Genomic DNA, 112,013 nt, shown 5'->3' on the forward strand with positions numbered 1-112,013 from the left:
TGATGGAGAAAACAGAGAAAGCATTGAGTATGTGAAGCAAGTGCAAAGGGACTATCAAGAAATCAAGAAGTATACCCAAGACTGGCATAACAGCTTGAAAGAAACTAAGGACAGACTATCTGAATTGGAGGGCAGACTTGAAACATGGGAGAATGAAATGAAAAACTTCTCAAAAATAACAAAGAAACACACAGCAATAATACAAAGACAAGAAGATGATAAGAGGAGCCATAACTTAAGGATTAAGAACATAAAAGAAGAAGTAGGGACACAAACAAGTGAACTACAAAAGCTACTCACAGAAATAATCCAGGAGAATTTTCCTAATTTAGCAAAAGGTAAAGATACTCAAATGTATGAGGCATACAGGACCCCAGCTACCTACAACCCTAACAGAGAAACACCCAGGCATATAATAATAAAAATTCCAGAAATTCAATACAAGAACAGAATATTAAAAGCTGTAAGAGACAAGAAACAGATCACTTACAAGGGAAGACCCATCAAAATTACAGCAGATTTCTCTTCACAAACCATCAAATCACGAAGAGCATGGGGAGAAATAATTCAAGCTTTGAAAGATAATAATCTACAGCCAAGATTGAGATATCCTGCACAACTGTCCCTGGAAATTGATGGAAAAACGAGGTGCTTCCAAGATAAAGAGGAACTGGGGGAATTTGCAACCACCAATCCAACCCTACAGAAAGTATTGCAGGATATTCTAAAAAAAGAAAAATACAAAGATCCCAGAAATAGGGGCGGGGAGGCCACAACGAATAGAGCAGAGACCAAAACGAAGAAGACAAACTGACAGCTACTGACAGAAAAAGAGCTCAACAGAAATGAGACAGAGAAGATTGGATGATAGGAACAGCTTTTTTTGGAGACAATGACATCTTAATAGGTAATGCTGATTTAGTACCATCTTGTTTTGAAGTCTCATCTAGCTTTTGTTCTTCTGTCTCCAATGGTCTAAACAGGTTGTATCTTATTGGATTTTACTATGTACGATAGTATAAGAAAAAACCTTTTAAAGACAAGGAGATTATACAGAGACCATTGTTCATTTTCTGTTAGTCGATTCTAAATACTCTATAATGCTGTTATTCTCTTAAATGGATTTACATTGTTTTGATATACTTAATGCTACAGTATATGAAGTTGTACTCAAGGACTTCAGGGAGGGAGTCAATATGGTAACTATCTTTGGGTCAGGATTAGCTGGTGGTGAAACACTATTCTGCTTAAATGGTTGTTTTGATCTGCCCTGTTTCGCTGTTATGCCCTCTTTTTTTCTCAATCTCCACTCCATTATTTACTTTTTTATTTTTACCCATTTAATTACAGGGAAAAATATAGCAGGATATAATATAGTAACCCACTTTGACTTTCTATTATCTTGATTTGAAGCCCTGTATTACTCTCATCATCTTGTTTTTGACTGAGGTTCCTATATTCTGTTTTGCTGGATAGTATCAGGTTCGAAAGTTTAGGCATCAGCTGAGAAGATAATGAGATTCATTATAACGCCCATTCTCGTTGACTTTTATCTACTTTTGAAGACCTACAATGTCTCCAATGTTTTGGTTTTGTCGGTTTTATTCTTTACGGTTTTGTTCAATTGTATTACAACTAATGATATAGACAATTCTATTAGAAATAGCGGGAGGCATTAGGGTAACCATTGTTGATCACCTTGTATTATGTTTTTATATTATCTATTATGTCCACTCTTTTGACTTGACCGATTCTGTTCTGTTATGTCACATTTGGTTTTACTCTCTTCCAAAAAAGCAACAAGAACCGTGGGAGCAATGAAACCCAAAATGTGTAATAGTCACTGTACAAAAGAGAGGAAAAGAAAGTGCTCTAAACTATATAACTGCATGTATATTTAAAAGTATAAGATAGAAAATGATATCACAGAGTTTTATTGGATCATTGAACAGAACTGTTTGCAGTATCATTGGTGGAATGTCCACTCTACAAGCTTTAATTTTGTGACTTGAACAATTATTTCTAAGATGGCAATATGTAATCCATTAACTAGTGATTTCCTACTGCGCATTTTTTTATTCTGTAAATCTGTATAACTTGTACCCCTTCACTGTTTTTTTTTCTTTCTTTTCTTTTCTCCTTAAATAAAAATTAAAAAAAAAAAAAAAAAAAAAAAAAAAAAAAAAACTGAAAACACCAGAAGAAGATAGGTTCTTGAGATAGCTACAAAGAACCAACTACATCTAGAGGACATCCCTGAGGAATGGGCATCTCCTATCCTCCTTGAGAGAAGCTTCAATGCTAGTGATAGTTATATGTAATGGGAGGTTGATGGGCATCAATGTAGAAGAAAAAATAAAAGAAAAAAGAGAGGGTGGAGAATGGCAAGATGCAGGGACAGTGTGTGGCCCCAGACCCCCAGCCCACCCAGGACAGGCCCAGAACTCAACAAGATTGGTGAAGTTGGAAATCAAACACTGAAACTTTCTGAAGTGAACAACAGAAGTGGAAAAGGCTATGAGAAAATTATCTACCAGGTACAAAAAGAAATAATACTTTAAATCAAAGGTATTAAAGAAGACCCAAATAAAAAAAAAATAGGTGAGCTTAGAAAAGATAGAAACAAAAAATGCCCAACATAGGAGAAAAGTGTAATCCATGAAACAATCCAAACAGAGATCCAGGAGATTCACACTTCTACTGAAAGTCTATGCAACAGATTGAATGAAGGAAAGGATAAATTTCAGATCTTGAAGACAAAATGACAGCTAGTGATCATTAAAAGAAAGATACCTTAAAAATAGCAAAAGACCACGAGAAATCAATCCAACAGCTACAAGATGAAGCAAAGAAGAATAACGCAACATTTACTCGGGACAATGAGAAAGATGGAGACAGCACAAATGCCATAACAATCATAAATATAAATGCATCTAATACAGGTGCACCCAACTGTATGACAGTTATTAGTAGACATGGAAAATCAAATGAGCAATAGCACAGCTGTAACAGGAGCCCTCAATCTCCCATTGTCACAGAGACACAGATCAACTAGAAAGAAAATCAAACAAGAACTATCAGAGCTAACCAAAACCTGTGAACAAATGGACTTAATAGGAAGAAGCCATTCCCTGAGGGCCACACCACTGGCCTGGAGAGATCCAGTGAGCTCATCACTGGCCCAGAGAAGAAGCCATTTGCCTGAGGGCCCCACTGCTATCAGGGAGCTTCGGTGAACCAACACTCTGCTCCTCTCTACCACTCCAAAAACCCTGGAAGAGAGGAACACAGGTGCCCAGTCCAATCCACTGTACAGAGGGATTAGCAGCCAGTGCAGGAATCACCTGGGCTGCAGCAATGGGCTGATTTGGAGGAACACAGGAAAATGTCAAGACAAAGGGGCAAAATACAGTCTCAGACCTCAGCCCACACAGAACAAGTTCAGGAGACACAGACACACTAGAAATTAGAAGTCTCACACCTGAAGCTTCTGAAAAGGTAACAACTGAAGAAGCAACTTAGCTAATTGCTTGGCTAATTTTACATGCCTATGTCTGATAGTCTGAGCAACTATTTTAAAGATAACAAGAGGCATTGCAGTAGTCATTGTTAATTTCCTATTATTTTGTTTTGAAGTCCTATATCATTTTCATTGCTTTGTTTCATTTGGTTTTATTCTGTTCTGTTTTGTTTGATTTTATTATGCCTGATAGTAGGAAAGCTATTTTGAAGATATAAGATAATTATGGTAGCCACTGTTGATTTCCTGTTATCTTGTTTTGTTTTGAAGTCCTGTATCGCTTTCATTGTTTTGTTTTGACTGGCTTTATTCTATTTTATTTTGTTTGGTTTTATTCTTTATAAATAAAATAAAATAAAAGTTTAAAAGGAACCCAGCCCCTCAGCTGCAACTGTGGCCCAGCAGCAGGAAGACTAGCAAGTGTCCGAGAGGAACCTGGGGAATGACCAAAGGCTGGGTAGGACTAACAGATAGAGAGGACTGAGATTATTAGGATGAAAGTAAATTGGAAAGACTATTTCTAGCATACAAATAGGCCATTGGTGGAAAATGGCTTTAGTGGACCTCTACTGGAGGCTTCCATTTTGATTCCTATATTATTTAATAGATTTGTCTATAACAGACTTTACCCTTTCAAAACAGATATTTTGGAGGAGCAAAAAATAGTTCATTACATGCCTCATGTTTTAAAAAGAAAATCTTCAGAAAATATGGAAAAGTATAAAATCACTTGTAACCCTTTCATCTACTCAGAAATGGTATAAGCTGATACAGTTATGAGTCACTTGCTGATAGGAACACATTCTAAGATATTCATTGTTAGGAAATTTAGTTGTTGTATGAACCTAATAGGACATAATTTATATGGACCAAGAAGGTAGAGCTCACTAAAACCTATGACATATGGTACTACAGTCTATTGCTTCTAGGATATATAACTTTCTGGCTTATTACTATACTGAATACTTTGAGTATTTATAACACAATGATGAGTATTTATGCATCTAACTATACAAAAGATACAGTAAAAAACACTAGACAATAAGTATTTTGGGGGTCTATAATAATAATATTATGGAACCACTCTCATAAATTCAGTTCATGATTGATCTAAACATCATAATGAGGGCCAAGATTTTATTTGCATATATATGCATATTACCTATTTTTAAAGCATTTAATATATATTATTAAAGTATCATTTATATATTATAAAAGTAGATATATCTGCTTGTGTGGTTTGCATTCTCATCTTCCCTTTTATAATATATTCTGGATAGAACATTATTAAGTGTGCATTACAGCATGACTTTACTTCATTGTCATGCAAATGACTGTGTTACATTCTCTGCAGTGTATACCAAATTGGATGTTCTAGTCCATTCCTTGTTGATGGGCATCTAGGCTTCTCTCAATTAATGTCTGTGAGTACAACCACTTTTGTACCAAAACTATGAGAAACAGATCTTTGTGCATTTGTTTGCTTCCTTTCTTAATGTCAATGCCGAAAGAGGGACTGCAATGTAAAAAGGTGTATCTGTTTTCAAGTCGTAGGACATGTCATGTCAAAGTCCATCAGAAACGTATTCAACAGCCCCATATGAGAGTTTAGGGTCTCGCTATCTTCAGATTTACCTTTATTCCTTTCCCTCTGAATAATTAGTCAAATACATAGTCTTGTGGTATAATTTGCATTTATTCCTATGTCATTTTTATGTGATTATGAGTCATCCATCTGTTTTATTTAAAAATTACAAACTTTTTTTATATTTTTGAGTGTTATTCATCTTTTCATGGCTGATCTATAACAACTTCTAATATCTAAGATAGAACATTATTAAATATGCATTAAAGTATGACTTTACTTCATTGTCTGATTGTCTTGTTAGCCACATATATTGAAAATATATGTCAATATATACTTTGTGTATAACATGTTAATGTGAGAAACATTTTTATTTATATCTGCACTCTTTTATACTTTCTTATGATTAATGATATAGTTAATATTCTTTTTTTTTTTTGGTCTTCTTCCTTTTTATCAGTACCAGGGATCAAACTTATGACTGCCTGCTTGCAAGGCAGGCGCTTATGCCGCTGAGCTAAATCCCCAGCCCCAGTTAATATTCTTAAAAGCTAAAAATATTCACCTATATTTTACTACATCTATGATTTACATTTTTATATTTAAATCTCTTATTGATCTGAAATTTATATTTTACTTAAGAAGGAAGTACAGCAGTAACTTTCCCTTTCCTGTGTATCCAGAAATCATTATCACTTGTGAAGAATGAAAATGTTGTCTTTAACAACATGTTAATTCCTGCTCATTGCTATATCTTGTTTGGATGATCCATTCTTATTCCAGTAATTTGTCAGTCTAACGGTCTGTGAGTAGTGTTCTGTTCTACCCATAGTTACATTATCAAGCATTTTAATCCAATAGGGCAATTTACTCCACATAATCTCCTTTTTCTACATTTTATGGGCTATTCTTAAGCACTTATTCTTCCAGAAGTTCTCTGGAATAATCTATGTTCGTTCCAATCCTATTGATATTTTCTGTGTAATATCATTAAATCAGTAAATTGAATTGTAGGCCGTTGACATCATTACAACACTTTTATAAGCATAATATGTCTTTTCCTTTATTCAAATCCTCTTTTATTTGCTTCAGTAAGGTCTTACCATATTTTTATAGATATCCCTTGTTAAAAATTATTCATGGGTAATTACATAGTTGGTTCCTATCATATATATTTTATAAAAAGTTCCTACAGTTCTATAATTTTTACATATATTATATAATATATATTATATGAGACATATGATGAACCTTGGAAGTAGAATCTGGGAAGTGATGAATCTTGAGAAATAGCTCTCAAAGGAGGAGGAGAGAGAGAAACAGCGAGAGGGAATCTTCACCTCTGCTTCCTGCCTTCCATGCCCTCAGCTACAAGCTGTATAACCAGGGAGTCCAGAGGATTGAAGTAGCCCCCAGACAGAACAGTACAAAGGAGGCCGTGGCATAAAACTGGGATGGTCAGGGTAAGCACTATGTGTTAGTAACCCCCCAGCCACTGGGACAAAATACCTGATTCCCATGGCTTAAATGAGGAGAGGTTTGTCTTGGCTCAAAGTTTTAGTCTAGCCTGTTTCAACACATAAATTGGATGGCAGAGGTCTGTGGAGAGGAAACAGTGCTCCATCTGTGGCAGTCAGGAAGCAGAGTAAAAGGAGAAGCCTGAAAGAGAGATACAGCCTTCAGGGTCACACTGCAGTGACCCACCTCCTCCAACCAAGCCTCACCTCCCACCAGCACACTCACCTAATAAGCACAGCTCACCTGTGAGCCAATCTCCTCCCAAAGGCCCATGAGACTTTGGGGGACATCCTAGGCCTAAACCATTACAAACTCGTCTGTGGCATCTTGATAAGAGCTGTTGATTGCCTCTAAAAATCACATCTGCTCTCAAAGAATGCATGATTGATTCCACCATGACAGTCACAAGAATGTAACTAGTTTGAAACCAGTATCAAAAAGGAAGAAGAAATAGTTTCAGCTGGATTATTGAAAGACGAGTCTCATCTCCTTGATTATTGTGACGTAGAAACCTGCCTGTGGATGCTTTGGTAATATTTTAAGCATGTGCATTAATTTAGAACTCTTCTTTGAGTACAATGTGTGTCACTTCAAAAACCACCTAAGAACTGGAAAGCAAAGAGAGTTCTGAAAAAATTCCAGCAAAATCTTATTTTCCTCACTTTCACCTTAGAACAACATGGTCACCTTCCTCAGACAATAAAGCAGGATGGAGAAATGGGGGAACTTCTGAGGAGGTGCACCCCTTCACTCACCCAGCACCAGTGAGATAAGCCAAATAGAATTCCAATAGGATCAACATCTTATATAAAAGATTCCCTGATTACCAACATGAACTTATGAGCCTGTTATAAAATAGTTCCGATTCTTTAATCAGACACATGACTTTGAGAAAAATTTCAAATCCCTTCCTAAAAGTTTCTTCAGAACTTGTTATTCATCTCTTCAGCACCTAGGAGATGCCCAAAGAATATATGTGGTGCAAATAACCCAAATCTAAAATGAGCTAATTAACAGGCATTTTTCTACAGAAGACATAGTACAAATGGCCAAAGGATATATGAAGAGACATTCAGTATCAATCATCGTTGGGGAAATGCAAATCAAAGCATGTGATATCACCTCATACTCATTAGGGAGGTCGCTATCATAAGACCCAGAAAATAGTAAATATTGGTGAGAATGTGGGAAAATTGAACCATTATGCATCATACAGCTGTGGGGGAAACAGTGTGGAAAATGCCTTAAAAATACAAGTAATCCATATGGACCTGCGATAGCACTTCTACGTATCTAAGAGTCAAAAGCAGGATCTCAAATCCGTATCTGTACTCTTATGCTCACTGCAGTGCTATTCACCATAACAAGTTATAAATGCAAACTTACCAATGGATGAATGGCTAAAGAAAATGTGATATGAACATACAGTGGAATATTATTCACTTTTTAGAAGGAAGGAAATCCTGTCATATGAGACCACAAAAATGAACTTGGAAGACTTTACGGTAAATAAAATTGGTCAATCACAAAATGATAAATATTGTATAATTCCACTTATATGAGGTACCTAAAGTAGTTAAATTTATGGAAACCAAAAGTTGAATAGTAAAAATAGAGAACGGTTTCATGGGCACAGATTTTGTCATGTAAAATCAGAGTTCTGTGGCTACGTGCCTATAATTAACAATATTATAACATACAACTAAAAGTAACTAAATTGGTAGACTTCTATTGTTTCTTAACCACAATATTTTTAAACAGGAACAAATGTTACATGAAGTAAATTGAACCTGTTCTAACAAATCACTGACATATTAACTCTTGGGGCCCTCCCACACATGAGGGTCCCCCTGGGGTGATCATTCTGTTTCCATTTCTTAGGTTTCCCTCCCATTTAGCTAACAGCACCGTTGATGATAGAGTCTGCATTTTTCTCATTGTGTCCCCACATAATCAGTCTATCATGGTGCCTGGCACAAAGCCATCACTCAGCCAGTGCTCCTGAAATGATTGAAGGAGCTGGTGGAATGGGGCTTTAGTTTCTCCGTCTCTGAGAAGGGAGCCTTGAACACCTGGCTTAAACCGTCTGAGTCCTGGACAAAGCCTCCTGGCCCCTTGGTTTGTGGGTGGTGAGAATGTGGGGGATTTCCTTCCTCCCTTGCCACCAGCATGTGTCTGTCCCCCTCCTGATGAGTCATCTGGGAGCCAGACGCCATCGCTTTTGGACAGAACAAGTCAGGTAGCTGTTTGTGAGCAGCAGGTCCATAAATCTGTGCTGCGTCCCCCACGGTTGCCTAGGGAACACTGGGACACAGCCAGGAAGGGGGACTCGGCAGCCAGGGAGGGCTCTGGTCAGTGTCTCAGCTGTCTCCCACAATAACCAGGCAGGAGCTTCCCACTCTCTAGTGCCATCAGTGTCCTGCCCCTGCAGAGGGCAAAGGATGACTCAGCCAAGATGCCCTGAAAGCTCCAAGGTCCTCATATCTCGTTTGAAGAGGCAGAAGCCAATCAGTTAGCAGAATGATGGAACCAGGAATCAAGCAACTGGGATCTAGGCTTGCTTTTCAGTCTCTTATCTCTCAGGCAATAAGCAGATACCCTTCCTTCCACTGTCGGTGGATGTGAAGATTAAACAAAACATTTACCAAACTGCTGGCATATAACAAGCAATTAATAGTCAGATCTGTAAATGTAATTATTACTTTGGTTGTGGTAACAGTAGTAACACTAGTAAGTATGTATTACACTCACTATAGTCTCTTAAGCATTATTCCATTTTACTGGTAATGAGACCGGGCTCAGTCAGGCTAAGTGACTTCCTCAGCCTCATTCAACTAAGAATTGAGCCCACTGGGCATAGCTAGCTAACTAGTTGAAAGCATGGAGATTAGTCTGCTAACGCCTATGGGAGTGCAGGAGGGGGGCAACCTACACCTCCCTGCTCCAGTCGGTTCCGCACACCCGGATGGGCTCCCTCACTGCAATCAATGATGGGCAGCACATCTCCTGAACTTGCTCGGAATTTTACATCACCTCGTCTTCCCACATCACTCAACGGCTCTGACTGGTCATGTGTCCACACTTTGAGCAGGAGAACAGGGTTCCCTGGATTGAGAGGTGGGGGGCTCAGGGGACAAGAGACACAAACAAAGAGACACTAAACAAGAGACACAAACAAAATGTGTGTGTGTGTGTGTCTGTGTATGTGTGTGTGTGTGCACCTGAACAACCTAGAAAACATTTGACAAAATGTTAATATTTATGCTCTCTGTTTCTTACACCTTTCCACGGTTTTGCTAAATGAGATTGATGCTGATAACTTTTTAGTTACTTTCATTTTTTTCTAGTATTTGAATAATAAAATAATATACAGTTATGTTAATTACATTTATTTTCAAGGCTATTGGCCTGCTCATGAATGCCCTCTAGTTATGATTCTGGCCTGGAGTTGTGGGTCTGCTCAAGGCATTTGTCTGGCCTCAGTTTCTCTGCCTGTGAAATGCCTGTAGTTCCTTCCAGCTGTGATTCTGTGATGCCTTTTTCCTATGTACACATAGAAAATTTAAAAAGTGTAACTATGCTGAATCTTAAGGGATGAGCTTTAATGCAAAGAAAATAATTGTTTCTAAGTAGAAATCAATCCTGAATGCAAATGGTTGTGTTTGTGGAGCCAAAAAGTTTCTTCCTTAGTCAAATGTGCTTCCTGAAACCAAAGAGAGATTTCTCTCCAGTGGAGACCAACTAACTTACTCCAATATAAAAAGATCTCTCCCTTCCTTATAGAAAGAAAGATTAACTTTCCAAGCGCTGGGCTCAGTACAAGGTATGCTACACACATGGTTAAATCTAAATTCATAGTACTCGTTACCAACATTTTTTTGGCAAGTAACTATATCATAAAGGTTCCTTTCTGTTAAACTGCCAAACCATTATTGAATGTAAGTCCATAGTTTACCATGAAGATTCATGAGAGGAAAAAAATAATATCATTCATTCTTGTGTGTCCCTTGAACTCTAACACAGTACATAATAAATATCTGCTGATTATGTACTTTTTCTTCTGTCACCATTATTTCTTGGGTTCTGTCTTCATTACTTTTCTCTCATTGTTGAAACAAATTACCTGACACCCAAAGTCAAAGAAGAAAATGTTTATTTAGCTCAGAGTTTGTAGAGATTTCACCCCATCATCAGCTGGCTCCAAAGCAGAGTGCATGGATGAGGGGAAACTGTTTACAGTAGCAGAAGGCAGCAAAAGGGGTAAGAGCAAACCCCTTTCCCTACTGTAAGCAGGCTATCTGCCCTAGGGTGTGTCCTTACACCTTAGGATGTAGAACCGCTGAATCACTTATTTAAGTTTCTAAACTTCTCAAATTGACACAATGAATCAACCATTAAAACATCCTAGGACATAAACAGCTGCCTTAGGGCATGTCTTTTACACACGAGGATGTAGAACTGCTAAGTCACTTAGTTAAGCTTCTAAACTCAAATCAACACAATGCATCAACCATTACAATCCATCCCTTGTCAATATGGCAACCCAACGCATTTTTTGAAATCATTTTCCAGATTCAAAGACATTCTAATTCTTATCATTTCACAACTTGAATATTATAACATAGTTTAACAATCCTTAAGAATCAGTAGTAAGTCTATCAACACTATGTCACATTAAAAACATAACAGGTTAGAAAAGGCCACAATTTGGGTGTTGTTGGAGGCAATGCAAGGGTACAAGGATCTTGTGAGAGTATTACAGTTGAAAGGAAGGACAAGGTGTATACAGGAGAACAGATTCTCAACACAAAATTCACTATAGAAATGGGAAGATTCAAAAGATACAGAAAAAGCAGTCACGGGCTGTGGGGAGGAGAAACAAGAAGCCAACCCCTTCCTGTGAGCTGCACCCCTCCCCTGTAAGCAACTGGCTGATGTGGAGAAACACAGGCTGAGATGATAGCTACTGAGGTAGAAAAAAGCAATTTAAAGCTTTTAGTGTTTAGTATTTGATTAACTTTGCAGGCCTAAGGGCAGTAGTCCGTGTATTTATTTGGAGAATAATAATATGCAGTACAGCACTGTTGAGGACCTCTTTCTGAGAGTGGTAGCCATTATTAATTCCTTATTACCTTGTTTTAAAGTCCTATATTATTTTCCTTGTTCCATTTGATTTGGTTTTATTCTGTTTTGTTTTGTTTGATTTTATTATATCTGATGGCATGGGCAGCTATTTCAAAGATAACAAGATGTATTATGGTAGACATTGTTGATCTCCTGTTACCTTGTTTTGAAGTCCTGTATTGCTTCCATTATTTTGTTTTGATTGGTTTTATTCTGTTCTGTTTTGTTTGATTTTATTATGTCTCATGTATGGGCAGCTATTTTAAAGATAAAAAGAGGCATTAAAATAGCCACGGTTGATTTCCTTTTAGAATGTTTTGAAGTCCTGTATCACTTTCACTGTTTTGTTCTGATTGGCTTTATTCTGTTTTGTTTTATTTTATTTGGCTTTACTTTTTAATTAAAAAAAGATACAGAAAGAAACACATGGTCCAGCAAAGCAAGCTGCCTCGTAAACAATTTTGCCAACAAGATACTCTGGTTTCAAAGATGGGATGGGCAATTGGAATAGAAAAAACTGAGCCAAAAAACATAACAAAACCTAAAAAATTCAAAGAAATGCAATTGAAAGAAAAAAGGTTCACTATACGTGAACAAGGAAGGAAGACCAATTTCAAACATTTTGCTTTATTCTGACACTGTGTTAAGGCTGAGATCAACTTGCTCTTTTCTTGCTTTCATTCACTCCCTCATGTGTTTACTTATCTAATAAATATGTACTGAGCATTTACAACCATCACACACCGTGCTGAGTCCTTGAGTGAGCAGAAAGAAGGGCCATCCCTGCTGCACTGGAGCTGCAGTTTGGGAGGGCAGCAGATAGTGATCAAATAACCAGATGCAGGTGTGTGTAACCACAAACTAGCAAAACGCTCTGGTGGGAAGTGATGCATTTTCTGAGAGCTGAGAACAAAGGCACCTTACCTAGCCTGAGGAAGAGACCTGCTTCAAGCTGAGATGTGATGAATGGTTAGGCCCTGGGCAAGGAGTAAGGCACGGCAAGGGAGGACGAGGCTGCCTTTCACAGGTCCTGTGCAGAACGCCTGGCAGGACTGGTGCACAGACAACCCTACAGAGACCCTCCCTACAAGGTGTTCCCCTCGAACCCTCTGGACCCCCATGCAATCAACTATAAGATGAGAATCTTTCTTAAAAAATGGTGCTCTGCAATAGAATCACTTAATTTGGGAAAAATGTAAATTCCTGGGCTTGACATTGAACTGACTGAATCAGATGATCTGGGGCTAGGGCCCAGGAGTCTACATTTAAAGATGCACTCTAGGTGAGGCTTTTTCATGCCAGTATGCTGAACTAATTTTTAATTTTTGTTTTTAAATTTTTGCTTATAGTAGTATAAATTTGTAATACATAACAATTATAGACACCATATGGAGTTGCTACATGTACATAATACATCTTAATTCTTTTTACTTCTCCCCATCCTCCTCTGTCTCTCCTTCCCATTTGCAAAAGATTTAGCTCTGTTTCCCATTATCTCTCTATCATTTTGTCCTTCAAATTATATATACTTTGAGTTTCTCACATAACAGAAACTATGCAATATTTAAGTTGGTGTGATTAATTTCACTTAACATTATGATCTCAAGGTGCAAACACTTTCCTACAAATGACTGAAGTTTAACCTTCCTTATGGCAGAGTAGTACCCTGCTGTCTAAGTGACTCATACACCATAAAGTTTACACGTTGGTGTCTATGTAAACAAAGCTTTGCCTGCTCCATAGCTCTGTATTCTTCCTTTCTAAATTCCCAAGCTCTCAAAGGAGAAGCACTAGGAAGGAGTGAAGTGGACAGTCCCAAGGATTGAGTGCCAGGACACTGGAAAGTTTTCAGGTAGCAACAAAGTTTCAGACTTTCACACCTAGAGATGATCTGATTGCTTTAGGGTAAAGTTTCCAAGATTAATTTAAGAGATCCAGACTCAGAACTTTTGGCCCACTCAGCCCCTAAAATTTAACTGGAAGTACGAACTCACTGGTATTTGCTCCCTGCCTTTTTGGCCCCTTTCTTTTCTTCCCCTTCTCTTGGGTCTGGTCTTCTCTGCAGTACCCAGGAAAGGATGGAAATTCAGACAGGTCACCTTCCTTCCCTGCCCTTCTAGGAAATGAATGGTTTGCCCTAAATGCGAGGTCTGTGGCCTGTGATGCTGATGGGCAAAGATCTGTGGTCGATACACAAGAAAATTCCTGTTGACACTAGTGGGGGTGCGGTGCTAGCCAGTATAGCCTGAGGGCCTGGTGCCCTGCCTGAGGAACCGAGCTGTTTCTCTTTCTTTATACACAGCAGGCTTACTGAGCAACCACCCACCTCACTCCATGGGATGACCCACACCCACACTAGCCCAGCATCCATCCAGCCTAGGAATTCTCTCTGCATGTAGAAATGTTTCCAGCAAGTCCTGGGCTCTCTAGATATACAGTTAATTCCAGGAGTTGGGTGTCAAAACTAGATATATTATCTATACATTATCTGTCTGCCTGATAGGATTCTTGTGTTAAAAATGACATAATATATGTAATGCATGTGACACATACCTAGAATACAGTAAGTTCTCAACAAATGTTAGCTGGTACTATTTGAATTACTGTTTTTCTAGCTACTGTTTGGAATGATTTGTAATAGGGGAAAAATCATCAGTTACATCAATTGGCAAGTAAAGGGTTGGAAGGGTAGCTGAGAAATAAACTAGGGAAAATTTAACTAAATATGCCAGGCACTGAGAAATCTAATGTGTGCTTTTTAAGATTATGCAAAAATATCAATAATAATTAACATTTCTTGAGAGCTTCCTGGGTTCCAGACATAGCTCCACTTAAATATTTAAATCCCCTCAACAACTTGATATGGTAAGTACTATGAAAGGCTCCACTTCACAGACAAACTGACAGAAGCTTAAATAAATTCAGTAACTTGCCAAGGTTTAACTAGATCCTTCCTAACTGGCATTTTCTCTCTCTCTTCTCTCTCTCTCTCTCTCTCTCTCTTTCTCTCTCTCTCTCTCTCTCTCTCTCTCTCTCTCTCTCTCTCCCTCCCTCCTTTCTCCGACCATCTGACCATCTGAATGACAGTACTTGGTTTGGTTGTCATCCTGGGAACAATAACCTTTGCAATCCTTAAAGAAAATTATTCGATCATACCTGCAGTCCTCCCTCTTGGAAGAGATAAGGCAACAGCCTCATATAAATTCCTTTTCGATTCCCAAGAAGGAGTTAGGAGGTGAGTTTTTTTTTTTTAATAGATACCTACTATTAGTATATATCTGAAGGATACAGTGTGATAATTTAATGCACACATACAAGGTGTGCTGATCAAGTCACCATAATTAGCATTCCCATTTCCTCAAATATTTATCACTTCTGTGTGCTGGAAACCTTCAGACTTCTCTCACCTATTAGTTTTGTAACGTGATATAAACCCTTGCAGAGCACAGTTACGGTAGATCTAACTCCTCCCGACTGTTTGGGTACCCTTGCAGAGCACAGTTACACTAGATCTAACTCCTCCCGACTGTTTGGGTACCCAGCACCAAACCTCCCTCTGTGCCCCTTCCTCCAGCCTTCCCGGTTTTTCGTGACCACTTCTTCACTCTCTTCTCCCACAAGCTCAACATTTTTAGCTTCCACAAGTGAGTGAGATCGTGTGATTTCTGTACCTGATTTAATTCACTTTACTTGCTGTCTCCTTTCTCCATCTATGTTGTCCCAAAAGATAAGATTTCTTTTTGTTTGTTGTTGAGTTGGGGTTTTTTTGTTTTGTTTTGTTTGTTTTTCCTGTTCATGTTTTAGCTTTGTTTTGTTTTGTTTTGTTTTTGCTTTGATTGTTTTCTTTTAAAACAGGGTCATATTATGCAGTTCAGGCTGGTCTTGAACTCACTATGTAATCCAAACTTGCAGTGATCTTCTTCCCTTGGCCTCCAAAGAGCTGGGATTGCAGGCATGTACCACCACGCCCAGCTCAGGATTTTATTTTTTATAGATGAAAATATCCTATGTACAAATACCACATATTCATTATAGGAGAGGTTCAATCCACAGGTCTTGCCTCATAGAAAGGCCTTGAACACTGTTTCTATGGATATGTCTCCAGTCCACTGACAATCTTCTAGTCTATAGTCTATACTTTTTCTTTTCTCTTTTTTTATTTTTCAGGAAGGCTAGCATGGCACCAAATTTGGGGTACTGAGGAGATCAAACTATCAGCTTTCTAGTCAACCTACCTCTGCTCTAATCCTATGTCTGAATTATCTTGAGCAAGTTACTGTATCTCTCAGTTTCCTCCTTTGTAAAATGGACCCAACAACGTCTTCAACGAAAGTGCTGCTAGAGGATTGAATGGGTTGGTAATGGTGGAGTGCCTGATGGTACAGTGCCTGATGTGTCACTGTAGCCAGCACATCATAGTTAATTCAAAGGAGGCCAAAGGCAAAAGGAGACATTGGTTTCCAAGTAGAAGGTGCTAGGGGCAAAGGAAATATCTGGGGGTGGGGTTCCTCCCAGGAAGGTCCAGTTCACTTCATGGAGCTAAATGCAGTATCTCAGGTCACTCTTGTCTACGAGTTTCTACAGAATCTTCCTCATCTCCTCCTCCCCCACTACTCACCAGGGCAGTGTCACAAAAGAAAAACTAGGCTACCTCTTTTTCCCCCACACATTTCAGATCTCTCAAGGCAACCTCCCAAATCTTTAAATCTGGTGTCCAGTAAGCAGCTAAGAAACGCTGGGCACTTCCTGTCTCAGCGTTCCTCCACAGGCCCTTGAAATGGGCAAAGGAAACTGCCTCTGGCCCCCTCCCTGCCACCATGTCCCCAGTGCCCAAAGTCGCGCCACCTGCTACTCCCCAGGCATCTTTGTATCCAGTCCAGGTTCCCACACAGTCACCTCTTCCAGGAAGGGGACATGAGAAAGCAGCAACGGCATCGTGACATCACTTCCCCGCCTCACTCCCTGGAGGCTAGGTCTGTCTCCTCCCAAGCTGGGCTCCAAGACTTTTGTCTAGATTCAATTTTTAGATGCCCCCAAGGAAAAGGTTCCCACCACTTCCTTTTTTAGACTTTTTTCAACTTGGTGGCCACCGCATGTGGAAATCCCCCCAAGGGGTTACATGAAATGGTTAGGAGAGCACAAGAGAGGAAGGATGAAGAAATCTGAAAGCCGTGCCGTGTAATTCTCTCTTTCCTTATTTAACTCACATCGCCGTTCAGTGTCAGACACAATTCCCTGGCATCCTCGGTTGCACATTCCTGTTATATTCATCTTCAACTGTGAACCCTGCGAGGACGGGGAAGGCTGGCATCAATTCGCCTGATTCAGTTCAAGTTCTGTTCCATGATAAATGATAAGACACGGGATTACTTCTGTTGCCCCAGAGTGAAAGAGATAGAGAGAGCTAGCAAGAGAGAGGCTCAGCAAACAAAAATAAGAAGTAACAGGCTGGAGATCAATTGATCAAGGGGCCTTGCCAAGAGCTTGGCACTGAGGAAACTCCGATAAGAAATTCAGGAAAAATGGAGGGTAAAGCAATATAGACACTGCTTTCAGCAGATTCTCAGTAAGCTACTCAGGAACTTGAGAGAAGCACTGATAAAGGATAGCCCTTTCCCTTGATAAATTTGGAGTGGAGAGATACATAGGCTCACAGATACACATAAAATTACAGAGAAAATTAATAGAATTACAGTAGCAATCTTCCCCCCCCCCTTGCTGGAGATTAAACCTAGGGCCTTCAAACTGAGCTAGAATCCCTTTAATTTTTTATTCTAAGACAACATCTAAGTTGCTAAGTTGCTCAAGTTAGGCTCAAGATGACCATCCTCCTGCTTCCGCCTCACTGAGTGTGGGATTACAGGCATGTGCCACCGTACCCAGTCTTTTGTTGGGGTTTTGGGGTTTTTTTATGAAACAGATTACAGTCTAAGCAGTTTGGATTGTAGCAGGTTTCATTCTCATCATGATCCAGTAAGTCCATTCACTGAAGAAATTGAGAACACAATTTCCAAGGCACCGACGAGAACTGGAGGTTTGAAGAGTTTATATAGCTTGCCCAAAGTCACGCATCTGGGCAATTAAAGCTGGGATTCAAACTCAGAGCCAGTGCCATGATGCAGGAACACATGATGCATGGCAAAAGAAGAGTTGTTCATGGAGTCAATCTCCTTGCTATCAACTCTGCTTTTTCCTCAGGCAAACTCCTTCCCCTTCCTGACCTTCAAGTCCTCACAAGTAAAATAAGTGTTGGATTAGATGAAGAGTTAACTAAGTTTTTCTGCAAAGGGCCAGAGAGTAAACACTTTAGACTTTGCAAGACAGATGGCCTCTGTTCCAATTACTCAGCTCTGCCATTCCAGCATGAGAGCCGCCACAGACAATATGCACACAAATGAGTGTGGCCCTGTTCCAATAAAACTTTATTTACAAAAACAGGTGCAAGGCTGGATTTAATCCATAGGCTGTAGTTTTCAGACAGTGGACCAGATGCTCTCTAGACTTTTTGGTTCCAGCATTTCAGAAGTTCATGATCCTAACTGGTGTCCGTGGAGCCCGAAGGAGCCAGGACATTGAAAAGCCAACTGTAAGAAGGTTGTTGCCATAACCTTTGACGATTCCAGCACATGTGGTCAGAAAATTAAACTTGGCACTGCTCTCTGACTTACTTGCTATTGGGGGCATAAAAATGAACACATTCCAGTTCCGGAGACAGCAGGCCTTTCAGATTTCAAGCTCGAGCATGCTATGCCCTTCTGCCCTGGTCCCCAGTTCAGCATCCTGGGCTCTCCCCAGAACGTGATGTGAATTCAGCCCCTGGATGACTTGGCAATTAATCTCTACCAGCCTGCTGCAGAGAGCTGCCACCATGCTCTCTCCTCCTTATCAGGGAATGCTGTGTGACCTGAAGTGCCAGGGTGGGGGAATCCGTGCTCACCAAAGAGCGGCAAGTTGTAATTACCACAGACAAAAGCAGTTTTGTGCAAAGAGAGCTGAAACACCTTACTCTTGGGAGCCCATGGTACTGGCTGCTCTCTTTGGACGTAGAAGAAATGCCTCTCCCTGCAGCCAATTTGCCTGGGCCAGAAGAAAGGACATTGTCCTCTCTCTTACCCAGGGGTACAGAGGGACAAAAATCTTCCTTTGTATCCTCACAGATTTCAGGGTACCTTGATGGCACGAAGCCTCGCATCTTCAGTTCTTTTTTCTAGTGTGGGTTTGGGTTGTTGTTGTTTTTTTTTTTTTTTTTTTTGGCCTCATTTCTTGGGTTTTTTGTATTCCAGCTGTGCTGTTAGCTCTGTGATCTCGTGCAAGTGATTTAACCACTCTGAACTTTAGTTTTCTCATCTGTAAAATGTCCAGAATAATAACAGGCACCTTGAAATATACTTACAAGGATTAAATGAGATAGTGTACACAAGGCACCCTGGCCTAGTGTCTAGCACCCAGTAAGCACCTAATAATTACTGGCAGATGACATTACTACTGTATCACTCTGCACTGAGTACTTTGCCCACATTATCATGTTTAATCCTCAGCTGTAGCCCTGTGAGGCAGGGACTGTTACTATCTTTATCTCACAGACAAGGAAACCAAGGACCCAAAGTGGTTATGTGACTTGTCCAAGGGCAAATAGAAAATAAATTAGTGGAACTAGGACATAAACCCAGGTCTATTGGACGCCAGAGTTCTGGCTCTTAATCACTTTACTCTCCTATCCAAGGTCACAACTCAAGGATGCAAACAGGATTAGAATCCAAGTCAGCTCCCAATTCCTTGGCAGAGCAAGCCCTGCCTGGGAGGCAGGGAAGACCTGGCTTAGCAGCACCTTTGCGGGACTCCTCTCCGACTTCCCTCCCCTCCCTGACCTCTGCCTTACTCAGGACCCTGATCACATTCTGTTTTCGGCTGTAATTTCCTTTAGGCGAACACAGCCTTCTGCTGCATTTTTTTTTTTTTTTAAATCTCAGTCTAGTGCAGAGAAAAGGATGCAAGCTCTGGAGCCAGATAATAATGCTTTGCATACCAATGCTGCTTACTCACTGAATGGCCTTGGCCATGTCACAGAATCTCTCTGAACCTCAGTTTCCTCCCTTGTGAAATGGGGATAATGCCTCCCTTGCCTTGTCGTGAAGATTTGAAGATCTGCACACAGAGTACCCAGCACAACCATGGTACCCAGTAGGTAGATTCTCTCTGAAAGATGCAGGGCTATTGCTGTTTCCCACAGCGCCTTGCCCAGTGCTAGGCTATCCTTTGCTTAGTTAATTCATCTTGGATTCACCCATGGCACAGTGTGGCGCCTTGCCAGAAGTAGATGCTGCTGTGTATGTCTGGTTAAATAGGAAGCTGGAGACAGATAGAGAAGGAGAACCATGCAAAACCCCTTGATCGCAGCTGATAGATCTCCTACCAAGATACCCAAGCAGATCCCACAACCCTCCAGCCTCAGTTTCCCCACCAGACAAATTCAGTGACAGCTTACAGCAATGGGAGTTTGCAACATCAGAGGTTTCTAATGTAATAAAGATGGATAATGAAAAGATTCTTCTTCCCCAAGCCTTGAGTGAGTCAGAGCTCTGTGCTTGGCTTTGCCCCAGGGAGTATCGAGAAAATGAAATATCGTCTGTATCCTCATGACACCTAAACAAAATGGTCAGTTCCACGGGTCAAAAATCAGCCTGAAGGATTAAGAGGCATCTCCATGAGGGGAGGGCAAGAGGGCAAAATAATGACCATGGCAAAGATTGCCCGGTGGGGTCCTGTTATGCAGCTGCTATTAAGAATAACACCTACACACTTTATGGTGGGAAGTTTGTTTTGCTTTTGCAAAAGATGCTGGCAAATGACAATGTGTCCAAAACCTGCAAGGATTCTGAACTTGTCTATCTGGCTGAATTAGCTCTTCTACCTCTGACGCCTGAAACAAGGCACAAGTTCACACTTAGACAACAAACTACTCTTTTTCATAATAAAAAGAAACCAAGTTTGAATCTCAGTTTGACTCATTTTTTTTTTCTCCCTCCTGGGCTTTTGCCACCATAGAATAATGTGTAATAGGCTAAGTGTTCACATTGCAGCTGGTTACTGTGATTATGTAGACGTGGCCTCTGTAAATTCAATGGCGTGATCCACACAATCGAAATGTGGATTTAGAACTGGCCCTCCACTGTGTACCACCCTGTTCCTCCCCACGCTCCTGCCTTGTGCCAGCTCTCGGGCCTTCTCTTCTTCATCCCTCTGTGCCTTGGGCATAAAACAGTCCACGAGAAGCTTCCTCATGCTGGCCTTGAAAAGGTCTGGGAGTGGTGGGAGTTAAGTGGATGACACCCACTCCCCCACCTAATGTGGAAGATACATGACAGAAGGCATCAGGGTTGGCTGCAGGGGCCACTTTAATCAGCACAGGAAGCTGACCGCCTGGAGCTACAGCAGCTCAGATCACCTAGGCCAGCCCCTGTCTTCAGATTAGTACCTATGCCACTCAAGATCAAGAATAACTTCGCTTTTTCATTAAAATCATTGGCAGAGAGCCATCCCTCTCCCACTCCTCGGTGAACGCCATGAGTGGCCATCTTGGGAGGCTTTCTCTGCAGCAGGGGAGAAGCCCCCTCCTATATACCAGGGGTGCAGGGATCGATAACCAGCAATGCCCCAACCAGCCATGGCAGCTTGCCAGCTCCCTTTGCTGCTGCACCAGTTCCACAGTGGGCAAATGGGGAATCTTGGCAAGCCAGGCATAGTGGCTAAACCTGTAATCACAGCACTCAAGAGACAGAGGCAGGAAGACTACCAGGAGTTCAAGGCCAGCCTGGGCTTTACAGTCAGTTTGAGCCCAGCCTGGACTACCTAGTGAGACTCTGTTTTTTAAAAAAAAGGAAAATTTGCCTGGGGATTTAGCTCAGCACATACGCACCTGCCTGGCAAGTGCAAGGTCGTGAGTTTGATCCCTGGTACCAAAAAAAAAAAAAAAAAAAAAAGAGGAAAATTTGGGTTTGAGATCCCTTGAAGATCTGCTATAAACTATGTATGTCTTATTTTAAAATTTTCAAATAAAATCTAGACTAGAAAAAAAATTTTTGTTTGTTTTCAGAGCAGTACCCACCATAGAATATTTTTAATATTTAGGGAAACCCCTTGAAATTACCTATTTTGTGCATTTGGACAGTCTCTATCTAGTGGGAGAAAGTTACAATGTCAGGTATGCAATGACTATCTGCCCTTTTTTTCTGAAAATAAGAGTATTGTTTCTGAAAAATAAGAGTAAAAAGATATTAAGAAGCAGGGAAGTAAATCAATGTGAGTGGCCTCTGCCTTCTCGCCCCTTAGTTCTAAACTGTGATGATTATCAAGGACAGGACTGAGACAGCTGGTAGCCTGCAGTAAAAGAAGGTGTCAGGCTGGACTCTTTTGTCTCCAGCTGCCACCGTCCAGGGCTCCGCCAAGTGTCACCGGTCCTATGACCGCAGGCATCTACGCTCCCTAAGCCACCATTTCTCATCTGCTCATGGAAAACAACAACGCTCCTCTCAAAGAATTGTTCAGAAGAAAAGAAGTAAATGCTTGGCAATCTGCAGGAACTCAGTAAATTTGAGTTCCCTCCCAGTACCAGGAACTTGGACCCCAAAATTCATCAAGCAGCACGCAGCTGCAGCTGTAACAGTCACTCCATCCCCCGACCTTGCCCAGAGCAAAAATGTGAGGTGGCCACCAAATGCTCACCTTTGGAATGGATTCCACAGTGGGGTCAAGTCTTAGCTCCTCTCCTTGACAGCTAAGTGAACTTCAGGGAAAAGAGTTCAAGTTCATGGAAATTGGTGGCCCCTTCACACAAAGAAATGAGGATGAAACCAGTTCTTCTAGGGTCACGAGAAAAAGCGACAAGAACATAGTATCCTCTCCACGACAGCATGGGCTGTGTACGGTTAAACTAACATAAGGCTTGCTCTTGGCCTCTGGTGGGGGAGTTTATACTTTCTCTAAGCACGGTTCATTCTCCTATGGGGAGTCCCAGTATCCGCATGCTGAACAGGAATATGAGGCAGAAAAGAGAAAAGATCAACAGATGACCAAGATCCCCTCAATCCCTCTCCCAGATGTCGGTGCCTCCCTTCCTACTAGAGCCAAATACTTCTTCCTTCCTGACCCAACCAGCGCTTCAGTGACACCCTAGGAAATTGCAGCCCCCTCCCCACGCCTGCAAAGTACTCCCCTCTCCTCACTTCGCCCCCGCCCCGCACCTGTCATCAGGTGGCGTGTCTCATAATGTGCTTATCTGAGCTTTTTGTCTGTCTCCTCTCACTAAACGCAAGCTCCCAGAGCGGGGAGGTCTTTGCCTCTTTGTCCGAGCGCCAAACCTACAAAGCCTAGAACAGAAAGAACTTCGGCCGGGGAGTGGGGATCAGTGACAACTCACCAAATGCAGGAGTGCAGGAATGAATGAATGGAGGAAGAAAGAATAAAGGCTCCAGGTTTTATCAGAGGGAAGAGATGCACCAGAAAGGTAACGGAGGAGGGCTGGCTCCCATGGGAATCAAGACCCTACACCTGCCTAACCCTGCAACTCTTCCTCTTTTAGGGGTCACACAAGGGGCGTGCACACCCCGCACCAGCTCGAGGCCTGACTCCAGGGGCCCTCAGCAGAGGTAAGGGCCCCAGCCCACTCTTGAACCCGAAAAGGAACCGGGGGGGGGGGGGCACAGCCAGGAGGGAAACCGGGATTCCCCGCTCCGGCCCCCCTCCCGCCCGCGCCCCACCCCGCACAGGGCTGCCCGGGAGCCCGGGGGCGCGGCCGGCGGCTCGGTCCGGGAGGCGGAGGCCAGGCGGCGTCGGAGCTGCGGGCTCGGTGGCTGGGCCCGCATTGCCCCCTAGTGCCGCGCGGAGTCAGGGCGCCGGGCTCCCCGCCTGATGTCACCGCCGAGCAGTCAGCCCAGAGGCGGCTCATTGAAAGCAGCCCCTCCGCGGCGCTGGCCGGCTGCAGGAGGCGCCGCGCTCGCTGGCTCGCTGGCTCGCTGGCAGACCCCGCCGGTCCGCGCGCCCCCTGCCCGCCCCGCGCCTCCCTGCGCTGCCCTGCGCTGCGCTGCCAGCCCGGCCCGGCGCGCCTGACGCGGACCATTAAACTTGGAGCTGCCGCCTCGTCCCCTCTCTCCTCCTCCCTGTGACAGGCAAGCGAGCGGCTCGGCTCGGTGCAGGCAAGCGACGTGCTGCTGGCTGGCTCGCTGGGCTGCCCAGGGGAGATGATTCCTCGCCGGGAGGGCGCCTCTGGGAAGAAGACCACGGGGGAAGCAAAGTTTCGGGGCAGCTGAAGCGCCCTGCTCGCAGCCCTTCCGAGCCCAATCACCTCCCGGGCTATGGAGGGCGGACTCTAAGATGAATCCCCATCTGGACGCCGGCCACAACACATCTGCACCTGCCCACTGGGGAGAGTTGAAAAATGCCAACTTCAGTGGCCCCAACCAGACCTCGAACAACTCCACGCTGCCCCAGTTGGACATCACCAGGGCCATCTCTGTGGGCCTGGTGCTGGGCGCCTTCATCCTCTTTGCCATCGTGGGCAACATCTTGGTCATCTTGTCTGTGGCCTGCAACCGGCACCTGCGGACGCCCACCAACTACTTCATCGTCAACCTGGCCATTGCCGACCTCCTGTTGAGTTTCACTGTCCTGCCCTTCTCGGCGACCCTGGAGGTGCTAGGCTACTGGGTGCTGGGGCGGATCTTCTGTGACATCTGGGCAGCTGTGGACGTCCTGTGCTGCACGGCCTCCATTCTGAGCCTGTGCGCCATCTCCATCGATCGCTACATCGGGGTGCGCTACTCTTTGCGGTACCCCACCCTGGTCACCAGGAGGAAGGCCATCTTGGCGCTCCTCAGTGTCTGGGTGTTGTCCACGGTCATCTCCATTGGGCCTCTCCTTGGCTGGAAGGAGCCAGCGCCCAATGATGACAAGGAATGTGGGGTCACCGAAGAACCTTTCTACGCCCTCTTCTCCTCCCTGGGCTCCTTCTACATCCCTCTGGCGGTCATTCTGGTCATGTACTGCCGCGTCTACATAGTGGCCAAGAGGACCACGAAGAACCTGGAGGCAGGCGTCATGAAGGAGATGTCCAACTCCAAGGAGTTGACCCTGAGGATCCACTCCAAGAACTTTCATGAGGACACACTCAGCAGTACCAAGGCCAAGGGTCACAACCCCAGGAGTTCCATAGCTGTCAAACTTTTTAAATTCTCCAGGGAAAAGAAAGCAGCCAAGACCTTGGGCATTGTGGTCGGTATGTTCATCTTGTGCTGGCTCCCCTTCTTCATCGCTCTCCCACTTGGTAAGTTGGGGACGGGCAGAGGGGACCTGGACGTGTCTGGATCTTGGGTTTCCTGATAAGCTTACACTTAAAAGTTTTCATGGGAGTTTTGTTTTTGCAATGCAGCCTCTGTGTGTTTGGAGATTGGATAATATTGTTTGTTCTGCAAAGGCTTTGCAGATTAGGGAGCTGGCTAAGAACCAACTCAGGTGTTAGTGGAATGCGCTAAGGTACTAGACACTCGAAATAGAACCACAGAAGGAAGATCTGGGATGTGGGATGACTCACTTGCCAGCCAGCCTTGGTTTAATAATTAAAAAGGATACTGGGCTTGAGCATCACACCAGCGTTATTTCAGTAGTAATGATGTGTTGGCCAAGGCAGCGTCACTAACGCAGCATACCAAATAGTTTGTAGTCACTGCAGACGCGGCATTTGGGAAGCAGGGAGGCAGCTCGTTCACAGAAAGGCAGTGTTCATTGAGCGTTTCCGCGGCTCACATTTCTGGGGAGCTTTGCAGAAGCTGCAGTCTCCCCGTCCTCCGTCCTCCGTCACCACTGGCTAGCACCTCAGTGCACTGCCTTTATTATCAGTTAATAAGGGCATCTGACAGCTACTCAACCGGCTGGGCCTTTCAAACCTAAAGCTTGAGGCTTGAAAGAAAAGATGACTAGGAGGTCACACATTCTCAGGGTCCAACCCAAAATGCTCCTAAGTCTGGTGATTTATGGAATGTCCAGAATTAGATTAAAGTTGACCCTCACCTTCAGTTGCAAGATGCCCAGTCTGGCAAGATAGAATTCAGTGTATCCTTCACCTTTCACAGAAATGTGCCCATCTTATTTTGCTTGGTGGTCCCACTAACTAAATGCTTCCCGGGGCTGATTTCATCTAAGAAAGAAGCCAATGTCTGATCAGGAGGTAAACCTAGAGGAGGGTACTGTGACAGGTGGCTGTGGGAAACCCTCGTCCCTTCTCTGAAGCACTGATCTGCTCTGCTTTCTGTTCCTATCCCTGGAGAACAGCACAGAATTGAATGGAGGAAAGTGATCATGTCACAGTCATGTGCCACCGTATCAGGAGAGCTGGCAGCTGCACCATGCCCCAGACCACACACACCTGCAATCTCAGTAGGGTCTCGGCTGTCACTGAACGTAACCAAACCCTCCAGCAACTAAAGTTCTAAAGATACAGTGCTTTTAAGAGAAACGATGAATGGAAAAACAGCAGACTAGTATCAAGGGTTTCCTTTTTTAAAAGACAGAAAGAGGGAAAAAAAATCTGTTTAGCTTTCTCTCCATGCCATCTTTTCTAGGGCAGGCTTGTAGGCTTACTAACTTTAAGAAATATTTTCAGTGCCAAGTGCTAAGTGGAAAGAGCTTGAAGTTCTCCCCTAGGTGCAGGCACATCCCACTGTGGAGGAGCTTGCTTCTCTTTTCCAAGGTCCCAAAGTCCTTTTGCAGGTTGGACAGGTTGTCAGGGGATGATGGTTCACATTGCTTTGTACTGGGTGATAGAAAGATCATGGTCATATGTAGAGATGATTTGACTTATTAGCTACATGACCTTGTGCAGACGACTGTGAGCTTCAGTTTCTTCATCTATGAAATGGGACTAAATAGTATTTGCTCCATGAATTTTTGCACTAACATATGGACTCTAGTACTGCATCTGGCACACAAACAAAGTGTTCAGTGAAAGTTAATGATTAGTATTACACACGGTCACCCTCTCAGTCACAATAGTGTATTTTCTCCTTCTCTCCTCATTTATCAATCCCACATCTGTTACTAAAGCCTCGGGACAGAGCTAGGTGTTTTGTTTTTTTTTTTTCCTACCTCTGTCCTCCAGCCCTCAGAGGCTGTGACCAGAGCATGTTCCCCCAAAAAACAACAACAACAACAAAAAAGAAACAAAAGTAAAGACAGACCCCAGGAGGATACAGAAATGATCTGAGGTGCAAGTTTGGCTTTAGATGCAAGAGAAACAAACTGCAAACTGGTGGGAAGCTTCCAGCGTGATAAAACGAAAAACTCTGCTCTGGTTTTGCTCTGGTCTCGAGTTTTGCCATCAGCTAGCTCTGCATCCCTCAGAATTGTTGATTTAGCTTTCTGTTCTCCAGATCTCACGTCTGGACAATAAGAGGGCTGAAGTATATTGCAGGACCTCAAAGTTTAGTAAGCACCAGAATCACCTGGGAAATGATGAATATGTAGCAAACTGGACTCAACACACAGAGAACCTGGCTCAGTAAAATCCAGTGGCTGCACGTTCCCCAGCCACGCAGTGGTCTCGGGTGCCGTGGCTTCTCTCTGGGCCCTGCACCGCAAGCCATCAAGCTTCTTCTTGCTCACACTGTTGTCACTGTCCCTCTCCTTTCTCTCTGTGCCTCTCTGAGACCTCAGCCCCTAGCGTCTCAGCCTTGGCTTCTATGCCGTAAGAAATGAGAGGCTGCTGCGCCTCGAGCGACCTCAGAGTAGCGTGCTTGTCCTTTCCTTGCTGTGGAAACTTTCTGAGTGTCCACATCCTGATGTCTCGAAGACCTTCTAACACACAGTCCCAGAGCTGGCTCCATTCACATCCTTCTTCCGTGGAAACCCAACAGGTGAGGCGAGGAATGCAGACTCCTAGCCCGGGGTTTGGGATGGGCTCCAAAAAGGTGCTCTAGAGTTCAAGCAGAGAAGCCACATAATTAGTGTTTTCTTAATCACCAAGGAAGAACATCCCAGCAAAATGGAGGTGTGGGTTTTTACTTCCTCTGAGTTAAAATAACACCCAAATAAAAGTAGCTTGATGAAGAACAATAACTCCTTTGGAATCTAAAGCAGGTTCCAAACTCTAAATTTTCCATGAGGGCTTTCCCCTCAGAAAGGGTGAAAGCGGATCTGGGGGAGGACGATGCTGGGCAAACAGAGAGCTGCCGGTAGACAGCTTGCACTGGTGCTAGACTTCCAGGTGCCTGGTGGCATGACATTTCCATAGCTGTGTTTGTTTTCTCCATAGGAGAGAAAGGTTGGGATTCCTTCTGGGGAGGAGGGAAGACAGCCATGCCTCCCCACTGGATCGTGTTTAGGAGCCCCCAAGTGTTTTTCCTCCTCCATTATTTTTATTTGGGGCGCGGATAAGGCTGCCTGTAGAGCAGGACCTCGTGTCTCCCGCTGCGCTCCCCTACCTGGGACACCCTCCCCACCTCCTCCACACCCTTGGCCTGTGGGTGGCCACAGATCAAGCTGGACCAGGGACCAGTGCTCACTTACCAAGGAGCAGAGATGGATGCCACCAAACAAGGACCTCTTTCTCTGGCCCCTGGAATTGGGCCAGGAAGGGACAGGAAATAATTGGAATAGAATATAGCCATGTGCAATATGTGCAAGTGGTCCAAGGGAATTGTTAGGTGCCTGGCGTGACAGTGAAGACCCACCCCCACTCGCCTGGGGATGGCCTGGTCAGGGGCTCTGGAAGTGGCAGGGCCACGGAGGGATGTGTGCCACGGCGTGGCAGGCAGTGAGGCTGGGTGGCAGGAAGTGCTGAGCAGCCAAGTCGTGGCTGGGCTTAGTGAGTTGTTTAGAAAACACTGGAACCTTGCCTTGCTCCAAATCTTTCTTCCGTCTTTTAAAACGCTGAAAGGCACCAGGAAGCCATTATTGAACTAACTGCTTTCCCCTCCAAATAAATGAAGGTCAATTTCAAAGAAACGGTTGTGCTCTCTCTAGTACTGGGACCAAATAGCAATCCCTCTCTCCATTGATTGGGTTCTGTAGCCCTCTCGTTCAGATGGGGGCTCATGAATCTCCGCCCTCCACAGGCAGAAGGGAGAATGAGGGTCATGATGACAACTGGGGACAGAGCCACCCCTACAAACACACATGTTAATTCTCCAACTCAGAGGTTCCAAAGCACAAGGATCTGAGTTGCCTACAAAGAAAGCAATTGGTTTGAGTATCTGGTGAGGGGTAAATTTTTGCACACAGAAATCTTTGGAGGTAGGAAATTTTACTGAAGTAAAAATATTTTACTGTACTTGAATCCCTAATATAGATTTTCTAAAGCACCTACTATGTGCTACACTCTGTACTAGTCACTGGGTGTTAAACCAGAAACAACCAGTCCAGGATGGCATAATTGATACATAATTATTGAGCACATACTATGTGCCAGGCATGCTGCTTAAACATTCCTGCATTAATCCTCACAGAGCTACCTTGACATGGGAGAGAAAGTGCTGCTCTCTATAGACAACTATACCCAAGCCCAGCCAGGCCAGGAGTTGAGTCAAAGTCGCCTAGAAAGGACCATACTTGTTCCACTGCACCTGGGAGATATCTGGCCTTTTCTGCTCTCTGGTCACAACCTGTTGTCCCAGAAAATGTTCTCCAGAAGCCTAGAGTCACCCTATCAAAAGTTACGCCTGTTTTTCTGTTGCAAAATCTCAACCATCCTAGGGGGAGGGAAACCCCATGGAATGTCATAGCAGCCCACCCATGTTCACAGGGCAAAATCTTCTCCACACCCCCTCCATGGTGTGCACCAAGAGTCTCTCAGACTGAGTACTTGGTCAGTCACCCAACCAGAATGAAAAAAATCGGAGGGACCTGGCCCTTTTTCTATGAATGTGGATCTGCATCTTTAATCATGCAATCATTCACTGAGTAAATATAGATTTACTGAGCAGCTACTGTGTCCAGTCTTTGTTTGTTTATTTGAGAAACAATGGTGAGGAAATTACTTAAATTCTGTAAAATTTAGTTGCAGTGGGAAATTCAGGCATTAAAAAAAAAGTGAATGCAAATTGTGATAAGTGACTTGAAGAATGGAAGAGAGATGTTATTAGAATTATGTAACAGGGATTGGTCTATCATGAGGACCCCAGGAGAGTGACATTTAGGTAGAATGCTAAAACTCTGAGAGAGCTAATTCGGTAAAAGGAGCAGGTAGAAAAGGGGTCCCTGCAGGAGGAAGGTCATGCCTAACTCCTGAGGAGGAGACACTGGATAGCAGAGCCTGGCGGACTGACCCTGCAGAGATTTCTAGGCCGCCTAAGACCTTTAGATTTCATCTTAAGTGCATTAGCCACTATGGAAAGATTTAATGCAGACAAAAGATATGATCTGAATTGTGTCTTCAGAGTGGTGGTGCATGCTGAAATCCAAGTCTTCTGGGAGGAGCAAGCAGAAAAATGACAAATTCAAGTCCTCCCTGGGTACCTTGGTGACTTAGTGAGACCTTATCTTGAAAAGGGGCTCACTGTGGAGGCCCTGGGTTAAACCCCAGGACCACACAAAAAGATAACTGAAGCTTCCATGTAGAGAGAGGCTGGAGGGGAGGCAAGGAGGGGTTCACTAAGGGCAGTGAGGGGGATGGTGGTGGTTTCAGCCAGGCAGGGGGCAGCAGGGTGCTGAGAAGTAGAGGGGGTCTAGGGATGGGCTGGTGATGGCACAGGAGTGGGAAGAAGAAATAACCCTAGAGGTTTCTGATAGAGCCGCCTGGGTACCATTTTGGGGGGTAGCAAGATGGGGCAGGACACAGCCAAAATGATTCCTCCCAGCAGCTTCCTCAGCCTAAAATACCACACTGGGAATGACCCACAGGCAATCTGGAGCAAACAACAAATCTGAGCCAAAAGCAGGGGCCAGGAGGGACAGCAAGCCTGGCTGCTCCCGAGAAACACTGGGCAGGGCGGCTTTGTTTAAAGCAGAGTCTTGGGCCCTGCCAGAGACCTTCTGTATCAGCTTCTTCTGCCATGAGGTCAGCATCTCGAAGGTAAACAAGTTTTCCCAGGGGATTCTTATGTAGCAAGCATAACACTGGTCCTCCCAGTGCCTGGGAGTCCCTGGAAGGGCCAAATTTAATTATGCCCCTAACATGCAGCTAGGAATATCCCCAGTACTGCACACGGAGGAAGACAGGAAGGCTGGCAGGAGGGAAGCTTCTGCAAATGACTGCCTCCCTAGAGAAAGGAAAAGATAAACCCCACGGAGCACCCTCACCGAGGACCCTTACCCTGAGCACCCTGGGTATGCGCTCTGAACTGTGCCACTGACAGGCGAGTGATACCATCCCTGCCTTTACAGATGGGAGGACTAGTGATCAGAGAGGTCCAGCAGTTTGCCCAATGTCACACAGCTAGAAAATAATAGCATCTGTCAGACTCCCAAACAGTCACTATATTAGTCCTGTTGTTACAAAACTGCTTTCCCCAAATTTGTCAGATGTCTGCTACCCAAAGCTTTTACCAGGTCATGGAAAAATGAGGAAAAGAAACAGGCAAATGTGCTTTTAAAACTAAATGCATTCAATGTAAATGACTATCCTTTTATTCTGAGAACTACATCCTTTCTATTTTAAGAAACTGAAGTGGCATTTTTTTTTTGATGGAATGATGCTGATCAGCAGTGATGGTTATGTGTACACGTGTGTGTGTGCACGTGTGTGTGTGTGCACGTGTGTGTGTATGTGTGTATTCTGATGTCTTACTTAGCAAAATAAAAAATTGGGCTACTCTGTGTCCCTTCCAAATGTTTTTCTGAAATCTTATCAGGGATCTCTTAAAGTCTTGCGATCAGAAAAGGCACCATGGCATCAAGATATAGCATTTATGAGGGAAAGAAGGAAGGAAGAAAAAGGGAAAAGAGGAGGGAGAGAAGGAAAGGAGAAAAGAGACAAATGAGAGAGCAGACTGAGTCACCGTGGCCTTGTGGGGGACTCAGGGGAGCCTGGGACACAGCGTGTGGGAGGAATCGGGTACAACAGGAGAGGAGGGCGTCATGGGCGCAACTGGTGCTGCTCGGCCAGGCCAGGCCACAGAGTGCTGGCAGGTGTGCGTGTCACCCAGCGCCATCCCGGATGGGCCTGTGACTACCATCGTGCGGGAGGTGCCTAGCCCAAATGTGCTCTTGTCATAAGACTGGGTGGCTCCGGCAACCATGCAGGACATTTTCATATCACCTGCTGGCTGACCACATCTGATCGTAATGATCAGCACCCAGTGAGCAGGGCTTGCCTAAGGCCAGCTTACCATGCTGGGGAGGGGCCCTCCACCCTTTGAGTGTTCTCTCCGAAGTGGACGCTGTTATTGTTCCCATTTTACAGATGAGGAAATGGAGGCCCAGGGTAATAGAGTGCTTTGGCTCAGGCCAGCCGGCCACTCAGTGGTAGGAGATGGATGTAACCCCAGGCGATCGGGTGGGCTCAGCACTGGCAGTCTCCTAGAAGGGGGGCTCTGAGCCCCAATTTGAGGACATAGGAGACAGAACTGGAGAACTCAGAATCTGTCCTGAGAAAGAGGAAAGGAAGGACAGGTGGCTGCCCATCATTCAGCAACAGGGACGCAGTTCATGCTTTCGAGAACATAAAGAAAATAAAAATAATATAAATTAACAGTATACAAATAATTGGGTCTTCTCCTAGCAAGATAAAGTCAAAATTTCTCGTTTACTGTAAATACTTTGGTAGAATTATTTTTCACTTCACAACTTACTCTTGGTATCATTACACATAATTTTAGATTTTTTTTTTATCAAATTTGGGAATACACATGACTTACTATGGGATTGTCATACACATATTTAAAGGTTTTTGGATAAAATTTGTAGAAATGCCAAAAAGACAGAAGGGTCTTTCACAGTTTAGTTTCTGGCTGCATGCATTTCAGACTGGCTTCCCCTCCCACCAGCCAGCTGCGCGTAGGCCAGCACCTGGGCCTCTCTGCTGTTACAGAGGAGCCTCCGGTCCTGTCCCTGGAGGCTGCATGGCTGGGGGAGCCTGGGTCTTAGGGGAAGGCGGGTCAAGAAACCGTCTTTCTACTCTGTAGTAATTCTGCTTAGCAATGACCCAGCTGTCAAAAGAAAAAACTTAAACCGCATGTGTATATTCAACAGGACCTGGATGAAATATAGCTAAATCAACTCAGCTACTTCCTCAAAATGCCCTGCACCACCACTGCCTGAGAAGGAAAGACGCAGTGCAGGGAATTCACAGTGAAATAGTAAACAGATAATGGTCCTCACTGATTGCAATTAATTCACTTTGCTATTAAAAAGTTGGTGACAGCCTTGGGCTCCTGAAACCCTAAATGCCCTCCCTAGACTTGGAGAGTCTGTGAAGCCCTGGGGCCGAGTAGGCATCCTGCCAGGTGTGGCGGCAAATGACAGTAACCCAGCACTGAGGGGGCTGAGGCAGGAGGATTGCTGTGAGTTCGAGGGCAGCCTGTGCTACATAGTGAGTTCAAGACCAGCCTAAACTATACAGTGAGACCCTGTCTCAAAAAATTAAACAGGACGTGGGTATAGCTCAGTGGCACAGTTCCTGCCTGACAACACAAGGCCCTGAGTTTGAGTCCTGGTACCAAAAAAAAAAAAAAAAAGAACAAATAGGCATCCTTCATCCACACTCAGACACTTCAGGGATGGCTCTCTCTACAGCCTCTGCTAAGATCTCCTGACCTTTCCCCTCCACCGGCCGCCACTTTCTTGTAGGCAGCGATGAAATCTTTGATCACTGCCTCACATGTGTGGTCACACAAGCTATCAGACTGAGTAAGTGAACGACCCAGCCGCAGCAAGAGAATTAGGGTGCACTCTGAAGCGAATTATTTGCTACTCCCAAATAACCCTTTCATTCCCTCCCCTGTGCTTTTGCTCACATTGCTTCCTGCCCACCACCAACCGTGGTCTCCTCATACCTGCTGACGACTCAGCGCCTGCCCCGTGAACACCCAGTTCTGTCCACACCTGTCTCCTGTAGTCTCTGGTCTCCCTTCCTGTCCCAGCGGCACACCTTCCCTGTACATCTCTCCCCAGGTTTACAGTGCTTGGCACGTGTGTCCGTAGGGATGCGAATTGAAAGGCATAAATGCAGCAGTGCTAGTGGCTGCAAAGCCCTGGAGCAGGGCAGGGCCCAGGTTCGAGTCCTCCCTTGTCTATAACTAGTAAACTCTCTGTATGAACAGCATTGATAGCAACAACTCTCATGGTGTGGGCCAGACTTCATCTACCTGCTTTGTTTTGTTTTGTATTGTTTTGAGACAGGGTCTTGCTATACGGTTCAGGCTGGCCTTGGACTCACTAGCCCATGCTGGCCTCAAACTCACAGCAATCCTCCTGCCTCGGCCTCCTGAGTGCTGGGATTACAGGAATACACCACCACACCCAGCTTTTTACCTACCATTTGAACCTCCCTACAGCCCACCAGAAAAATAATTAGTGCTTTGCCCACTTTATACAGGAGGAGACGGGCTTAGAGGATTCAGTGGTTTGTCTCATTCCTTGAACGTACCACAAACACATGAAAATGAGGCCACTCTATGTGGCGCCAGCCCCGTAGGCTCTGTCCTACTACAGATCAGCCTCATGGACTTGCTCCTAAAAGAAATTTTAAAAAAAGCATAAATGCCAATCCCGACCTGGGCATGGGGCCAGTGCAGAAAGATTAGTTAGGTGAAGACCTTGGGTACAAGGTAAGCTTGAAAATTGGGTGATGTCTTCATCCCCCACCCCGCCCTGTACTTGGTAGCTACACGGCAGCCAAGTGCTCCATCACTGAGCTCCATCCCCAGCCCGAGGTCTGCATCCTTTACCTAAAGGCTGCCATCCCACACACCTTCGTCAGGTGGCCCGGTTTCCCCTCACTCTGCCAGCCTCCAGCGGGTCGCTGACATCTCTGAGGGGAATAGTTCAGAGCAGCAGAATTGGGAGAGAAGGAAAGATTCTGCTAACTTTACAGCAGGAGTAGAGTAAGACCGTTACAGGGCCAGGGTATGGAAAAGGAATAATGTTATTCTAAGAGGAAACACACACACTCACACACACTCAGAACCCTAACATAAATGAAAAAGACCAGCAACATCCTGATTTTTTCCAAGTTGGATTGCTTTAGTTTTTTTCTTCCTTTTCTCCTTCCTTCCTTCCTTTCTTTTCATTTGTTTCTGGCACTAGGGATTGATCTCAGGGTCTCCCTCATGCAAATGTGAGTTTTGCCCCTAGACGGTGATTTCTTTAATATCAGACTATTCCCTCACCCAAAAGTGCCCAACCCCGCTAGGGCTCCAAGACACAGAGGACCTGCTAGTTCACGACACACTGCTGTCTGTGAGGTAACTATACATACGCCCCAGTCTACCCCAGACATGTCCCACTGATGCCTGTCATAAAGCATTATTATTGTTACAAACTCCTCCTACTCTCCAAAGCGTCTCAGTTTGAACAACAGAAGCGTCTCCCACTTTGTTTTATTTTATTTTATTTTATTTTATTTTATTTTATTTTATTTTATTTTATTTTATTTATTTTTTGGTACCAGGGATTGAACTCACAACACTGCACTTGCCAGGGAGGTGCTTATGCCACTGAGTTAAATCCCCAGCCCAGTGTCTCCCATTTTAACACCAGGGAAGGTGTATTTACTCTGGGGACATCGGTAGTCCCCCAGTGTCATGCCAGACCCTGACACAGCAGGAGACAAAAATCAGCACCAACAGGTTCAACCATTCAGTGACAGACTGACCACGACAGAGTACAGAGTGAAGGATGCGCTCCTAGTGCGTGTTTCGGGGGAAGCAGGAGTGACTGACAGTGTTGGCTTTGGGGTTTTTAAGTATTTAGTTCCTTTGCTTTACTCAGACAGGTGGCTGGGCTGGAATCTGACTCTCCAGCCGGCTGGCCCTAACCACTGACTGAACGAGGGACAAATGCAAGGCGTGGCTCAGTGGTAGCACAAGATCAGAGGTATCCATCTAAAGGACGGGAGTCTGCAGACAGGCAGGGGCACGCTGCGATGCGGGCTGGTGGAGAAGCAAAGGGAGATGTGTCCTGGGTCCTGCAAGGTCAGAGTAAGTTGGGGGAAAGGGACATCTTCACCCCAAACATCACCACCCCTGCAGGTGCGACAGAGCATGCATCAGCCCAGGCCTCAGCAGACTCTGTCCTCACTGGAAGGCGTCTGAGGAGTCTGTCAACACTCTTGGACACACCCATCAGCAGCACATCTGAGGCCCCTTTGAACACTCAAGTGTCCCTCTCTGGTGTGAGCACACGCACTGTGCTATAAAAGTTGACCAATGAGCAGTGTGGGCTGAAACGTTCAGAAACAGAATGTTCCAGCACCCACCAGTGCACCATTCCTCACGGAGCCCCATTGAAAGTTTTCTGGGGCATCTGCCCATGGTATCCTGCTCCTGTTAAATGTTCCTTCTTTCCTGCTGCGTTGAATTTGGGAGTTGGCTCTGCACGCTTTTTGAAATTCTTTAAGATAACAGTTTGCTGCCAGGCTAACGTGCGCTGCTTTGAGGCTAAGCTTAGCACTTTGGAAGGGCCCCAGGAGGAGGTTAAACGGGGACCAAGGGCAGGTCATTCACAGGCATCAGCCCCAGAGCTCACACCACCAGCCCTGGGCAGCGATCCAGACAGGCAGCTGGTCAGGGAGGAGGAAGACCCATCAACTAGAACAACAACAACAAAAATCTCCAAGTCATACATTCAGCCTAGGAATTAACCCCAGGCATGCAGAGAAAGTCTCTCTGTTTGTAGGGACGCCTCCCACCATGCACATTTGTGAGTCATTGTCCACACCTTCTGCAATCAGCCTTAACAGAAGTGTTCTTGGGGCTGTGTTCCACTGACCACTTCGGTCATCTGTCAAAGCCCCTTCTCACAGTAGGCACATAAAATAAAAGACGTAGGATTTCAAAACAAACCAATTATCCTGAAACACAGTTATTACTATCTTGAAAAACAAATGCATTGCAGAGTTTTTAAAAAGTCCCTCTTAATGTATTAAATAAAAAGGAGCTAGCAGCAAGTCGCACAAATAACTATGATAATTTTGAAGCAGTGACAAGTGGAACTATTTCTAGATATCTGCAACAAATGTAAAGGGATATTGTAAATCTGATTTCTACTGCTGACAAATCCCGCCGATTTTATGGTGGGTGGCTTGTTGCCTACATTCTTGTAAAAGGAAATGCAAATTTTCAGCCAAAAGTTAGTGGTGTTTGTTTCTTTTTTGTTTGTTTAAGTATTTTTCCCATCCAAGTTCAAGTTCATGGACCTCCTAGCCCCAGAATAAGAAGTCCGCCTTAGGATAGCACCAAGTTGTCCTTTAGGCTGTTCTTAGGATATATTTTAGATGTACTTTAGATTCTGTTCTTGTGGGATACTGATGATACAGATATATTTCTTAGAACCAGGAGGAACTTGGACTATCCCAGCATGCTTTGTAACTATTTTGCATGTATACCTGTAGCAACTGTTTTAATCAGCTAGCTGATGTACTTACAAATGATACATAGACTTTATTAAATCAGAAAGAAAAAAAAGAAATACCAACAAAATCTTTCTGCAGTCTCCAGACCTCAGATTCACATCCATTCAATGCTTTTTCCCCATCTACTGAGTCACAAGATTATTCGTGTCTGTCTCCAGAAATATTCTACCTGCTGCTTTTGCACCCATCTATGTGCACGTAAATATACTGAGTATATATGCACCTATGTATGTCTGGTCTTTCTTGTTTATAAACTCTTCAGTGAGGATTACTTTATTTATTCAACAGCATAGTTTAGGTATAGTTCTGTATCAGCAGGCTGTGTTAGAACCTGTGTTAAAGTTACTGTTCTCTTTTGTTGTGACTGTATACTAACCCATGTTATGGATTGTCCTAGTTTATTTACTAATTTCCCAATTGAGTGCTGTTTAAATTACTTTTTATCTTTTACTACTATAAATAATTTTGTAATTAATTTCTAGAGATGGACTTGCGGATGCAAGGGATATTTGGCATTTTAGCTTTTAACTTAAACATGATCAATTAAATAGAGAATTTAGAATATAATAAAATGTAAAGTGGTATTAAAAACAAATAGGTTAACTGGGTGTGGTCACCCATGCTTGTAACTCCAGCACTCGGGAGGCTGAGGCAGGGGTTCAAGGCCAGCCTGGGTTACATAGTGAGTTCAAGACCAGCCTGCATTACACAGCAAGATCCTGTCCCACAAAATAAAAATTAAGAACCAGATGTGGTGGCTCACACCTGTAATTCCAACACTTGGGAGACTGAGGCAGGAGGATCGTTGTGAATTTGAGACCAGCCTGGGCTACATAGTGAGCTCAAGCTGAGCCTGAACTGCATAGCAATACCCTGTCAAAAAGACAAAAAATTAAAAAAACCCTCACATACAAAATTAAAATTCAAAACAATAGGTTAGTATGTCTACTAACCTACCATTTAGGAGGGATGTTCCTGATATCTAAAACATGATGTCCATGGAAAGGCAAGGAATTCAGTAATGCATAACCCCATTTTTAAAGCTTGTTAACGTCCTTGTTTTGATGGGTAGGGTAGAGTGAGTGGGAGTGAATTATTAGCTTTTTTATGTCTTCTTTATTATTTTACATGTTATGATCAGAAAATATGATTAAGAACATTGCATTTAAAAATTAATCAGACGTAGACTGGGATTCCATAGTTACAGTGAGGAGTATTATACTGTCAAGATTTTAGAAGAGAAACTGTCAATGGGCAAAAAGAAAACACTGTTGTCTGCATTTTTGCCTAATTGTACTGGTGTTTTAATTATGTCTAGAACACTCCAAATCCACTCTGGCCCCTTCATCTGCTGGTTGCGGCCCTGTTCACTCCTCCAGTTCAGAAATGTGTTGCCAGGTTGCTTGCAGGTGGTTTTTTTTTTTTTTTTCTCAAAACAAGAATTTTTTTTCAGTAGTAAAAAGTAAGCAAGGGATAAAGAATGAAAGTCACCCACACCACCTGTGTCAGCCCATGTGGGCTGCTATAGCAAAGTATCTCAAACTGGGTGATTTATAAAAACAACACAGTTTCCGCTTACAGTGTTTCAGCTCGGCATTTTCTTTCAGCAGTAGTTCAAGGTCAAGATGGCAGCAGATTCAGTGTCTGTTAGAGGCCCGTTCTTCATCCACGATGTCTCCAAAATGTTCTCCTGGTAGAAGGGAAATACACTTCCTTAGACCAAATCCTGCTTATACAGAGGCTCTCCCCCGTGACCTAATCACCTAACACCACCACATTGGGATTACATTTTAACACACAAATATAAGGGACTAGGAAAAAACAAAAACTTGGATATTCACACCACAGTGCCATTTATGTTACCATCTTTGATATTTTTCACTGGAACTTTCCAGAAGGGAGAGATACACAAATTAAATCACCCAATGCTTTTTTCCCATTAATTATCAAACACAGATGTTTTGATATGTCCATATATTAGAATCATTTTTCTCTATTTTTTAATGCTACACAGGATTCCCTAGAAGATGATCCTATGACATATGTAACCAATCCAGTTATGTAAGCAGCCTGCTTACATAAACAAAACATGCATAAGATGCTCCATTCACACAGTACAAGTGTAGAATTAAAAGTGTCCCTTTTATAGCCTTTTTTTTGCTATACAATGTATCTCAATGTATCTTTCCACTTCACTAAGACTATTCCTATTTATTTTTATAGCTGCATAGCATTCTCTTATGTATTTTCCCAATAGGAAAACATTTAGATTATTTTAAATTCTTTTGTTACTATAAAGTAATAATCTCAAAAGTAGTAATAATAATATTCTTACAGATGCTTCACCATTTTCCACGAGTAAATACATCTATAAGATGTAACCTTGGAAGTGGACCATGTTGAGTAACTGTCTTAATTTTTATAAATATTTCCAAGCCATTCTCTAATAGAATCAATTTGTGTTTCCACAGCTAACATGTGAGGGTGCTAACCTATTCCCCAAGTGTTACCACACTTTTGCTTGTTTTTAATCTTGATAGGTGAAGTTTTTGTGACATTAAGCAAAGTTTCCTATGTTTAAGGTAATCCGCCCTCTCTTGTCTTCCATTTTTAGCTCTGATAAATATTCTGATTGAGATGGTTTTCCTTACTCTCCTAGACATGTGTTCACTGTTTAGGATTTCCTTAGGATAAAATACACTTCCTATGGTCAGATCAAAAGGTAGGCTCAGGAGAAAAGCCTCAGACAGGCACTGCCAGATTACACTTTGGAAAGAGTGTAGCAATTTACACTCCTACTAAGCAGGTTTCAGCATCCCTGGAAGAAAAAAAGGGTTTATGCGGATAGCTCCTAGATACCTGGGACTTGAGAACTCTCAGGGCTTTGCCTGACAAGCTTTCCCTCCAAGGAGGTCAGATGGATTGAAAGCTTCAAATCCTTCCAGCCAACTTGGTGTCAGCTTCCCAGAGTTGAGGACTAGCTAGCTGCCCTCTTACCCTCATCGGTCAGGGGAGCCAAGGGTGGCAGGAATCTAGAATGTGTGTATTTGATCCAAGATTCAAGAACAAAAAGCAGTCACCCACCGTGTGTAAACACATTGGAGCTCTAGGTCAGCAGCCAGGCCCACCACGGTCTACATCAGTAGCTCTGCGGTTCAGGGACTGATGTTTTATTTAAAAGCATTAAAAAAAATACCCATTACCACAGCCCAGGAGAACAATGGCATTTGCAGCACTCGGGATGAGTTAATAAGGAAGGGTCCTTTCAAGCTGGCCCCACCTGACCCTGGGGGCTCGTGCAGATCCAGGGAAGGCAGTGGACAGTCTGTATTTAGACAAGAGTGCGGCGTATGCACCACATTTTAGTTGCAGAATTCAAATTGGCCCTGAAAAAGATCTCACAAATCGAAAATTCACTTAGGCACCACTCAGGATAAAAAAGAGCCGGCCCATTGAGCAGATTCTGCCGGGGAAGCAGCTTTTCCAGAGGAAGTCAATGGGGCCAGGTTGGTCAGGCACATGACTTACTGCTGACCTTGAACCGCTCATCTGGAGGGAGAGGCCAGGTTATTTTCAGACTGTACTAAATCTAGAACTGTTGGAACCAGCACCGGAGGCGAAGCAGGGATTCGGTGAACTTTCACCCACTGCCAACAGGTCTGAGGACCCAGGGGAGGCCCCCGAACCAGGGCCTGGCCTCAGCTTGTGGCTCCCAGAATTTGACCAGGGAAAGCCCTGCTGCCACCGCCTCTGGGACTGCCACCCCATGCAGATGAAAGGAGCTGGCGCCTTCTCTCCTCAGGGACACCCTTGTCAGTTCTTCGTGACCCCTGCTGGAGGAGCAGCGCAGAGTGCCAGAAAGAACCGACCGGGAGAGACTGCCTCTCAATTCTCCAAGCCTCGGTCAGTGCACCTGTAAAACACAACTGCGGTCACCCACCTTACAGAGCTGTAATTAGGAGTAAACAACGAGCGAATGAAGAGGACTTGCTGGGAGCCAGACACTAGCAAATACTTCCTAGGCGTCAGCTTTAGTGCACGTGAAGCCTTTTATACAGCATCCACTCTGGAGGGGACGTTTAACAAACACCTGTTAATATCACCGTGGCGATGACAAATCCTGTGAACGGGGTTCTATCCTATAGACAGAGAAAAATGGTACAGGTTCCTTTCCATTAAATGATGGAGGTTTCCTCTGTTAAGAAATGAAAAAAATAAAATTAAAAAGCTGGGCATGGTGGCACATGCCTGTAATCCCAGCACTCGGGAGGCTGAGGCAGGAGGATCACTGCGAGTTTGAAACCAGGTTGGGCCACAAAGTGAGTTCAAGGCCAGCCTGAACTGCATAGTAAGACCCTGTCTCAAAAAAATAAAAATAAAAAAACAAGTCATATTGGACAACAGGATGTGATGGTCCTTATCAAAAGACTTTAACACCTCTACACATTTCTTTCTTTTAAAATTTTGTTTTAATAATTAGTTATGGAACAGTTTACTAACTCCAGAATTTTAGAACAATCCGAGAGATACCCATGAATCCTCCACCCAGATTTAACAAATATTGATATTGCCAAATTTGCTGCAGAGTTGAAATGTTAGTGTACCTAAACGGGCCGCCACCCCTCAGTCCTCTTCCCCTCTTTCCCGGAGGTGGTGCCACGGTGCCTGCAATCAAGTGGACTCTTCTGTGTGCATCCTCATAAACAAGCACGGCCATGGAGACTGTAGCTCTGAACTGTTACCCTACCTTCAGATTCTATTCCCTACTAACTGTGTGGCTTCTGGTAAAATGGCTCAACCTCTGCACTTCTCTCCTTCCTTGTTAAAATGGACAAATAACACCAAGTCACAGGTGGCTGCAGGGTGGAATTAGACAATTCATAGAGACCAGTGGATCTTAACACGGGAGGAATTCATGCATTGAGCCCAACTGGGGAGCCTGGTAATGTCAATGTTGGAGAACTGTTTTTCTTTTTTCTCTTTTTTTTTTTTCTTTTTTCTCTTTTTTTTTTTTCTTTTTTCTCTTTTTTTTTCTTTTTCCATTGAGGGGTCCGACTGGCATCTAGTGGGAGACGCCAAGGCTGCTACGAAATACCATATAGAGTCCAAGACAGCCCACCAAAGCAAAGAATTACCCCCACACGAGATGTAGCCACTCCTAAGATAGAGAAACCTGATGTGAGGCCCACTGTCACTTTATAAACCTTCCATAAACCTTGGTGTGACATACATAATAGAATAAATTATTACCACGTTTTATGTGTAAGGCACTGTGGCACCCAGTGAGTGGTCCCTTGTTAGTAAACAGAATGACAGACAGCAATCGCCGCCTCCTCTGCATGCCTGAGATGTCCTATTTGTTAAATTGCAATGACAAATTTCCTAAACATGTAAACATTTTGGTTAACAGATGAACTGGAAGTTTTTCCTTGGAGCTTAACTCTTCCTTGCCCTCTGTGAAAAACAAATTATATCAGCACTTTAAAATTGGTTCGTTTAAACCACAAATATTCCTTTAACCTAAATAAGCCCGAGACCTGGCATGGCAAAAGTAAATAAATAAAGCATCTTAATTAAAAGGACATTTCTGGCCCCGGTTCAGAAGGACTGGATGGCAAGAAACCACAAGAGGAAGGGCAGAAAATGGAAAAGAAGAAGAAAGCCAGAACTTGGCTTCCCATTCTCCCGGGCCGAGGCGGACTCCAAGTATTCAGCCTGCGGCTGCCTCAGGGATCAGAACTGCAGGGCCTTGTTGAAAGCAACACTGTGACTGGTCTCACCAACAGGTCCGCAAATGTGTCCCCAGGCCAGAAGCATCAACATCAGCCAGGAATCTGTTAGAGATGACAGACCTGGGCATCACCCCAAAAATAACTGAGCCAGAAACTGGGAGTACTACCCACACAATCTGATAACACTGACCCTCCTCGAGCTTAAGGACCAGCAGCAGACTAAAGCCAGGTCCCACCTTCCCTGTGCCCGTTTCTAGCCCCAACAGTCACGGGGCTCTGCAGCGCAATTCCCAAGTAGGGGAGCCCCCGCCGCTGATGGGCGCTCTCCCTGAGTCATGCTTGACATACAGTCTCTCATCTGCAAGAAGATGAGGGAGATACTATGACATCCCTTTCCAGATGTGAGCAGCACAGCTTCAAGAGCTTAAACAACTGACCCAGGACCACACTCCCAGAAATAGGCTGGAGCCAGGATCTGGATCTGGGTCACCCTGATGCCAAATCCTGTCTTCTCACCGGTGACATCATCCCGTGGCATCGCACCACTCACTGGTGAGGAAGACAAAGCACAGACAGATTAGCACTGCTGGGCCTGCCAGGATTTAGTGCTCTGCAGTCACCGCCCTGAGATTTTATGGCTTCAGGTAATCCCTCGGGTTATTAACCTCCCAGTACTGATACTGCCCCCTAGAGGCCAACACCATGACCCCTTCTGCAGTTTGGGACAATGATGTCCCAGTCTGCTGCTCACTGTGTGACTGGGTGCTGGTGCAGCTTCCCTGCTCGCCCATTTCTCATCTGTAAATGAGTTATAATAACACGTTCATCTCAAATTGCAATGAGAATTAAGCGGAGTAATAAATATGAACATATCTAGCCCAGTCCCTTGTGGGCGATAGAGACTAATTGTTAGTTTTCCTCCATTCTCCACTTTGTATAAACAACTACCAAACTACACCATCCAAGACTGATTTTCTGGAAGTCTCCTTTACTGATCAATTAGTTAATATGAGGAGCTAATCCTCATGGAGCTTTTAATTCATAATAATGGTTTTCTCTGTTTGGCTCCAAAATAATATTTGCATCTCAACCAAAGGCTCTTAGGCCTCAAACTTCGCAGCCATGATGTGATTATTGATGCAACTGTTCAGGGAAGTGGAAAACCAGTTTGGGGAGCCTTTCACTTCCCCCAGTATCACCACAATAGTGTATCACTGGACGCAGTGGCCTAGGACTCCAAGAGAATGGGCTAGTGAGACAAGGAAGGGAAATATGTCTTTAAGGTTGCAGCAAACTTGGAAGAGAAAAAACAACTAGAGGCATCTGAATCTCAAAATAGGTGTGAATGATGCAAAAATTTAAAAAGTGAAACCAAAGACTAATGGGTCATTAGCCAACATTCAACTCAATTGCTTGAGATCTACTTAGCTTAATGCAATAAGGCTTCATTAAATGGTAGTTATAACAACTAATAGGGCCCTAATTAAATTAGCTTTCACTGGGAAAGCTGTTTGGAAGGTCCTAATTAGGTTATCTGTAGCCACTGGCCTAGCCTGAAAACAAAGGAAGACTGTTATGTCTTCAGTAGTGCTTAGAAAGCAGCGCGTCTGGCCTTGTGTAGGAAATGCGAGGCGCTCTGCATTTGGGGGCAGCCAACACACATCTTTCTTGGTTCCCCCAAAACCACAGTGTACACCGAGTGAAGCCCCCTAACAAGTCCCACTGCTCTGAAGAGCTAAATACTTTTAAAGAGGGAAAGAGCATTTAAAGACGAAAATGCCAGGAGTTTCACTGTACAGATGACACTGAGGCTATGTGAGACCCAGCAAGGGGCAGGATTCCCCACCTCACCCCAACTTTTCTTCCACCATAAATAAACAAAGAACTTGCTTTTAGAACATGAGACTGCTGGCACAGATTTTTATTTGGGAAGGGAGAGGGAAACAAACAAAAAGGCTGGATTCTCAGAAGCTTATTTTTTGAAACAGGTTGGGCACGCATGCATATGTATGTGCCTATGTCTGCAGGTGTGTGATGTGCTGAGTGCGGATAGATCAGCAAAAGGTGATACTGGCACAGTGGCCTTCCTGGAGCACAGCTCCGGTGGGGCTGTCACTCTGCTGTACTACCCAGAGTGACTTCTGAATGCCTGCACATGGTGGTACAGTTCCTGCACAGTGGGAGTCTCGCCTCCCTCCTCTTTCAGGGCTGAGCTTTGTGCTCAGTCAGACCAGGGTCACAGCCCTGTCCCTCACGAGCTGTGCAACCTCAGCTCCCATTTTCTTATCCCAGGGATGACGTTTTGCATATCTCATTGGGTTAATAGGAGAATTAAAAGACAATAAGCTGGCAAAGCACACATGGGCCACACTGATGCTTTCCAGCTGTGCAGGAGCAGCCCCTCCCTGACACACCTGGCTCATGTATCCCCCCCCCCCAAGCCTCTGCAACTGCTGCTCTCCCTGTTGTAACACCTTCTCCTTGCTCCTGCACTGGGAAGTCTTCCAACTCGAACGCCCAGCCGACTTATCACCTGTCCTTTGCAGTCTGCTACAATGCCCCAGGCAGGTGACCCTGCCTCTCCTGTGCTTTCTGTGTCCTCACTCCCTCCTCATCAGAGCGTGGTCACCCGGGGCTGGTGGGGGATTTCTGGTGTCCATCTGGCACACAGTCGGGACTCCAAAAGTGAATAAAATAGAGTCACAGCAACTGCGAGGAAGGAACAAAATTGGTTTCAGTGTCACTTCTGCAGTGTGGACTAGCTGAGATGTGGATGGATTCTGTGTGTTCTGACAAAGATTCTTTGCAGGACCAAAATTATGCACCTGAACCTTCTCCTAGTCATATCTGTGCACATCCTGTAAAATCCAGTTTTAGTAAAGAAACCCTTTTAAATCCATTTAGCAAGAACCCCTAGCCTTGGCATCCGAACATCCTCAATACTTGACCGTGTTCTACACCCTCTTCCATCCTCCTAGTGACTCGTGGTCACACTGGCCCGTCTTCAGCAATCATCCTGTGTGTCCGGAAACATCTCCTCACCCTTGACGCCTTCCATTCACTGGCCCCGCCCTGTACCTTTGCTATAAACACCCACTTGCCAATTCAGTATTGACTACAGGGCCCAGTTGCTCTCTGACTACAAAAGCCCTATATGATAATACTGAATAAAGTCTTCCTGCCATGCTTTAACAAGTATCACTGAATGCTTTTTAATAGGACATGGCACCATAGCCAGGTGTGGCGATGCACCCCTGTAACTCCAGCACTCAGAAGGCTGAGGCAGATGGATCGCTGCAAGTTCGAGACCAGCCTGGGCTACAAAGTGAGCTCAAGGCCAGCTGAATTGTATAGTGAGACCCTGTGTCAAAAAGATTTTTAAAAATACATGCACATACATGAATATATGCATACGTGTTTGTACACACACACATGCATGCTAAACATATGCATACACATATGCATCCAAGACATTAGCCATAATTTCTCTCAGGCTTTTTATTCTCATGCATCTCTGTAGTGATTGTATTCTTGTAATAAGAAACAAAAAAATAAAGACAATTCTATAAGTAAGTGAGATAAAAGTAAATACATGAAATGCCAATTTTCCAAATACATCCTTGCAAATTTGGTAATTCCCTGAATTTCAATATGGTGCAGCTTCAATTTGAAGCCTGAAAGTTTCTGAATTTTACCTCTAAGATGTCTGTGACAAGAGCTTGTTTGAAGTTGTAAAGTTACACACAAGAAGGTGAATCACTTTCCAAGTATCTTTATGGAAATTTTTTTGGGCACTATGAATTTCCACAGACAGAAGAGGTTAAGTACTGGGCTGCCTAAAACAGTAGCTTCTGGCAGCATGAAGCTAGTTAAATTTAATTTAACTTAAAATTCAGTTTCTTCAGTGATAGTAGTCACTTTTCAAGTATTTGGTAGAAAATTCTACTGGACAGTACTGTTTTAGGGTGTTTTTGACCTGCCCCAAATATGGTCAATGGTATCCAGAATATAAGCATACCCATTTTCCCATGAAGTGTTATATCTTGTTTAAAAGTACATATTCGTGGAGCTAGGCATGGTAGTGCATAATTGTAATTCCAACAACATGGGCACCAGAGATAGGAGGGTGGCAAGTCAGAGCCCAGGCTGGGCAATTTAGCAATTTAGCAAGACCAGTCTCAAAGTTAAAAGAAAGAAAAAGCAAGCTAAAGTGGTTAGATGTAGCTCAGTGCAAAGGCCCAGGGTCCAATCCCCAGTACCAAAATGTATCAATGTAAAATGGTGTAGCCACTTTGGAAAACAGTGTGAAATGCCTCAAAAACATTAAGCATAAGGTTGCCTTCTGGTACAGCAATTCCAGGCCTAAAATACGCTGAAGAAAGTTAAAAGCATATGCTGCCACAAAAACTTGTACACAAATGTTTATGGTGATATTATTCACAATGACTAAAAGAAAGACGATCCAAATACTCACCAGCTAAATAAAGAATAGCAAGACAGGGTATATGTATACAAGGAAATACTATTCAGCCCCCCAAAAGTTTGTTCATCCCTTGTATCCCCAAGAGACTGGCTCTAGACTCGCCCTTACTGCCAACTGCAAAAGCCAAACCTGTAGATGTGTAAGTCCTTTATACAAAACAGTGTGTCATTTGCACATAACCTACATACATCATCCTATATACTTTAAATTATCTCTAGGTTACAATGTAATTACTAGGCAAATAGTTGTTGTATTGTTTTGAGGATAATTCAAAGAAAAAGTCTAAATGTGTGCAGTACAGATACGATTTTTTTCTCTAAGTTCTTTTGATGTGCAGTTGGCTTAAGGATGCAGACCCTACAGAAACAGAGGGTCAACTGCACCGATGCGTGCTCCGACCCAAAGGAACTTTGAAAACAATTGGCTCAGGGAAAGAAGCCAAACATAAAAGGTCACAGACAGCATGATTCTGTGACTGTGAAACCTCCAGAACAGGCAGGTCCACGGGGAGTCCAAGGAGCTGAACGTTGTTCTGGGTGTTCTGGAATTAGACAGCAGTGTTGATGCACAGCTCTGCAACTGCACTGAAGCCACTGAGTTGGACATTTTCAAAGGGTGAATTTTATGGTATGTGAATTGTGTAGCCCTTGAAGCTGTTTTTAAAAAATATTGTAGTTTGGAAAAACCTAATTGTCCATCCACTTTCAAGTGAGGTAATTAATGCCAACAGATTCGTGCAGTGAAGTATGGTATAGTCGTTAGAGGGAATGGCTTCGTTCTGAACTAATTAACAAAGAGCCTTAAGACAAATTGTTAAAGGAAGGGAAAGCAGGTTTCCCAGCACAGTATGAAATAGTACATTTAAAAACACCCAAGTCCCACATACGCTATTAGGGATATGTGTTTAGAAATACACAGGAACAAAAAAACTGGAAAATTATGTACCAAAAAGATTAAAAAGCACATAATGCTGAAGGAAGGCCTTGGAGTTAAGGATAGTACAGTATGTTGTTAATTTTGAAGGAAAAAAAGCATTCATTTATTACATGTATTTAAATTTAGAGCTCTGTTTATTAAAAATAGAAATTGGATTAAGTGTGAGGGATAAATAGAAATACATAACAATTTTCAAAGACATCAACTACCTAAGCATCATCTGTTACTACTTCTGTATGCTAATTGAATTCCTCTATTCTCCCAGAAAAATACACTTAACTCTTAAATTCTGCTTAGCCCTGAACTCTTTACGATTAGAAATGCATGCACAGGCTTATTCCTCTGATTTGAAGCCCTCCTGAAAGAGTGAAATCCAGCCACTAATCTGTTGCTTCCAGTGAGTGATTAAAGGTCACCAACCATCACCTCACTCCCAACCAGATCTACATAAATCATGCCCCTTTTGTGCTTCTGGTAAGCTGTGAAACTTACTTAGGGGAATATTTTTCAGGAGTTGGGGAGAGGAGATTTGCTTTTTTTTTTTTTTTTTTCCACAATTTTTTCCAATCTTTTCTTTCTAAGATCACAATAGAAAAAGGATACAATAAAAAAGAAAACCCAATAGAACACTTCCTTTTCTGGTAGCTAAAATTCTGAATGATTTTCTCCCAATCAGTATATTGTTACCTGGGTGACTGAAGTCTACCACAATTGGCTCTTCTCACTAACATATCCACGTCCTCTCGCCCTCTCTCTCCCCACCACCACCACAGTTTTGTTCTTCTGGGTTCTCTCTGCCTTTTAAGCAACATCTCTTCACTGCTTAGTGAGATCCTCTACTCAAGATTTGCCTGTGTATTCTCAGCATCTCCCGGGGGGCAGTTTTACCTCTTGGATTTTAAAAACACACTGGTCCCCTTTCCTTCTAAACTTTTTAAGTAGGTTTTTAAGAAAAATAAAACAGTGCTTCTGGGGATACTGATTTACTCAGGGTGCCCCCAAAACAATGGTCCCATTAGTTACAGTGCAGAGCTTTGACTCTCCGTCTCCCCTGTTGCTGTCTCCTGGACCGAGGGTCTGGCCCTGGTGTTTTCCCTTACTGTGTGCATGACTGTGGTACAGTGTCCTTCAGGCTGTTCATTCTTCTAGATGCAAATTCCATTTGCCCTGTCTTTTGAAGAACAATCCAAAGTAGCACGTGGTCTCTATTAATCAATTAATTATTGTCCATCACACAGAACAGCTAACACTTAGCCAAAGACACATCAGAATCATGCTGAAAACCTGGTCCCTTGAAAGACTGCGCTACCATTTTGTCAAAGTGCCCTTAATAAAAGATGATTGCTTGCTTCTGATGAGTGAATCAGCGCGGTCTCTGGTGGAAGTAAGTTTAACAAAGGCTTATAGTTAGCACCCGGAAAGGATGATCACCACATGCAGCAGATGCCAGGCCCTCTGCTAAATATCTTACCTACATTGTCTTCTTTCATCTTTACAACAACCCCGGGGGGGCAGGGAAAGCCTGGAGAGTAGCCTGGTTTTGCAGATGTGGAAGCTGAAGTTTAGAGAATGAGAGTCTTGTAAAGATCCTGCAGCCAGATAGCTCACCCCTTCAAGGCACCCTAAATGTGAGAGTGAACTACATGGGCAAAGCCTTCACCCAGATGAAGCTTAAGTCTTACACACAAAGATCTCAGATAAACGTAAGTCCTGGGGAGAAGATACAATGTGCAGGTATGTAAAGAGAAGCAAGGTGGTGAAGATAAGGGGTAAACACAGGCATCTGGGGCTGTGGATGCCAAGCCTCTAAGGCGGAGCTGCATTGGACATGGCTGAAAGGCAAACAGCAGCCAGAGAGCTAGAGTGGCGAGAGGGGACAGATGTCAGGTGGAAAGGTAACATGGACATCTTGGAAGGCTTTGGTCATAACAAAGAGGTCTGAGTTTTCTATTAAAAAGTTACCGGACAAAAAAGCATCAAAGAGTTTTGCAAATGGAACTAATGTGATTCCATTTTCATATTTAAAAACTTCACGAATAGAGAATGATTGATAGAGAGAGGCTAAGGAGTGAATGCAGAAACTGGGCGTGGTGGCAAACCCCTGTAACCCCAGCACCCAGGAGGTTGAGGCAGGAGGATCCGTGTGAGTTCAAGGCCAATCTAGGCTACACAGTGAGTCTGAGGCCAGTCTGAACTGCATAGCAAAACCTCATCTCAAAAAGAAAAAAAAAAGGGCGGATGCAGAGAGGCTCATTGTGGGACTGTAGCCAGGGTCCAGCAGAGATGTTCAGGCAGCTTGCAATGGCCCTGCACTGTTCCATGCAAAAACCCAGACCACCCAGGCAAAGCCATTACCCAAGGCTTACAGAGAAAGCCTCCCAATTTGCTTAAAACACTTCCATGAGGCATCTTCAGGACTTGTCCCACGTCTTATTGATGGGTACAAAGTATGAGCCACTACTGTCCTCTGAGTAAGCTTTTTAATGAAGCAAAGCACACCCTTGGAAAGATACATCAGTCATAAGGGTGGCTCCACCAGCCTTCAAAACATGAGCACACGCCTGTGAGCAGCACCCAAAACCAAAGAGAAAAGAGGCTCCATGCCCTGCATCCTTTTCTTCCTCCTTCCAATCAGTGGAATTCCTAGCATATGCTCATTGCATATCTTGCCAAAATGATGTTCTGTGAGTTCAGTTTTTCAGCCTTGTTTAACCCACCCCACCCTTGGACTCACTCAAGGGAAGACTGTATCCAGTCTACATCAGGGATTTTCTTATAGCACCAGCTGAGAGGATTTGAATTTTATTTCCTGTGGTATATATTGCCAAAACAACAGGGTTTTCACATTAAAAATTAAATGTAATATTGAGCATGCTTGCTGCAAACTTTGTATAAATCCCCACTCCCAGATTCTGTGTGGCCCCCTCTTAATAATCAGAGCTCGTATATAAATGTGACACAAATCTGGAGAGCCTGGAGGTTGCTCTGTCTAAGAGAAGAGTCTGGGAATCCATGGCACAGACAGTCAGACCAAGATGCATGAGTCTGTGGTACAGAACAAGGATGCAATCGCAGACTCTCTTCAAGGACAAGGACTGGGCGGGAACTAATATTTACTGATCACTTATGGTGCCCCCAGCACTCAGGTAGGTGCTGCAGTATGTTATTTCATTTAACCTTCACAACCTTTTCAAGACGATATAATGCTCTTAATGTACAAACAAGAAACCCCAGGCCCAGGAAAAGAAAATAATTGACCTGAGTTTTCAGAACTGGAAAGTGGCAGCTCTGAGCTTACAACTAGCTCTGTCCACCCCACCAGTCAAGCCTTATGCTCATTTCACTCAAGCAAAACAGCTTCACCCCCGCTTTTCTTCCTTGGATCTGCACTAAATAGATCGGAAATGTTAGTCTCAACACTTGGTTGATGCAGTAAGTTCCGTTTCTCCCAATGGTTTTCCTTTTCATTCTGTTTTAATATGTCAGCTTTCAAATTAATGATAAAGCTATTCATAAATTAAATGGGAGACCTGGCTATGGCTTTGTTCTTTTCAGAAAGCAATGATGGCTCTTTAAGCCTGATGAAGTTTAATGCTTGCCATAAATCCGGGAAAGAAATGAATGAGCACCGTTGAAATCACCCCAGGCCGGAGTCTGGCCGCATGAGTGGCAAAGCAGCTACACGTATCACTGTATCGTTATATTATCTGTTATTGAGAAAGAAGCTGCAATTAGCAAAGCGATCTAGACTAACCACGGTACCGTGCTGGGGGAAGGATCTGCATTTTTTGGCTTTCTGGAAGCTTGTCCAGCTCAAGCTGTTCCTGAGTTCTTTGGCTTTGCGTCATTAAGGGAATTGATTTGATCAATTACATTGCCACTCTCTAATTAGTAAGCAAGGCCACACTCCCCCATCCGTTCCACAGAGATTAAACTTGGGATCCTTACTGCAGACCAATTTTCGTAGCTAAAAGTCACAGTACCTTTCATCCTCAATCCATACCAAGTTCTCCTGGAGTTAATCAGGGCTGGAGGCAGCTTTTCGGAGTCCTGAGCGCTGGCTGCTAAGTCCTCCTGCATTACAGCACAGATGACCTTGTGAAATCCTTCCGGTTAAGACACCCTGCTTCACCTCACCTGCCGCGTAACACTTTTACAAAGCACTTTCCTCTCACTCTTCTACTCAAATTCCAAGCCCCACTTGAGTAATCAACTAGGGAGGCTGAGGCAGGAGAATCACAAGTTCAAAGATAGCCCAGGCAACATAGGGAAACCCTGATTTAAAAAACAAAACAAGTCAGGTTTGGTGGCACATCCCTGTAATCCCAGCATTCAGGAGGCCAAGACAGGAGGACCATAGTGAGTGCAAGCCCAGCCTGGGCTACAAAGCAAGACCCTGTCTAAAAACAAAACAAAACAAAATTTAATTTCCCAGGATCTCAACAAAGAAGAGACAACTTTTTTTTCAACATAAAGGGAGCTTCACAGAAATGGTCACTGAAAACCACAGCATGTCTCTCAGCAGAGATCAGTCATTTTTTCAAAAAGTAACCTTCTTGGGGCTGGGGGTTTAGCTCACCGGCATAAGCGCCTGCCTTGCAAGCAGGCAGTCGTGAGTTCGATCTCCGGTACCGATAAAAAGCAAAAAGACCAAAAAAAAAAAAAAGTAACCTTCTTTGGTTAGTTTTGTTTTATTGCAAGTTATGCGTATTCATTGTAGAGAATTTAGAATATACAGAAAAACAAAAAGATAATAAAGAATGTTTCTTTGAGCATAACCCTGACATGGTTAATGAATTTTTTCCAGCCATCTATCTGATAGATACGGTACATACCATTTTGTACACTGCTCTTTGTCTTTTGAGATATTATGCATGTTTTTCTAATCATATTCACTAACTCATTCTTTACTAGTTGAGCTGTATGTTATCATGAAACCAGTCACTGTTATTCCAATTTTTAGTTATAATAAATAATATAGCAATAAAAAGTTTTTGGCAGCGTTGGAAATTCAATCCTGGGCCTTGGCACTGTGCTGTGTCCCCAACCCTTCCTTATTTTTTATTTTGAGATAAAGTCTCCTTAAGTTGCCCAGGCTGGTTTTGAACTTGAGAGGCTCCTGCCTCAGTTTCCCAGAGTGCTGGAATTACAGGCTCATGCTACTATGCTGACCCAGCTGCAATAAAATCTCTGAATACAAATAATAATTAACACTTATTGAGTGTGCATTGTATCTCAGACACTAAATGTTTTACATGTAGTATTTCATTTAATCCTTCTAAGAATCCTGTGGATATATATTATCGCTGCTTAACAGATGTGCAAACTGAGGACTGAGAGGTTAAATAACTTTCCCATAGGTAACAAATGACAATGCTAAAACTTAAATCAACCTGACTCAGAGCTACCACCATTAGCCATTAAGACAAAGGTAATTCCAAGGAAACTAAATAATAAAACGTGAAGGCCTTTGAGTCATATTACCCAATTGCTTTCTACAAAGCATGTAGCAATTTATACTCCTCTTATCAGGGTATGAATGATCCTTCACTGGCATCTTCACCGACACAGGATCCAGAGATATTTGTGTAATGTTCATCAGAGAAACAAAGCCCCAGCTCCTAATAGCTCATTCCTGCTCTTAGATCATGCATGCAAACTGGTTCCTGATTGAAACCATGATTTTCTTGAAATCAACAGTTCTGTGTGTGTGTGTGTGTGTGTGTGTGTGTGTGTATTCTTTTGAAAATCTGGTGGAAGCTATGAAGCAGCTACACAGAAAATGCAGATGCAGCCTGTACATCAAATAACCGCTTATTTCTCAGTGGTTCACCGACACCACTTAGAACTCTTGTGCTTGCCGGAGGCTTGATACATCAACAACACTGCAACCAAACCTAAAAGCAGGACTAATAAACCCAGCATTCAAATGCTGGCTTCACAGTTTGCTTCAGCAGTCTGCGTGACAAAGGAAGCAGATCGGAAGAGTCTGAAATAAAATGCCCAGGCTCCATAAAGGGAGTGTGTGCCACGCAGAGGGAGGTAGCCAGGTCAAGACTGTGCAGAGGTCATGTTGTCCGCCACTGAACCAGCAAGGCCTCAGCACAGATGGCCCGGCCAGCATCGGCTCCTCCACTCACACACTTGAGCAACCTCGGGAGAACAAGTCTGTGAACCGCGCACCAAACACGCTTTTTCACACAGGAGGGTTTTCATCTCCTCTACCATCCTGCTCCTTCAGGGTTTGCTGTCTCTTGTCAGATCTGCAAACTTCCCTGTGACAAGGGAAGGATCAGAGCATGGGAAGGCGAGCCTGAGGCCCAGGGCCGTGGCCGTCCGTGTACTCTGAATGCTGCCCTGCCAGGCAGATTTTCCTGCAAGGCCTCCTTGCCCTGAGCACGTGCCTCAAGGAGGAATGGGATCATTTTTTTAGAATGATTCATCGAGGCTCAGTGACATTTTCAGAACTAGAGGGGGAACATCTGGTTCCAGCCTGCAAAGGAGGCAGACAGAGGAATTAGCAAGCTTGAGTGAACTGTCCTTTTGGATGACCCCGTGGTGAATTTAATTCTGCCTGAACGGGCAGAGCAGACCACAGAGGCACATGAAGAATGCATGCAGGGCTGGGTGCAGTGGCACAGGCCTGTGATTTTCAGCTACTTGAGAAGTTGAAGCAGGAGGAGTGCAGCCTGGTCCAGCTTAGCAAGGTCGTGTCTCAAAATTTAAAAAAAAAATTTAAGGGGCTAGAGATGCAGCTCCGTGGTATTGCACCCACTTAGCATGCAGGATCATGTGCATTCTATTTGCTACTGAAAAAAAGAATGCAGACAGCTCCTTGCACTGGGATCTGAGCTGTACCAGCCTGGCCAACCAGCCACAGCTGCCTCTGGGTCTCGCTGTGCACAAGACCATCTCACTGTAGTCAGAAATACATGAAGGGCAGGGAGGGAAGCAAGGGCTGTTGTGCCCTAAAGTGCCTGGTTTAATTCCATCTTTTCATGCCTCCTTTTTGCCATCGACGAAGTCTTTCCCTTTGCCCTCTATTCTTGCTTCTTTTCTTGGCAATGCCCATCCATAATTCACAGATGAATTTGTGAGTTAAACAACCCTTCTCCTTCCAACTTTTTGGGTTCCTGGGACTTAATGAGACCTGGACATGGCAGAGGTGACTTTCCAATTCTAAAAAAATTACATCTTCTCCTGGGTTTGGCTGAGAAGATGAGTCATCGGAGAACTAGCCTGAATTCACCTAAACAGCTCTTCTTTCCTCTCCGTGCCCTCTGGTTCCCAGGAGAACATCTACCTCCTCACATTTCCTTTCGGTGCCTGATCTCTCGGCAGACTTGCCTCATGAGGTCACAATGGCAGAGGTTATAGTGAGATGGGTCTATGATTCTGAGCAAATTCCTTCTTTTCTAAGCCTCCATTTCAGCATCCACAAAGTGGGTCAATAGTCCCTTCCGCATAGAAATTTTGGGGCGCTGAACAAGATAATGCAAGTTAGTGCTGAGTTACAGAACACTGTTCTCAGTAGATGGTAACTGCCTATTGTCAGTAAGTTCAGATCATCACCATTTTGTGTATTTTCTCTGAAAATATGATGAAGACTGAGTCTCTTTCTAACTATACTGAGGGTTCACACACAGGATCTCCACTCTAGAATCACGACGCTGACTCTGCGGGAAATCAGACTTCTTGTTTCGTACACTAAATAACCTCCTTCGGTTGCAGGCTTTTCTGAAATACACTTATCCCCTTACCGTTCCACCCACACCCACAAAGTATGTGCTATTCTCTGTCCTCCTTTCAAAGTGTGTGAAGATGGAATCGTTTTTTGCAGGAACATTCAAAGCAGCAGTGATGAACACTGCCTCCTTCCCAAACCGTCAGCCCGTATCTCTCCACGTATAACCAGAGCCCCTGGTTTTCTCATAGACAGCGCCACGACGAATGCTTGCAGTGTAAGCCATCTCAAGTCCACTCTGTGGCAATCAGCACTGGGTTAGCAGGAAGGCCAGGAGTTCCGGGCTACAACTGGGAATGAATCTTGTCTCTGCCCCTGTGCAATCTTAGCAACTTGCTTAATCACTCTGAAGCATCTTTTTTATGGGGGGAGAATCACATATAAGCTAGATATAATCACTGTACCCACCTCACAAATTTGGGGAAACTGAATAAAACAGAGAAATCTCCTTGCTTCCCAAATCAATGTTAATCTCTTTGATTAGATACTGGACCAAACTGCAGACATCTAGATGTTCAATAACACTTTCCTGCCAAGTGGAACAAATCACGAATCCCTCACGAGAGTGACGATCTAAAAACCTATGGCAGATTGAGAATGCTGCATTTACTTACAGAAAGCAAGGTGCATAAAATCATATTTTCTGCTGGATGGGGTTATGCATGCCTGTAACCTCAGCTATTTACGAAGCTGAGGCAGGAGAATTACAAGTTTAAGGTGGCCCAGACAACCTAGACTCAGTAAGACTCTCTCAAAAAATAAAAAGGGCTGGGATGCAGCTTAGCACTACCTAGATTCAATCTGCAGTACAAAAAAAATTGTATTTTCTGAAAATCTAGATCTTCTTTAAGGAGGGGCAGTGTCTTTACACTGGAAAAAGATCTTGTTTAGAGATGGAGTAGAAAATGAAACCTATCTCCTACCGTCGTCCTCCTCAGCCTTCTCCTCCCAGCCACCCTCAAAGAGGCTGATGCCAAAGCGATCAGAAGAGAGAACAGAAATGCTCCTGCCAGAGAAATGTAAGAGGATTTAAAAGACAGATCAGAAGCTGCCTCTCCGGGAGTAATCTGGGAGGGGGTAGATCCTGCCTAGAAGGATCACTGTGAGTTTGAGGCCAGCCTAGGCTACATAGTGAGACCCTGTCTCAAAAAGATGAAAAAAAGAAAAGAAAAGAAAGAGAAATGGGAAAGGATGAAGAGGGTGTCAGGGATCCCAGCACCAAGTATTTCTTCCACATGTGTGGCTGCCGTAAACAAGCACTTGGACCAGGCAGAGCACGCATAACAAGGTACACACATCTCTCACAGCGCTCAAGGCCAGAGGTTGAGGTCAGGGTGCCAGGGTTGCGAGGTTCTAGCCAGGACCCTGTTCCAGATTTAGGGCGCTGTTTTCGTTCTTGGGAACTGCAAGGTCATGACCTTGCTTCTTCATATATTGGAGTTAAGCTTTTACCATATGAAATTGAGGAGAAGCAAACACTGCTGTGGGTGGTTTTTCCCTTGGGGAATTGGAGCTTCAATGTGATGTGGCCAAAGAGGCTGGAGAGGCCAGACTGCAGCTGGACACTACCCACCTCCTCTCACTCCAGGAATCCCAGAATCCAAGGGAAGATTGAATTTCAAGGCTAGTGACAAGGGACCTAAGAGATAATCTCACCTAGTTTTCAGGGGTGAAAAGGTCCCCAGCTTCCATCCGGGTGACACAGGCAATACGAATATGAACCTTGGGGCTGGGGATTTAGCTCAGTGGCATAAGTGCCTGCCTTGCAAGCCCAAGGTCATAAGTTCGATCCCCAGTACCAAAAATAAATAAACCAATAAAACTTCAGTTGCATAATATGAACCATGTTGAACCCTATGAACCATATCCTTTCACAAGAATCTCGAAGAACACTGCCACGGCAAGCACACTCAGCTCTGTCTCCTAAGAACATCTGCAAGTTAAGCAAAGAACCTCTCTCTAGCTAGAAGGGTTCCCAGTTTCAAAGGGGCTGAAAGGCATGAGAAAGGCTGGGATTCCAACAGACACATAAAAACTGTACCTACTAAGTGGGTACGCTGTGTTACTGATTTATCTATCCATTTGTCTATTTTTGAGACAAGTTCTCCCTGTGTAGTTCAGGCTGCCCCTGAACTCACTATGTAGCCCAGTCTGGCCTCAAATTCACAGCCATCCTCTTGTCTCAGCCTCTCAAGTGCTGGGACTACTGACCGTGTACCACCACACCCTGCCCATATTTTTTGTTTGTTTGTGTTGTTTTTGTTTTTGAAGAGGCATAAGGACATTTGTCAAGCAGACTTTCCAAAGGACACAGTCAAAAGCAAGAGAGTGCAGGCCCTCAAGAAATAGATGATGTTTTGATATACACACACGACACACAATATTTCAATCAGAGTAAACACCTCTATCTCCTCAAACATTTATTATTTCTTTTATGGTGAAAATATTCAAAATCCTCTCTCTCCCAGCTCTCTGAAGTACACAGTCCCCTGCCACAGTCTATTGTCACCCTCCCGTGCAGTAGCACACAGGGCTTCTCCTTGCTTTCTCAGTACTCAGTGCTCAGGCCACGAGATGCACCCACAGACCTAGAGGAAGAAGCCAGTGCAGCCCCATCTCACTGGAGTCTGGAGAGCACCACGAAGACTCATCGCTTCCTAGGGGCCTGGCCTGGCTCGCTCTGTGGTCATGGGTGCAACAGACGACAGTGATGGCATAATCCCTGGCTATGGCCCCTCAGGAAGAATGCGTCCCAGTCCGGCCAGACAGATGGGGAAGAGGACAGCAGAGCAATCCCAGAGTCCCATGCCAACCTACACCAGGCAGACCAGTTTGGATGTGGGAAGTTTTGATTCCTGTCAGTCAAAAGATAGGGCAAAAGGATGACTCAGAAACAGCAGGACAGGAAACAAGTGAACAGCTGCGAGAGAAGGGATCAAAGGCGTCGCACAGAGCTGGCCGGCCTAAGTGGCCCAGTCTCCTTGCAGCTGTACCATCTGGCTCCCCAAGGCCAGTAATTGTGCCTGTTCTCTCCCGTGCCTTTCATGCCAGACACCTGGGCCTCTCAGCCTTCTGACAGTGGTTCGCAGACCACCTCAAAGGAAGACAGCACCACGCAGCCTGTTTGTGCTCATGTGTCTCTACCGCCTCCCCCAGCAGCCTCTCCTCCCGTGAGCTGAACAGGGAGCTTATGCACGTCCCTAGAGAACCACGAAAGGCCCCTAGATGTTTGCCAGATGCTAGCCCTGGGCTGGCTCTCTTTTACCCCTGCATTTTCAATGTTTCTCCCCCTTAGTAAAATAATCTCTCTCCTTCTCTGTCTCTCTATCTCTCTGTCACTGTGTCTATCTTCTTTCCTCCTCTCCCCCTTTCTCCTTCCCTCCTGGCAAAAGCAATATTTGTCCATTTTAAAAAGAATGTTTTTGTTGTTTTTTGTACCAGGGATCGAACCCAGGACCTCACACTTGCCATGCAAGCGCTGGTGCTGCTGAGCTAAACCTCCAGCCCTCAAAAAGAATTTTTAAATAAAGTAAAAATCTCCACATAATTCAGCTTTCCAGTGATGGCCACTATTAATAATTTAGTGCATATTCATCTAACTTTTTTCTGTGAATATACTGATTCACGCAGTGAAAAAGAGAGACATATAAAAAGAAATTTGTAAAAAGAATATTGTACTAAGAACTTCCGAAATTTGTTTTGTTTGTTCTTCTTAATTCTGCTATGTATGTTATTACATTGTAAACTTAGCTTACTGTTTTAGTAGATTATAGTTTTTTGTTGTGTGAATGCTACATGGTTTATTTTACAATCCCCTGTTGTTGGAAATTTAGGTTATTTCCCAGTTCGGGGGAGCACTACAGTTCCCTATGCGTTCATCTGTGCTCCCTTTCAAGAACAGTTCTGGAGGACGAATTCCTGGATTGCATGCATGGATCAGAAGTCAAGTTTATTTTAATTTTATTGGGTAACACAATCTTCTACCCCAAACTTATACCCTCCCTCAGAATGTATAAAAATATCTTTTCCCATATCCTTGCCAAAGTGAACATAAGCATTTTTCTAAATATCCTCTAAACTAACAGATCTAAAATATTTTGCTGCTTTTCATTTGCACTTTTAAAAGAATTTTATAGATTATGCCAGGAGTAGTACACACTGTAATCTCAGCATTCTGGAGGCAGGAGGATCACTGTAAATTTGAGGAGTGGGCTATTTAGTGAGTTCAAGGCTAGCCTGAATGAACTACCTAGCAAAAGTATGTCTCAGAAAAAACAAAACATGAAAAAAAGAATTTTACATATTTTCAACAATTCATTGGTTGTGCATTGTATTTCCCGTGTTACTCACTTACTTCTTGATTTCCTCTCACTTTTCTCTTAATTTGTTTTTTCTTACTGAGAGAGAGAGTTTTGGGTGTTAGAAGTATAGTATTGTTGCTTTTACCATCATTTGAGTTACGAGTATTTCTCTCAATTCTTCTTTTAACTTTACTTTTGAAGTCTGCAGTCTCACTGAAATGTCAAGACAAATTCTTCCAATACCTTCCACTGCCGATCCAGATCTCCTGGCATGCCTTGAAAGTTCTTGCCTTGTTTTGAAATTATCAAAATATTTACCAACATCCTCTTCTAACATTTTAATGATTTTCTCTATTGGATGAGATGTCTATTTTGGATTGGTCCAAGCTTCTTTTGCTATAATAAATCAAGTAAAAATCTAGTCTCCCTTCTTACTAATGGTGATCCTCCTGTTACCCTGACACCTTATATAGAATAATTTACTTTTTCCCATAAGCAATGAAATGACCTATGAAACTCTTGTAGATAATTTGGGTCTCTTTCTAAATTGCCTAATTTCATTGATCTTTCTGCCTTTTTCTGTATTTCATCTGCTGGTTTTTTGGGTTTGTTCATTTGTTTGTTTGGTTTGGTTTGTTGGGTTTTTTTGAGACAGGGTCTCACTATGCAGTTCAGGCTGGGCCTTGAGCTCTGTCTGTAGCCCAGGCTGGTCTTGAACTCACAACGATTCTCTTGCCTCAGCCTCCCAAGTGCTGGGCTTATAGGCATGTGCCACCATGCCTAACTTCCCCTGTATTTTTTAATTACTATGATTTTGTAGAAAGTTTTAATATAATCAAGAATGAATTTATCTGTATCCAGCCCCACTATTCATTCCTCTTTACTGCAATTTACCTAAATATTTTTCTCAGTCTATTTTTCTATATTCCATATTCACCCATATATTTGATTTGGGGTCATTTTTCTGTCCCTACTCAACACCTCAAAAATGTTGCTGAGATTTTAATAAGTTTTTTTTAACTTGCAGAGGAATTGGAAGAGAATTGAAGTTATCGTAGATAGAGGCTTCCTATACAAAAGAAATGTTTCTCCACTTATACATCTCTTTCATGCTCCTTAATAAAATTTTACAGCTTCTTTCATGTAAGTCTTACCAATGTTTAGTTTCAGAAATTGCTATTTCCTCTGAAGTTGTTTTAGTTACTTTTTACTCATTATTGAGACAAAATACCTGATGCCCAAAGTTAAGGAAGGAACAATTTCTTACAGGTTGGAGGTTTCAGTCTGTTCTCAGCTGGCTCCAAGTGGCAGGGTGGCTTGATGGGCAACGCTCATAGCAGGCTGGAAACTGCAAGGTCCAAATCCACGAGAGAGAAAGCCATGCTTTCTTCCACCCTTACACTGTATCCTGGCTCCACCCCTGGGTGGGTGAAATGCTCACATTACCAATCCAGGCCCTAGACAATGAACCAATCACAAACACTAGCTTTGGCCATGACTATGATTGCATGAAGCTTGGAGGCCGGGCCACAGGAACACAAACCACAACAGAGGTCAAAACATGGAGCCTCTGCTTGCTCATGCGTAAGTGTATTTACTATAGCAAATATACTGGTTTAGTATTTTTGCCTGTTTGGGCTGAGATAGACAAGTACTGTGGATGTGAATGTAGGAAGTAACTTTAATCATGTGTCATTGATCACAGAGCCTCATCTGCAGTAACTATTACTGTTTTATTTAACAATGCCTTGTTGCTTTGCAAGCATTGACGTTTGGGCGTAAAGACTGTGTGTCTATCCAACAGGAAGCCTCGGTATTAAAATTTACCAACCTAGTGTTACAACTAGTTTGAGGTGGCCAAATGTAAACTAAAAGCCATAATTAAAATGGTGCAATTTTGTATAACTTAGCATCAATAGTTCAATAAATTTGGACTTCTATACAAGGTCTTGTATTTAAAAAAAAATAAAAAGAAGACAACAACAACAACAGAAAAAAACAAAACCAGCCCCTCAAGTTTTTGGGAAACCATTCCATCCCTTCTGTGCCCACTCTGGACGTAAGTCAAGAGGTAGCTCCACTACCAGAAGCTGGAATAGGTCCATCAGTTACTCAGTGAATAACTGGTGGGCACTGACTGTACGCCCAGAAGCATAAAACAGAGGCCCCTGTCTTCAAGGAGCTTTTACAATGCTTGAGAAGAGGCACATCCTTGAACAATGGAGTTCTGTATTAAGCCATGTACATGACCTGTGTTTGTGGGAAATAAAAAGAAAAGGCTTGGAGCAATCAATGAAGGTTTCAGGGAAGAGATCAGAACTGAGCTGGGCGTTGGTACATGATTACTACTTAAGTAAGAGAAAGAAAGGGAAGTTCAAGCAGGGCAACCAAACAGCAACATTTATTCAGCACCTTCTCTGAACCAATACTCCAGCCAGACCAGGAAGAGGAGGTTAGGTACTCAACAAATAGTTGTAGACATTCAAACTCTGTTGTGTGCTACGGAAACCAAACCAAGGTACAGTGACCCTGGCTTCAATGAGCATTGAGCAAAGGAAACACACCATTAAATAAAGGTCTTTATCAGCTGTTATGCCAGAACTCTGTGGACACAACAGAGGTTCTTAATCACAGGGCTGTGTGCTTTATGGGGATCTTTTGATGGGAGACAGGAGGGCTGTGGTTCTCTGAAATTACACAGTGCTAAGTTATCTGTTTAACCAGTGCTATCATCTTAAAAGAACCACTAGGAGAGAGTGACTCAGGATTCCTGGCTTCTACATACAAATGTGTTTTAATGGCCAGATAAAATACATGTAAAGACACCATTCCAAGAAACATAAAAAAAAAAAAATGCCAGCTTTCCTCTACCCCAGAAATGTTCTAAAAATTCAAAGATAATTATTGTATGTTTATGGGAGCTTCCTGGCTATGGGGCTGGGCAGATCTGGACTGAGATCCTAATTTTACCACTTGAATATGTGTGGGACCCTAAGTGAGTTGCACACATGCAGAGCCTGAGTCCCTGCTTTGGTAAACCGACCCCTCCCTCTTGCCTGTGGTGAGCACAGTGTCAGCAGAGCGCACACCTCTGGGGTCTTAGCAGGACCTCTGGGTACATCGTTCCTTCCTTCTGCTTTCATATCCTAGAAGAAAGCAGTTATCAAGAGAAGAAATCTGAGCCAAGGAGAGAGAAGAGAAAGGAGAAAGGGAAAGGCAAGGGAATCCATCTCAGACGAGTGGGCAGCGGAAATCAAGGGAAAGGGACCAGAAGAGCCAACGCATTACAAAGAATTGGTCCATCACTGCCAAATTCCACAGGCCTTAAATCTCAGGCTCAGCAATGTGAACTTTGTCCTACTAACTGTAGGAGCCACTAGAAGACTGGGGACTAGGGACTCGATCCCATGGGAGGTGGCTCTCGGCCCAGCCTTGCTCATCCCTGGACCCCAAGATCGGCAGAAAAAAGAAATTTTTTCTGAGACAAGCTCTTGCTATGTAGTTAAGGCTGGCATAAGACTAGCCCAGCCTGGCCTCAAACTGTGGTCCTCCTGCCTCAGCCTCCTGGGTGCTAGGATTACAGATATAGGCCATTGCATCTGGCCAGAAAAATGAGGTTTTACAAATAAAATTGCAGTGTGGGTGCGGACAGTCCTTCTCACTTTGGGGTCTTGTTAAAGAACAGATTCAGATGCACTGAACCAGATATTCTGAATTTCTAACATGCGCACAAGTGCTGCTTCCCCAGGGACCTTCTTCTAAGTAGCCAGAGGCTAACATATTTCAGTTTCATTATTTTTATTACTAGTATTACTCGAGCAACGCAGGTTGGCTAAGTGCCTGTCATGTGTCAGGCACTGTGATAGTCCCTGGGCAGAGAGAGATGGAGCATGAGCTCTCTTTTCTAGAAGTTTGCAGTCTAATCAGAGAAAATGAGCCACAGACCTGAGCATCTGTAACCCAAGGTAAAACAATGATAAGTACCACACTTTAGGTTTAGAAAAAGCACTTGGACAATTTAGTGGAGAGAGAAATCGCTCCCCTTTAAGGGAGAAAATGCCTGGCGTTTAAGGAAATTAGTAGAAGAGCCCTTTTCGGTGAATAAGAACACAGGCTTCAGAGTTGGATTTTAATTCTAGCCCACCTCTGACTGGGCTTGTTGACCTCTTCAGCTTCACTTTGCCCATCTAAAAGTGAGACTCACAGTAACAGATCGCAGCAAGGATTGCATTAGGCCATGTTTGTAAACACAGTACCTGGTAACTGGCTTAGGAATCTGTTATTGTAGATGGTGTCTCTGTCGACCACTGTTGTCAGCATTTGCTTTAGAATTTAACACAGGTCTGTTGGCCCCAAAGATAACGTGTTTGTTGGGCAAGTTTATGACCTCCAGGGTTAAATGGGAAATGGAAAAACCTCAAAGGGGATTTCCAAGTCCAAGGAAACTTCCTTTTACAATGCTAGTGCTAAAAGAATTAGCATCTATTTTACATTTTTCTGGCTTTTATTGAGCCAAACTGTTTCATCTGGGGAAATAGGGCTTGGCTGGAGCTATAGCCAAATGCTCCTAATAAGAAGGGAGAAAGTTTCATTCCATTTATAAGCTGAGCAGAATGGTTTCACCACTTACTGGCTCTGCTGAAGTCATGGGTTTGTCTGATGCTAAATGTAGAATAAGTCGAGTCAAATAGATAATTCTAGAGTCCGAGAATATCAACACTCAGAGGGATGCTGGAAACCACCCAGGCCCATCGGGGCATTCTGTGGACAGGTAAAGGATACTGCAGGCCTCCATGCTTTGCTGTAGTCCTTGAGTCTCCTCATTGGTCCATTCATCCAGTGTTTGCCAAAGGTCTATAGAGTTGCGTATAAAGAAATATATGAAAAATAAGAAGATCCTTCCACTTCTGCCCCTTATGGGAATAAGAGCAAGGAGCTCCAGATAAAACGGGACTAACAGCAAAGTCTGCTGGATTTAACCAAAAAAGGTGCTATTGTGAGCCACTCTTTCTCTTAGCTTGTGAGCCACTCTTTCTCTTAGCTGTAGGGAACCTTGGTTAAATGTTGCTGTCTGTCTGAGTCTCCATTTCTTCAACTCTAACATGTAGGTGATGCCACCTTGCTTATGGAGTTGCTGGGGGCGGGGCATGAAATGAAATGGAACATAGCAAATTTAACTTGGCTGGCACATGATGAGAAAGAACCTGATAAACACAGCAGCTTTTGGCTTGCTTAGTTTGGTTTGTATTTTTTTTTGAGGGGGGGTTCTTTTGAGGAGAGATTTGTTTTGGGTTTTTTTTTTTTTTTTTTTTTTTTCGTTTTTTGTCTTTCTGGGTTTTTTTTTTTACTCTTAAATAATATTCACTGAAGTTTTACTGATTAGAGAAGTAGTTCATGATAAAATTTTGGAAAACACCAAAAAGCACATGGAAGGAAAATCCTCACATAATTCCCCAACCCAAGAATCAGCAGTGTTGATGCCTGCATAGATCCTTCTAGACTTTCCCTCCATCAGCATATGCATTCTGCTTCCCTGTGAGCTGCATTGTTGGTGTTTATGAGCCTTTGTCAAAGGCTGCCTGGATTAAAAGCCTAACTCCGTCACCCACTAGCTCCATGGCTGGGGAGGACTTTATCTGTTGAATCTGAGTTCCTATTAGCATGTGTGTCATAATCAGGACACATGCTGGGCTGAAGCTTGCAGGCGAGAGTGCTGTAGACTGCAGTATGAACAGGACCCTCTACAGTTGTGCAGGCTTCAGTCACACAAGGCTGCCCTTGGGAACAGGAGTCATTGATGGGTAACAGGCTACCAGTGGCTAAGCTTTTAACCCAATGTTGGGCAAAGAGGAAAAGTTTGTGAAATGGTTGTTCCCATTCCAGAGATCCACACTGTGGTTTTGGAGAGGGGCATTTTACAGATGGTTGAGAAGTTCACTGTTCATGGTTCACTGCTCAGATTTCTAGAAAAGCACCTTATGGGTGACCTGCTAGGACAATGTCCAGCCGGGAAATGCTTCTTCCTGTGCGGGTCCTGCTCAGTTTTGGCCTTGGATTCTCATGCTTCATGATCCCTCTAAACCTCCCCTGGGCACTCAAAGTCCAAGTGGGTGGCTTCCAATAACATCCATTCCTCCTCATGTCCCTCTACCCCCAAGCTCCACCTCCTACTCCCTGCCACCCAGTGAAAAATAGAGTAAAATAACAGAAATGCCTCATATAGGTAGTGTGCTTTCAGCCCTATAAGGCCTCTCAGAAGTGTTGTCTCATTAGATCTGCTTGCTAAGCCTGAGCAAAAGGCTGCCAGGAGACATCAGAGTGGAGCCATGGATGGGTTCCCAGGGACGCACATCTGCTGCAGGTCACTTTCACCGTGGATCTGGGAGATGTGTAACATAGCTTGAAATGACACTAGAAGTGGCACAAAAAACTCTGAGTCACTTATTCAGCCATTAAACAAATATTTACTTAGCACTTATTATGTGCCAAAGGCTGGGTGCTTTCTGTCCAGGTCTCTTTCAATCCCTTTTTAAGTTCCTCTCGCTTCAGGACTAAAATGTTTTCAGCACCTGTCAAGCTCAGCCAGCATCCCTACTTAAGAAAGAGAGAGGAGACCTGAGGCCCACCATAGTCAGGAGCAATTGAGAACATACTAGCATTGTTTTATCTCCGTCTTATTTTTTCTCTACCATCTGTTTTTATTTGTAGCAAGTGATGCAGGTTTTAAAATAGTGATAGAATGTTTTCTCTGAATGAATTTAGGAGTTGCCTGAAAGTGTTAAGTAAACGGCAGGTCTGCATGGAGCAATGGGTGCTTTGTGAGCCTGAATTGGCAGTGCGTCAGTCTCAGCCGTTTGGGGGTCACTAATCTGTATGCCCAGCATGACAGCCAGGGAACCTCCCCCCAGGAAAACATCAGTGCTGGGACTGATTTCAGCAGCTGTAGGAGCCCTACAGGGCCTGTCCTTGGGCCTACCCAGGAAGGAGAAATAGGGTGAGGGTGCCCAAACCAGGACCTGTGAGACAGCCACTGGACCATGCATGGCCGGGGGGCAGTCAGCTAGCTGCACTGTGACCACAGACCCTGTCAGAATCTCCGCCTGCACTCACCCCATCTATGCCGAAAAGAATATCAGCAGGCCCATTTTCCAGACAGCTGAGCCTCAGCAGTCCATCTATGGCCTGGAAGATCACATCCTAGCAATGCCAGGGCTAGAATGTGAACCCAGGTTTACCTACCTGTGGCACCTGAGGGGTCCCATCCACCAACCGCCGCTTGCATTGAATCAGATGAACAGCAACTGGCGTGGGCCTAGTGACTGCCAAGAATCACCTTCACTGAACCCCATAAGGGGTCGGCCCTGGTGCACCAAGACCCCAGGATGCAGGGCAAGGAATATCCAGTTCATTTCATGAGCTCGAGAAATAGAGCCGGGCTCAGGCAGGTGTACTGTGAGCGAGTGACCTTGTGAAGAGCCCAGCATTGCCTGACTCCCAGCCCTGAGCACCAGCCGTCCAGGAGCCCACATTTTCTGTTGTGTTTACTCCTCTCTCTTCACAGCTTCATTAACCTTCATCCTTACCTCACCCCAGTGAAAAGTTTGTTGGGTGCTCAGAGAAAAATATCCCTGTTGTGCATTCTCTTCTATGCCAAAGAAGTTTAGCACCCTCCCTAAGTGACTATGGGCTTTGGGATCCCACCAGGGGGGCTGCTGTAACAAAGAGGGCCCCTAATCCTAGTACCCAGCATGCTGGAAGGGCAGAGAGACAGACAGACAGAGACAGGGAGAGAAGAGGTGGAAATATTTCTGGAACCTGTGACAGCAGGGTGATCCAATCCCTGCCCCACACTGCCACTCTGTGGCAGGTCTAGGGAAGCGGCGGCCCCAGTAGGAATGGGCCAGGCTCTGTGAAACAATCCCCATTTCTGTTTTAGGAAGACTCTGAATTTCAACCCTGAAAAGGTCTCACCTCAAATCACTAAATGCAAGAAGGAAAAAGTGAGGCTCCTGACAGAAAAGCAACTGACCCAAAATTAGAAATGAAAAAAAAATTAGAAATGCAGTTACCAAACACAGCCCCCAATCCCAGATTTCTGCAGAAGGTATCCAGAAATCCTAAGTATCCTGTGATTGGTTACAGTTAATGCAGAGTTGATTGGTGGTAGCACCGGGTATCCACAGTGCTCCTAAGGACTCCACACGTTATATCTGGTTTAACCTTCATGACAACCCAGAGGGGTCACTATCATCAGCCCATTTCACGGAAAAGGGACAGCATGCAACCTACCCAGTCACATGGCTGCAGAGTCCCACTGCGTAGACAGGGGACTGCCTTCGAGAAGTCACTGAGGACTTACTCAGGAGGTGGGGGATGCCATGCCGCAGTGTGCAGGAAAAGAAAATAAAACAGAATGCATATGTGAGAGGAAGCCAGGATCACTGTTCTCTTCCCTGGTAGGCAAGAAAGATTAAAAAGGCTGGAGGAGCTCAGAGTGGTGGCAGTGTGGGGAAAACATCACACTCTGCACAGTCAGCCGGAGGCTAAACTGGCAGCAATTTCGCTAGCTATCAGTGTTTACACGGGAGCCTGGCCCACTGGGTCCTCATGGGAAGCTGATCTACAGGAACACTCAAACACACAAAGAGTGAAATGCTTGGGGCTTTTTAGTCCAGCGATTCATAATGGCCAAAAATGGGAAATCAATCACGAACTTGACAAGCAGTAGAGAACGTGTTAAATAAACTACTACACAGCCAGACATTAGAATGTTACGTAGTTTGAGAGGATGAAAGAGCACCTTATACCCCAACATGGGGAAATATCTTACAAACATTCTAAGCAAAGAAAGCAATCAGGGAAATGTAAGTGCAGTCTGACTCCACTTTTTAAAAATCTAGACGGATAAAAATAAAGCTGTTAACCTTGGTCTCTTGTGCTTGAGCAGAGAATTTCCACTCTACATAGATTTTTTTGTAATATGTAATTTTTAACTCAGCGTGTATCATTTTTGTAATGAAAATATACAAATCTGGAGGGGAAATGAAAATACGTTTCCTGCCCAGAAGGCATTTACAACCTAGGTAGTGAACAATGACTTAACCAATCCTGGGATGGCTTAACAATATTAACAAGCAAACAATAAAATAACAAAATAAGATGTACTCGTAGGTGCTCTGTGGGATGCAGAGTAAAGAAATAAATCTGACTTGGGTGGACTTAATCAGAGAATTTCTGGCAGAATTTGATGACTGGCCACCATTTCTGGCCAGGATATAAAATAAATTCTTCCGGGGATGTAGCTCAGCAGTAAAGTGCCTGCCAGGCAAGCGCAAGGTCTGTAAGTTTAATCTCCAGTACCAAAAAAATAAATAAAAATAAAACAAATTCTGATAAATTCTCTGTATCAACAGAGTCTACACTGGAAGGTTCAATCATCCATACATTAAAAATTTGCATCTGTAACTCAACAGGCATAGAGTTTTTTTTCGGGGAGAGGGGGGAGGTTTGCCTTTTATTATTCCCTAAACAACACTGTAAACACTACTATACCCCATGAAGTGTTGACATTGTATTAGATATTATAAGTCATCTAGGGATAATTTTAAATATACAGGAAGATGTGTGTAGTTTACATGCAAACACGATGTCATTTTATTCAAGGAATTTGAGCATTCTCAGATTTTTATGTTCACATTAGTGTTCAGAAACCACCCCCAACAGATACAAATCAATGACTATATTTTTAAAAGATTACTATTATCTTCAAGGTGCTGAGCCATGTGTCAGATACTTACATGACTACTGTCATGTATTCGCACAATATTATGCAACAGATATTTTCTACATTTTAGAGATAAGAAACAAGAGACTGAAAGAGCTAATGAACATGTCTTAAATCAAACAGCAGTCTCTACAAAGCAGATTCAATACCTGGTCCTTGTCATTCCAAACTTTATGATCCTCTCTCCTGGTCACACTGCCTAAAGTTTCAAAAGGCAAGGAATGCCCTTCTTGTCAAAGAGATAAAAAGCCTCAACCAAAAATGTGGCTGTAAATGCCCACAAAAAAAATCATCATCACCTTTCCTAGGCTGAATATTTTTCAGGGTCTTAGTCTTTGGAGGATACTTTGTAAGAAAATAAAGGCAAACGTCCTGCCCATCTATCTCCTTGGAAAGGTGCTTCTAGTGTTACAGAAATAAAGACGAACCTAAAAAGATATGTCCCCCAGCACAGGGCGTTTACTTAGTTACTTCCTCATTGGACAAAATACCTGATACAAATTAAAGGAAGAAAGGCTTATTTCATCTCAGTTTGTAGAGTTTTCAGTCCAGAGTCAGCAGGTCCAAAGCAAGGTGGCATGGCAGAGGAGCATCACCAGGAGAAATAGTTCATGGTGTGTCTGGCAGAAGGCAGCAAGCAGCAAGCCTGTCTTATTCCTGTCCCTTTTGATTCCATCCATGCAATGAGCCTATTGACTGGTGCCACCCATACCCAGGATGGGGATTCCATTATGCACACCCTTAATCCCAGTATCACACCTTTAATCCACATTCAAACACCCCAACCCAGCCGCCTTAAAAACTTCCCACATATAACTGCATATGGTTTGGGGGAACAGCTAGACATAGGCCGTAACAGACACAATGACATTTACATTTCCACCCCAATGCCAGGTGTTGTAATGGTCTGTTAGCTGCTGCAGAACAGACACTGCATCTCAGACTTATCTCTGTGCTCCCATAGTTTGTCAGTGTCTTGGACTTAATAGGAGTTCAGTATTTGTGAATGAATGAATGAATGAATGAACAAATGTGTGAGTGTACTAAAATTTAAATAGCCACCACCATCGTATGCTATCTTGATCAGAAATAAAAAATGGAACCCACAATAGTCCTTCCTCAATGGTACTCCCCAAGTGCTGTGATTATCAAATGAGCTTAGGCTAGGAAGAGTTTACCATAGGACCTCAGTGTCATATTCACATAGAAAATGGTGCGCTAAGTGAATACTACTTAGTAGCATTACTGTTATTGTGGATCCTTTAATAAGCCAATGCCTCATGATACATCCCCCTTCTCCATTGACCCATTTTTGCCTATTTCATTGTCATCTTCTACTTGGTTGCCACCAAGCAGAATTACAAGTTTGTCCTCAGTAAACATGCTGTCCTGCTCTGCAGGCCCCCATACACACACCTTTGGCCACAACCATCCTTGCATTGCCAGCAGCACCCTGTGCCCTGTGTTTTCTCAAGCAGGGAGCTATGCTGCCTGTCCATCTGCTCAACAGTGTTTACGCTCTAGGGCAATGCACAAGGCTCCCAAGTTTCATCTCCTTCTCTCCTATTTTTGCTCCTGTTCCCTACTTTGTCAAGACCACTGTCCTACACCTATCAGACCTGGTGACAGAAACAAGTCCACCAAGGACAGAGACAGTTCATTCCCCTCACAGGATGCCCTCTGCACAGAGGCTTTCTCGACATCGTCCTAACCCAGGCAAGTAACTCCAAGGGTGGAGCAGAAATCTAATGATGTGGTCCTTGAGACAAATCAGACCATGAGCTGGTACCCTCACTTGCCTCCCTATAGCAGACCTAGAACATAGCCCACTCTCACACTTCTCCTCTGAGTTGAGACAAGGAGGCAGTACTTACATTTACTTGCAGGTGTGGCTAATCCTCTGTCCAAATTGAAAACCCTGGCTGGCTTAGTCATGCACCAGAAGCCCAGCCCTTTCCCACCAGCATCACAGTGGGTTACTAAGCAGAGAAGGAGCCGGAGCTCCTCATAACAAGCCAAACCACACCCCAGGCAGGTGCTCCACAGGGAAACACATGTGCAATCTAAAAATCAAAGACAGGAATTCTTATGGCATCTATGTCACCACTTTCAACCACTTTCAGGGCCTCAGTGTCTCCAACTGCAAAGTAGTTGGTGTTGACTATTGCTAAGACCCCTCCTCTCCTAAGAAGGGTTTGATTTTCATTCAGCAGATGGACTCAAAGATGATCCCATCTATCAGGTCCTTCAGAACCTCATAAAGGAGATAAGACAAGAATATCAAAGTCTGGAGACCAGAGAACATGGCGGACAGACAACAGCAACTACCAGAGGCTCTCTGAAAGGTTCGGCTCAGAGGCCAGAAATAATGCGGACTAGGGAGACACGAATCAGTAGAGATATGCTCTGCTGACTCAGGAACGAACTGGGCTGAGAGAATCCAACTTGGAATACAGTCCTGGCGCTAAAATAGGAACAGAAAAATCTCGGTGTGGAGGCTCGACTCCGCGCCATCGGAAACCGGTTTGGATTTCCCGCCGTGCGGCGGCCGGCTATCTCCACAGCGGCTCAGCAAGGAGAGACGCGCCGAGCTCTGGGAGCGCCGAGCTCTGGGAACGGGAGAACGGAGTCGAAAAAAAAAAAGGACGGACAGAGGTGTACACGAAAACTGACTGGTGGCGAGGTGAGTGAGAATCTGACCCCCCACCACAGTTTGACTCTAGCGGAGATCTCTCTGGGCGCCATTCCCCTCTCGGACGGGATTGGAGAAAAGTGCCTGGCCTGAGTGACGCTGCTGGCGGACTCTCTAGGCTAGACTAGCCTAACCCAGATCCCAGAGCCGGACGATGGCCCGGAGGAGCGACTGACTTCCGCGTAGGCTGCCTCCTCCGACTCCCTGGTGCGCAGCGGTGGGCGGGAACAACTAGCCAGCGCAATTTGATCAGGCTGTGGCTGACAGGCAGGGAAGCCGGGCCTCCTTTGTAAGATTGCATTTTATAAGGAACAAAAAATATGGGGAAGGGAAGCAACAAAAAAAGCTCCTCGGCCCCCAATCCTGAGAAACAGGCAATAATGGACGCCGCACCAGTATACATTAAGCACCATATTGAGAGCCTCATAGACCAATTCAGGAATGAAGTTATCAATGATCTGAAGCTAGAAGTATGCAGAATAGTTAGAGAAATGCTAAACACCACCCAGGAAAAAACAGATGGTGGAATGGAAGAACAGAAAAAGAGGGGAGAATTGCTTGATGGAGAAAACAGAGAAAGCATTGAGTATGTGAAGCAGGTTCAAAGGGACTATCAAGAAATTAATAAGTCTATACAAGACTGGCATAACAGCTTGAAAGAAACTAAGGACAGACTATCTGAACTGGAGGGCAGACTTGAAATATGGGAGAATGAAATGAAAAACTTCTTAAAAATAACAAAGAAACAAACAGCAATAATACAAAGACAAGAAGATGATAAGAGGAGCCACCACTTAAGGATTAAGAACATAGAAGAAGAAGTAGGGACACAAACAAATGAATTACAAAAGCTACTCACAGAAATAATCCAGGAGAATTTTCCTAATTTAGCAAAAGGTAAAGATACTCAGCTGTATGAGGCATACAGGACCCCAGCTACCTACAACCCTAACAGAGAAACACCCAGGCATATAATAATAAAAATCCCAGAAATTCAATACAAGAACAGAATATTAAAAGCTGTAAGAGACAAGAAACAGATCACTTACAAAGGAACACCCATCAGAATTACAGCAGATTTCTCTTCACAAACCATCAAATCACGAAGAGCATGGGGGGAAATAATTCAAGCTTTGAAAGATAATAATCTCCAGCCAAGATTGAGATATCCTGCACAACTGTCCCTGGAAATTGATGGAAAAACGAGGTGCTTCCAGGATAAAGAGGAACTGGGGGAATTTGCAACCACCAATTCAACTCTACAGAAAGTATTGCAGGATATTCTAAAAAAAGAAAAATACAAAGAACCCAGAAATAGTGGCAGGGAGGCCACAACGAATGGAGCAGAGAACAAAATGAAGAAGACAAACTGACAGCTACTGACAGAAAAAGAGCTCAACAGAAATGAGACAGAGAAGATTGGATGATAGGAACAGCTATTTTTGAGAAAATGACATCTTAATAGGTAATGCTGATTCAGTACCATCTTGTTTTGAAGTCTCATCTAGCTTTTGTTCTTCTGTCTCCAATGGTCTAACCAGGTTGTATCTTATTGGATTTTGTTATGTACGTTAGTATAAGCAAAAACCTTTTAAAGACAAGGAGATTATACAGAGACCATTGTTCATTTTCTGTTAGTCAATTCCAAATACTCTATAATGCTGTCATTCTCTTAAATGGTTTTACATTGTTTTGATATACTTAATGCTACAGTATATGAAGTTGTACTCAAGGACTTCAGGGAGGGAGTCAATATGGTAACTATTTTTAAGTCGGAAATATCTGGTGGTGAAACACTATTCTGCTTAAAAGGTTATGTTTTGATCTGCCCTGTTTCGCTGTTATGCCCTCTTTTTCTTTTTCTCAATCTCCACTCCATTATATACTTTTTTATTGTTATCCATTTAATTAAAGGGAAAAATATAGCAGGATATAATATAGTAACCCACTTTGACTTTCTATTTTCTCGATTTGAAGCCCTGTATTACTCTCACCATCTTGTTTTTGACTGAGGTTCCTCTATTCTGTTTTGCTGAATAGTATCAGGTTCGAAAGTTTAGGCATCAGCTGAGAAGATAATGAGATTCATTATAACGCCCATTCTCGTTGACTTCTATCTACTTTTGAAGACCTACAATATCTCCAATGTTTTGGTTTTGTCGGTTTTATCCTTTACGGTTTTGTTCAATAGTATTACAACTAACGATATAGGCAATTCTATTAGAAATAGCGGGAGGCATTAGGGTAACCATTGTTGATCACCTTGTATTATGTTTTTATATTATCTATTATATCCACCCTTTTGACTTGACCGATTCTGTTCTGTCATGTCACATTTGGTTTTACTCTCTTCCAAAAAAGCAATAAGAACAGTGGGAGCAATGAAACCCAAAATGTGTAATAGTCACTGTACAAAAGAGAGGAAAAGAAAATGCTCTAAACTATATAACTGCATGTATATTTAAATGTATAAGACAGAAAATGATATCACAGAGTTCTAATGGATCATTGAACAGAACTGTTTGCAGTATCATTGCTGGAATGTCCACTCTACAAACTTTAATTCTGTGACTTGAACAATTATTTCTAAGATGGCAATATGTAATCTATTAACTAGTGATTTCCTACTGCGCATTTTTTTTCTTCTGTAAATCTGTATAACTTGTACCCTTCACTGTTTTTTTTTCTTTTCTTTTCTCCTTAAATAAAAATTAAAAAAAAAAAAAAAAAAAAAAAAAAAAAAAAAAAAGAATATCAAAGTCTGTATATCACAAGCCCAGTGGAGAGTCAGGCCATAGTCTGAAAGTATAAAATGTTCTGAAAGTATAATGTCATTTTTAAAAACACATAAAGCTGTCTTTCTAACAGAAAAAATCAGAAAGTTCATCAAAATGTGACTTTTTGGCACTGCAGAATTATGCTTGCTTTAATTTTTTTTGTCTTCTAACATTTTCTTGTTTTTCCAAAAGATGTCATTGATGGCATCTTTTTACTTTAAAGCATGTTTTCATTTGACTAGAATGTGGTGTAACTCTGGGCCACATTACAGACGTGCTGTGTGACCGGGGTGCCAGCCACTTACCCTCTCAACCTCTCAGCTGCCTTATATTTAAAATGGAAATTGTTTTTAATTTGATATAGTCGTGAAATGCTTTGGGATCTCAAATTCAGAAGGACGAGTTAATCACGTTTCTGGATTCATAACATTCTATCATCATCAGTCTATGCCGGACTCACTCTTGCTTTATTCATTTATTTCTTTGTAGTCTCGTTCCCGTTCCCATGTCCGTCTGCTTTCACCCCTAGGCAAACACTCTGTGTTTAATGTCTTTTTAATTTAAGAATCTTTTTTTTTTTCAAAATGCATGGGGCTGTTTGGTAAGTTAAATGTACTGTCACAAATTTCATTCTATTTCCTACTTTCTTCATGAAAAATGGCTTGCTTCTTTTTCAGACAACGTCTCACTATGTAGCCCAGGCTGACAGTGAACTCACTGTGTAGCCCAGGCTGGCACTGAACTGAATGTGTAGCCCAGGTTGGCCTTAAACTTACAGCAATCCTCCTGTCTCTGCCTCCCAAGTGCTGGGGTTATAGGTTGTCGGGGTCGCTCCCGGCCGGCAGGAAAGACACACGACAAAGTCTGGCGGTGTGCAACCTTGCCTTTATTTGTCTCCGCGTGGGCCCCGTGAGGCCTCCTCTCTGCCACCAGCCCTTTCTCGCCGGTGGACTTTCTCTATCTCTCTCTGTACTTCCTCTGTGCTTCTCTCTTGTGGCGGGAGAGGCATTTACTTTTATAGGGTAACAGTGGCCAATCAGTTCAAAGCGCGCGATGCGGGCTGATTGGCTAACATCAGTTGTTGCTAGGCAGACTATCTTACAGAGCGGGTTGTTTAAGTCGCCAGCGCAATCAGGGGGCAGGAAGCAGGCGCCAACTTGGCTCACTCGATGGGAGGGGCAATCTAGCTCAGGCTCCGCTCCCACCCACAGGCCCTACGTCCGCCAAGTAAGGCGACCGGTGTCGGCCGCGGCTCCCAACAATAGGTGTGTGCCACCATGCCCGGTTAAGAATGATGGATTTAAGATATTTCCACACTGCTCTGTGGATACACCATCCTGGGCCTCAAAGTGATGCATAGTCTCTGAGTATGCATCTGCTACATCCTATGTGTCCCAGAGAGGGAATCAGGTTTTCTCCCATCCATGTCACCACAGCCATGACACAGCCATGAGCATCTTCCTAAGTGTTCCCTGACAAACTTGTGTGAAAACACTTTTGAGATCTGTGGCCTAGAGCAGACTGAGAAACGAGGTGTGTGTACTCTTATTTGGATCAAGCCATGCTAGGGTCTGTCTTCCCTAGAATTTCTGCACATCCTGGGCCCCCAACAGCTACTCATCCTCACCTTTGTCTGTTCAGCTTCCTAATGTTAGCCAGCCTAATAGATATAAATTCTATCTCTGTGGTTTTCATTTTTAATTTATTTCACTGCCTAATAGTTTGAGCATCTTGTCCTAAGTTCATTGACCATTGGCTTCCCTATTTTGCAAACTTTCATTTTCTTTGCTCATGTTTCCACTGGGAATGCTGTTTTTTCTTGATTTGGGGAGGTCCTTATATGATAAATATCAGTGCTTGGACTGTTTTGGGTATTGTAAATAACATCTCCCATTGCAACCTTTTAAAGGGTTAGGATGTTTTTCTTCACTTCCAAAGTCAAAAAGTTTTCCTTTAGGTTGTTCTTTTACCTTGAAAAGGGGTGGGGATGTGATGGAGTGGTTGAGCTCTATCCTTGCATGCAGGAGGCCTTGGGTTTAATTGCCAGCAACACACACACACACCCTGAAAGATCTACCTTTTGCATTCAGGTCTTTAACACATCTCTTATTTGCAATGGAAACAAATCAGCTTGTACTTCGTGGCATTTTGTGCAGGTTGAAACAGTATAGGTCACGCGGCCTGCACAGAGCCTGGCTCCCCAGCAGTGTGCAATTAGGGGTGGCTATTATTAACACTGGGATGGGTGCTACCCTAGGAAAAGTGCTTCCTAGAGGAGCATAGAAGCTGCTAAGCTTCATCAGGAGAGGTTTCCAAGGGGGAAAGTTATTGAGGCTGGGAATGCAGGATGCAGAACTTCCTTTTGAAATGGGAAAGCCATCCTTGGGAACTGGCCTGGATTGGGAGAGGCGGGTGACCGAGTGGCCCAGAGGGCAGTGGAGGGAACGCCAGCGCTCACAGACTGCTCTTCTCTCTGTCCCCCTCCCTTCACCTCCCCCCTGCAGGCTCCTTGTTCTCCACCCTGAAGCCCCCCGACGCCGTGTTCAAGGTGGTGTTCTGGCTGGGCTACTTCAACAGCTGCCTCAACCCCATCATCTACCCGTGCTCCAGCAAGGAGTTCAAGCGCGCCTTCCTGCGCATCCTCGGGTGCCAGTGCCGCGGCCGCCGTCGCCGCCGTCGCCGTCGCCGCCTGGGCGGCTGCGCCTACACCTACCGGCCGTGGACGCGCGGCGGCTCGCTGGAGCGCTCGCAGTCGCGCAAGGACTCGCTGGACGACAGCGGCAGCTGCCTGAGCGGCAGCCAGCGGACCCTGCCCTCGGCGTCCCCCAGCCCGGGCTACCTGGGCCGCGGCGCGGCGCCGCCCGTCGAGCTGTGCGCCTTTCCCGAGTGGAAGGCGCCGGGCGCGCTCCTGAGCCTGCCCGCGCCCGCGCCCGCGCCCCCGAATCCCCGCGCGCGCGCCCCGGGCCCGCTCTTCCCCTTCAAGCTGTTGGCCGAGCCCGAGAGCCCCGGCGCCGACGCGGACGCCTGCAGCGGCCCGGGCGGCGAGGGCGCGGCCGACGTGGCCAACGGGCAGCCGGGCTTCAAGAGCAACATGCCCCTGGCGCCCGCGCGGTTCTAGGCTCCTTTCCCGGGGAGGGCGCCACCGTGGGGGCGGGCGGGGGCGGGCGCCCAGGGGACCCGGGGACGGGAGAGGGGCAGCTGCTTTTCTGGCAGGGGCATGGGTGCCAGGTACAGCGCGGAGAGCTGGGCCGAGCATGCCGAGAGCCTGGGGACCCCCCCGCCGGGATTTCCGCCTCTCTCTCCCTTCTCTCCCTGTATATACCGAGTCCCTCTCTCCATGTATTTAACTCTGGGTACACGTGCGTGTGTCGGTGCGGTGTACGTGTGGTTCTGCATGTGTGCGTGTGTGGGCGGTGGGAGAGTGTGCGCCCCGGGAGCCAGCGGCAGCACCCCGGGCCTGGTGTGTCTTGTGATTTCCTACGTCTCAAGTCCCTCCTACTTCTTTGATCGATGATGGCACTTTGATGAGGTGGGACACAAAGTCAGACATTAAAGATCCTTTCTCCAGTGTGGCTTTGTGTGGTTTGTCAAAAGGAGCGGGTGGCAGGGCGGGTCTGCCCTGATGCTAGGTCTTAAGGGGTTCTTACAGTAAAGCTGCAGCCGGGCACTCCACTGGTCCTGGGCAATAATTATGATAGATCGCCTTGGACCTATTTCTGTTTTTGCTGAGAGCTAAATAAATCTGACCCTGTGGCTGAAAGTGACCCCCTGGTCTTGCCCCATAAAGCCTGCCTTCCTGCTTGGGATTCTTGGCAGAGTCTAAATCCTCCCCCTTCTGCTGCTTCCTGTTGTGACCAGAGTTAGGCAATGTCTGGCCCAGCATTGATCCCTGGACCCCATTTCTAGCTGGAGCTCCCAGGCCAGTACCCTCGGTAGACCTGTCCCTCAAGAGGACCAGGCAGTGCAAGACTAGGTCACTTTCCCACCTCTCTGTGTATGCCTGTGCCCTTGACCCCAGAAAGAAATCCACACTGCAGGAGCTGCTTGGTAGGAAAAACAGGAGTAGAAAGTCTACCCCACACCCCCAGCTCTGCGGACTTGTGAATCCTCCCGGGAGAGAAGCACTTGAGGAAAGCCAGCAGTGGGGTGCAGAACATCAAGACGAGGACCAGCTTCCAGGTTCAGTCCTGACGCTCATGCGCAATGGAATCAGAAAACAGTCTCACCCCCCTGTCTGGATCGTGGTTTCTTATCTGTGTAATGACAGCATTGACACTAAGGTTTTCTGCACATCCAAAAACCCCGGGTTGGAAAAGAGGATAAAGGATGAGAAGCAAAATAAACATTTTTCTTCTGAAACTCAGAAAAAGCATAGGAAGAATTCCATCACTGTCCTTAATTTGCCTTTCTAAATTAACTTCAGAATTTTTCAAATGGCAAAAGCCCCTCCCCGTAACACTGCTACATCAATCCTTCATTCTGAAAGGGGACTGAAACAGAAAACACTTCAAAGGGGGAAGGCCAGGTCATGCAGCTGAAAAGCACCATGCAGGGTAACAGGCATGGCTAGATCTGGGGACTTAAAACTGTGTCTGCTTAGTTGGTCTTTGACTCTCATCTAGCTCCCATGTCTTATTTACTTTTCTATGTCACCTTTGTCTTCTTAATGGAATCATCTTCTTAACACTTTTTGATTTCTTTATTTTTCTGGTTGTTTTGTTTTGTTTGAGTTTTGGGGGGTTGTGGAGTGGCAGTGTTGAGACAGGGTCCCTGTGTACCTCAGGCTGGTCTTGAGCTCACTATGTAGTTCAGGCTGACCTTGAATTCTGCAGTCCTCCTGCCTCAGCCTCCCAAATGCTGAGTTTTCAGGCATGTGCCACCACACGGGGCCTTCAAATCATTCTTACAGCTGATGTTCCCCAAGAAGAAAAATAGGACTACATAGTTTGGCCACAAACTTGAAAAAGAGAAATCCTAAGAAATGAAAAATTCTACTTCATAGACCCTCCCTTTAAAGTGCTACTAAAAGCCACACTCATTCCTTTCAGAAATATACGTATGAAACAAGTGACACCAGTTTCCTACAGTGTTAGGTGCCTTGGCTGTGTCTAAGAGCTCATGACAAAGCATACTGTCCCAGACACTTAGGTTATACGAACTGACCCAGATTTTAAAAATTATTTGGGCCAGTCTTCTCATTTCTGCGGATGGATGGTTGCACTAAATAGCTTGATCAAGTTGTGTCCCAGTCAGAACCGGAGCCCTGGTCTTCTGTCGCCTTTTGCATCTTCCTGTGCTCCCACTCTGACCCGAGTGGAGGACATCCTCCAAGAGAGTGCGCCTCTTCTTGTCCCTGTGGAGAATCAGGGGTCTTAGGAAATGGCACTTGAACCCCATCCCCAGGGAGAAAGTAACAGTTTGTGGCAGCCTCCAAAATGTTTCATCAGCAGCACAAATCTTCCTTTAAATCAACCCTACGTAGGCTCCTGAACGAAGAGGACAGACTGGCATCCTCTTTCCCTCAGTCCTCCACTTGACCTGCCCATGTCACCTGGCTCCCTGTAATGACCTCTAGAAATCACTGGTCTTGAGTGAAAGACATTCGGAATCAGGAAGACCTGGGTTCAAGCCTTGGCTCTGTGGAAACTCCAGGCTGTTTATCTCGTTTTTCCTGGACTGTTTCCCCATCTAGCAAATGGACATGCTCTTCAGGAGGTGCAGAGGGCCCAGTGAGAGGAGAGCACTTAAGCAGTGACACATATGTGACCAGGCAGATGCCAGCTACAGTTTGCACGTTGAAATGTGAAGTCCCAGGCACCAGGAGGGTTTCCTGAGCAGCTCCAATCTAATCATTTCCTTGGTTACTGGTGGTTGAAGGTCACCTAGGCAGCACAGAGAGACATGGCAGCCTGCTGCCACTTTCCAGAAGGAAGATTGGCCAAGCAGTGGCTCACATCGCCCACTGGGGAGGTATGATAAGTCTGGGCTCCTGATTGCCCCCTCACCAGAGCCTGAATGCCAGGTCCCTCACTGAGGCCAGGCAGGGCAGACAGGGAGTCCTGCCTGCATCTACCATAAGGCTGCAAAGTAACTCCATGCGCTCTCTCCAACCACCCAGCACTATTGGCCATGTGTTACCACTGAGGCACACACAGGCATAGATCTGCTGACAGGTTGAGGCAAGGGGCTTGGCAGTCCAAGGTGATAGTTCCTCTTCCAGACTTGGGTTCAAATACCACCTCTGCCATTCAGGAGCTGTGTCACATTGAGCAACTTAGGTCATGAGTCTAGACCTCAGTATCCTTAAGTACAAGACAGCACGATAAAAGCACCTATATCATAGGGACATTGAGAGGGTCTAATGAGACTGTGTCAGGCATTGAGCAAGCATCCCATAAGAGTGGCTATTGGCAGAGGTATTAATGATTCAATTATTTACTTGGATACATGAAATTTAGACAAATGCATATACAGGCACCAAAAAACCCTTCAGTTTTGTTCATCGAATTCCAGAATTTTAAGACTCAGGATTCATCTTTTTAAAAACATAATAACAAATAAATAAATAAAATACATAAAGGTCTGAGAACATAGTTCGGTGGTAGAGCACTTGCCTAATATTTGGGAGCTGGGTTTGATCTAGAGCGGCAAGGGGCAGGGCTAAATTTACCACAGAGCAAAAACAAAATTGTATCCTACAATATTCAAAGAGGAGATTGGCCCAAACTAAAAGTAAACATACAATTTAATAAAACTGATAGAATATTCCAAATGACAACACCAGGATGGGTCTTTAGGATCACACACACATGCTTGGAGGAATTGGAGAAGGGGACACAGGACATGGGCCTCAAGCACATACCTAGGTTCCAGTCCCAGCTCTCTTACCTGGGCGATGTCCCTACCCCCTGGGAGATGATCACCTTGCCCATAAATTGATGAAATGGCTAGCACTGACCTCCCAAGATTGACACCAGAAATATGTAAGACAAAATATGGAAGAGTCAGCACAGAGCAGGCACTGTGGTTTATTAACTGAGAGGGACTTTATGGATCCTCATTCCAGCAGTCCTCAACTTTCCCTGGATCAGCAGCTCCTTTAGGAGTTGGAGGAAAGCTAAAGAAAAATGAACATAGTGAGCTCAAGGTTCTCCCATAATTCATGCCCCCCCCCAAGTATCCCAGTGGATACACGGAACCCAAGTTATAAACATCTTAACAAGTCTAGTTCCAGTGATAAATAAAAGTAGCCAAATGCAGACAGGACATTACAAGAGTGATAAATCCAGTCCCATATTACACATACAAATACAGCGTGGAATGAGGCCAAGACCCAGCTCGCAAAGAGCTCACTCTGGCTGAGAGACAAGCAGGTCAGCAAGCCGTCCCAGGTGAGGGGGAGGAAGAGGGTCCCCCATCATCCTCACTGGTGAAAACACAGCATCAAAGCTCCATCTTTCTGGGGAGAATTCACACCTTTTCATAGTGTTCCCACCTTACACCCCCACCTACCTGTTGAAACTTGAGAGCCAAGAATTTGCTGCTTTTCTGTTTGGTGTCCCCTGGACAACTCTTTCCCTTTGGGCACAGCACACGTCCTTGTGGCTGGCTGGGCTGGAGTCAGAGCCCCTGCAGTTGCTAAGGGTCAGACAGGGAGCATACAGGTGCCACCTTCTCCCAATACCTCCAGACCTTCCCCGCTGCCACTGTCCTCTTCCCTCCCTCCCCTCCGGCCAGACTGGCCTCTCTGCTATTCCTCAGATGGAGGTACCCTGAGTTGGGACAGTACACCTGCCATCTCTCTGCCCAGAGCGCCTTCTCCCTGAGGGACTGTCTCCCTCCCTTCCTTCACCTCTCTGTTCAGATGCCCTGTGTCCCCTTCTCAGCAGTCAGCTGATTTTGCTGAGCATCCTGTTTAAAACTGACTTCCAGGGCCAGGGATTTAGCTCAGTGGCATAAGCCCCTGCCTTGTGTGCCCGGAACAAATAAATAAATAAAACTGACTTCCCCATTGCCAGTGCCAGCCCCCACACCCAGTATCCCTTTCCCACTTTACTCTTCTCCTTAGGCTAACCTCCTAACATAGGTTGGTTTTATTTTAACTTCCTTACATGTGTCAGTCTCTCCACATACACTAGCACATACATTCCATGAGGGTGGGGACCAGTGACAGCTGGACACAATCAGCTGGGTCCCCACTGCAGGGCACCCCAGTCTGCTGTCAGGACGAGACGAGAGTCTGAAGGACAGGCTTGTAGCTCCTGTCCCTCTCCGGACCTCTGTCAATTGTACTGAGCCCAAGACAAATCTCAAATCTCTAGCACTCTGGGACTTCAGTCTCCTCTCCTCCTCCCCCCTCCACAGTCCGCAGAAATGCGCTCTTTGGTGTCAACTTCACTGGCACTGGTGAGACCAACAGCAGTGAGCCCTGCTGGAGACCTCATTCCAGCAAACCTCGGAGGAACCTCGGAGGAGGAGAGGAAAGAGCTGAACCTAAAGTTGGGCCTCACAGGGACTATGGGCCACCACTATCACACCCACCAAATGCCACCCAAAACCCAGCAGCCACTGCCACCTCAACAGCACTTGGCTGGCTCATCTTCTCTCAGTCATTCACCAGCTGACCCTAGTCACTGAGGACACAGAGAATGAAAGAGTGAAACCCAGTCTTGCTCTTCTGAAATCTTCAGTCTCAAAGGAAAGGTTGGGCAGTCATTCAAAAATTAAAAATTAAAATATATGTATATATATATACAAGGCTGGAGGCAGCAGCTCTCACAGCTGGCTCGGGGACACTCATCAAGGTCAGCTGGTGCCTGCCCAGCTGCAGGACACAGAGGGGAGACCAGTCACAGGAAGATAAGGTGAAGGAGACGGGGAACAGAAACAGGGCAGTTGAAATGAGAAGCAAAGTCAGCTCACCCCAGTACAAGTTTAGGTCATGCCATTTTGGAAAACACAAATTCTTCCCTGGGAAGAAACCCAGTATGGCGGCTGCTGCCCCAGACCCAGCCTACCCGCCACATTCCCCGGACTCAGGAGGTGGAGAGGTTCCCCTGCCAGCTGTTCCCTAGTCCAGGGAGACAGTCTCTGAACAAGGGAGCCAGGCAAAGTGGAAGCTGCAGAGGCACAGAGGGCGGCAGCTGGAATACAACTGGCGGGCACAGGGACAGAAAGAGACGGGGAAGGCGCAGTCCTGGTGTGGCTACTTTCTCCCACCAGGCACTGTGGGATCTGTGAACCAACAAACAGCCTCAGAGCCAACACAGGGTCAGAAAAAATAAATGGTGCTTGTGGAGGCTGTGTCCCGCCTGACCCCTGCAGCACTGCAACTGCAGGAAGCAATCCTGAAGGGGCGGGGCTAGCTGGGAGCCGGGGCTGCTTTTCTTTATTTTCCTGCACAGACAAATACCTTCTCAGCCTCCAAAAGCCTGGGTTACAGTCATATGCCGCCACACGCGGTTCTTCTCTTTTTTGTATACTATTAGGATTTTTTGTATACTAGTTTTTTTGTATACTTTTTTTGTATACTTTTTTGTATACTAGTAGGGACTGGCCAGGTGTGTGGTGCCTGCCTGTAATGCCAGTTCTCGGGAGGCTGAGGCAGGAACATAGCCATGAGCTTGAGGCCAGCCTGGGTTACAGAACTGAAGTAATTTCCTGTGTCCTATCAGATCACAGTGGAATGAAACTAGAAATCAAAAGCAAAATAAACGTCCAGGTATGGCAGCACACATCTGTAATCCCAGCTCGCAGGAGGCTGCAACAGGAAGGTTGCTGCAAGCTACAGGCCATCCTGGGCCACACAGTAAGTTCAAGGCTAGTCTGGACTACATAGCAAGACTCTGTCTCCAAAAAAGGGGGAAAGGGGCTGGGGATTTAGCTCAGTGGCATAAGCACCTGCCTTGCAAGCAGGCGGTCATGAGTTCAATCCCCGGTACCGATAAAAATGAAAAAGACAAAAAAAAATTATTAAAAAAAAAAAGGGGGGGGGAAGCAAAATAATCAATGAGCAAAGTTACTAAAGAAATCAAGAAAGAAATTTTTTAAATTTCTATAATAAAACAATAATGGGAAATGTATCAGACATTTACAGTTAGTAAAACAGAGCAACCACATATAAATTATCTAATGATTTATCTCAAGGTCCTAGAAAAACAAACCAATCCCAAAACCAATGACAGGAAAGTAATAATAAATATCAGAGCATAAATTAACAAGATTGAAACTTCAAAAATTACAAAGGATTGATGAACCAAAGACAAACCCAGCATCACCCTGAATGGAGGAAACTGAAATCATGCACTTTACAATCAGAAGTGAGATCGGGGTCACTTCGAACACTCTATTTAATATATAACTCAGGGGCTGGGGATTTAGCTCAGCGGCATAAGCGCCGGCCTTGAAAGCAGGCAGTCGTGAGTTCAATCCCTGGTACCGATAAAAACGAAAAAGCCAAAAAAAAAAAAAAAAAAATATATATATATATATATATATATATATATATATACATATATATAACTCAACACTTTAACCGGAGCAATCAGGCAAGAGAAAATTAACAAAAATTTTGAAGGGACCGGGGATGTAGCTCAGTGTACAGGCCATAAGTTCAATCACTAGCCCTGCTTTAAAAAGAATTTATTATGTTCAGCAAATCTGTGCTAATAAAAAGTTTTTATTTAAAAAAGAAAAACAAAAGGAAAACGTCAAATTACTCCAATTTACAGATAATAATTCTTTACAAAGAAGGCCATCTCCCCCCCAAAAAGAAAAACTCCACCAGAAAATTTTAGATCTGATAAATAAATTTAGCAAGGTGACCTGGCATGGTGCATACCAGTAATCCCAATGCTCAGGAGGCTGAGGCAGGAGGATCGCTGTGAGTTTGAGGCCAGCCTGGGTTACATAGTAAACTCAAGGCCAGCATAAACTACACAGTGAGACCCTGTCTCAAATAAATACATAAACATTTTAAAAATTCAGCAAGGTTGTAGGATAAAAAAAAAATCAATACATTAAAATCAATAGTATTCCTACACACCAATAATAAACTCACCAAAAGAAAAATCAGGAAAACAATTCCACTTGCAACATTTTAAAAAAAAATAAACACTTGAAAGTAAACCTAACCAAGGAAAGACCTCTATGATGAAAATTATAGAACTCTGAAGAAATCATTAGAAAACAGAAAGATATCCCTTGTTCTTAGATCAGAAGAGCTAATTTGAAAATGGCATTACTATGAAAAATAAATATTTAATAGGAATTCTATTAAAACACTAACTTTCTCCCCAGAACTACAAAAAAGAAATCCTAAAAAAAAAATCCTAAAATTCACTGGCAAAAGATCCAGAATAGCCAAAGCAGGCATGAGCAAAAAGAGCAATGCTAGAGTCACTGCAATGCTGGATTTCAAGCTACACTAAAAAGCCACAGTAACAAGAACGGCATGGGCACTGGCACAAAAACAAGGCAGTAAACCAACAGATAGAGTGGAAGACAAAAAAAAAAAAAAACCTGCTCACCTGCAGCCATCTGACTTTCAACACAGGGACTAAAAACAGGCTCTGGAGAAAAGCTAGCCCCTCTAACAAATGGTTTGGGGGAAACTGGGCATCCACATGGAGAAAACAGCTACATACTGAGTTCAAGTCCAACCTGAACAACATAGAAAAACTCTGTCTCAAAAGGAAAATAAAATAAGGATGCAAAAAATGTGAAAGCAGGGCAAGATGCAGAAGGAAAGACGCCCTCCTAATATCATTGGTAGGAATATAAACTAGCACAACTACTATGGGAAGCCAGTATGGAGACTCCTCAAGAAACCCAAATAGAAATTCCACTTGACCTATGACACCTCTCCTGGATATATTTCCAAAACAAGTATATGATACTGGTATATGCACACCCGGGCTTAGAGTGGCACAGTGCCCAGCAACTAAGCTCCCGAAGCAGCCTGGGTGTCCGTCAATAGACAAATGGACAAAGGAAATGTGGCATTATGCATAGTGTAATGTCAGTCAGCTAGAAGGAAGAATGGAGTCATGTCATCTGCAGGAAATTGGCAGGAACTCACGACCACCACGGTAAGGCAAATAAGCTAGACTCAGATAGTTAAATATTACTTGGGCTACCTTACATAAGCAACCTAGACAAATAACGTAATAGTTAAAGAAGAGATGTCAGGAATCAGAAAGGTAGACTTTGGGAGATAAGGAAGGGGATTGAGGTGAGGGGAGGAGTAACAGGATGTGAAATGGTCAAGATAGGTTGGATGCAAGTATATTTCTAAAATGAAACTCATCAGACTGTATTTCTAACTAAAAATTTAAAAACCTATACACAAGGTTGAAGGAGGCTTGAGAACCATAAAGACAGACAGAACTGGGTGAACACTCGATTCTCCTCATGTTCTTTTTGTGTCTTCTTGGGCTGCTAGCTTCCTACAGGTCCAGTTCTCCTAACCTATAGAATGGAAGCTGTCCTGCTGGCCTTGGAAGGTTGCTGCTACCAAGGGTCTTGTAGTGTGCGCAGTCCGGTCATTTCTCCCTAAGTGATGGTTGTTATTACTAAGCCCCTTAGGAAATGTACAAATAAAAGGTTTGGGAAATTCAAGGGTTGCATCCTTGAATCAGAAGAATCAGAAGAGCTACATGAAGGAAGTAGCATCTCAGCTGCCTCTGACAAGTGTGCCACAGTAGAAGTGGGCAAGAAACAGGACCAGAGGGGACAGGGTATGAGGAGGAAGAGGAGGGAATCGGGCCAGAAAAGAAGTCAGAGGCAGATTGGGGTATCACTACCAACCATGTCAGAATATGTGGAGCAGGGTAATGAAGCCGCGTGTCACAGGGTCAGCTTGGCAACAAGAGAGAGAGATCCGTGGAGGGGGGCACTCCAGAATCTCAAGAGGAATTGTAGGAGGTAACAGGGAAGTGTCGCAAGCAGTGGCCAAGCAGTTCCACGTCCTGCTTGATCTAAGTGATAGGCGTGTTTGAACCTCAGATTCCAATGCACAGAACACAGCTTTAAAAAAAAAAAAAAAAAAGCAACAATACACTCTGATCATGAAGGACATGGGTTTAAGGTCAGACAGAAATGAGTTCAAAGTCCTGTTCTTCTTATACACAGCTGGTGCATTGTCCCAAAAAAGAAACATAACATCCCTGAGCCTTAGTTTCCTAATTGGGAAAACCGCTGCAATAATGAGATCATCTTCATACAGATGCTGAGGAATCAACGAGCCACTCCACAGAATAGACAAACTCTGACGCTGCATTGGAATCAGGAGCTTTGCAGGAACAAAGCATGATTTGAGCACCTTGAGACCTAAGGAGAAATTTGCTCCTTCTAGCTGTTTAGGTTCTGCAGTTTTGGGGAGCTGGTGCAGCGCCCCACAGGAAAAGAGAGACTGGGGACCTAAGCTGCAGAGGCCACTTTTGTGCCTCCCTTAATGCAAGTCACAGGAAGCAGTTATTAGGGAGGAGAAAACAAAATGTTCCCAGAAGTATTTGGGGACAGTTTTTAAGAGGATTTGAGGTTTAACAGGTGAAGACTATAAGACAGAAAAGAATTGATTATTTAGTCCACATGACCTCTAGCTGGTGAGACTAGAGAATCAACTCTGAAAGATGTGTATTCTCTGGCTGGTTCTTTTATCTGCTCCACCCACTTTGGGTATCAAGAGCTGGAGGTGTGGTTCCCAAACTCAGAAAGTGGGAGGATCATTCAGGGAATTTATTAAAAATACTGCGGGGACAGCTCAGTGGTAGAGCGCTTTCCTACCATGTGCGAGTGTTACAAGCAACTGAGTTAGAAAGAAATATGACAGGCAGTCACACAGGACTGGGCCCTCAAGGAAGCCAGTGCAGAAGATGAGACACCTTGCAACTGTGGGGGAGACAGGCACCTCCTCTGTGGGCCAAACCTTAAGACAAAAGATAAATCAAATGCACCCACCTACTTCCTAAGGATAAACATCAGGAATTGATGTTCTAAGTAGGTCCCTATCACCCCGAGGAAGCCAGGAGTCACTATCCTAACCTCCTAAGGAAGAGTCACTGCTCTGTATGCATGCCCTCTGGCTATGAAACTTGCTTCCTCATTTGTCCCCGATTTAATCAACTTCACCTGAGGATTAATCTTATTGGTTGGTCATAGTTCTGCCCCACCTCATGCCCATTTTGTGAGTTCCCCTGTTTCCCCTACCTTAGACCTGCCTCACTTTGTGGATTTACTCTATAAAAGTCCCTAAAAAAGACAGTCTTTGGCAACACACTGGGATCTCTTCTGTCTCTCCTACGGACGTTTTCTTTCTCTCAATAAATATATTCTGTTCTTAACCTCCATTGTTCTTAAAATTCATTCTTCGATTTTAAAGAACACGAACTTGTATCAGACATCTAGTAGGCTGGAAGTTTCTTTCCCCTACATCACAAGGGTCTGGGTTCAATCTCGGGTAAAAATAAAAATATTTCAATAAGATAGATATAGCTATTCAGCCGCAGTCACCACCTCCCATCCTTCCAACTGATTTAGCAGGTGAAAGACCCAGTAATCTCCATCCTTAGTGACAGACAGTTGATCTACGACCAGACTTTGAGAAGCCTTGTTCTCCGGCTACATGCTCTCCGGAAAGGGGCCGTGTTTTACTCCTATCCAGATGGCTTCCAGCGCCTGCAATCTCCCAGCACCTCCTCCGCCAGACTCTAAATCGGACAGGCCGCGCCGTCTTCCACGCAACTCTGTCCTACGGCTTCCAATATATAACTTCAGCCCGTCCTCGGCCGGAAGGCTCCGCCTCCGAGAAAGGAAGCCTCCGGTCCGACCCGGGCGCGCACATCCTCGCTTCTGGCGAGCAGGCAGCCGGCCTGGGGGCAGAAGCGGTGCGCCGAGACGCGCGAGGAAGCCCGCTTCCGAAATCAAGCAGCAGTTGTTGCCATGCTTTTTTTAAATAACGAGGAAGGGCTTCGTTTTTTTCCTTGGCAGGCTCATCCATATCTGCCGCGGGTCTCTGCAGCGCACTCGGCAACGTCACCAGCTGCTCGCGGCCACGACGGCGAAGCCTCCCCGGCCGCTCCTCGCCTCCGGGCCCGCGCATCCTTGCTCCGTACCCGCGGCCTGGAACACCGCAGGAACCAAGGCGACTCCACGCTCCCTTGCCCTGAACCGGCGCCTGGAGCCGGACGGGTGGGCGGGAGCGCCACCTGCTGTCCCGGCAGACTAAGCGACGCGAACGTAAAGGCGCCCCGGTCCCTTGGCGTTCCCTTAGCATCGTGGCGGCTGCCTGATGTGCTGGGATTCTACGTTAAGGGTGCTTACCCAGGATCGTGTGTGTTGACTTCCAGGACTCTGAGAATCCTTTAAAGTGTTACGTAAAATAGAGTCTTTTTTCCGAAGTTGCAGTTTTCTTGAGTCTCGCTAGTGCGCCCCGCAGTGTGCAATTCGTTTCTGGTACGCGAGTCACTTCGCCTGCGGAGCCGTACGTGGCGGGCTGAAAAAATACTCCCCCACGTCTGTCCACGTCCTGGCCCCTGGAAACTGCGAGGTTGCGTTAGGTGGCAAAAGGCACTTTTTGCCAATTTGATTACACTATATGTTTTGAAACGAGAGATTATCCTGGATTATCCCAGTGGCCCTGACATCACAGGGGTGCTTAGAACAGGGGGGCAGGGAGTCAGACGGCAAGATGACAACAGAATCAGAGGGACAAGGAAGGAGACACTGGAGGCAGCTGTGCTGCTGACTTTGCAAGCTGGGAAAAGACTCGAACCTTGGCAGGGAACCTGCGCCCCTAGAGCCTTCAGAAGGAACAGCAGAGGCCTCGACAGTGAGCGGGGCTTCTGACCTCCAGAACTGTAACAGAACAAACTCGTGTCCTTTCACGCCATCGTATTTGTAGTGATGTGTTACAGCATCTTCAAGAAACTAATGTGCGTCTTAACAGACATCAGATTCTGGCCTGCGTGTGTGCTTGCGTGCGTGTTGCTGGAGGTAGAATCTTCGTTATTTTTATTTTGAGACAGAATCTCAGTAAGTTTCCTAGGCTGGACTCACACTTTTGATTCTCCTGCCTCAGCCTCCCTCAGGGCTGGGATCACAGGTGTGCAGCACTGCCCTGGCACAGGCAGATGCTAAGGGTCATATGAGACCCCGTATACACAGTGTTTTACAAGGCTTGGGCTCTGTATCACTCGACATGCCCTTTTCCAAGGGGAAACAACTCAAGGAGACAAAAATAATGCCACCAACACAAAGGAAGCAGATTTGCTGTGCTCCCCTCTGAGCCAGAGAGGTAAATGGCACCATCTGCGTCTCTTTCCTGAGGACTAATCAGGACGATAAATAGCATTCATATTGAATTCATCTAACTGAGTTATACCGAGGTACACTGGTTGTTTCACAGACTAAGGGGTAAACCCAGAATGTCTCCTGGAACCCCAGATTTCCTGGGTGAGACAGGAATTTTAAATGCTTGACTCAAATACAAGAATTCTTAGATAAAACAAGGGATGTCAGAGAAAGTTTTCTCGCACGGTAACCATTTGCAGCTGTGGTTCCCAGATACCCCCAATTATACATTCTTTCCCATTGTTGGAGATATTTTGAAAAAATCTCCAAATTAAGAAATAGATGGCATTTCACAAGTGGTAAAGTTTGTAAGGAGATTAGATTTGACCACGTGAAGGCCTCCAAGCAGGGGGGGCAGCAGAAGTCTCCGCTGAGAGGTCGAACTACTTGCCTGAGAGGGTTTCGGAAGCCAAAGAGGGCACAGGAGTGCATCCCGGGAGAGACCGGAAGGGCACGTCCTTGGCCAGCACTCAAGGAACAATAGTTAAGCAAGGTGTTTTGAAAACTTCTGAAAGCAAAGGACAACTATGCTTTTAGTATTTAAATAATTAAAAGCCTCAAGAGTTATCAAGATGTTTGCAGCATATTGTTTGTACTAAGAATAATGGAAATTATATATCAATCCATCAAGAGAAAAATGAAAAATGCTTAAATAAATTCTGTATCTTGCATGTTCTGAAATACAATGCAGCAGGTTAAAAGAATGAGGCCACTCCATGTGTACTACTATGGGAAAAAATCTCTAAAGGTTAGTGGACACTATTGAACAGTCAGATTACCCAGCCAGACATAGAGTTTTGTTCCAGGTGCACACTTTTTTTTAGACAGGGTCTTCTTATGTAGTTCAGGCTGGCCTTGAACTCACCAACTTCCTGCCTTAGTCTTTCGAGTGCTGGGATTACAGACTTGTGCCATAATGCTGAGTCATTTACACACATCTGAAAGTTATATGTTTGTCCATGTGATTTGTAGCATAAAATGGAATAAAATTCCAGGGAAGAAGGGGAATCGTAAAGATTTCTCTTATGTCACAAACTACTCTCTATATTTTACCTTCTTTTAAAAGCACAATGTAAGGAGCTGGGGATATAGCTCGGCACATAGGCACCTGCCTGGCAAGCACAAGGTCATGAGTTCTATTCCTGGTACCAAAAAAATAGTAAGATAAAAACACAATGTAGTTCTTTAATTGTACAAGAGAGAAGTTGGTATTGTACTCTTCCAGTCCTAATTTTTAAGAAGCTATAACTGACAATATTCCCATACACACAAGCTGTAAGGAGTTGGTTTGCTACCCTAAATAGGAAATAAAAGGCTGCAGAAGTCCAGGGTCCACAGGGTCCATCCCCCAAGGTTCAGGAAACTTCACTGGGGAGATGGAGACTCAGCTGTAGCTGCCCCAAGTACACTGCAGCCAAAAGACCCCTGAAGAGCAGCCCACTCTGAATCTATACACAGGGACAAATATTTAAGAATATTGTCTTTCTAGAATGGACTAATGGAAAGTCCAGGACACCCCACCTGTCCCTCCTTACACTGCATCCCTATTAAACTCTGAAGTTATTCTCCAGAGCTACAAGTGGAAAATGACAGAGAACTGCTTGGGCCAGGCCGTTCGGAGAACTGTCCTGCAGCCAGTAAGCACCCAACACCCTACAAGCACTTGTTCATCTCTCTTTTTATGGTTATTACTTTTTTATGCAAAGATATACTTGACTTCAGGGTCAAAAATGTAGGTAGGCAACCTTGAACCTCAAATTTAATCATATATTTTATTTTCATTTTATTTGCTTTTACTGAAAAGTGGTACCAGTATCTCAACTGTGCAGATGGTAGAAATTTTCCTTCTAGATTCTATTGAGTGGAAATGGGATAAAATTATTTTAAAATTACTTATATAATGCAGGGGTACAGAAATAGCAAGAATCATGATGTGGACCCAGTAAATGTAGTATGTTCTTCAATTACTGATGTTACTTCTCAGGAACTGGAAGCAGGAGCTATAGTCATCAAGTCTTTAAAAATTATAGGTTCTGAACAGTTTTGGCTAATATTTAGACTGGAAAGTCCCATCCATCCCCAGCCCTGTCACTTGTGTCACTATAGTGGAGAAACTAGTGTGGTCCAGGGAGGCCTGTGGTTTGGAAATTAAAACCAAGCAGACAGGAGTTGGCTTCTGGTCTGAGGCCTTTTTGGTAACCCTGAGAGTAACTAGGGCCTCAGATGTGACTCCATCACAGAAGCACTCAAAGAGGGAGAGACAGAAAAAAAACAACCTCCCAAATCCCACCTCATCTTTCAGCAGCGAAAGAATCTTCTAGAAACAGGCTTTCATGAGTTCTGCTCATACTGCAGGTCCTAGTTATCTTCCCAAGAGAACATTACTCATAGCATCATCTCCTATGAGAATCAAGTATGATCGAGAGAACCTAGGAATTCAGAACACTCACATTTCTTGTAACAGTACCGGACCCCCATCCGAGCAGTGACTACTAAGAAATAAAGATGATGGGGCTGGAGATTTGGCTCAGCGGCATAAGCGCCTGCCTTACAAGCAGGCAGTCGTGAGTTCGATCCCCAGTACCGATAAAAAGGAAAAAGACAAAAAAAAAAAAAAAAAAAAAAAAAAGAAAAGAAAAGAAATAAAGATGATGATTGCAAGCGAATTTAATTAGAAGGCATGACAAATGTTTACCTGTTAGTATGTTTCTGAGGACCCAACCAGCCCTGAGTACTCAGAGCCATGTGCCTCACTACAACCTCCAACCAACCTAAAAAGCCTGCCTTGGCACATGAGCACCCTACGTGGTCTCCAAACCACAGATGCTAATTAATGTGATGTCAGAGGAAGGAAACTGACCAGGTGGAAAAACAGCACCACTCTTTGACATGACTACAAGCCAACTGTGCTCTAGGAACACTCCTCCTTCTTAACCATTTGCTGTGGTTTGGATAAGTTGTCCCCCAGAGGGCCATGTACTACAGGCTTCATCTGCAGCCTATTATGCTGTGTCAAGGGCTGATCAGTCACACAATCTCCTAAGTCAGTGGACAGCAAATGGCTTAAATAAAAGAGATGAATGGTCTGAGGGGCATCCAGGAAGATCAAAACTCTCTGCAAGTGGGGCCCCCTGTATTTGAAATAAAGAACTTCTCTGGGCAGCCTGTATTTATTTGGCTTGCAAACAAAAGAAGGGGATACTGAGGCAGGTGTGGGAACTGAGCAGGACCTTGGGAAGTCAGTACAAAGACTCCTCCAAGCAGTAAATTTGGCCAATTAAGAGAACTGTATCTCTAAGGTTGGCAGGTTTGTTGCTCTGGAATGGAGTGTCAGCAGCCCCTGTCCTCAGTTCCCTCAGCTGGGGTGTCATCTTGACTTCAGAGCTTTGTAACTATGACCTTTTCCAACACAGCCAAAGAGTGCTGTGTTCAGCAACTTAACCCTGTATAGTGGTCTCCAACAGTGCTGTTGGGAGGTGATGAAACTTTTAGGATGTGGGGCCCAGAGGGAAAAAGTTAAGTCAGTAGTGTGTGCTTAAAATAGGTATTGAGACCTCAGGCGCTCTCTCTCTCTCTCTCTCTCTCTCTCTCTCTCTCTCTCTCTCTCTCCCTCTCTCTCTCTCTCTCTCTCTCTCTCTCTCTCTCTCTCTCTCCTGTCTCTCTGTTTCTTCCTCTTTTCTTCCCAGCCTCTATGAGGTGAACAGCTTTATCTACCATGTGTTTCCACCAAGATGTGCTGCCAAAAGCAATGTAGCTAACCAACCAGACTAAACAAATTGTGGCCAAGTATATAGCTCAGTAGCACAAGCACTCACCTGGCAAGTGCAAGATCCTGATCCTCAGTTCAGTTCCCAGTTTAACACACACACACACACACACACACACACACACACACACACACACACGAGCCAAAATAAAATTTCCGTTTTATCTCAGGTATTTTGTTACAGTAACAAAAATCTGGCTAGTACACTATGTAAGTCACTTTGTAGTCAATGGGACAGAATACCTGGTGCCCACAACTTAAAAAAGAACAGGTTTATTCAGCTCATGGTTCTGGTGGGTTCAGTCCAAAGTGGGCTGTCTCCAAGGCCAAAATGGTATGGTAGAAAGTCTTATCAAAGGACAGCTGTTCATTCTATGACAACCAGGAATCAGAGTGAGAAGGGAGGACCCTGCGACAAGAATATACCCTTCCAGGTCACACCCCCAATGGCCTTCCTCCAACCAGGCTACTCCTCCTAATAGAACATTCAGCTATGCACTCACCCATGGAGGAACCCACTGATGACTACGTCTCCACAATCCAACCATCTTCCAAAAGCCTCACCTCTGAACACATGAGACTTTGAAGATACAACATTCCTTGACCCCCCCCCCTAAGATCTGTGGTCTTACACTTGCCCTGAGTGACCCATGCAGATCTGGCAGAATGGCCACTGAAATAGGGAGCATTTGGTGTCTTCACATCCCCCACAACCTCGCACCACTCTCATCCCACATTCTTCCTGAAAAATCAGCACTGCTGGCAGAAATATCTATGGAGCTTAAGAAATCTGGCAAATAAATGAAACATTGCATTATTCCCATGAATTTATGTAAACCTCCTAATTGCTTCCATGTCTGTGGTTATTAGCCACTAATTATTAGGGGTTTTGTCTTCGTCAGCATTTTTACAAACTGTTCCTTTCTGTGGGACATGACAGGCATTTGATTAAGCCTTGATTAAGGCTGAATTTGAGGCCTGTGCACCAGAGCTAGCATAAATGAGGGTGAGACAGGGAGGGCTTGATGCGATTGCGAGTCCATATAGGTGGTGTTCAAGCTGTCAGTGAATGTGGTAAGAGAACACTGAACTACAAATCCCCAACGCAGTATTGGCATTACTTAGCTGCAGGTAAGTCCTCTGCAGCTTCTGCTCTTTATGAAACAACCTCACACAGTGCTCACACAGGTGAGGGACTCATGGCTCTGCAAGGGTAAGTCACCCTAAATAAACCACCTTACATGGAGAGCCCTTTCCCATCCTTGTTTCGGTCCAGGAAGGTTTATAATTATAGTAACAAGGAGGAGTTATTGGAATTCTAATCAATTAACTCCAATCTACCACTTCTAGTGCAACCCATGGTGGAAATAAAGATATGGATACAATTACGCGGAGCCAAGGGGTCCTAAGTCCAGCCAAGATGATGGCCTTGTCCCAGAGCCCTTCCCGGGTTTTATTAATTCTCCATAAGAGGAGTGGCTCTGGGATGAGTGACAGTGAGAGTGATGAGAGATAAGTGACTGTTGTGACTGCTGTGAGCTGGGCTAGGTAGGAGATCTGAGATCACCTCTGCAATAAGCAGAGGGCAAGAAATGGCTATCTGTATAACACAACTGAAGAAGTATCTAATAACTTGGGGTCAGTGCTTCAGTTCTGATGTACAATCCTTCTTGCCCTGGGAAGTCATAGCTTCTTTCTCAACGATCGGTCCCAGCCAACAGCATGAAGCATAGCTCTCCATCCCAGCTGGCTCAATCACATATTTGGAGAATCACTGGGTGAGTTAACACTGAGCTGTTGCTTTGCTTTAGAGATTATACCTCACCTCCTCCGCCAGCACAGTTTACATTGCTTAATGCCAACTGAAGGGACAAAGAAATAACCTGGCCAGCTCCATACATATCAGTACATGGAGCTAGGGCTAAGTTTATCCAAAGTGGATATTGTTGCTCTTCTGTTCAAGGACAGTCAAGGAGAGTCACCTCTGTGGCTCCCCACAGTCTAACTCTGTTTTTTGTTGCTATAACAAATCACCTGCTGCCTAGTAATTAATAAAGAATAGAAATTTATTTGACTCAGGGTTCTGGGGACAGGGTAGTCCAAGAGCACTGTAGCCACATCTAATGGGGCTTCTGGTAGCATAATGTGGCAGAGGGAGCCACATAACGAAGGAGAACCAGCATCCTGGCTCAGTCTCCCTCTTCTGACAAAGTCACTGATGCTATCCAAGAGCCCTTCTTCCATGCCATCATCTGTTCTAACTGCCTCCCAAAGACCCCAACTCCAAATGCCACTAGCATATGAATTAGGCAATTATGTTTCCAACACACAATTTTTTAGGGGACACTTTCAAACCTTAGCAATGGCTAATCCCTAGTGTCAGGGGGGACCCATACCCCTCTAGTGGTTGCCTTCTGTGTTGCCCGCTCCTTCCTTCCTTAACATGAGGCTAGAGCATCCTTCTTCCATTCAGGAAGAGAAAAGGGACAAGGGTAGAAGCCACATCCTGCTGAGTCTGCTTCCTTTCATGGAGATTTCCAAAAAGTCTCATCTGTCTGCTTCTACCCTTTCCTGGGCCACTGTTTTGTATTGCTGCTCTTGTGTCAAAAATACTGCGCTAAGAGTTTACAAACATTCTCACATTCATTCTTCACTTAGCCCTGCTGGATGGGAGTTATCAGTCCCTAGGGTCAAGATAATCTCTGCTATTATATAAAAGCATCTTTGATAAACCACATTTATCTGGCCCTCATTTTCTCTTCTGTTTTATGAAGGATTAGACTAGCTAAAGAGTTCTTAGCTTGAGATTTACAAACCCTAAGGGAGCTAGGCATAAAATTCAGGGAGGTGAGACATGAATTTGAATAAGTTGTAAAACTGCATTCCTTTCACTAACCTTTAATTGAAATTTATCATTTCCATCCATTATGACTGTGGACAACAGATCGTAGTAATCGTAGCAAAGCATATGACATTTCACCAAAAGAGTCATGAATATTCTATAGCATATCACCATTGTTTCGGATATCTTTAAATATCATCTACACATATCACAATCTCAAAATTATAGCGGTAATGAGTCTCAACTTTATTTAACATGTTAAACATATTCATGTACATGATGCAAATTTTATTGTTAATATTTTAGTAGTTGTACTCCGTATAATCTGTCAACTTTAGAATGCTGGGTTTCATGCATTTCAAAACATTTTTTCCAAGAAAGGTCCCATAGGTTTTAGCAGGCATTCATGGAATAAATGAGATTTTTTAAAAAAGGAAAAAACCCTTAGACTGAGATCTCTTTGCTCCTCTGGTTGTACATAAAACTCTACCATTCACTATCATCCAAAACAAATCCCTTCAGCTCTTAACTTCCTCAGGTTTTCCTTCTGTAAGATGAGACTATTACTTGCCTTGCTTAGCTCAGACCTGTTAGGAGAACCACAAGTCTACATAAAGCACATGTGAATACAGAGCCAGTGCATATTCATCACACAGGATCTGCTTCTAAAGCGCTAAGGAAATGCCACATTTTATTAAATCATGCTATTTTTTACCTATTTCTCAGAGATGCTGATGACTTTCTATCATTTCTTATGACAGCTTATATCTAGATGTCCCCCCAAAGCCTCATATTGTCATAGGTGGGCCTTTTTGAAGGTAGCTACAATCTCACAGGCATGATACTGGGATTGAGGGTGAATATTACTGTGTTAATCCACTAATGGGTTTATCATTCTGGGTGTGGATAATGAGAAGGCCACCCTGGTCATGAGTGACACAACCCCTTGTAGGCTGGGTGGGATAAAAAGGAAAGGGAAGCTGCTCCGCTGCCACCAACACCACGGCTGCCACTGCTTGTCCTCTCCCGCCTGCTCTGCCACAGGCTGTTTCTCCTCTGTGATGTCCCTGTCTCCATGGTTTGGAGCCAGCCAACTATGCAGTGAAACTTCTACAAACTGAGTTGAGATAAACTATCTTAGCTACTTTTCTCTCATTACTGAAACAAAATATCCAGTACTCAAAGTTAAAGGGGAAAGGTTTATTTAGCTCACAGGTTGTAGAGATGTCAGTCCATTATAGGCTCCAAGTCAAGGTGGCATGGAAGAGGGACAACAGTTCATGGTGGCAGAAAGCAGCAAAAGCAACAAGAGCAGAAGGAGGGATGGAGAGAGAGAAAGAGAGGGAACAAACCTCTTTGTCCTTTATATTATAAGCAGGATGCCCACCCTGGGGCAGATTTAGCACTCACACCCTTAATCCCAGTATCACAAACTCCAGAAGCCTGTCCCCATGACTGTACAAAGCTATGGGGGGACATCTAGGCACAAACCATAATTTAAACTATTTCTCTCTCATGGGTTAAAGGCTTTGTCCTAAGCCTGAACTCTGAAGAAGTGATAGACTCTTTGAGAGGTAAGACCAAGTGCCAAGATGTTAGGTCACTGAGGGCAAGCATATTTTTGAAGAGTTTATTAGAACTCTGGCCCCATCTTGTCTATCTGTTTACTTTCCATGTCATGAGTGAACAACTTCCTCTGTAATGTGTTCCTCCTATGAGGTGCTGCTCATCACAGACCCAAAAGCAGGGGAACCAGCCAACACTGACTGAAGTCTCCACAACTCAGAATCAAAATATACCTTTTCTCATGTTAATTGTCCTGGGTATTGTGTTACTGTAAAGGAAAACTGACAAATACTGTTGAAGTCTGAGTCACATTAACTATCCAGGTAAGAATTAGACCTGAGGAAATTTGTGTCCCTCTAAAAAAAAGTCCATTTTTATGTTTGAAAAAAACAATATCTAACAAACATCAACATGTAACTTTGGTTTTCTTATTGTGGGGCTGAAAGGAAATGATTTATTTACTCATTCATTTGTTGACAAATGTTTCTTGACTGCTTTTTTAAAAATAGAATCTTGCTATGTTGGATCAAAATTGGCCTCCTGCCTAAATTTGCATAGGATGGTATATTATAAACACACTGTTGTGTTTTTAAACGGGCACCAATATTTAACATAATTAAGAGATGGTTGGATGTACGTTTCATGACTCAAAATAGTTTGTTCTAGCTGATGAATCTCAGAGGGGAGGTGGAAGAATGGGCTAGTTTGACCCTTCCATTTGTGGCTAAGGCACTGCATTTTTTTTTTCTTAGCTAAATGACCAAATGAGGGTTAGGGAGGCTGGACAGATGGACACATGGGAGCAGGATGCTCACCTTGTCAATCTTCTGGATGATTTCCTCCAAGACTGTCAGTCCCCATTTCGTGTGGTGCCTTCATCTACCCATCATCAGCAATAAAGGCTTCCTCTTTAACGAGGCTGCAAGCCATTTGTCTGACACTAAAATATTACAGACTTTTCTTGCTAAATGACAATCCTATGTATTTTTATAGATATATGTCACCTGGAAAGCCATTTCTCTGTTTTACACTGGAGGTGACTATATACATTTGGCCTCTTTGCCTTTCAGAAGAACATCAATTTTTGTGGACCAGACCTAAGTCCATCCTCTACTCTGTTCTGTTGACTTGGAAGAAGACTTTTAACCTCTGTGAACCTCAGTGTTTTCATTTGTAATAATAGAATATATCAGTTTCATTCACTTATTAATATATATTTGAGTTCCTATTATATGCAAGATTAAAAATCTAGGAATCAAAAGATTTCAAAGAAAATAAGACAGAAAGGACTGTACCTTGTGGACCTTGGAATCTAGTAGAAGTTATAATAACCAAGGTTACTCAAGGTTGTTTCAGATGGTGATAAATGACTTGGAAGTGATGTGGAAGGTGACATAACAGTATGAACTCCTGGAGCTGAGGACGCACAAGGTGAGTTCCAGTGCACGGTGCTGTCCCTAGAGAGTTTAAGACCATTGCTTGCAGCAGTTAAGTGCCCACCAAGCTTCCAGACACACTGGACTAGGCTCAGGAGGTTTCTCTGGCCTACCTGGACCACGCCCATCGACCTTTTTTCAACCCAGGGAGCTGAGGCCCTGCGAGGTGAGTTCCAGCGCCTCAGCACTAGCCTGGGGAGAGCTTTAGACCATCACCCCAGTGGTTAGGAGCCCAGCCAGCTTCCTGGAACACTGCAGGTGGCATGGGAGGTCCTGCAGGCATGACTGGGCTGCAGCAACCTCCATTCAGTCCCAGGAGCCGAGGGCATAGGAGACGATTTCCAACATGCCCAGGGAAAGCTTTGGAACATTGCTCAAAACACAGAAATATAGGAAAATGACAAGTTGAAAGATCAAAGTGCAATTTCAAAACTCTAGCTAACCTCAAGAAAGCCTAGAAGCAATGTACATAGAAGAAAATATAAGCCATATACCTGAAATGCCTGAAATAATAGCAACTGAAATAAAAAAGCAACTCTGGGAAGCTATAAAGGAACTTAAATTAGAAATAATCTCCCAGGTAAAAAAAGAAATGATAAAAGTAATGAAAGAAATACTGAACATATCTAAAGAAGACACGGTTAAAAAATTAGAGGAACAATGCAAAAAGATAGAATCCCTGGATGAACAATATAAGAAACAAACAGAACACATGAAGCAGATTCAAAGAGATATACAGGAAATCAAAAATTCTACTGAAAGTTGTCAAAACCAATTCAATGAAAGTGAAGATAGAATTTCAGACCTTGAAGACAAGATTGCAGCTAGGGAACAGGAAAGGAAAGATCTTTTAAAAATAACAAGGAACCAGGAAATAACAATTCAACAGCTGCAAGATGATGCAAAGAAAAACAACATAAGATTGATAGGGATAAATGAAAAAAGAAGGGACAACACAAATGATATCAAGAGGCTATTTACAGAAGTAATAGCTGAAAATTTCCCAAACATGAAAATGGAAACTGAAATACAGATTAGTGAAGCATCCAGACATATAATAATTACCATCCCAGAAATCCAATATAAGAACAGAATATTGAAAGGTGTTAGAGAGAAAAAACAGATCACCTACAAAGGAAAACCTATCAAAATCACAGCAGACTTCTCAACACAAACAATGAAGTCAAAAAGAGCATGGAGTGAAGTATTTCAGATCCTAAAGGAAAATGAATTCCAACCCAGGCTGATGTACCTTGCAAAACTGTCCTTCAAAATGGATGGAGAAATAAGATACTTCCATGACAAAGAACAGCTGAAGAAATTCATGATCACCAAACCAACCCTGCAAAGAATACTGAAAGACATTCTAGATACACATAGGAAAAAACCACAAAGCAAGGCAGACAAACAAAATGGAAAGGTAAAGATACAAGAGCAGAAAGGTAACATGTCAACAATAAAGCAATATATAACAGTTATAACTATTAATGTAAATAGTCTCAATTCACTAATTAAAAGAAACAGACTGGCAGAATGGATCAAGAAACAACATCCAACGACATACTGTCTACAAGAAACCCATCTAACCCAAAAGGAAACTCATATACTGAAAGTCAAAGGATGGATAACAATACCTCATGCAACAGGAACCCCCCCCAAAAAAAAAAACAGGGATAGCTATTCTGTTTGCAGACAATGTGAGCTTCAAGCCAATAATGATCTGAAGAGATAAAGAAGGTCACAACATACTGATTAGGGGAAAACTTCAAGAGGAAGAGATAACTATCTTAAATATATATGCACCAAATTCCAGAGCACCCAGCTATACAAAGCGAGTATTAACAGAAATGAAAAATCAAACAAACAATAACACATCTATAATAGGAGACCTTAACACACCATTGACACCAAGGGACAGATCAACCAGACAGAAAATGAGCAAAGAAATAACAGAACTGAATCACACCTGTGAACAAATGGACTTGATAAGATGTATACAGCGTGTTCCATCCAACAACATCAGAATATACATTCATCTAAGCAGTTCATGGAACATTCTCTAAAATAGACCATATACTAGCCCACAGAACATATTTAAGTAAATGCAAAAGAAATGGAATTATCCTATGCATGTTATCAGATCATAGTGCCATGAAACTAGAAATGAATGATAAAAAAAACTGCAAAAACATCACAAACACATGGAAATTGAATAATACACTCTTGAGCAATCAGTAGGTTACAGCAGAAATTAAAGAATAAATTAAACAATTTCTATAAGCAAATCAAAATACAAATACAACTTACCAGAATCTATGGGATGCTGTGAAAGCAGCCCTCAGAGGAAAATTTATTGCACTGAGTTCCCACATCAGGAAAACAGAATAAACAACCTGATGCTACATCTCAAACATCTAGAAAAAGAAGAGCAAGTCAAGCCCAAAGCCAAAAGAAGGGAGGAAATTATAAAAAACAGAGCAGAAATTAATGCAATAGAGACTAAGAAAACAATCCAAAGAATCAATGAATCAATGAATCAATGGTTCTTTGAAAGAATAAATAAAATTGATAACCCCTATAAGATTAGAGATTCTTGAAATAAGTGTTGATGATCTTCTGTATTTCCATAGTCTGTAGTGATTTCACCTTTTTGTTTCCTTATTGCATGAATTCAAGCTTATTAAAAAAGAAAAAGCTTGAACCTCTAATCTTATAGGTTCGATAACACAGAAGAAATGGACAGATTCCTAGAAACATACGAAGTACCAAAGCTAGGTCAAAAAGATGCAAAACTGCTTAATAACCCAATTTCTATTAATGAAATTGAAAATGCAATTAAGTCCTTACCTACAAAGAAGAGCACAGGCCCAGATGGATTCACTGCGGAATTCTACAAGAAATACAAAGACTTAATGCCGACACTCCTCAAACTCTTCAATGAAATTGAAAGGGAAGCAATCCTTCTACAGTCATTCCTGGAAACAAATATTACTCTAGTACCAAAACTTGAGAAAGATCCAATTAAAAATAGAACTACAGACCGATCTCCCTAATGCACACAGATGCAAAAATCCTCAATAAAATATTGGCAAATAGGATGCAGCAAATCTCAAGATTATACACCATGACCAAGTGGGATTCATCCCAGGAATGCAGGGATGGTTCAACATACATAAATCAATAAATGTAATCCACTATATCAATAAAGCCAAAAGTAAGAATCACATGATCATTTCTATAGATACAGAAAAAGCTTTTGATAAGGTCCGACATTCATTCATGATAAGAACTTTACAAAAAAATTATAATAGATGGTCTTTTCCTCAATATTGACAAAGGCCATCTATGACAAACCAACAGTCAGCATCATATTAAATAGCCAAAACCTTTTGCCCTTAAGCTTTTACCTTAAAATCAGGCACAAGAGAAGGATGTTCCTTATCCACTGCTCCTACTCAACATAGTGCTGGAATAATTAGCCAGAGCAAGTAGACAAGAGAGAGAAATAAAAGGAGTAAAGCTAGGAAAAGAGGAAGTTAAATTATCATTATTTGCAGACAACATGATACTCCGCATAAAAGACCCCAAAAACTCAATTGAAAGACTCCTAAATATAATAAATAAATTCAGCAATGTAGCTGGAAACAAAGTCAATACTCAAAAATCAATAACATTCCTATATACTAACAACAAAATCACTGGCAGAGAAATAAGAGAAACCACACCCTTCACACTAGCATCCAAAAAAATGAAATACTTAGGAATTAACCTAACAAAAGAAGTAGAAGATCTGTACAGGGAAAATTATAATACCCTGAAAAAAGAAATCGAAGAAGATCTCAGAAAATGGAAAGACATCTTTTGCTCATGGATAGGAAGAATAAATATTGTGAAAGTGGCCATTCTCCCAAAACTGTTACACAGATTCAATGCAATCCCAATGAAAATACCACTAACATCCTCATAGATCTAGAGAAATCACTCCTAAAATTTATCTGAAACCAGAAGAGACTAGAATAGCAAAGGCAAGGCTAAGCAGCAAAGGCAAGGCAGGAGGCATCATAATCACTGCCTTGAAGTTATACTGCAAAGCTACTGTAGTAAAATCAACGCGGTACTGGAATAAAAACAGATCTGAAGATCAATGGAATAGATTAGAAGATGCAAGCACAACTACAAACACACTCAAACACCTTATCTTTGATAAGGGCCAAACATGTTCACTGGAAGATCAACAGTCTCTTTAATAAATGGTGCTGGAAAAACTGGCTCTTCATATGCCAGAAACTAAAACTAGCTCCATGTCTATCACCCTATACTAAACTAAAATCTAAATGAATCAGAGATCTGAATATTAAAACAGCAACACTAAATCTGTTGGAAGACAAAGTAGGTAAAAATCTTGAAGATATAGGGGTAGGTAGAGAATTCATGAACAGGAATCAAACCACATGGTAAATATTTCCCAGAATCAATAACTGGGATCACGTCTTATTAAAGAGTTTCTGCATGTCGAAAGAAATCTCCAGCATAGTGAAAAGAAAACTCACAAACTGGGAAAAATCTTAGTGAACTGTCCCTCAGACAAAGGACTGCTGTCTAGAACATATAAAGAATTAAAGAAAATCAGACCCCTGAAACTCAAAGACCCAATCCAAAAATGGGCATCTGAGATGAATACACAATTCTCAACTGAAGAAATACAAATGGCAAATAAATACAGGAAAAGTGTTCATCATCATTTGTCATTAGGGAAATGCAAATCAAAACAACACAGAGATTTTGTCTCACTCCAGAAACAATGGCCAGGATCAAGAAAATTACCAACAACAAATGCTAGAGAGGCTGTGGGGAAAAAGGAACTCTCCTGCATTGTTGGTGGGAGTGTAGCCTGGTGCAATCATTGTGGAGGTCAGTCCAGAGATTCTTCAAAAACCTAAGATTGGAAGTCTCATTTGACCCTGCTATTCCACTTCTAGGCATATTCCCAGAAGAAATGAAAAGATCATAGCACAGTAATATGTGTGCACCCATGTTTATAGTGGCACAATTTGTAATAGCCAGATCTTGGAAACAACCTAAGTGTCCATCAACTGAGGAATGGATAAAAAAGTTGTAGTATTTTATGCAATGGAGTACTACTCAGCTATAAAGAATGATCACATTGAGATATTTATAAATAAATGGACGCAGCTTGAGGCCATATGCACAAGCGAAATAAATCAAACCAACATGTGTAAACACCGTATAGTCTCCCTAGTGTAAGAAGTGGTAAGAGTACATAAGAGTTTATGGTAGCCATGATTCCCCATTACATTGTTTTGAAGCCTTATAATGTTTTCATTCATTAGTTGGAATGGCTTTATTCTGTTTTGTTTGATTTTATTATGTGCGATTGTATGAACAGCTATTTTGAAGAAAACAAGACATTATGACAGTCATTGCTGATTTAGTCATTTTGCTTTGAAGTCCTACCATGCTTTTGTTCTTCTGTTTCCATTGATTCTATATGTTGTGTCTTATTGGATTTTAATATGTGTGATAGTATAAACAAATTTTTTATGGAAAAGGAGATAATATGGTAGCCATGTTCATTTTCTGTTATTGGGTTCTGAATGCCCTGTAATACTTCCATTCTCTTGAATAGTTTTATACTATTTTGTCATGTTTGATACTACTGTATGTGAAGGTATGCTCAACTACTTCAAAGAAAGAGACATTATGGTAGCTACCGTTAATATCCACTTGTCTTGTGAAGTACTGCGTTGCTTACAGTACGCCTTCAATGAACTCCTTCAATAACATTGAGGAAAGCCCTGAAGAAAAGTGATGACCAACCAACGGAAGAGCCGTTAATGACATCAGGCAGAGAGAACCTGGAGCAGGAGGGTCTGCGATGGGTGAAGAATGATCGTGTTTTACAGACTGTGGTGATTTATATTGAGATTGTCCCCCAGATACCTCATGGGCTCATAGGCGAGGCTTTTGGAAGGTGATTGCAATTAGCCAATTGGCTTCAGGAGGTGGGCGGGGCTAGCGAGAAGAGGTGGATCCCTGGGGGCACCTGGAAGGGGGTGCCTCCTCCACTCTCTCTCTCCTTCCTGGCCCAGTGAGTGTGGAGCAGCTCCTCTGCCAGATTCTTCCACCAGGCCTCCCAGCCTTGGAGCCAGCCAAACATGGGCTAAAAGATGTGAGCCAAAATAAACCTCTCCTTCTCAAAGATGTGCACACTGGGCCCAGTCATGAAGAAAGTGACTAAGATAGAGACAGAGAGCGGTGTAGTGTCCAAGAGGGAAAGTGGCACCCTGTAAAGATCAGAGGAGTGAAGACCAGATACATGGTCCTGAAAGGGCTTGGAATCTCAGGTTTTATTCTAAGCAGGGAGGAAAATCAAGAAAAATGGCTACCAATTTTACATAATGCATCTTATTAAAGATCAGTTTATTTACTGGTGAAAGGAAGATTAAAAAACAAGCACAAGCTGGACAGGATGGCAATGTGTGTAATTCAGCACTCTGGGAGGCTGAGGCAGGAGGACTGACAGACAGTTGAAGCCCACCCTGGGTAGTTTAGTCACTCAGCCACACTACATCTCAAAATAAAAAATAAAAAAGATCTGCAAATGTTACTCAGTTAAAGGCCCTGAGTACAATCCGCAGTACCACAAAAACAAACAAACAAAGGTAAAAGCGGGGAGACCAAGGCTATTGCAACGCAAGGACTCCTACAATTACAAATAACAAATAGTGAGCTCAGCTTCTGACACATGTAAGTTCTTCCCAAATGCTAGTCGTTCTGTAAAATCTAAGCTTGTTCCACCCAAGGTCATAACTACTAGCCACCTATGACTGCAAAGCCACCTGTGACTACAAAGCCTACAACCAAGGACTTTAAATGTCTTATTTTATTTAATTTCAATCAAGTAACTTAAATTTCAAAACTAACATTTAATTCTGTTACTGGGAAGTATAGTTGAAAAAAAGTTTTTTTCTCTTTTCATCTTTTTGAGATGATGTTTCACTATGCAGTTCAGGCTGGCCTTGAACTCACTTTGTAGCCCAAACTAGTCTCAAACTCACAATGATCCTCCTGCCTCAGCCTTCTGAGTGCTGGAATTACTAGCATATGCCACCATGCCCAGCAAAAGTTAGGTTTTTTAAAAAGCTGTCATATATAATCACAAATTTAATAGAATATGAATACAGATCCCAAGTATTTTTGATAAAAATTTGATCCTCAATTGAAATGTTCTGTAACAGTAAAATGCTATATACCGGGGCTGGGGATTTAGCTCAGTGGCATAAGCACCTGCCTTGCAAGCAGTCGGTCATGAGTTCAATCCCTGGTACCGATTTAAAAAAAAATGCTATATACCATTTCAAAGACTTAGTATGAAAAACAGGATGTCAAGCAGCTTGAGACCATACTCATAAGTGAAATAAATCAAACTCACACGTATAAATACCGAATAGTTTCCCTAGTGTAAGAAACGATAAGAACACATAAAAGTACATAGTAATCATGATTCCCAGTCACACTGGTTTGAAGCCATATAATGTTTTCACTCATTAATTGGAATGGTTTTAATCTGGGTTGTTTTATTTTATTGTCTGTGATACTACAAATAACTATTTTGAAGAAAATAAGACAACATAATAGCTAGTGCTGATTTAATATCATCTTGTTTTGAAGCCCCATCAAGTTGTTGTTCATCTGTTTCCATTGGTTCTAACATGATGTATCTTATTATATTTTAATGTATGCAATAGTATAAGCAAATTTTTATAGGCAAAGAGATAATATAGAAACTGATGTTCGGTTTCTGTTAGCTGGTTCTAAATACCCTGCAATAATTTCTTTCTCTTGAACGGTTTCACACTGTCTTGATAAGTTTAATGCTATAGTATGCGAAGTTAGACTCAAATATTTCAAGGAAAGAGTCACGATGGTAACAACTATCAATGTCAGGCTAGCTGGTGGTGAAACACAATGATGCTTAAATTTTTCGGTTCTGACCAGTGTTGTTCTATTGATATGTTATTTTTTTATCTCAATCTCCCCCCCTTTTTAAAATTAATTTATTTCTTAGTATCTTTTAACGAAGGGAAAACTAAATTAAAAATAGTGCGATATATTATAGTAACTTTTTTGTTTCCCTATTAAGCTGATTTGAACCCCTGTATTGTTCTCCACATCTTGTCATCTCAGAAACAGTTGTTCAGATTACAAAATTAAAGCATACAAAGTGGACATTAATACAGTGAGATTGCAGACAGTTCTGTTTAATGATAATAAAAATGTGATTTTATTATATTCTGTTTTGCTTAATAGTATCAAGTTTGAGGGCATAGGCAACCATTTGGAAGGCAACCAGATATTCTATGATTCCCGTTATCGTTTGACTATTATCTTCTTTAGAAGTCCTGTAAGCTCTCCAATGTGGGTTTTATTGGTCTTCTGTACTGTTTCGTTCAATTCTTTTATACCAGCTGATATAGGCAACTCTTTTTAGGATAACAAGAGGCATAATGGTAACCATTGTTGATCACCTAGTAATCTTTTTTTTTTTTTTCATTATATACTATGTCCATCCTCCTGTTCTAACTGACTCTGTTTTGCTTTGTCACATTGGATTTTTCTTTGGTCTGTCTTGTTTTGTTTTTGGGGTTTTTTTTATCCTTTTGCTTTTACCTCTTCAAAGAAAAAGTTATAAGAACTGTGGGAGTAATAGAAACCAAAATGTGTGATTGTTAGTGTAAAAAAGAGAGGAAGAAAAGTGATCTAAAGGATATAACTGCAAGTATATTTAAATGTGTAGGATAGAGAACCATATTGCTGAGTTTTTGTTGGATTATTGAACAGAACTGTCTGCAATCTCACTGTATTAATGTCCACTTTGTATGCTTTAATTTTGTAATCTGGACAACTGTTTCTGAGATGACAATGGTGATCTATTAACTGGTGAATTCTTACTGTATATTTTTTCTCTTGAAATTCTGTATTACTTCTAGCCTTTTACTGTTTTTGCTTCGTTTAGTTTTGTTTTTCTCTTTAAATAAATTTTAAAAAACAGGATGTCAAATAACTTGTTAGTAATTTTTATATTGCTTACATGTTCAAAGGATCTTTTGGGGGCATATTTGATTAAATAGAATATTATTGGGGTTGGGGATTTAGCTCAGCGGCATAAGCACCTGCCTTGCAAGCAGGCGGTCATGAGTTTGATCCCCAGTACTGATAAAAATGAAAAAGACAAATATATATATATATATATATATAATTATTAATTTAATAATATTAAAAATTAAAACAATTTCATTCCTTTTACTGTTTTAAATACTGCTGCTAGGGAATTTTAAATATATATGTAATTCTCATTGTATTCCTGTTAGACATGCTGATCTAAAGGATTGCAGAAGTGTAGAAACTTGCCAGACATGGTGGCACACGCCTGTAATCCCAGTGAAAGGTTCTTGCTCTAGTATAAATTACTGTACTTACCCTGATAGCCATGCCTTCCTTCTTCCCCTTCAACCCATTTGTGCATGAAGAAAATTCCAATAAATTCCTCACACGTCATAAATGCCCGCCCCCTGTGCCACTTCCGATCAGAGGTCATGTAACCCACTGCCCCTCTGTACCTGATGGTTCTTGGGGGAGAAAGTCAAACCCCCTCAGGTTGTGAGCCCTTCTCCTGAGTTCTCAAATAAAAGGCCAATTTCACTTTCTCTTTTCTTCTGTTTCTCTATTGTGCCAGAAAACTCTAACACCCACACTTGGGATGCTGACACAGGAGGATCACCACAAGTTTAGGGCCAGCATGGGGTACATATCAAGACCTTATCTTAAAAGCAACAACAAAAGGAACGTAGAAATTTAAAAGCACCTGCCTTGCAAGCAGGCAGTCGTGAGTTCGATCCCTGGTAGCGATAAAAACGAAAAAAAAAAAAAAAAGAAATTTAAATTCATGGAAGGTTAACTTTTGATTACGTTTCCTAATTGAAATCCCAATCCAAAGACTAAAAGTAGAAAAAAAAAAAAAACAGTAGATCTTTTGGAAACAGTATAGAAATTCAGGATATACATATAATTCTCAAAGAATTCTTGTAGCATCCCGACTGTTTCTAAGGATTGGACTTGGGAAACTCAGGAACCCCATCTCTGGGGATAAAGGGGGAAATGGAGCCCAGGGTCAGGGTCAGCAAGCCTAGTGTATAAGCGCATCCGCTTTGAGGACAACAGGGTCTGAGCAGGTCTGGCACAAACTTAAATCTCTACCTGCAGGGGGCTCAGATGCACAGA

General features: G+C 43.5%; 1 protein-coding gene and 1 long non-coding RNA gene across 4 annotated transcripts; one reads left to right on the forward strand and one right to left on the reverse strand.

Moving 5' to 3' along the window:
• Positions 1–22,865: 22,865 nt before the first annotated feature.
• On the forward strand, positions 22,866–79,321 carry Adra1b (adrenoceptor alpha 1B). Of its 3 annotated transcripts, XM_013156240.3 has the most exons (4): positions 22,866–23,250; positions 23,326–23,392; positions 23,912–25,065; positions 78,256–79,321. In XM_013156240.3, the coding sequence occupies exons 3-4, from the start codon at positions 24,117–24,119 to the stop codon at positions 78,867–78,869; spliced, it is 1,563 nt and encodes a 520-aa protein (XP_013011694.1). In that variant the 5' UTR covers positions 22,866–23,250; positions 23,326–23,392; positions 23,912–24,116; the 3' UTR covers positions 78,870–79,321. The 3 variants fall into 3 exon arrangements, with proteins under 3 accessions (XP_013011694.1, XP_063086798.1, XP_063086797.1); XM_063230728.1 differs by lacking the exons at positions 22,866–23,250; positions 23,326–23,392; positions 78,256–79,321 and adding an exon at positions 29,240–29,703 and having other exon boundaries at positions 23,512–25,065; XM_063230727.1 differs by lacking the exons at positions 22,866–23,250; positions 23,326–23,392 and having other exon boundaries at positions 23,517–25,065.
• Positions 79,322–82,763: 3,442 nt separating this feature from the next.
• On the reverse strand, positions 82,764–91,549 carry LOC134471600 (uncharacterized). The gene is made up of 2 exons (XR_010041078.1): positions 83,264–91,549; positions 82,764–82,868 (listed from the first exon to the last, which is right to left on the reverse strand). It is a non-coding gene; the product is annotated as an uncharacterized LOC134471600 (long non-coding RNA).
• Between the last annotated feature and the right edge of the window lie 20,464 nt (positions 91,550–112,013).

Source organism: Cavia porcellus, unplaced genomic scaffold (genome assembly GCF_034190915.1).
Source record: "Cavia porcellus strain 051 isolate PalLab524CR breed Dunkin Hartley unplaced genomic scaffold, mCavPor4.1 scaffold_19, whole genome shotgun sequence".
In the NCBI taxonomy this organism is placed as follows: Eukaryota; Metazoa; Chordata; class Mammalia; order Rodentia; family Caviidae; genus Cavia; species Cavia porcellus.

Coding starts and splice junctions, on each gene's coding strand:
- Adra1b (XM_013156240.3), top strand. CDS start 24,117: ATGAATCCCCATCTGGACGCCGGCCACAACACATCTGCACCTGCCCAC. Junction 25,066..78,255: donor CTTCATCGCTCTCCCACTTG/GTAAGTTGGGGA, acceptor TCCCCCCTGCAG/GCTCCTTGTTCTCCACCCTG.